This window comes from Capra hircus, chromosome 18 (assembly GCF_001704415.2).
Source record: "Capra hircus breed San Clemente chromosome 18, ASM170441v1, whole genome shotgun sequence".
Classification (NCBI taxonomy): domain Eukaryota; kingdom Metazoa; phylum Chordata; class Mammalia; order Artiodactyla; family Bovidae; genus Capra; species Capra hircus.
Window position 1 is genome coordinate 63663981 of NC_030825.1, and position 136883 is coordinate 63800863.

The window sequence follows — 136883 nt, forward strand, 5'->3', positions numbered from 1 at the left end:
AACGGCCTCCCGAAAGCCCGATCCCGGAATGCAGGAGGCGAAAACATTAACCCCCAACCCGGGAGCCCTAAGTGGGGACACACGGGATCCGACCACCTAACAGAGGGGCCGGGGGGAGGGGGGGTGTTCACGTGAAAGCCTTCCGCCCGGAAACACACCCCTCAAAGGAAGGGTTCCAAGGACCTTTAGTTCCGCCCGCTTGAAGCTGAGTTATTTCGTTCAAGACATATCGGTTGTGTGTTGTTCAACACAAATGGCTCTTAGATACCAGCTTATGGGGGTAAAAGCGTGAGCCAACCAGACCTAGGTAGTCCCCGCCTTCCTCTGCCTTAAGAGGCGGCACATATTATCTGCATTGGACACCTGCTGCAACAAGGGACTCTCCTAAGCCTCCTGGGGGCGACAGAGACCAAAATATTGACATCTCCCCAGGCACCCCCGCCGCCCCAGCACCTAGGAGAAGCAGGTAGGGATGACAATCAAGAAACAAATTCAACAACGACGAGTCAGCGTCACTAAAGAATCGGATATATGCCGAAAAGAGGACTTGAACAAGGTGTCAGATTCAGTCCTAGCATTTTACAGATGAGGGGACTGACGCGCAAGGAGTTTAAGTGAGAGGCTGATGAGCAAGTGGGTGCCGGAGCCAGGGTTATCCTAAATCCGGGAGGTCTTTACACTTTCTCATCCCCAGACCTTCATTTTCAGGAACGTGTCCCATGGTCCCTGAGAGTTAGAGGGGTGCAGCTGAAAGGCGGTTAGGGAAAGAGCTGCCCGAGTGTGACACAGCCCTCAAGGCTGGCTGTGGGTGCTGGCCAGGAAAAACCAGAAGTCTGGGCTTTCAAGCTCCCACCCACGCAGAGCGCTGGGAATTCACAAACGGCCGCCTTCTTGCCTCAGTACCCACTGTCTTGAAAAAGTGGGCATTCCATGTTTCCTGGCAAAGATCAGATTGTAATGAGGAGCTTAGAAACAGCAGGATTCCACTTCTCGTTTCAAATCAATCAGACCTCAAGTTTCTCCAGGCAAACCTCCCCACCCCTCCGCTCTCCAGGCTGCTTGGCTTGTGGTATCTTAGTTGTCCAACACCAGCGACTGAACCCAGATCCTCTGCAGTGAAAGCACCAAGTCCTAACTACTGAACTGCCAGGGAACTCCCATCTCTAGGCAAATCTAAAAAGCATGTGGTGACTCAGTTTCCTCACCTGTCCTGCACTATTTGACATTCTTTGCTTTTTCCTTTTAATCTTACTTTTTCTATATTCAGATGTAGATTATGATCAAATAAATTTTCAGATGTTGATGTATGGGGAAGTCCTTCTGGCTGATACATGATCTGTCTTGAACTTTATGCTGACCAGAACAGCCTGTCCTATGGCCTGGCAAGCATACATTCTCTTCGTACATCTTCTAGACCAGTAAAGAATGTAAGTAAAATAAAAATGGAGTCACTGTGGCTTAAGCATCAAAAATGGAGCTGGAGGATTTCCCTGGTGGCACAGTCAATAGGAACCCACCTGCCAATGCAGGAGACACAGGTTCAACCCCTGGTCCAGAAAGAGCCTAAATGCCAGGGAGCAGTTAAGCCTGTGCGCCGAAACTAATGAGCTCATGCGCTGCAACTCCTGAAGTCGGAGCACCTAGAGCCGGTGCTCCACAGGAAGAGAAGCCACGGCAGTGAGAGGTCCCGCACTTCAACAAAGAGTAGCCTCCACTTGCTGCAACTAGAGAAAGCCTGTGCTGCAAGAAGAACCCAGTGCAGCCAAAAAATACATATTTTTTTGTTAATGGAGCTGGGTAGTCATTATAGACGTGGTTTCAGATGCACTGTTCCATTACTGAGAACTTGAATTTTCTGAACTGTATCAGACTCAAGGCCAGCACCTGCCATTCTCAAAACAGTATCTGCTAGCAGCTGCCACCTTACATCTTAACCTGGACTGATCCTGTTTCAAGTGCTCAACACCGAGGCATGGCTGGTGGCCACCATATTGGGGAGACTAATCTACAGGAAGCCAACTAACAAACAGGCAGCTACAAAGCAGGGTCACAAGGGCAATGATGAGGCACTCCAGGTGGTCAGAAGAGGCACGTGACCCAGCTGGGGTGGGGGAGGGGTGCAGAATTAGAAAGTTTTCCTGGAGGAAACATCTGAGCTCAGGTGTGGACAGAAGAGTTAGCCCGCCTTTGGGAATCATGAATGCAGTTACAAGTGCAGTGAAGTGGGGGCAAAGGCCAGGACTGCAAACAGCCTACAGAACCATTCTTCTTTCAGGGTGATGAAACATCCCTGGTGGCTCAGTTGTAAAGAACCTGCCTGTCAATGCAAGAAATGCAGGTTTGATCCCTGGGTTGGCAAGATCTCCTGAAGAAGGGAATGACTTCTCCAGAAATCTTGCCTGGAGAATCCTATGGACAGAGGAGCCTGGCAATCTACAGTCCATGGTGTCACAAAGAGTTGGACACATTTAAGAACCACAGCTACCCACTTCAGTATTCTTGAGCTTTCCCGGTGATTCAGACAGTAAAGAAACTGCCTGCAACACAGGAGACCCGGGTTCGATCCCTGGGTTGGGAAGATCCCCTGGAGGAGGGAATGGCAACCCACTGCAGTATTCTTGCCTGAAGAATACCCACAGAGGTTTCTGGTGGGCTACAGTCTATGGGGTCACAAAGAGTCAGACGTGACTCAGCAACTAAGCACAGCACATCCAGTCACAAGCACAGCAGCAGCTGCAAGCATCATGTGCACAGCCAGGGACAATGCTAGCTGAGACATCAGCAGGGACCAGATTGAAGAACTTGGAGTTTGTGTCGCAGGCATCGGGGCGAGCTGGGAGCTAATGAGGGAACTGTCATGTGGGGGCTTTACAAGCATTCCAGTAAAACCGGTAGCCTGAAACAGTGCCTCAGTCAGCCTGGGATCTGGAACTAGGCAGGAGTCAGAGGTTGCTTTCTGGAGGAATTAAGGCCTGATGAAATGGCCAGGATCCCCCAGGAAAGGTTATTCCAGGTAGCGAGAGGAGTCCAAGACCTGGCACCCGGAGCAATGAAAGCATGAGGGTTTCACTGGGGGTTATGACATGTTGTGTTTGAAAGATGCACAATCAAAGCGGTGAGAGGTCAGCGAGCTTGGCGGGAACTTCGTTATGAAGGCCTTCCAACGCAGGGCAGAGGAGTTGAGATTTCTGTCTTGAGTCAAGAGGGAGTGTAGAAGGATTTTGAGCTGGGAAAGGATGAGAGTTTTAGAAAGGTCTCTCTGCCTATGTCGTCGGGCTAGAGAGTGCAAGTTCAGAGAGTAGGGAGGAGGCTGGGGCCGAAATCCAGCTGAGAAAGAATGAGATTTGAGCTACAGAAGGGGGTGGTGGGGACTGAGAGAGCTCTAGAGCGATAATATGTGTGTGTGTGTGTGTGCGCTCAGTCGTGTCCGACTCTTAGTGACCCCATGGACTGTAGCCCGCCAGGCTCCTCTTTTCCAGACAGGAGCACTGGATGGGGTTGCCATTCCGTTCTCCAGGGGATCTTCCCCACCCAGGGATAGAACTCCTGTATTGGCAGGCGGATTCTTTACCACTGAGCCACCAGGCAAGCGCCCTCCACCCCCGCCCCCAACCACCCTAAAACCCCGAAGGAAATGGTCCTTTCGGCTGTCTTTAGTTCCCGCATTGGAAGCCAATTACCCTCTTAGCTACCCACCTCCCCGCCCACCATGGCCCCTCTAGTCCTCCTTCTAGCTCCTCTCTATGGTTTCCCCCTCCCACCGCTCTAGCCAGACGCTTTCTCTCGTTTCCCTTCCACCCTGGACCCCTCTATCTGCCGCCAACCTCTCTATGGTCCTCCTTCATTTATCCGCTCCTCTTCTAAAGTTTAGAGTCTAAACTCCTCAGTATTGGCCATCAGCCTTGCGCACCCATCAGGTCCGTCCTCTGAGCTCCCTTTCTGCTCAGGTCGAGCGGGAATGGTGGACAGTGAGGAAGTGCATTTACGGGAGGCCAGGCAGGGAGCGACCCCGGACTTGCAAGGGGAGACCCCGGCTAGAAGCTGCGCGATTCAGGCCCTTTACAAAAATGCTCGGGCTGCAAGCTCGAAGCCCAGAAAAGAAGATTCCGCTTTGCGCTTAGGCTCTAATAAGAGGGATCCCAAAAGGATCACTCTCTAGGGGAGTTCCCTGCTCCTCGTTTCTTTTTTTTTTTTTTTTAAGTTTGCAAACTTGATTTTTCTTTCTTTATAATTTCCCCCCTTTATCTGCACCTGACGTGTGGAGCTTCCCTGACCAGGAACCAAACCCCACATCCCCTGCAGTGGAAGCTCAGAGTTTTAACCACCACGGAAGCCCCTCATTTTTGTTCTGATACTGTCACAAACAGACGAGGAAATCGGGAAATGCTCACCTCCTACACGGATTGGGGAAAATGAGAACAAGATGGGAGGGAACTTGCTTAAAACTAGTCAACCAGGAAGCAGATGGAACTCAAGGCAGGGTCTCCTGGTTCCCAGTTCCCAGAACCTCAGGGGTTTTCCTGTTTAACAATAGGTGAGAATAGCAAATGAAACAACTGAGAAAGGATTAATTTCCAAAGTATACAAGCAACTCATACAACTCAATACCAGAAAAACAACCCAATTTAAAAAGTGGGGAAAAGACCCAGACATTTCTCCAAAACCATACAGATGGCTAACAGACACATGAAAAGATGCTCAATATCACTCATTATTAGAGAAATGCAAATCAAAACTACAAGAGATATCACCTCACGCCGGTCAGAATAGCCATGATCAAAAAGTCTATGAACAATAAATGCTGGAAAGGGTGTGGAGAAAAGAGAACACTCTTGTACTGTTGTTGGGAATGTAAGTTGATACAGCCACTATGGGAGACAGTATGGAGATTCCTTAGAAAACTAGGTATAAAACCACCATATAACCCAGCAAACCCACTCCTGGGCATATACCATGAGGAAAGCAAAATTTAAAAAGACACATGCACCTCAGTGTTCATTGCAGCACTATTTGCAAAGCTAGAACATGGAAGCAACCTAGATGTCCATCAACAGATGAATGGATAAAAAGTGCTGGTACATATACACAATGGAATATTACTCAGCCACAAAAAGGAATGCATTTGAGTCAGTTCTGATGAGGTGGATGAACCTAGAGCCTATTGTACCGAGTGAAGTACGTCAGAAAAAGAAAGATAAATATCGTATACTACTGTATATATGTGGAGAAGGAAATGGCAACCCACTCCAGTGTTCTTGCCTGGTGAATCCCAGGAACGGGGGAGCCTGGTGTGCTGCTGCCTATGGGGTCGCACAGAGTCAGACACGACTAAAGTGACTTAGCAGCAGCAATGTATATATATAGAATCTAAAAATATGGTACCAAAGGATTTATTTGCAGAGCAGAAGTGGAGAAACAGACAATAGAGAACAGACTTATGGACTTGGGGAGCGGGTGAGATGTACGGAGAGAGTAACATGGAAACTTACATTCCCATATGCAAAATAGATAGCCAGTGGGAATTTGCTGTATGTCTCAGGGAACTCAAACAGGGGCTCTGTCTCAACCTAGAGGGGTGGGATGGGCTGGGGTGGAGGTGGGAGGGAGGTCCAAGAGGGAGGGAACATATGTATACCTGTGGCTGATTCATGTTGAAGTTTGACAGAAAACAAAATTCTGTAAAGCAATTATCCTTCAATTTAAAAATAAATTTTTTAAAAAGAAAGAAAATAGATGAAGTAAATAATAACAGCACAGCTCCTAAGGGAGGAATGCAGGGCCTTCACAGTCAAGTTCCATCTGATATTCTGCCCCATCTCCAAGGATTCTTCTTCACACGTAGCAAAGCACATAGAATTCTTTGCTATAAAATTAACTAAGCATAACTGCAGAGGTGGATTTACCATGAATCTAATGAACCTTAAGCTTCACGGGTTCCTCACTTGCACAAGATATTTCCTGAGTAGTAAGTACTGACAATTCAAAGAGTCGTTAGGTTAGTCACTGCTCAAAAGAAAGCAAAACAAAAACCTTGCACCAGGATGTCCAGTGACAGATGAATGGATAAAAAGTGGCATATATCTACATGCAGTGGAGTATTGCATGTGTGCTAAGTCGCTTCAGTGGTGTCTGACTCTTTGTGACCCCATGGACTGTAGCCCACAGGCTCCTCAGTCCATAGGGATTCTCCAGACAAGAGTACAGGAGTGAGTTGCCATCTCTTCCTCCAGCAATGGAGTATGACGCAGCCATCAGGAAAGAATGAAATAATGCCATTTGGAGGAACATGAATGGAGGAGAGATTATTGTGCTAAATGAAGTCAGAGAAATACAAAGTATATGATATCCTTATATATGGAATCTAAAATATGATACATACGAACTGTTTATGCATACATATAAAAAACAGAAATAGACCCACAGAAGTAGAAAACAAACTTATGGTTACCAAAGGGGAAAGGTAGGGGAGGGGATAAATTGGGACGATGTAACTAACAGAATCATAGTACTGTATACAGGTAATGGGCAGAGCGCTGGGCAGCACTGCCAATGTGTCTCTCCTTCCATGGTGCTCAGACAGAACAGGCCCAGGGACGCCCCTTCCTCCAGCCTCCGACCACCTTCCAACCATTTTTCCAGTGGCAACCTTGGAACCAACCAGCTGTCCTCGGCCCCCAGGACCAGCCAACGCCATTTGCAGAGCTCGGCTCCTTGTCTCCGGCTACCCGTGAGCTCCCAGATTCCTGAGAATTATTCCTGCAGGCGGAGGCGCCCCGGCCACCCGGTCCACGTGCAGCCTCCGCCTACCGCCCCGACCTCTCTCTGGGCTTCCCTGACCACTAGGACCAGGCGGCTCTGGAGGGCGGGCCATCTCCCCACGGATCGCGGGAGAAACGGGGGACGGGGGACGGGGGGGGGGCGGACGGGGCGGCGGGGAGGGGACGTGGGGGGGCGCCGAGCTCCGTGGAACCTGCAGAGCCAGCGCTGCGCCGCGCGCTCTTCCAGGACATCCGTCCAGGGTAGGACGAGGTGCTCAGACCCCGGACGCCTTGGGGCCGCCCTGCTCGCGGAGAAGAACCCGAACCAGGCCTTCGTGGACCCGCAGGCCCCGGGTCCTCCCCGCCCGACTCCACCTCTGTGAATTCCTGCAGCCACGTCCTGGACAAGCGGGTGAAACTCATCACGACGGTGGGCACCCACCTGACCAGCCCCGCAGGCCTCTCTCTGCCACTAGGCAGTTTATATTTCTTGGTTGGTTGGTTGGTTTTATTTTATTTATTTTTGGCTGTGCTAGGTCTTCGTTGCTGCTCAAGGGATTTCTTTAGTTGCCGAGTTGTGGGCTATTCTGTGGCAAGCACAGGACCTAGACCTCAGGCTCAGAAATTGTGGCCCCGGAGTTTAGTTGCTCCAGGATGTGAAATCTTCCCAGACCAGGGATCAAACCTGTGTCCCTTGTGTTGGCAGACAGACTTTGGACCACCAGGGAAGTCCCACTAGGCAACTTGTTAACTTTGGAGCCCTCTCTGGAGCCTTCCATCAAAGGGAAATAATACAGGTTTTTGCAACAACAAAATTAAAAAGAGATAACCAAAAGGAACCTACTTTTTATGATAGGTAACTATATTCACTATCTTGTAATAAATTATAATGGAAAAGAAGCCAAAAATATATACATCCAAAAAAAGAATGAATATATATATATATATATATGAACCAATTCGCTGTAGTGAAACTACCACAATATTGTAAATCAACTATACTTCAGTAAAAAGGAAAAAAACTGCAACCAACCCAATGTCCACCACTAGGAGAGTGAATAAAGGTAATCTGGCCTCATCAGTCGGCTATCAAAACAGCATTGACAATGAATGACTACACTACACTACACTGTGGATATTTACAAACATAAAACAAAAGCAATATTGAGCGGAGAAAAGATTACGCTGAATGACACCATCTATCCTAGAGGTGTTAAATGTGCAGGACAGTATCACATTGCATCGTGTATGTAGCAAAATAGAAAGACATACATGCATAGGAATGGTAAACAAAAGATGCAGAATCTAACAACCTCTCTTAGGGAAGGGAACGGAGAAGGCAATGGCAACCCACTCCAGTACTCTTGCCTGGAAAATCCCATGGGCGGAGGAGCCTGGTGGGCTGCAGTCCATGACGTCGCTAGGAGTCGGACACGACTGAGCGGCTTCACTTTCATTTTTCACTTTCATGCATTGGAGAAGGAAATGGCAACCCACTCCAGTGTTCTTGCCTGGAGAATCCCAGGGATGGGGGAGCCTTGTCTCTGGGGTTGCACAGAGTCGGACACGACTGAAGTGACTTAGCAGTAGCAGGGAAGGGAAGGAGAAAAATTGATGGGGAGGGGTACACAGAGTGCTGAGACTGCTTCTGTAAAGTTGTACAGTCTTTGTTTATTAGTGAGAACAGGGAGCTATTTATGATTCTGGATATTTTTTTGTATAGAGAAATGGTTCCAGATACTATTAATAAAAGACTCCCTATATTCATCTGTCAATAGATTCTGCTGCAGTAACAAACAACACCAAGCTCAGTGGCTTTACACTACACATGATTATTTTAAATGTTATAAATCTAAGGAAGATGAGCATCGTGTTCTGGTCACTGTAGGCACATACTCTGGAATTCAGGCTGATGAATTCACTTCACTTCACCCTACAAGTCCCCAAGCACAGACCAGCAGGAATGGAAAGTGATCAATAGTCGAGCTGGCTCTTACCTTGTGCTGAAGTTGACACACATCTCTTCCACTTATATTTTACTGGGCAAAGAGAATCACAAGGCCACGTCTAATTGCAAAGGAAAATGCAACCTTATCATGTTCCCAGAAGGAGAAGCAGAATTTAGAAATGATCGTCATGCTTAGTATCTCTTCCCCTGTTGCCAGGAATAACAATATCAATCTCAATATCAAATAACTTCAGATAGGCAGATGGCACCACGCTTATGGCAGAAAGTGAAGAAGAACTAAAGAGCCTCTTGATGAAAGTGAAAGAGAGTGAAAAGTTTGGCTTAAAACTCAATATTCAGACAACTAAGATCATGGCGTCCGGTCCCATCACTTCATGGCAAATAGATGGGGAAACAGTGGAAACAGTGGCAGACTTCATTTGGGGGGGCTCCAAAATCACTGCAGATGGTGACTGCAGCCATGAAATTAAAAGACGATTGCTCCTTGGAAGAAAAGCTATGACCAACCTGCTGCTGCTGCTGCTGCTGCTGCTGCTAAGTCGCTTCAATCGTGTCTGTGCGACCCCATAGACGGCAGCCCACCAGGCTCCCCCGTCCCTGGGATTCTCCAGGCAAGAACACTGGAGTGGGGTGCCATTTCCTTCTCCAATGCATGAAAGTGAAAAGTGAAAGTGAAGTCACTGAGTCGTGTCCAACTCTCAGCGACCCCATGGACTGCAGCCCACCAGGCTCCTCCGTCCATGAGATTTTCCAGGCAAGAGTACTGGAGTGGGGTGCCATTGCCTTCTCCATGACCAACCTAGACAGCATATTAAAAAGCAGAAACATTACTTTGCCCACAAAAGTCCATCTAGTCAAAGCTATGGTTTTTCCATTAGTCATCTATGGATGTGAGAGTTGGACTATAAAGAAAACTGAGCACCAAAGAATTTAGATTTTGAACTGTGGTGTTGGAGAAGACTTTTGAGAGTCCCTTGAACTGCAAGGAGATCTAACCAGTACATCCTAAAGGAAATCAGTCCTGAATATTCATTGGAAGGACTGATGCTGAAGCTCCAATACTTCAGCCATCTGATGTGAAGAACCGACTCATTGGAAAAGACCCTCATGCTGGCCAAGATTGAAGGCAGGAGGAGAAGGGGACAACAGAGGGTGAGATGGCTAGATGGCATCACCGATGCAATGGACATGAGTTTGAGTAAACTCCATGAGCTGGTGATGGACAGGGAAGCCTGGCATGCTGCAGTCCATGGCATCGCAGTCAGACACTACTGAGCGACTGAACTGATACCCCTGCTCTCCCAAGAAAACAATTTAAAGTTGCTCCCGTCCAAATATCTTGCATATTTATTTCTTATTGGGTTTTACAACCATCTACATTGTACGTGAGAGAAATGCAGGCACGGCCCTGAGAAATGTGGTGACCTCTTCAAAGTCCCACAACCAGGCCACAGAATGAGTTGGACTCCTAAGACCTCAGCCCTGTCCTTGGTGCTGTCAAAACCCCACCATCTTTGGGCTCTTTCCTCCCAAACATCATACCACCTGACTTACACTAATAAATCCCAGTACGACCAGTGTGGCTGTTTGATGACTGTATTTCTGTAAATGGACTTTAAAATCCTTACGTTGGTAAACTTTTGTCTCACTGGGTTATGGCAAGCCATGCAGAGGAGGTGACCGCAAAAATGTGTAGCATGAAAACAGAAAAATCATTCAATTCTGGTCAGTGTCAACTGACTGCCAGAGCCTACTCATACAGGTTAAAAAGAGAAATTCGAGTTAGTTTCTCTGGCACCCAGCGCACCACGCAGAATGGCTTCTGAGGGCACTGACAGGTGATTAGAAAGAAATTCACTACTTTCTTCCCGGCTCCCTGGATGCCCCGCCCAGTCCTCCAGTGCGCCTGAGCCGAGGCGCTGACGCCATTCCCCGGCCACGCCCCCTCCCGAGGCGACCACGGGCCTCGGGGGCGGGGCCTGGGCAGAAGATGGCCGCCGCGCGCCCGGAACCCCCGAGTCCGAGCTCAGCGGCCCTGGAGCCGCGATCCTCGGAGCCTCCGGACGTGGTGCGGGCGAGGAAGGGGCCAAAGCTGGGGACTCGAGAGGGCAGGAGGTCGCAGGGCTGGGGGCGGGGCTTAGGACGGGGCGGGGGTGGTATTTATGGCTCCGGCTCTGGGGGCGGAGCTTCTCGGTGGGCGAGGGGGCGGGGATTATCGTGGAGCCAATGAGGGTGGTGGGTGGGTCCTGGGTGGGTGGACCCCAAGGAGGAGTGGGTGGGACATCTGAGCTGTTGATGGAGTCGGAGAGGAGTTCACGGGGATGGCGTTTGTCTAATTAGGGGGCGGGGCCTCCGAAATTTTAGGGGTAACGAACCTCGTAGGTTGGGAAGGTGACCCTGAAAGACAAGGCTGTGGGGTTATAGCTGGGGCATCCACGCTGGGGTGGGGTATGATTCTGCAGGGATCTGAGGGATGCGTCTTGATGCCCAGGAGAGGATTTGGGTGGAGGAAGAAATGACTGTTCCAGGTGACTTTGGATAGGCGCTCAGGATGGGAGAGTAGGGAGGATGAGAGACATTCATTCATTCGACAGACATTTACTAGTCCTACCTGGGCCAGATGGAGAGGCGAACGAATACATAAACTGTATTCTTCCGGAGCGCGCCGTGGAAAAGGGGAAGAGAGACAAGAAATGAGACTTAATTGTGATCTGGAAAGAAAGAGTGAGCTGAGAGAGTGGGGGGTAGGGGAGCTAAATTTAGACGAGAGCAGTCAGCTGTGTACCGGCTTATAGTTACACTGGGGTCAGAGAGATAAGCAGGAGCTGGGTCATGGTGGATATTAGATGACGGTTTGGGATTTTAACTGCAATTGGAGTCATATGGCAGTTTTGAGTGGGAAAATGACTGCTGTCTGATTTCCATTTTTCGGTCATTTTCCATTTTTCGGTCATTCGGGCTGCTTTGGGGAGGTGGGTTATAAGGGAGCAGGCGTAGGCACAGAGACACTCAGAGGGTTAGAAAACTTGGCAAGAGATGATTGGCTTTTAAGTGCAGGTGGAGGAGAGAAATGGCTGGATCTGTGATGTATTTTGGGCAGGAGGGGAAGCCTTGATGGTCATAGGGCAGAATCCAAGAGGATAGAGAGCTGAATCTAGAAATCGAGGGGCCCAGTAGGCTGCAGAGAGCGTTTGAATAAGTGGGGCGTGTTGGGGGGTGGGGTGCGGCAGAGTCCACAGGCTCCTCTCTTTCTCCCCCTCCCCACTCAGGTCCTGGTGCCTGATGATGGCCGCCCGGCCACCCCCCCGAATGACCTCATCGAGATCCAGGTGGTGAAGGTGACAGACACCACCCTGGTCCCCGAGCCCCCGGAGCCAGGTTCTCTGCACTGTGCCTTGTGCCCGGCTGCCTTCCGGCTGGTCTCCGAGCTGCTGTTCCATGAACATGGTCACCTGGCGGGGGCTGAGGGTGGCGGGCAGGGTGGGGACCCCAGCCGGTGTCATGTGTGTGGCCACAGCTGCCCCGGCCCCGCCAGCCTCCGTGCCCACTATAGCCTGCATACGGGCGAGCGGCCCTACCGCTGCGCGCTCTGCCCCCGGGCCTTTAAGGCCCTGGCCCCTCTGCTGCGGCACCAGCACCGACACGGGGTGGAGCCGGGGGCCCCTCGGAGGCCCCCGGAGGCGGCGGCAGCGACTCGAGAGCAGCGGCCCGGGGCACCCCCGGAGAGGTCGGAGGTGGTGCTGGCGGCGGCGGCGGCGGGCGCAGCGGTGGGGAAGCCCTTCGCCTGCAGGTTCTGTGCCAAGCCGTTCCGCCGCTCCTCAGACATGCTAGACCACGAACGGGTGCACACGGGCGAGCGGCCCTACCACTGCGGCGTGTGCGGCAAGGGCTTCACCCAGTCCTCGGTGCTCAGCGTCCACGCGCGCATCCACACCGGCGAGCGCCCCTTCCGCTGCAGCCTCTGCGACCGCACTTTCAACAACTCCTCCAACTTCCGCAAGCACCAGCGGACCCACGTCCACGGCCGGGGCCGGGGGACTCTAGGGGCCCGCTGGCACCGGGGGCCGAGAGGCCGGGGAGCGGGTGTGGGGCAGGGAACCCTCCTGAAAAGGGGTGTGGGCAGACGGCCAGAGTAAAGGCGGAGGTCGACCAGTAGTCTGGGAGCGCACATTGCTGCAGGAGAGGAGCAGGTGGGCAGGGGAGGACGACGAGAGGTTCGGGGTTCGGGGCAGGGTGACATCAGAGCTCGCAGAGATGGCCACGAGCAGCCGGCGTGGGAGAGCACACGGACAGCGGGGCTCAGGACGCTCACAAGTCACACAGCCCCTGCGTTTGGTTCCGAGAAAGGCACGGTGGCAGCCCTGTGGGTGCTAGGAACCTGGGCTGGATGTCATGGCTTCGTCTGCCTCCCCGATAGCTTGTCCTTGCACAAGACATCACTTGTCACAGCAGAGCCTGGGCACTTCTTGAGGCAGGGGGATACAGGCTGGACCCTTTCGCCTACCTCACGGGATTGCACTGACCCTAAGACTGCCCACCTGTCCTCAGTCTGCCAGCTGGATCCTCCAATAAAGAAGCTGGGATCCTGTCACCTCAAAGCCAGAGGGTCCCCAAGTCACAGTGTCAAGGATGGAAGCCTGACCCCAAGGATTTTGACACCAGGACCCTTGCTCCCATGGTGATCCCTCCCCTAAGCCAGACTCCTCTTTCAAGACAACTAAAACACTGGCCCACACTCAGCCAGCTGCTGCGCCCCTCCTAAAGCTCTCGGCTCAGAGCCCAGGGTCTCCCGGGGGCTACCAAGTAGCCCCCAGTGGATCTAATTTCCTTCCACTCCCAGTTGGGAGCGAACAGCTTACAGGCTGGTCCCAGGCTATCCCACAGAAGGGTTGGTGGATGCCAATGGAGCTGTCCTGGGGGGCCTGTGGTTGGTGTGGGGCAGGAGATGAGTCACTGGGGCGGGGGCAGAGGAGGACCTGGGGGCTGGATGTGGGAGGCCTCCAGTGTTATTCCTATTAAAGGACTCTCTGAAGGGTTTCTCTATGTTGATCTTATGTTTTGGGGGGCGGGTAGGAGGGCTACCCTGGGGTCTTGTCCCCAGCAGTGAGTTGTGACTCTCTTCAAACCTCTGTTTCCTCATCTTTAGAACCAGGGAGGGGGTGGTCGGGGGAGGTATCTTCAGTGGACAGTGTCTGGCTATCCAGAGAAGCTATGTGGTTCAGCTGTGGAACTGGGAGTCAGGGAAGTTCAGCAATACGAAGGGGCTCCCAGGATCGGTATGCTTCAGGAAGGGGAGCCCAGGACTCACGCCTCTTCCTGTTCACACAACATCTCCACAAGACATCCCAATAGATGAAAGAGAATTCTGTTTTCACCAAGGAGACACCCCTGGTGTGGACATTACCACCCAAGCTACACAGCTTGGCGGGTTCCTTAAGCCGTCTTCACCCTTCACCCATCCATCGAATCCCTTATCAATTTCCTGTTGTTGGAATCTGAACGCTTCATCATCACTACTCTTGAAGACCAAGCCAACAACAGTCTCACAGGTTGGGGTCCCGCCCTCTTCACTCTCCAGGCTGTGGCCACCTGGACCCATCCTTTGGAAACACAGATCCCTACCTTGTCACCAACCCCCAGCTCCTTGTGGCCACGAGGAGGGATCCCAAACGTGAGTGCCTATAGGGTCTTCATGATAATGTGAGTGAGGAAGGTGGTGGGGTTTCGAGGAGAAACACCAGGACCAGTGAGGTGAAATGGGACCACTGACACATGGGATGCGACGGTGCTGCAGCAGTTTGGAGAATACATGCCACGTCCAAAGAGAGCAAGGACTACTCGGCCCCGGGGGGACGCAGACCACGTTGCTAGATCTTCCAAATTTTTCAAAAGTTGCATTAGTTTATATTATGTGAACTCGCTCTCTTTTTTTAATGTGGCTGCATTGGGTCTTAGTGTGTATGTAGGATCTAGTCCCCCGACCAGGGATTGATCCCCGGCCCCTCTGCACTGGGAGCTCTGAGTCTTAACCACTGGACCACCAGGCAGGTCCCCATATGTAAAATCGTTTCATGTTCAAAGTTTGGCAGCCAAGTCTTTTTTTTTTTTTTTTTTCCTCCCATGGGCTAAACCGGAAGTCTCAGTGGCTCAGATCCAGCGGTTGCCAGCCTCCAAGGTCATCCGAGCTCCGCTGTTTGGGATTCATGGCTCTTCAGGAGCCAGTCCCCGACCCTCGGCGTCTCTGGCCACACCAATATATTCAAAATTGGCTGGAACAGCTGGGTTGACTTGGACACGCTTTAACCCTCCACCTGGAATTCAATGCCTGCATTACCTGGCAAGCTTCCGCGGTCCTGTCATGCTTTGGATGTCCTGCTCCTCCTGGGAGCCTGGTTAGCCCCTCCAGTCTGATGCGGAGAGTGTGCCATGCTCTCAACCCCCGGGGAGACTCCACGTCCTCTACAGCGTGGTGTGCAGCGCCCATGTGACTCACTTTGAGTCCCACACCGGGTCTGTCACCTGCTGGGTCTCCGGCATTAGAGCAAGGTGGCCACACTGGCTTCCTGCCCTCCCGTGAGTCAAACTGGACTCACCCAGGCAGTGACCCCTGACCTGACTTGGTCTCCAGGTTTCAGTCCTGAGGCACCTGGGACTGTAGGTCCAGGGCTACTACGAACCTGCTAGGTATCCCTGGAGCCTTTCTTCTCTGGGACCTCAGCATCCTCTTCTGAAAGTGGGCTAGGTCAGCCTCGCAGGGCATATATTTCACTGCTCTGAGGACCAAAATGAGGACAAAAATGAAAGGGCTTCTGATGCTCCACTAAGTCACCCTAGAGGGAGACATCCTATAAGTGGGCTGTATAATAAACAGAGCCCCGGCTCACCAGCTCTCTTCCGGCTCATTTGAGGGCCAGGAACGTGTCCACTTTGTGTTTCCCCGTGCTAAGTCACTCAGTCATGTCCAACTTTTGCAACCCCGTGGACTCCAGCCTGCCGGGCTCCTGCCCATGGAATTGTCCAGGCAAGAATACAGGAGTGGGTTGCCATTCCCTCCTCCAGGGGGTCTCCCTGACCCAGGGGTCGAAACTGTGGTTCTTACGACTCCTGCAATGACAAGCAGGTTCTTCCCCACTGGTGCCAATGTTTCCCCACTGTCCATCAAAGGACTGGGCAGATGGGACCTGGGGAAATGTTGGCCGTGGGATAAACAAACCACAAAAGCATTCTGAAGGAGATGGGGTCCAGGTACCTGGTCGGTTCCTGAGCCATGACTTACCTGTCTTGTTCTGTGCACGCTCCACTGGGAGACCAGAGCCTGGACATGGTGAAGCCTTGGTGACTACCAGCTGAATGAGGAAAAGCAGAGAGAGGCAGGGCAAGGCAGAAGGTGTTGGGAAATCACCATCCCAGGAAGCCAAAGTTCTCAGCCTTCCGTTTGTCAGCGCTCAACCCCCTCCCCTGGGACGAAAGAAGGGACTCCAGCGGCCCTGTTGATAAGATTTATTCTTCTCCGCTCTGTACAAGCCGCGTCTGCCCCCCGCCCCCCACCCCCACAAACCAAGAGCACCCAGGCCCCCACCCCGTGCCCTCCCGAACCGCTCGCGCTCCGCTGTCCGGCCAGCTTGCTGGGGAAGGGGGAGAGGCCGTCCAGACCCGGCACGACCCAGCTCACTGCGGGGCTGAAGGCTGCTGGGGCGGGGGGCTGGAGAGGGGTACACATCAGGGGTGGACGGAGGGTCGAGTTCAGTGTCTGATAGGAGGAGGAGAGGGCCAGGGAGGTCCAGGAGGAGAGAGGCAGGCTAGGGTCTGCACGACATGGGCCTTGGGAGAGGAGGCTAGTCTGTCTTAAATTCGGAAGGATGATGGATGGGAGGGCCGGAAGGAGGAGGTCTGCGCCCCCGAGGGGCGAGTCCCGGAGGGGACGTGTGATGGGAGTGGCGATGGGGAGGCACACTCCCCGGTCAGGCGTCCTTCCCCGGCAACGGGCCGGCCCCCGCTCCCGGCCCCGCCAGGCCCTCAGCTTTGTGCGCCAGGCGGTGTTTCTTGAGGCCGTATGTGTTGGCGAACCCCTCGCCGCAGGAGGAGCAGCGGAAAGGCCGGCCGCCCTGGTGGGCCGCCAGGTGCTTCCGGAAGTAGCCGGGATCCTTGAAGGCCTTGAGGCAGGCGGGACAGCGGAGCTCGGGCCGCGGCGGCTCGTGCGCACGCTGATGGCGCAGCACGGAGCTCAGGTAGAAGAAGCCCTTGCCGCAGTGCTCGCAGCGATAGGCGCGCTCGCCAAGGTGAAGCCGCTGGTGCTCCAGCAGGTTGGAGCGGTAGCGGAAGGTCTTGCCGCAGGCGCCGCAGCGCAGGGGCCGTGCCACGGCGTGCAGCCGCCGGTGCTCCGCCAGGCTGGACGACTGCGCGAAGCGCTTGGCGCACACGCCGCACTTGAAGGCGCGCTCGCCCGTGTGCACCACGCGGTGCTGCCGCAGGTACCAGGAGCGCAGAAAGCCGCGGCCGCACACGCCGCAGCGGTAGGGCCGCTGCTCCGTGTGGCAGCGCTGGTGGCGCATGAGCAGGGCCGCCTCCCAGAAGCGCTTGCCGCACACCGGGCAGCGGAAGCCGCGCTTCTGCCGGTGGCTGCGCCGGTGCAGCAGCAGGTCGTAGGCGCCCGCGAAGCTCTGGCCGCACAGGCCGCAGCCCAGGGTCCGGCGCACCAGGTGCACATACTTGTGGGTCACCAGGCCCAAGAAGTGCTTGAAGCTCTGGCCGCAGGTGGCACAGCTGAAGCGCTCGGGGCCCGCGCTGGCGCCCCCGCCGCCCCCGGCCGCCGCGGACCCGCTCGCGTCCTCGCCCCCAGACACCCCAGCCAGCGCCGCCACGGCCGCCCCCACCTCCCCAGCCAGCCCGTTGTCCAGCACGGTGGCCGCGTCGGTGCCGCCGGAGCCCTCCGGGGGCTGGGCGCCGCCGGGCGCGGGCGGCAGCAGGCACTCAGGGGCCGCCTGGTGCACCAGCTTGTGCCACATGAGGTTCTCGATGAAGCCAAAGGTCTTGCCGCAGGCGTCGCAGCCGTAGGGCTTCTCGGCCATGTGCGCCTCCTTGTGGCTCATGACGTGGAAGAGATCCGGGAAGTGCTCGCCGCAGTCCGAGCAGGCATAGCTGAGCCCGTCTGCGGCGGCCCCAGACGCGGCTGAGCCGCTCGGGCCGGCCGCCCCAGCCGCGCCCTGGGCGGCGGGGAGGCCGGCGGCCCCGGCCAGGGCGCAGGGCAGCTGGAGCCGGTGCACCTGGCGGTGGCGCGTGAGGCTCTGCGGGTAGCCAAAGACCTTGCCGCAGAGCTCGCACTTGTAGGGCCGCTCGCGGGTGTGCACCACGTGGTGCTTGCTCAGGTGGAAGGACTCGCGGAAGCGCTTCCCGCACACCGGACACTGGTGTGGCTTCTCGCCCGTGTGGATCCGCTCGTGCCGCTTCAGGGTCTCGCGCGCCCGAAGCCGCGCCCGCAAATGCCGCAGCAGAACGTCTTGCCAGGCGCAACGGCGCCAGAGCCCCCGGCCCCGCCCGGGCCGGCACCGCCGAGCAGCAGCGGGTGGGCACCCAGCAGCGGGACGGGCACGGCGCCGTACACCACCGCCGCGGCCGCGGCCGCCGCCGCCTTCTCGCCGTCGGAAGCGGGCGGGTCCGGAGGCAGCAGGTAGGGCCCCGGCGGGAAAGCGGGCGCGGGCGGCGCGCCGGGGGCCGCCGGGTCCTTGGGCGCGTCGGGGGCGGCGGGCGGGCCGTGAGCCGCCTTGTGGCGCAGCAGGCTCTGCGGCGCCGAGTAGGACTTGCCGCACAGCTCGCAGGGGTAGGCGGGCCGCGGCCCGGGCGCGCCCGCGTGCGCCGCCTGGTGCTTGAGCAAGTAGGCGGCGTCGCGGAAGGCCTTGCCGCACACGCCGCACGGCAGGCGCAGCAGGTCGGCCGAGTGCGTCTTCACGTGGCGCTTGAGGCTCTCGCGGCGGTTGAAGCTCTTGCTGCACACGGAGCACGAGAAGGGCTTCTCGCCCGTGTGGATGATCTGGTGCTGGTGCAGGTGGCTGGGCTTCTTGAACACCTTCCAGCACAGCGTGCAGGCGAACGGCCCATCGCTGCCCCCCGCCGCCGCCGTCGCCGCCGCCGCCGCCGTCCCCGCCGGAGGGGCCACCCCCACGCCCGTGCCCGCGGGGGCCGCGCTGCCGTCGGTGGGCGCGGCCGGGGGGCCCGGGGGGCGCCGAGGAGGGTGCGGCGGGCGCGGGCAGGCCCAGCGGCGGGAGCGGGGGCGGCGCCGGGGCGCCCGCGGCCGGCGGCACGTCCTTGTGGCAGCGGCGGTGGCGGATGAGGCTGGACACGTGGTTGTAGGTGCGGCCGCAGACGCCGCACTCGTAGGGCCGCTCGCCCGAGTGCACCAGCATGTGCTGCACCAGGTGCGAGGACTGTTTGAAGGACTTCTGGCACACGCCGCACGGGAAGCGCCGCTCCATCAGGTACTTGAGCCGCCGGAAGTAGCCTTTGTCGTCCTTGGCTGCGTCGCAGGCTGCTGCTCCCGCCGCCGGACCCGGAGGCGCCTGCGAGGCAGCGGGGAGTGGCCCGGGGGTCCCCGGGGGCGCGGCCAGCCCTGGCGCGGCCCCCGGCCCGGAGGCCGGCCCCCCACGCTTCAGGTTCCCAAACAGGTGCTGGTGGCCCGAGAGGTCCACGATGCCCCACTGCGGGGCAGGGAAGGCCGCATCGAAGATCGGGGGCGGCGGCGCCCCGAAGGCGGGGGGCAGCGGCGGGTCGGGCTTCTTGGCCTGGGAGGACGACGACGAGGACGAGGAGGAGGACGAGGACGAGGAGGACGACGAGGAGGGGGCCTCGGCCTTGGGCTTGAAGCTGGCCTGGGGCGGGTAGTCATACTGCGGCGGCGGTGGCTGCGGCGGCGGCTGCGGCGGGGGCCCCGGCGCGCAGGGCAACGCGGCTACTGCCTTGGCGTGCTCCCCGTACAGCTCCATGGGCTCGAAGCGCTGGTGGTTGAGGAACTCCAGGAAGTCGAAGGGGTAGCTTTGGAAGTGGACCCCGTCCTCGCCGCCCAGGCCGCCGCTCCCGCCGCCCCCGGCACCGCTGCCCGCTGGGTTGGCCTCCATCCTGGGCGGCGGGGAGACGGGGGACCCTGCAGAGAGGAGAGCGGGGCTCAGGAGGCAGGGCCGCGTGGGGTCCCCCAGCTGCGGGCCCTGGAAGAGCCACAGGCACCAGCCGGGACCCCCACTATCCGTCCTCGCCTGTCGGTCCCTCTGTCCTTCCCCCGCACCGAGCAGTCTTCCCCCGGGCTCCGCTGGCAGGCTGACCTCTCCCACTCGGCCTGCCACCTCCTGCCCGCGTCCTCTGTGGCCCTCGTCTCCCCTCTCCTCCAGAGATTCCCCCTCTCTCTTCTTCCCGCGGTTCCCATACATCTCAATCCATCCCCAACACCAGCACGCCTTGTTCTCAGACTCTGGTCTCAGGCCCCTGTGCAAACACTTTCAGGCCTCCAGGCTGGGTCCCCCAGGCCCTCTGCTCTGTAGCCCCCACCACCACACACGCACTAGCCCAAGCCCTGTGCTCCCAAACCCCTCACGTTCTGCCTTTGCCAAAAGACAAGAACAGTTTCTATCAGAATGATTAAGAGGGTGGCCATGATGCCCTGCTAGCCTCTCACTGTGTGACCCTGGACAAGTTCCCGAACCTCTCTGTGCCTGAACCTTCCCATCTACACGTGGAGGTGACAAAGCATGTCCCTGTCTCCCAGGGCTGATGCGAGGACCCGACAAGCTACAGTGGGTCGGGTGGACACTCGGGGCCCTCTGGAGGGGATTCTCGTCCTCATAGTAGGAACACAAAGTCAGGACAAACGCTGGGCCGGGGTGGGGGTGGGGTGGGTGGAGCTGGGACGAAGGCCATGTGGGTAGTTCCTGCACTACCAGGTAGGAGGGAGACGCTGCCGGCCTGAGAGGAAAAACACGCTACAGTAGGAAACATGCCGGGCCAGGATTTTAGCCCCATCCCCGTCTGACCTATGCTTGTAAAGGGGGCGCTTACCCCCAGAAGGAGGGGGACTTAGGGGGCTGGCTGGCAGAGCTCGCTGGCCCAGTCCCTGGAGCTGCCTGTACCTTCACGGGCATCAAGCGTCTGGGAGGAGCATGGTGGCAGAAGGTCCAGGAGCGGGGGTTCGCGCCCTCGCCCCTGGGGGCAACTCCCGCCCCCTCCACCCAGCAGTCATTTTCTAAGCACCTTTCTAGGACCTCTCCTTCCAGACTGCAGCTGGCCAGCGTCTGTCTGCCCCAACCCCCAGTGTCCCCTGCAATTGATCTCGGCCTGACACCCACCAGGGGCCCTGGGAAACGCCTCCACTGAGCGGGTGGAGCGCCACGGGGAGAAGGGCCCGCTGGGTCAGGCGTGCTTCTTAGCCACCGTCCCCCCTCCGCTGGGGCCTGGGGCCCTGCGGCCAGCCCACCCAGTGGTCAGTGGGCCCGTCCGCGGCCACCTGCCCGTCTGGCTACCTCTGTTCCCAGACAGGTGAAAAGTGAGTGCCTCCCCGACCCCTGCCCGGAGGTCAGTATTTTTAGCCTCCAGCTCCGGGTGTCCCTGGGTGCGATTCAGCAGCCCATGCCCTTCACACTCGGCTGGTTAATCTGATCTCCGGAAGGAGCAAAGGCGTGGCCGGCTGCTGGTGGAAGCCTGTGGGCAAAGCCGAGTCCAGGAGGCAGTGCTGGAGTGGGCTGGGGAGGGGACAGCGGGGAGGCACGTGGAGGGGGCGGGGCCAGGGCGGGGTCCCACGATGAAGCCCCGCCCCACCCCAAGCGCACACCTAAGGCTGCGGGGCGCTCCCCCAGACCAGCACCCTTGGAATCCCCGCCATGACGTGCACATACAAGGTGGTTCCCTGAGGAGGAAGGCGAGGGAGGAACCGGGGGGGGGGGGGGGCGGGGGGGGCGGGGGCGGGGGGCGAGGGCAGGAGCCTTACTTTGGGGGCGCTCTCTGGGTTATGAGGGGCATTTCTACAGGGGCTGGGTGGGAAGGGGGGGGGTTACCTTTCTGAACACATGGAGCGGTGAGGCGGTGCGGCTGCTCCCTCCTGCCTGGACCCTCGTCCCCAGACTTCACGCCCCCTGCCCTAACCCCCTTGAGGTCTCTGCTCCGGGTCGATGTCGCCTCCAGGAGAGGGGACGTTCGTCCCTCATCCTGCCACACTTTTTTCACCAAAGCCACTGCTGCCAACATACTGCTCTTATTTCCTCGTGCTGTCTCTTTACTGTCGGGTCTCCTCGCCTAAGAGATCTAAGACTTGGCCTCTGTCTTACCACTGGGCGCCCAGTGCCTGGCACAGGGTGGCTACTCGGTAAGTTATTTGCTGAAATGTGGGAGTTAAACAGCACCCTCCCTCATCACCAGTGGGAAATCAGATGGACAAAAATGGAAAAGTAACGAGTTAGGAGATGCAGCTAAAGCTGGGCTTAGAGGCAAACTTATAGCTGTTGGTGTCTACTGATATAAATTTGTTGAATAAAGGGAATCAACTGTGCTGACCAGAACTTCCAGGGGGTGGGGTGCAGGGGGCGGCATTTAGCAGAGATGGAGCTGATATTGTCAAGGTGCGCCCAGGAGGACGAGTTCTGGTGGGAATGATGTCATGAAGAGGGCCTCCAGGGCAGGTGAGATGCCGAAGGACTTCTCGGCTGAGAGATGCAGGCGGTGGGACTGAAAGACAAAACTGACCCAGCTCACAACTATTTTCACTGGGAAAGGAGCCACATTTCCTGTCTCTGGGGACCCGAGTCTTAAACTGCTGTCTTTCTAAGGGGAAATGTATGGTGGATTTCACGCAGAGTGGCCTGAGGGGGTAGCCCCTCCCAAGCGGCAGGAGTCCCACAGCAACCGCAGTCACAGTCCTAATAACAACTCTGTTTACTGTCTGACGGGTTTCACGTGGAACATCACCCCGATGCCTCCTAACGTCCTGTACATCACTGGATCCACTGCACAAGGAAGGAAATGGAGAAGTTGGAGGGGTCATTTCCCCAAGGAGGGGAAAGCAAGTGTTGGATTCCAGGCCCCTGATGCCCACACCTGTGGGCCATGCTGGTGCAATAAAGCTGCCTTGTGATGAGATTCTCGTCTGTAATGACAGTAACAGTGACACACAGTAACGGGGAGCCCTGAGTGAGTGCTTCCTATATGGGAAGTACCCTTTTAAATCCTTCATATGTGTTGACTCAATGAGTCTTCCCAATAACCCTAGAAGATGGTTCAGATTATTAACTCCATTTTACAGAGGAAGAGACTGAGGGCCCGAGAGGTCAATTAATTTCCTAAAGTCATACCACCAACAAGTGGCAGGGCCAGGAATCGCAGGCCAGCGGTGAGGTTCAAGAAGACATGCTGTTATCTTCACAACATGCTGTCTTTATCTTTTTCTATTTTTGTGGTAACACCTCATGGCTTGCAAGATCTTAGTTCCCTGATCAGGGATGGAACCTGGTCCCCCTGCAGTGAAAGCATGGGGTACTAACTACTAGACCACCAAGGAATTTCCATGCTGTCTTTCAATACTTCTCTCTCCAAAATAAAATTTTTAAAAAGCCTTCACTCCACTTTGTACTGGAAATTCACTCTGCCCATTCACTCTGCCTCCACACAACCCCAGGACTAGCCACTGGCATTTACTCAATGCAACCAAAACCACACTGTGTGTTTCATATGCCTGTTTCAATCAAACTCACAACAGACTGGCAAGATAAGCATTAGTGGGGCTTCCCTGGTGGTCCAGTGGTTAAGAATCTGCCTTGCAATGCAGGGGAAGTGGGTTCAATCCCTGGTTGGGGAATGAAGATCCCACATGCCGCAACTACTGAGCCCCCGCACCACAACTAAGACCCGACTGAGCCAAATAAATACGAAAAAAGGAAAAAGATAAGCTTTATTATTGTTCTTACTTAGTAAACAGGAAGACTAAGACCGAACCATGTCATCGTTGCTCCTCTGCTCAAAACCTGCAGTGACATCTCAGAGGAGGTCAGAGACCTCCGCAGCCCCAGCTGCCTCCTGGCAGCTCTGGCCACATGCTGGCTCCATCGCTGCCCCAGGGCCTTTGCACAGGCTGTTGCTTCTGCCTGGAAAGCTGGGACTCCCATACACACGGTTCTCTCACCCCCTCATCTCCTTCACGTCTTTGCTTAGACGCTGTCTTCTCAACCAGGTGCTCCAAGACCACTGTAACCTGTCACCCACAGCAACATTCCTGCTCACCCCAGCCTCCTCCGCTTCTCTCCTTTCCAGTCAGTGCATGCATATGTGCGTTTGCGACCCTACGGACTGCAGTCCACAGGGCTCCATGGGGATTCTCCAGGCATGGATACTGGAGTGGGTTGCCATGCCCTCCAGTCAGTACCACCACCGTATGTTCTATTTGTTGCTGGACTGCCCCTCCCAGAGGTGGGCTCCAAGCAGGCAAGATTTGGCATCTGACTTGTTCACTGGTCTAGCTCCAGCACTTAGAACAGGGCCTGTCTTGACAAATATGTTAAATGAGTGAATGAATGAGGCCTGGAAATAGGGAGTGGTCTGCTCAGAGATATGAAGGCTAGTGCAAGCCAGGGTTCATGCTCTTAACCATTTCACTCCCGGGGGAGGGGAGCATTAAGGAGCCCCCCTTCCTCCCGGGGGACTGCAGCTGTCCAGGAGAGGAGTCTACACACAGATCTAACTTCTCCGTGCTGGGGGGACAGGGATCTCTTGAAAGAGCCCTTCCTGTCACTTCCTCTGACACTGCGGCCCTGCTATGCTCTTACCCTGCTGTATTTCTTTCACCCAAACATCTATATTTTGCTTTTTAATTGTCTGCCCCAGAGCTGGCATATGCACTCCACGAGGACAGGGCTTTTTGTCTGGTTTGTTCTCTGCTGCATCCCCAGTGTGTAGCAGGTGTTCATTAAACAGTTGTTGAACAAAGGAAAAGAAGGAGCAAATGAAGAATGCTCTGGGCTCCGCAGAGCTGACCAAGGCCAGGTGACTGATCACAACGCCCCCACCGCTGAGGCCCTGTGAGATCACACTGTCTCCCCCCACCCTCCCTTCCACTCCTCTGCTCCAACCTCACCACCTCCCCTGCTGCCCCTCCCATCAGCATGCTCACAGCCACCTCAGGGCCTCTGCCTGGAACAATTCACCCAGACCTTTCCGTGGAGAGGTTGCCTGTGCTAATTCAGGTTTCACCTCTGAAGTAGCTCATAAGGCTCTCAGAAAAACCCCAGAAAACAGCACCGATCTTGTTTACTTGCTTTTGATCTGTCTCAACCAGACTGTAAAGACCCACAAAACAAAGACTGTATGGCTCTCTGTCCTTCACGCTGTACACCCTGGACCTGGAACAGCAAGTGCATATTCGTTCAGTGAAGAGTGAACGAATGCATGTCCAAGGGAAGAGGCGGCCGAAGCTGGGTCTTCCTTGGGGAGTCCAGGAGGGGCGTGGGGAGAAGCTGCAGGTGAGGATGCGAGCTGTTAGGGCCAGGGGCAGAGGAGCTTTCTGAGGGGAAAGCCTCACGTGGGGTGCCGTTCCCTGGGAGGACCCCAGACAGGCGCTGACCCCGAGGAGGGCGGGGTTGGGGGCGTTTCAGGGGAGCCTGGGGCTAAACCGGCAGCTATTCCTACCTGAAGGGGGGGGGGAGGGTGTGAATGTGAGAGCACAACTCTAGGGGGAGCTGTTTATGGAAGGGGGGAGTGAGGGTGTCGGTCATCGAAAGCAATATTCTCAAGGGGGATTATTGCGGGGAGGGGCGGGAAGAAACCGAAAAAAGGTATTTTGGGCCGCTGATCAGAATGCAATGTATTTTTACAGTAACGAAGGGGGCGTTGGGGGGGGGGGTTAGGAGCTTTGGGGGCTGTTGTGCGTGGACAGAGAAAATAGGGGTCTGCTATAAAACACTAATACCACACTCTTGCGAAGCAACCTACAGGAATACCAAAGGGAGGGTTCACGGACAGCTGCTCTGCACGGGGACGGGCAATGCCGATGGCATTTGGGGGGCTGTCCTTCAGGAAGCAAAGGCGGGGGGGCTGTGTAGAAAGGGAACCTATGAGAAAGCCTTGTGGGGGGCCCTGGCAGCAGCTGAGGGATCGCCACGAATGAGAGCGCTCTGGTAGCTGTCCTGCACGGGGGGCGGTAATGGGGCGCTATCCGGAGTAGTCTTCTGGGGGCCCCCCAACGAGGGCCGGGCGCGAGAAACACTGATAGGAACGCTCTGGGAACCAAGGCGGGCCAGGGCGGGACCCCCCGCCCACGCTGCCCCCGGGCCCCCGGGCCCCGCGCCCCGTCACTCACCGGCGCCGGGGTCTCCGCCGGGAGGAGGCTGAGGAGGCGGAGGAGGCGCCGCCGCTCCGGGGAGACCCGAGGGCCCGACCGGAAGTGCCGCCCCCTCCCCCTCCCCGGCAGCCCCGCGCCGCCCGCCTGCCCGCCCGTCCGGAAGCGGAAATCGCGCCCGTCTCCGAGGCGCCGGCGTGGAGGAGCGGAAAGGGGAGGCGGCGGCGGAGACCGGGAAGGAGAAGTGCGCCTGCGCGCTGGCTCGGGGGCCTCAAGAACAGGGGGAAGCCGGCCCCGCTTCCGGTGGGCGATCGGAGCGCAGTGCGCCTGCCCCTTCCTAGGGCACCGCCCACACGCCCCGGGCCCCTCATTTAAGCCACGCCCCTTATGCAAAATAACGCCTAAGCCCCGCCCCAGCCCCGACGACTCCTCTTTCGGAGCTTATTTAGCATAGCCCCCGCCCACCGCCTCAGAACCCACCCTCGTCGACCCAGCCCTTGAAGCCTGCCGGGTACTTCCCAGTCTCAAAGGCCCCCACTCTCAGGAAGCCCCCTTTTCCCTGGTAACCCCCGCCTCTCGGAGCTTCTGGAGCCGAGCCACGCCCCTGAGCGTGAGCCCCGCCTTTTCCGCTATCAGTATTTAAGCCCCCGCCTCTCTCACCGCTTTCACGTTCAATTGTTTCGCACTTCCAAAGCATTTCCCTAAGTCAGGGGGTCTGAAAGTGTGGTTTGAATACCTGCAGCGGCGGCGCCACAGGAAATTCGTTAGAAATGTAAATTCCCAGTCCCCTACCCCAGTTTCCCCGAATCACAGACCCTGGGGGTAGAGCCTAGGGACCTGCGTTTTAAAACTCCCTTCAGGTGATTCTGACGCAGGCTGAAGTTTCGAACCACACAGCTTTACCACATTTTACACGGCCCCTCTCGTATACTCGCTCTAAGCCTCGCCTCTAACTCAGCCCCACCTCAAGCAGCTAAGCCCGAGTCTCTCCAGCCCTTCCTCCTAAGCTCTGCTTTCCTCATGGACTCTCCTTCGGTACTCCTCTCTTAAGGACCCTCTTCTCTCCCCTTGGCCTGCACAGCAGTTATATCCACCGCTCGGCATCCTCACAGTTCAAGTCCTACCTGTCCCAACACTTTGCTCTCCTGCAGTTTCCCCTTGAAGCCCCTCCCGTCGGATAAACCACCTATCCATTCCCTCTAAAGGCTCTCAATTTCTGCCCGCCAACCCGCCCACTTGCTTAAGCCCCTCCCCGTCCTCAGCCCCCTTATCCTAGGCCCCGCCCACAGCCGTCACCTAACTGTGCAACATCCTGAGATCTGCCAGTCCAGGTCACTCCTTATCTAGTTGCTGCTGCTGCTACTAAGTCGCTTCAGTCGTGTCCGACTCTGTGCGGCCCCATAGGCAACAGCCCACCAGGCTCCCCCGTCCCTGGAATTCTCCAGGCAAGAACACTGGAGTGGTCAGTACGGCACGCAACTGTTAATTCCATTGTGTCTCTGCAAACAGCTCCAGAACAAAAAGATGGGCCAAAGTGGTGGCTGGTTAGAATGGAATCTGGTTAGAATGACGCGGGGAACGGGGACTCGGGGTCACGTTTGCACGGAAGGTTCTATGTTTTACTTGAGTGGACATTTAAGGGGAATGCTTTGGGGTCCGCTGGAGATGGGAGCGGCGGCAGAAGCTTCTCCCAACCCATTCTTTAGCGCCAAGCTAATGAAGCACGTGGCTTGGGGTGGTGCAGCGGCGGAAGGACACTGGAAGGGAGAAGGGGGCCAGCCCTGGGACCCTGAGGGAACGCACACCAGTGGGCAGTAGGCAGAGATTTATTTCCACAGTCCCTGCCTCCACAGGCCTGTCAGTCCGGGGGAGGGTGGTAGAAGGCAGCAGGGTCCAGAAGTTGAGGTCTGCACCCTCAGCCCACTCCCACAACGGGAAGACCACCAGACAAGGTGTCCCGGCCTCGCTGCCCAGGCCCCGCACCCGCGGCACGCCCAGCTCTAAACGTGGCCCAGGGAGCTGTGGCCGGGGGTGTGGGTCAGGCCAGCTCCTTCCCCTCCAGCTCTTCCTCGTCGTCATCGGCCCCTGCCGTGGCCGGGATACCGTCGTCGTCCCACTGCGCTTCAGGCTCTGGGTCCGGAGGACACAGAGGTGCCTCCATGGCCTCGGGGTGCTTGCGTTTGGCGTGGCGCCGGAGCGTGTTGGTCTCCATGAAGCGCAGCCGGCACACCGGGCACTGGTAGGGGCGCTCGCCGGAGTGGACGCGGTGGTGGTGGGCCAGCTCGCCCGCCTCTCGGAAACGGCGCGGGCAGAGCGGGCAGCGGAAGGGCCGCAGGCCCGCATGGATGTTGCAGTGCCGCCGCAGGTGGCTGGACCGCTTGAAGGTCTTGCCGCAATCCTTGCACTCGTGCGGCTTCAGCTCTGAGTGTGAGATGCTGTGACGCTCCAGGTCGGAGAGGTAGGGGAAGGCCCGAAGGCACACCGGGCAGAAGTGCGGGGCCTTCTTAGGGCCGGGGCCGGAGCTATCGGGCCCGCTGGCCACTGACCCTTCGGAGACCGTGTAGGGCACACCCTGATCGTCGATCAGCAGGAGGTCACTGCTATCGCCACTGCCCACCGGGGCGCTCACCCCCTGTGCCAGGGGGGGCTCCTGCTCTGACTTGGCGGGGCGGCCCCGCTTGCGCGGGAGGGAGGCCTTGAGCGTCCGGTGGGAGGAGGTGGCCCCCCCAAGACTTCGGCCTCGGCGGCCCCGGGGAACAGGAGGAGGTAAGGCCAGAGGTTTCTCTTCTTCCTCAGGCAAAGGCGAAGGCCACGGGTCTGGGCTGGGGGTGTCCATTGAGCAGTGGGGGGCTTGGGTCTGGGCACTGGAGCCGGGCTAAGAGGAGAGAGGGGCAGCTGTCAATGCAGGGTGGTCTGGAATAGCCCTAGTCCCCCAGACAACTTCCTGGGTTCCAGTCTGTCGACCAGGGCATGGCCGACATCCGCTGAACGTGCAATTAAAGCCAAGCGAGTGGGTAAAATAGCAGGATAATTCTGTACCAGTCGCTAAACACCTGAGCCCCACAGGCATCTCCAGACCTAACTCCTCCTAGACATTCAGGGTCAACCAGTAAAAATAAAGAAAACTCTTCCTGGGGGGACAGAGTCCAACTGAGGGTGCAGGCCAGTATTGGAGCCTCAGAACAGAGAGAAGAGCCAGCGAGGCCTCAGAAATGTTTTCTCTCTCTTCCTGACAAGGTGAGTTGTGGATGAGGATGTATGTCAGAGCTGTTAAGAGCCTGGGCTCTGGAGCCAGAGGTTTGATCAGAGCTCTGGAGCTCAGATTCCTGAGCCTGTCACTCACTCTCTGTGTGGTGGCCTTGGGCAAGGCGCTCACCTGTTTGAGCCACAGCTAAGCCTTTGCAAAACAGGGTATTTGCACCTACTCGCACACACGTGCCATGAGGATAATATACGAAAAGTGCTCAGTACGCAAAGGGCTTCCCTGGTGGCTCAGACAGTAAAGAATCCGCCTGCAATGCAGAGGAACCGAGCGCCATCCCTGGGTAGGGAAGATCCCCTGGTGAAGGGAATGGCAACCCACTCCAGTGTTCTTGCCTGTAGAATCCCATGGACCCAGGAGCCTGACGGGCAACAGTCCATGGGGTCGCAAGAGTCGGACAGGACTGAATGACTAACACTTTCATACATAGAGGTCCTTAGACAATATTAGCTCTTATCATGGCTTGTAACTAAGCTTTACACCAACCCTCTGAATAAAGGTATATAACCTCCTTTTTGCAAATTTGGAAAACGAAGGCACAGGTTGCAAACTCCCTCTGCTGGTAAGCGGCTGGGTCAGGACTTGATCTCAGGGACCCCGGTGTCTCAGGAAGTGATAAGAAATGGGCCCAAGGGACCTCATGAGGTCCCTTAGCCCTGCGTTTGAATCCAGCTCTGCTGTTAACTAGCAAGTGGCCTTGCCTCTCCGAGCGAGTTCCCACCTCGGCAAAATGGACATAGCAGGGTTGCCGGTTGTAATAAGCACCAAACGATCTACCATCAGCACCACCACCAGGGCCTGGGACAAGGGAACCAGCGTGTACTAAAGTGAAGGGCGAGAAACACATTAGAGCAGGCACCCAGAGTGAGACCCACAGAAGGGCAGCCACTTCTCCGTGACCACACGGCTCCCTCTGTTGGGGGGTTGCCTAGGCCAGAACCCGGGTCTCTAGAACAGGGCCTAGACCCTCGCCCTCCTCCACCCCTGGCGCAGGCGCGCGCTCGGCCGGCGGCCCCGACCGCGCGGGGCGGGCCCTGCGGGGGCGGCGGCCAATGAGCGGCGCCGAGCCGCGGACTGCTAGGCCGAGCCAGGAAGGGGGTCTGCGCGCGCGCGCGGCCAGGCGGGCCGGCTCGGCGGGGCGCGAGGTCGGCGCGCGCGCCTCGGCGGTCGCGCGAGCCGGAGCAGGTGGGGGGCGCGCTCCAGGCGCGCACGGCCCCGGGCCTCCCCTAGCCCGCTCCCGTCCCCCAACCCGGGCCCCCCGCCTTTCGGGTACCTCATTTGCATGCCGCCTGGACTCGCGAGTGTGCGCGCGCGGGGGCGCGAGGCCGGGGTGCGGGAGGGGTGGGGGAGAGGGGGACCCTGCCTCCCGGCGGCGCGCGCGCGGCCCCACCCCTCGGAGTGGACGCCCCGCCCTCGGCGCCCCCGCCCGGCCCGGCTCGGCCCGCGGGGAACAAAGGGCACGCGCTGGGTCCTAAGGGCCGGTCACGTCCCCGTAGGCCGGCCGCTCCTGCGCACCCACCGCTCTCGCTGGCCCCGAGCGGGAAAAAATTACCGCACCAACACATCCTATAAACAGAAATATCGTCCTCCCACAAAGGACCCAGCCGGGTGACCCAATCAAAGAAAAGTACCAAAAGGAGGAGAAGCGGGAAAATGGCGGCGGGTTCCCGTAGTTAACATGGCGCCCGATGGGCTTCAAACCCACTGGAAGACTAAAGCACAAGATGGAGCCCGCTCTTTCCTCCTGTCTCTGTCGCAGGCGGCGAACTTCAAAGTCTGTTTTTTCCTGTAGCAACTCGACGTCCTACCCAGGAGAAGCCTGAGGCTGCGACGAGGGAATCAAATCTGCCCTCATCTTTGTTAAAACCCACCAGCGTCGACAACGCCGGAATGAGGCCGCGCGCTCGTAGCTTGTTGCCCTTAGTCTGTATGGCGCCGAGGGTCGCCCTAAGCCCCGCCCCTTCCTCATGCCCTCACTCAAGATGGCGCCGCCCTGGCTTCTCTACCCTCCAGCAGCTGGGAAAGGGACGGGAAAGAGGGAGAAGGGAGGGCGGCGGGGAGGAGAGAAGCCAAGAAGGCGGGAGGAAGGGGGAGTGTGGGGGAGAAGGGAGCCGAGGCGGAAGTCGAGGGGCCCCCCGGGTGGAAGTGACGCTACCCCCGCTGCCCAAAATGTCGGCGCCCAGAGGGAGGTGTAAGTAATTAAAGAGGAAAGCCGATTGACTTTCCCGGCCTCCCGGGGCCGCCTCAGGGCTCCAGAAACCCCGCTCCGAGCGAGCAAGGTGGACTCGCCGGGCCGCGGGCCCAGCCAGACCTGCCCCTACCCCGGGCTCCCGGTCCCGCACCTCTCAGGGACAGGGGGGAGGGGCACAAAAGGCCGGCTCTCGGGGCCTGGGTCCCCGAACGGACTGGGGAGGGGGGCCAGCCCCGCGGGCGACTGGGTGGGGAGGAGGCGGGGCTTAGCGGCGCCGGGGCGGAGCGATGGCTACGAGGAGGCTGAGTGGGCGTGGCTTCGCGAGTGGGCGGGACTGTGGTCGAAATGGGAGGGGCTTGGGCAAGGGGCGAGGTTTTACGAAGGGGCGTGGCTCCGGGAGACTGGTAGGCGGGCCCTAGGTTGAAGGGTCCCTACTGGGGCTGAGTGGGGAAAAGGGTTCATTGTGGAGGTGGGAGGAGCTAGAAGGGGTGGAGTTTGTCTAGGGATGAAGCTTTCAGAAAGTGATGGGCATAGTGGAGGGGGGTGGGGCTTAAGCGTGTAATTTGGGGGCGTCTTTAGTGGAAAGTCCGTGGTGGAAATTGGGATTCCCTGGTTGCTAAGACGGTAAAGCGTCTGCTCGCAATGCGGGAGACATGGGTTCGATTCCCGGGTCGGGAAGATCCCCTGGAGAAGGAAATAGCAACCCACTCCAGTACTCTTGCCTAAAAAATTCCATGGATGGAGGAGCCTGGTGGGCTACAGTCCATGGGGTCGCAAAGAGTCGGACACGACTGAGCGATTTCGCTTCGCTTTAGTGGAAATAGGTCTTTATAACTGCAGGTGAAATGACTTAGAGAAGATGGGGATGGTGTCAGAGAGGAATGGCTGAGGTGGCAAGAGAGGGAGAGTGATGGGACCTTGGAAAGAAAGGGGTTTACCTAAAGCCTGAGCTTAAGGAAAAAGTGAGCAGGATTTAGGAGGTGGATCTTGGAGAAGAGATAGGGACTTCAAGAGGAAGCTCGGAGGAATTTAGCAGACATCATTTAATCAAAACAGCTTAGCTGTTGAGTCTTTGCTGTGCGGTCAGTAAGCACTTGGCGCGTGTGGCCACAATTTTGCTTGGTCCTCACCACCTCCTGAGGTAGGTCCTCCTAGTATCCTATTTTGTGGATGGAAATAGAATCGGTTGGTTTTCTCAAGGATAGTCATGGTCACCCTGGAAGGTTGATTCATATGCCCTTAACCCAAAATCTTTGTTCTTTCATTGGCTAAGAATGTCAGCCTTCCTCTGAAGATGACTTTCATCTTCAAAGAAGAGAGGGGGTGGCTTTCAGAAGTACAACAGGCTTCAGGAACAAGGAGACTTTGGAAGGAGTAGGTGGGGCCTGAGTGCGAGTGGGCGGGGCTTAACCACAGTGGGTGGGGCTTGGAGCAGGGTGGGAGTCCAGCTTAGAAGTGATTGGGAAGATAGGCAAATAAGTGGTGGGGGGTGGGGAGTGGGGGGAGGTCCAAGGAGAGTGGGAGGGGTTTTAAGAGCAGTGGGCGTGGCCTTTGACAGATGGGCGTGGCTTAGGAGGTAATTGGCAGGATTTCTAGGGACAAGTGGCAGGTCTCTGAGTCCAAGGAGCCTAATTGGGGAGGCTGATGGGGAGGTGACTCCCTCACCCCCCTCCATGTCTCCCTGCTCCAGAGAGAGCCCCCACCCGCCACTGCCCTTGCACCGCGCCGCCATGGATGATGCGCCGCTGCCAGCGCCCCCGCTCCCCGCCCGGGCCCCGGCCCCGGCTCCGCCCGCTGCTGCCCCCCGCGTCCCGTTTCACTGCAGTGAGTGTGGCAAGAGCTTTCGCTACCGCTCGGATCTGCGGCGCCACTTCGCTCGGCACACTGCGCTCAAACCCCACGCGTGTCCGCGCTGTGGCAAGGGCTTCAAGCACAGCTTCAACCTGGCCAACCACCTGCGCTCGCACACCGGCGAGCGACCCTACCGCTGCTCCGCCTGCCCCAAGGGGTTCCGAGACTCCACCGGCCTGCTGCATCACCAGGTGAGTCCTGCAGGCCGGCCCTAGGCTGGCCTCGCTGTGCTGGACTTGCCCTCGGAGTCCCGGAGACCCACTGTGGGCAATAGCAGACAGCTGGCCCCTGAGAAAATTCCTCCCTCCCTCCCCATCGAAGCATCCTGACCAGTGAAACTATGAGGTGTTTCTCTTTGAGTCACCACCCAACCCAGGAACTAAAACATTCACAGTAAATTTGCCCCTTCCCTGTCCTGTGCTTCTGCTCATATGCCAGCATCTGCAACTTTGTGTTCATCTTCCCGTACAGTTTTTAAAGATAGATTTAGCGTATATGTACTTAATTCCTTTACTCAGCAATTATTTATCAACTGATTTCCCAGTTCCCAATCCTGGGGCTACCAGGATGAAATCAATAAAGTCCGTGCCTCCGGAGAACTTACATTCCATCGAAAGTGGTCCATAGCCAGGTAGACAGTCAGCAAATTCACATTCGAGGGTGATCTAGAAAGGAAGAGATTTGGGGAAGGAAGTTAAAACAGCAATAGCACCATTAACCATCTGCTATGAAGGAGGAAAGGGGGAAAGCTCTGGGCTACCAGTTCAGTTTGTTCAGTCGCTCAGTCGTGTCCAACTCTGCGACCCCATGAATCGCAGCACACCAGGCCTCCCTGTCCATCACCATCACCTGGAGTTCACTCAGACTCCCGTCCATCGAGTCCGTGATGCCACTGAGCCATCTCATCCTCAGTCGTCCCCTTCTCCTCCTGCCCCCAATCCCTCCCAGCATCAGAGTCTTTTCCAATGAGTCAATTCTTCGCATCAGGTGGCCAAAGTACTGGAGCTTCAGCTTTAGCATCATTCCTTCCAAAGAAATCCCAGGGTTGATCTCCTTCAGAATGGACTGGTTGGATCTCCTTGCAGTCCAAGGGACCCTCAAGAGTCTTCTCCAACACCACAGTTCAAATGCATCAATTCTTCGGCACTCAGCTTTCTTCACAGTCCAACTCTCACATCCATACATGACCACTGGAAAAACCATAGCCTTGACTAGACGGACCTTAGTCAGCAAAGTAATGTCTCTGCTTTTGAATATACTATCTAGGTTGGTCATAACTTTTCCAAGGAGTAAGCGTCTTTTCATTTCATGGCTGCAGTCACCATCTGCAGTGATTTTGGAGCCCCCCAAAATAAAGTCTGACACTGTTTCCACTGTTTCCCCATCTATTTCCCATGAAGTGATGGGACCGGATGCCATGATCTTCGTTTTCTGAATGTTGAGCTTTAAGCCAACTTTTTCACTCTCCTCTTTCACTTTCATCAAGAGGCTTTTTAGTTCCTCTTCACTTTCTGCCATAAGGGTGGTGTCATCTGCATATCTGAGGTTATTGATATTTCTCCCGGCAATCTTGATTCCGGGAAGCTTGTGCTTCTTCCAGTCCAGTGGCTGCCAGACAAGGTAGGAAAGTCAGGGCAAGGTGATGCTCCGGCTGAGACCTGAGGGAAGAGCAGGAATTCGCCATGGGAACAGCATAACAGGAAAAGGGAACAGCCAGTCCTGAGGCTGGAGGGACCAAAAGAATGCGGACAATGGCCGGACGCAGAGAATGAGGAGAGGGTCGCAGCTAGATCCTGGCCCGGTGGACCTGGCCGGAGGCTTCCCCCGCATCCCTCCGGGAGGCCAAGACTCTGTCCCTGGGGCCAGACTCTCAGCCCTGACGCCGGGCTCTCCCTCCTGCCCTTGCAGGTCGTCCACACTGGTGAGAAGCCGTACTGCTGCCTCGTCTGTGAGCTCCGCTTCTCCTCGCGCTCCAGCCTGGGCCGCCACCTCAAGCGCCAGCATCGTGGGGCGCTCCCGTCCCCGCTGCAGCCCGGCCCAGGCCTGCCCGCCCTGAGCGCGCCCTGCTCCGTCTGCTGCAACGTGGGGCCCTGCTCGGTGTGCGGGGCGCGGGGGCGGGCGGGGCCGGCGCCAGCGGCGAGGGTCCAGAGGGGGCAGGCGCCGGCGCTGGGGGCTGGGGGCTGGCCGAGGCCGCGGCGGCCGCAGCGGCGGCCTCCCTGCCCCCGTTCGCTTGCGGCGCGTGCGCGCGGCGCTTCGACCAGGGCCGTGAGCTGGCGGCCCATTGGGCGGCGCACACCGACGTGAAGCCCTTCAAGTGCCCGCGCTGCGAGCGCGACTTCAACGCGCCCGCGCTGCTGGAGCGGCACAAGCTGACCCACGATCTGCAGGGCCCCGGCGCGCCCCCGGCGCAGGCCTGGGCCCCCGGGGCCGCGGGCGAGGGCGGCGAGGCTCAGCCAGCCTGGGACGGCGGGCTGCTCCTGGGCCGCGCCGGGGGCGGCGTGCCTGAGCTGGGGGTGCTGCTCCCCGAGGGCGGCGGCGAGGCGCCCGCGGAGCCGTCGGAAGACACGCTGTACCAGTGCGACTGCGGGACCTTCTTCGCGTCGGCGGCGGCGCTGGCGAGCCACCTGGAGGCGCACTCGGGCCCCGCGGCCTACGGCTGTGGCCACTGCGGGGCGCTGTACGCGGCGCTGGCGGCCCTGGAGGAGCACCGGCGCGCCAGCCACGGCGAGGGCGCGGGCGCGGGCGGCGCGGAGGCGGCGGCAGCGCCCGCCCGCGAGGGGGAGTCCCCGTCTGGGGAGCCCGCGTCTGCCTCGGGCCGCGGCAAGAAGATCTTCGGCTGCTCCGAGTGCGAGAAGCTGTTCCGCTCGCCGCGCGACCTGGAGCGGCACGTGCTGGTGCACACGGGCGAGAAGCCGTTCCCGTGCCTGGAGTGCGGCAAGTTCTTCCGTCACGAGTGCTACCTCAAGCGCCACCGGCTGCTGCACGGCGCCGAGCGGCCCTTCCCCTGCCACGTCTGCGGCAAAGGCTTCATCACGCTCAGCAACCTCTCCAGACACCTGAAGCTGCACCGGGGCATGGACTGACTCGGCCGGGCCGTGCACCCCGCCATCCGACCTCCCCTCCCCGGCGGGCTGGACTCAGGCCCCGGGCCCCGGGAACCTAGGGACCACGAGGGAGACTCCCCACTGGCCCTCCAGAGCCAGGCACGGGCCCGGGGAAGAGGGGACCCTGGCTGGAGGACAGGGGACCACCCAGCGCCTGCACGGGCCCCTCACCTGGTAGGCGGCAAGACTAACCTCGAGGGTCCCGGATCTATGGAGAGACTCCTAACCTCGAGGCCCCTGGATCACGTGCTGAGCACCCCCAAGTTAATCGGCCTCTAAGATGTGGGGACCTGGGGATGACAAAGGGGTCTCCAAAAGTCCTTCTCCTCTTGGGGGCCCTAATAATAAAAAATGGGCACCCCCTTCCCCACCCCAGGGAAGACTGCCCCTCTTCCTAAGAGCCATCATTCCAACCACCTAGATCTGGAGAATGGGGGGAACCATGTCCCCGGATTTCCCTGGATCCCCCCGCAAATGCTACCCACCAGGAATCACTGGTGCCCCCAGATAACAGATATAGCCGGAATCTGCCTCCTCCCCTGTCACTTATACCCTGTGTGGAAAGAGGACCAGGGTAGTTGCCCGGTCTCGCTCCCCTACTACGGAATGGATGGACCCTAATGATCTTTCCCGCCCCTCAAAACTTAGAATAGGCTGGTTCAGAATCCGACACCCCCCCGCCCCCTGTAGGATGGACTGATCGGGATGCACGTAGACTCCACCCCCTGTCCGCTGGAATGGGCGGGTGCGGGTTGCGGCCTGCACCCCACTCCTTAGAGCGAATAGGGCAGACATTCCTCCCTCCCTCCAGCTTGGGGGCCGGTCCGCGTCATCCCCCTCTCTGTGAGCTCAAGAGTGGGGCGTGGGGTTCACCGGGGTGCCCCTCTCGCTCTGCTGTAGCACCTGTCAGTCTTTCCATCTCCGTCAGTTTGTCTCCGTGTTCTTCCCAGCGCCAAGGGGAAGGGGGGTTTGGCTGGGGAAGTGTCCCCTGTGAGCCTTGACCTCGCCCCCTCGCCCCACTCCCCAGCTCCTCCTGGACCCCAATAAACGCTGTCCTTTCAGCTGCTCCCGTCTCATGTCCTGATCCTTGGTTTTTAGGGACGTGGGGGCTTCTCCCTCCCTGAGTTACGGCAGGGAGACAGACAAAGACAGAGCTTTCCTTTCGCCGGAGACATTTCGAGTCCTCCAATCCCTCAGAGACTGCCTACCACCTCGTGGCATGTGAGAATCTTAATTTTTCCCATCAGGGATCGAACGCGTGTCCCCTACACTGGGCGCGTGGAGGCTTAACCACTGGACTGCCAGGGAAGTCCCAGTGTATGACTCTTTTAATGTCAGGGATGGTTTAGATATCATCCGAGTGGAACCCTGCCTCTGAAAAGCAAAATCCACCCCCAACGGACGGACATGCCCCCTGGGACCAGACACACGCTTTAGAAACCCTCAATCCCACAGGACACGCCCCCTAAACACCTAAAGGCCCCGCCCCTTAGGTGCTGTCTCCCAGGCAACCAAATTTGTCCCTGAGCGTCCTTCCCCTAGATTAGGATCCGCCCTTCTGAGAGCGAGCAGACTTTCCACACTGTCTTCTACACACTAGATTGTATTCCTATGCTGAGTGCCAGGCACTGTAATTCCCCCTGGGGATCCAGCAGCGAACAAAATTACTCCCTGAGAAAACAAATGGCTGGGCTGTGTCACCTTAGGAAGAGTGGTCTGGTGTGTGTGGGGGGGTGCTTCTCTGCAGAGGTGACACCTGATCTGAGACCAAAGGGTGAGGAGTGGCCGGCCAAGTGGACAGCTGGGCCAGCCCAGGAGGGGAGGGGCCGGTGAGAGGAGGTGGAGAGGTGAGCAGGAGCCCGGGCACGCAGACCCTGGGCTTACAGGCATCTGACTGTGCTCCGCGGACACGGATAAGCACGACTGCTAAGTGTGAAGGGATGCGACTGCTGCTGCACTTCCCATGGGTCCCTCTGGCTGCTGAGTGGAGAAGGGAGCTGAGGGAATGCAGAGAGGCTACTGGAGTCCACCAGGAGAGAGACGTGCAGGCTTGGAGCCGAGCGGTGGACAGAGCTGGGGGGGGAGGCGCCAAGATGAATCCTGGAGGTGGGATGAGAGAGGGTGTGTTGTGTGTGTGTGTGCGTGTGTTTAATGGAAAAGGAGGAATTGGGGTGGGGGCTGGTTTCATGGTGGGGCCGAAAACATAGAGAAAGCAAGTTTAGGTAGTGGCTAGAGGGGTCACGAGTGCCATCTTGAGCTTCTTAAATTTGAGATGCTTGGGAGGTGGTGTTGTTCAGTCGATAAGTCACGTCTGACCCCACAAACTGCAGCATGCCAGGCTTCCCTGTCCTCCACTATCTCCCGGAGTCTGCTCGGACTCCTGTCCATTGAGTCAGTGATGCCATCCAACCATCTCATCCTCTTGCCCCCTTCTCCTCCTGCCCTCAATGGCACACTTTAATAAGGCTCTGCTATTGATAGGCCTGAACCCTAGAGAAACCCTGAACTCAGAACCACTGAAATACCCATTGCTATGATCTGAGCGTGTCCCCCCAAATTCATATGTTGAAATCTTAGTACCCAATGAATGTGATGGTATTTGGAGGTGGGGTCTTTGGACGGTGCTTAAGTCATGAGGGTGGAGCCCCCATGAATGGGATTCATGACTCATAAAGGGCTTCTTTGTAACTGAAGGGACTCCAGAGAGACTGTAGCCCCTTCCACCCCACGTGGCCACAGCGGGAAAGCACAGCAGTGAACAAGACCCCTCAGCAGAAGGCAAATGCCAGCACCTTAACCTTGGACTTCCAGTTTCCAGAACCGTGAGCAATAAACTTCTGTTGTTTATAAGCCACCCAGTCTGTGGTATTTTGTTATACCAGCCTGAATGGACTAAGACATTCATCACCAATACAGTGAATAAATAAAAGGTGGTATATTTATCCAGGCTTCCCTGGTGACTCGGATGGCAAGGAATCCTCCTGCAACGCAGGAGACCCAGGTTCAATCCCTGGGTTAGGAAGATCCCCTGGAAAAGGAAATGACAACCCACTCCAGTGTTCTTGCTTGAAGAATCCCCATGGACAGAGGAGGCTGGTGGGCTACATGGGTCCACATAATTGCACAAGGGTTGGACGTGACTTAGCGACTGAACAACAACAACAACAAATATTATGCTATGAAATACTATAGGGACTTCCTTGAAGGCCCAGTTGTTAAGAATCTGCCTTGCACTGCAGGGGACACAGGTTCCATCCCCAGTGGGGGAACTAAGATCCCACATGTCCTAAGCACCTAAGCCCACATGCCACAAGGAACCTGCCGCAACAAAGACCCAACCCAGCCAGATAAATCCATAAACACTATACAGGAAGAGAATGCATGAGTACAGAGACACATGGTTACACAAGGGAAAGTTACAAAGAAGCCAGGCCAAAGAAACCAGGTAGGTAGAGTCCCTTTCCGAATCCACCACATGGAAGCAAGCAAAACTGAACTGTAATGTTGTTTAGGACGCCCTGTGGGTGTGAGCCATCTAGAGGAAAACTTTTATTTTCCCCTGTAAAACTCACAACAGTGTGGATAGATGGGTTAAGCTCGGGGTGGGACATAGTGGAACCTTCTATGGGGCTCTGGGGCGGCTGCCAACATTCCTTTTCTTAATCTGCTGATTATTTTAAAATTCTTTGTTAAATTGTGCGTTTTTATCATGCCCTTTACACCGATACGTCTTATACTTCACAGAGAAAAAAACATTTAGAGGAAGGAGATAAGTTTGAGGGCTAACAAGTGGGAGTTTGTCGCTCAAGAAAGACGTTTTGCCTGGAGATCCACACGTGCCCACTTGGGAAGGTGGCAGGTCGGCCCTGGGAATGCTCAACCTCTCCTCTCTACCCCCACTTCTCAGCAAGGGGAAGCAGACTCACCCATTTGGGGTAAAATGTATATATATATATATATATATATATATATATATATATATATATATATATTTCTCCGAGTTGGAAAAACAAGACCCACCTCCTTAGGTACAGGTACCGCCCCCAGGGACAAGACCCGCCCACTTGGAGACCCACTCGGCCTGCAGAGCCGAGGGCCTGGAAACGTGCCAGGGTTGTCATGGAGACCCCCGCCTGGCAGTAGGGTGATGAATAGGGACCTCCCTCCCACCTCACCTGCACACAAATCCTTTCTCTTCCGAGACGGTAGTGAAAGGAATTCACCCCCTTTCCCGAATGCTCCCCAGTGCCAGGGGGTGGCCTGGACCTGGTCCCCTACTCGTGACACGGAGACCCCATTTTATCGATGTGCTCAGTTGAGGCTCAGAGGCTGAAGGGGTGGGTTTTACCCTGGGGGCGATCTCACCGGTTCCGGAGCGTCAATTACTAGCCAGACGCCGGCGACTCCCACGCGTCTGTGGGCGGCGCTGACTCCCTCGCGCAGACCCTCTCACCCGCTCTCCGCATCTCACCCCTCCCCACGGTAGTCTTCCCTTCCAGGGCGCCCCCACTGCAAAACCGCGTCCTCCTCACCCCGCGTCCCTCTGTGTGTGCGCGCTAAGTCGCTTCAGTCGTGTCCCACTCTTTGCGACCCGCTGGACTGTAGCCCGCCAGATTCCTCGATTTTCCAGGCAAGAATACTAAAGTTCATTGCTATGCCCTCCTCCAGGGGATCTTCCCCACCCAGGGATCGAACTTGCGTCTCTGAACATCTCCTGCATTGGCCAGTGGGTTCTTTACCAATAGCGCCACCTGGGAAGCCCCTCGGCCCTCCTTATTCACCTACAAATATTGCCCGACCTGCGACACTCACTAGGGTAAAGCGGCTAAACAAACAGGAGAAGAAACCCCCCGCCCTCGGGCGTTTATACTCCAGTGGAAGGGGAAATAGGCAATCAGTGGGCAACTGATACACAGACTAATATTTGTGATACGTACAATGTTGAAAATTAGGGCCAAGCAAGGACTAGATGGTGACAGGAGAGCTCTTAACTTTTATTTATTTGACCGCGCTGCGCGGCTTGTGGGATCACAGTTCCCCCATGAGGGATCGAACCGATGCCTCTGCCATGGAGGCGCGGAGTCCTAACCACTGGGCTGCCAGGGAATTCCCAAAAGGGCTATCTGAGCTAAGGTGGAGGGGACAGATGTCTCTGAGGAGATCTGTAAGAAACGAGGGAAGTAAGGAAAACATGATGGCACCCCAGGAGAGAGCTACCCAGGTGTAAAGAATCCGCCTGCAGTGCAGGAGAAGCGGGTTCGATCCCTGGGTTGGGAAGATCCCCTGGAGAAAGAAATGGCAACCCACTGCAGTATTCTTGCCTGGAGAATCCCATGGACAGAGGAAAGTGTCTGGCTACAGTTCATGGGGTCACAGAGTCGCACACGACAACCTAGGAGAAGAGCATTCCAGGCAGAAAAGTGCGCGTGCAAAGGCCTGAGAGTGAACGAGCCAAGAGCGCGGTGAGGATGGAGCAGAGGGAGAAAGGCTGGAATCCGTTAAGGGAGGCTCCAGGGTTCAGGCAGGTAGGGAGGGGAGCGGGGGTGTAGGTGAGGAAGGTGAGGAGGAAGAGGTGAGAGCCCTGGGACCGTGTTCAGCGCGGGAGCAAAAGTGATTGCGGTTTCCAAGAGCTGGAGACAGGACTCCAGGGAGGGGCGGGGCCGCGAAGCAGGGAAGCCAATGAAGAGGCGGTGGCGGCGGGAGTGGCACCCAGAAGGGCAGAGCTGGGCCAATCAGCACAAGGCCCCGCCCCCAACCAGGGGCCTCCGCCCCTGCCCGAGCCGGCCCCGCCCCCAGCCCAAGCCGGCCCCGCCCAGGCCTCCTCGCTCACCTGGACCTGGTCCCCGCCCCCTCCCTGCTCTGCTCCTCCATCTCCCCTGCATCCGGCCCGGCCTCCGCGCGGGTCCCACAGGAATTTCTCTAAAACACTAATCGGATCATGTGATTCTCCAGTTTAAAACCTTTTCAATGGCTCCTCAGTACACTCGGAATGCGTCCGGCCTTCAGCCTGGACTGGGAGGCCGGACGTCCTTGCTTGTGCGGCTCTTGCCATGCCCCCAACCAAGGCCCCACGTGTCCCCCCAAGGCACGGATTCCCACGGCCGCCGCCTGCACATACGGACAGCACGCTGATCCCTCTGAAACTGCTTTCCCCCACCTTCATTCCTGAATTCGTTTCTTTAGGAAAAAAATAGTTTAAGGCTTTAAAATATACGTAATAAAATAATAGCACACACACCTAGGTATGTACCCAAAAGAATTGAAAACAGCCATTAAAACAAAAACTTTACACGTAACGAATGCTTTTAACAGTACTGTTCACAACAGTCCAAAGGTAGAAACTACCTAAGGTTCCTGAACAAATGAATGGATAAACAAAATACAGTAACCCATACACGGAATATTACTCAGCCATAAAAAGAATGAAGCATTGGACTTCCCTGGTGACCCATGAATAATAATCATCCTGCCAATGCAAGGGACACGTGTTCAACCCCTGGTCTGAGAAGATTCCGCATACGGTGGAACGACTAAGCCCTTGAACCACAACTACTGAGCCTGTGCTCTAGAGCCCGGGAACTGCAGCTACTGAGCCCGTGTGCTGCGACTACTGAAGCCTGCATGCCCAGAGCCTGCGCTCCTCGACAAGAGAAGCCACTGCAATGGGAAGCCCATGCACCACAGCAAAGACCCAGTGCTGCCAAAAATAATTACATACAAAAGAATGGTGTTGACACAGGCTACACATGGATGAACCTGGAAAACACTGTGAGTGAAAGAAGCCAGTCATAAAGGACTACACACTGGATGACTCAACTGATATGAAATAGAGACAGGAAGACAATTATTGGTTGCCAGGAGCTGAGGGGAGAAGGGCATGGGGAATGACAGATTAATAGATCTGGGTTTCTGTCCAGGGTGATGAAAAAGTTCTGGAACTAGCCACTGGAGTTGATTGTACAACTTTGTGAATGTTCTTAATATCACTGAATTGTACACAGTTCCAAATGGCTAAAATAGTAAATTTTTATCTTTTTTTTTTTTTTTTGGCTGCACCACAAAGTATGTGGGATCTTAGTTCACCAACCAGTGTCAAACCCACAACCCCTGCAGTGGAAGCCCAGAGTCCTAACCACTGGACCACCAGTGAAGTCTCTAAAGTGGTAAATTTTATGTTGTGTGTATTTTAACAAATAAAAATATACACACGCACACATTCATAGATTGACTACTAGTTTTAAAACATAAGGTACTCCTGATTCCATAGATCTCTCCCCTTCCCTGACTGTCTCTCCCTTCTCAGAGGTCACCCTACCCCAGATTTGGTGCTTGTTGTTTTCATGGATGTGTTTAGACTTTTGATCATTAAAATACAGCATTATCGACCAAGTGCTTTTAATAATTATGCTCCTCACCCACTATCATCTCTCTCATCTCTTTGTGAGATACAGAGACTTAGACCCATCACTTTGAAACTCTCAGGACCTCACTTTACTTCTCTATGAAATGGGAGAGTAACGTTACCCACTTCCCAACAGGCTGGGAGGGATTGGGGACAGGAGGAGAAGGGGACGACAGAGGATGAGACGGCTGGATGGCATCACCGACTGGATGGACATGAGTTTGGGTGAACTCTGGGAGTTGGTGATGGGCAGGGAGACCTGGCGTGCTGCAATTCATGGGGTTGCAAAGAGTCAGACACAACTGAGCAACTGAAGTGACCTGAACTGAACAGGAGGAGGAACAAATGGGTTTGTGTTTGTAAAGCACTTACATTGTAAGTTATCATTTATTTTTTATTATCCCCATTTGTTTCTTTTCTCTTTACTTTGTGAAGTATGGAACACATTCACTATGGTTTCAAGTTCCAAAAGTACAAAAGGAGAGAGTGTAGTCACTTTCAGTCCTGGGAGTTAGACAATGTTGCGAGCTCTTCGCTCTCCTCCCAGTTCTCCCAGTTCACCCAGACACAGCCTGCTGATAAGTGCAAATGGGGCAGGCTGTGCTCCATCTTCCACGTTTCTCTGTTATCACTTGGAACCTCTCCATATTTTTACACAGCAAACTTCTTTGTTCTTTCTTTTATGAACACACAGCATTCCGCTGAGTAGATTTATCACTCAAATCCCTGACCGATGGGCATTTAGTTCACTTCCCCTGAAGTAAGGCACAATACTGCAACAATTAACGTGATACAGACACCTCTCCTGACATGTTTCTGAGTAGCGCTAGTATATTTCTTTCCTATTTCCATTTGCTCCTCTTCCCATTTCTAACTCTTGGTTTTCATCCTGAAGGTTTCAGCAGAAACACTGTTGCCTCCAGGAAGCCCTCAGGGGTCACTCTCACTCAGAGGCGAGTCTGCTCCGGTAATCCCACGGCATCCTGTTTCCTGCCTTGGAGCACACTCTCCAGGAGGGCAGGAGGGCCTGTGACTGTCTCCTGCTCCGTCAGACCGGGAGCTCCCTGTGCCCTGGGTCCGGTGGCCTCTGTCTTTGCTACTTCAGATCCAGCACCAAGGACAGAGCTAGCTCATAGTAGGTGCTCAATAAACACTGGCGGCTTCGGATGGAGTCAAAGTACGTAGCACAATGAGTAACTGGTTTCTTAGCGTCAAGTGGATAGCCACGGGGGGGTTAATCACGGAGGGCGAGACTGAGGGGCACAGAGGGAACGTGGCCTTCTCAGGCAGCCGCGTGACGGCTGCAGCCAGGTTCCCGTCCCGATTGCGGAGACTTTTCCCGTCGCCTGTCACTCAGGGCCGCATTCACCATCCTTCCCGGCCACCCGCCTCGCCCCGCACAGTGCCTGGCGCAGACAGGACCTGATGAATGTGCATGTGTTGAAGGAATGAATGGGTGTGTGTGTGTGTGTGTGTGTGTGTGTGTGTGTTGTGAGAGGTGGGGGCTGACCTCCTGGAGGCAGAGGACGGGCCCCCAGCCCCCTCCCCTTAGAGGACCCAGGCGTCCGAGCCGCCCTGCGTCCCCGCCTCCTGGGTCCCCGCGTCCACCCGCTTCCGGCCTCCCCGCCAGCCTTTTCCCCTTCCAGGCGCGGGCTAGGAGCCGGGTTTCCGGGGGGAAGGCTTAGGCGGCGACACCGAGGCGGCCTCCTCCCCCGCCCCCGCCCCCACCGCGCTCGGGGGCCCTGCCTCCCCGCCACCACCGTCCGCGCTCGGCCGGCCGCGGGGAAGGAAGAAAGGAGCGGAGAGGCGGAGCGCGCGGAGGTAAGGGCCGGGCGCCGGGCCGCGGGGCCGAGCCGCGGGCCCAGGGCTCGGAACCCTGCCGGCGAGGCCGCGACCCGCCGCCCCGATTCTGCTGATCACGCCTGCGGGGGGCCGGGGGCTCCCCGCCCAGCCCCAGCGGCCTTCCCCGGGTCGGGGGGCGCCCAGGCCCGGGCCCCCAGCCCCCTACTCTCCCTTGTCTCAGGCGCCCGGCCCCCTCCCGCAGCCGTCTCCACCCCCAGGGACCCCGGAATCCACGCCCCCACCCCAGGTACTCAAGTCTAGATGCCGGCCCCCAGCATTGCCTCCCCAGCGCGCGCGCACCCCCAGCCCCTGGAATCCGGGCCCCTGAGCCCCCTCCCGGCCCAGGACTCCCAACCTTCCTATCCCGGCCTCTCCCAGCCTCTGGCCACCCGGGCACCCACACTCCATTTCCGGGGCCTCCGGACTCTGCCTCCCACCCCCTCCTCTCTGGCACCGGGGACCGTGTCCTGGCCCCTCCCGGCAGGCTCCGGCTGGGTCCCCCCCGGAGGAAAAGCGCTTCAGCGACTTTGCCCCCCGTTTCTTCTGTCTGTCCCCGGCTCGGTCTCCCTGTCGCTCCCTCGCTCCATCCTGCCCGTTTCTTCTGTCTGTCCCCGGCTCGGTCTCCCTGTCGCTCCCTCGCTCCATCCTGCCATGGTCCCGCTGGCCTCTGTGCTGGCCCCATCTCTGCCTGCATCTCTTTGTTTTCTCTCCATCTCTGTCTCTGCTGGGTGTCCCCATCTCTCGCCTGCTTTCTGCTTCTCGCCGTCCCATCTTCCTGCTGCTCCAGGTCTCTGCCTCTCACCCCGGCCCCTTTCCTGCGTCTGTCTCTCCCTCTCTTGCCCCGCTAAGCCTCTGACCCTCTCTGTCTCTCCATCGCTCTGTCTCTGCATTTCCGCGCCGCCCCCCGCCCCACCCCCAGTCCCCGCAACAATATCTCTGTCTCTTCCCTTTCTCTTTACAGACATGGATCCGCAGCCCCCTCCACCAGCCCAGGGCAGCCCACCTCACCGGGGCCGGGGCCGGGCCGGGGCCGAGGCCGTGGGAGGGGCCGGGGCCGGGGCCGGGGGGGCGCTGGAGCCCCCCGGGCGCCCCTGCCCTGCCCCACGTGTGGCCGCCTCTTCCGCTTCCCCTACTACCTCTCTCGGCACCGGCTGAGCCACTCAGGCCTGCGGCCCCACGCCTGCCCCCTGTGCCCGAAGGCCTTCCGCCGGCCGGCCCACCTCTCCCGCCACCTGCGTGGCCACGGGCCGCAGCCCCCGCTGCGCTGCGCCGCCTGCCCGCGCACCTTCCCCGAGCCGGCGCAACTCCGGCGCCACCTGGCCCAGGAGCACGCAGGAGGCGGCGTCGAGCTGGCCATCGACAGGGCGGCCAAGGAGGCAACTGAGTCCAGCTGGGGCCCGCAGGACAAGGCCGCCGAGCAGCCGCCCGGCGCCGGAGCCGAGGAGGAAGACGCGGCGCGAGAGGAGGCGGCAGCAGCGCGGCCCGAGCCGTGGGCCGCGGGGGAGCCGGGCACGCCAGCAGCCGCCTCGAGCGCTGGAGCCCGCGAGCCAGAGGGGGCCGGGGCTGAGGCCGAGGCCGGGGCGGCGGAGCTCAGGGCCGAGCTGGCGCTGGCAGCCGGGCGGCAGGAGGAGAAGCAGGTCCTGCTGCAGGCCGACTGGACGCTGCTGTGTCTCCGCTGCCGGGAGGCCTTCGCCACCAAGGGCGAGCTCAAAGCGCACCCGTGCCTGCGCCCCGAGGGCGACCAGGAGGGCGAGGGGGGCCCCCCGCCGCGCCCCAAGCGCCACCAGTGCTCCATCTGCCTCAAGGCCTTCGCCAGGCCCTGGTCGCTGTCCCGCCACCGGCTGGTCCACTCCACCGACCGCCCCTTCGTGTGCACGGACTGCGGCCTGGCGTTCCGCCTGGCCTCCTACCTCCGCCAGCACCGCCGCGTCCACGGCGCACTCAGCCTGCTGGCCCCGCTGCCCGCGGCGGCCAAGAAGGACGACAAGGCGGTGGCGGCGGGCGGCCGGACCTCAGGGAGGGGGCCAGAGGGGGGCGAAGGGGCAGAGGGTGGGCCGGGCGGGCAGAACGGAGGCGAGGCGGCCCCGGCCCGGGCCCCAGCCGGCGAGCCCCGCTTCTGGTGCCCTGAGTGCGGCAAGGGCTTCCGGCGCCGGGCTCACCTGCGGCAGCACGGGGTGACCCACTCGGGTGCGCGGCCCTTCCAGTGCGTGCGCTGCCAGCGGGAGTTCAAGCGGCTGGCTGACCTGGCCCGCCACGCGCAGGTGCACGCGGGGGGCCCGGCCCCGCACCCCTGCCCGCACTGCTCGCGCCGCTTCTCCCGCGCCTACAGCCTGCTGCGCCACCAGCGCTGCCACCGCGCCGAGCTGGAGCGGGCCGCCGCCGCGCAGCAGGCGCTGCAGGCCCCGGCCTCGCCGCCGCGTGCCCCGACGCCCCCCGCAGGCCAGGAGGCCGAGGGGCTCCCGCTGCCCCTCGCCCATATCAAGGAAGAGCCGCCGTCCCCGGGGTCCCCGCCCCAGTCGCCGGCGGCGGCACCCCCTGTCTTCCTCAGCGCCTCCTGCTTCGACAGCCAAGACCACTCGGCCTTCGAGATGGAGGAAGAGGAGACTGAGAGCAAGGCTCACCTGCACGGTCTGGGGGGCCTGGCCTCCTGACCCGCGCCCACCCCTTCAGCCCCACCGTGGGAGCTGCCCCCCCACCCCGGTTTGCAGCATGGAGGAGGGAAGTGAAAGGAGAGGAGCCTCCTCTGTGAACCCACCCTCCCCTTCCAGCCCTCGACACTAGGGGCGGGGGCTGGATGCCCCTCCGTCCCCATTGCCCACCCCCAGGCCCCTGATGCTGGTTAGAAACTGCTTGCCCCACGTCTGAAGGCAGGACTCTGAGTCAGAGGCGGAGGACGTTGGCCAGACGGATGGAGACTGAAAGGGGGGACCCCCCCCAAGCCTGGCTGCCTCCCTGTTTCACACACTGGACACCGTCACTTTTTTGGAACTGCCAGATCCTGGGGTGGGGGGCAGTCCCCAGTGAGCAAAGGTCTGTCCCTGTCCCTTTGTCCGTCTGTGAATAAATGTGAGTTTGTGGAACTGGAGAGAGTAGGGCTGTCTGTACGGGGAAAGCCAGTGGGGTGGGAGAGTCTGGGAAGCAGGGTGGCATCTTGGCTCAGAGTGGAAGAAGGGGACACGGGCCCAAAAGCCAAGCAAGACACTCATGAGAAGAGCCAGGGGCGGGAGATGACAAGCTGCCCTCTGCCCAGGGGTCTTCGGGGACCCCTATGTGCACTCATTCACTGAACACTGCCCGAGTGAGCGTGAGGCCCCGGGTACGTGAGAAGAGGAAAGCCGCTCTGCGGGACCCGGGACTGCCACTCGGTACCGGCTCACACGGTGTGGCCACGGGCCCCAGGCGGCGCTCCCACTGAAACAGAGAATAATACGTTCATGATAAAATAATTAAAACGGAATAAGATTAAACACTCCTCAGTGTTTGTTTCAAGTGCCCAGTATCTCCCTGTGGCCGGTGGCTACCCAGGTGGACAGCGCAAATCTAGAACATTCCACATCACCAAAAGCTCCACCAGAACCTCACTGCCCTAGATAATAAACCAGTCTGCACCACAACATCAGGTACTGATAAGGACTTCCAAGAGAACTGTGGGGTGCTGTGCAGACGGAGCCCAGGGGACAGCGGGCCTCTGGGGAGATGACCTCTGACCTGAATGAAGAACCAGTGGAAAGAGGGAAGAGCAGGGCAAAGGAGCGTGTGTGTGTGTGTGTGTGTGTGTGTGTGTGTGTGTGTGTGTGTGTGTGTGTGTGTGTGTGTGTGTGTGTGTGTGTGTGTGTGTGTGTGTGTGTGTGTGTGTGAGCAGGGCAAAGGAGCGTGTGTGTGTGTGTGTGTGTGTGTGTGTGTGTGTGTGTGTGTGTGTGTGTGTGTGTGTGTGTGTGTGTGTGTGTGTGTGTGTGTGTGTTAGGTGGCTGCTCCCTGTTAAGAAACCGCAAGGAATCATGGGTGGGGTGGGCAGTGTCATTGTGTACACAGCCTCGAGGTCTGTGTGTGTGTGTGTGTTTAGCCCATTTGTTTAGGTCCTAGTAGTGGAGGGAGGATGTCTCCAGGCCAGTCCTCCTTAAGCTCCCTCTTTTTCCTCCTGCCGACATCCTGCCCCCCTGCCCCCGCCCAAGCTCTCTCACCCCGTGCAGACAGTGGCCCTGACTACTTAGGTATCTCTGCACCTGGGAGGCCAGGCAAGGGATGGGTGACATCATCCTTGTTTTCCAGAGCAGCAAACGGAGGCTCAAGGCTCAGGGAGGGGGTCTGCTTCCCTGGTGCGATGAAACACTGGCAGAGAGAGTGGGCAGGAGGGAAGCTGCGAAGACGGGGCTGAGAGGCAGGCCAGGGAGACGATGACCACTCTGTGCTTTGCAGAATTCCCAGACGTAACGAGATCCACTGTAGCCGAGCCCTTGGAATGGTGCCCGGCACGCGGGAAGGTCTCCGTTTGTGCTGCATTCGCCACACCCCAGGCTGCCTGTTGGCATCAAAGACCAGAGGAACACCTGCCTTGGGGAGCTCACAGACTGCTGGGGAGGTAATCACGTATTGGCACAAATAATGACAGTTTCCAAACAAGCCCCATTCTCCGGAGCACTAGATCCTACCTGAAACTATAACTTAACCTTGGGTGCTGGGGGAAAGGGGGCTGAGGTACGCTTTCCTTACAGGCCAGCCACCTCCCTCCCCAAGAACCTTCAGTGGCTCCCTATTGCCACATACCAACGGCGGGCCAGACACCATTTCAGCACAATCTCACGGATGAAACTCCTTGAGGAAGGTGATTATGCAGCCCCGTTTATAAGAGGCAAACTGAGGGTTCATGCTAAGAAGGCATTTGTCCTACTTCCGTGATCACTAACATGAACTGAGCCCTTCGGATCAACGTGTTACTGTGGGGAATTCCCTGGAGGTCCAGTGGTTAGGACTCTGGACTCCTACTGCCAAGGTCCTGTGTTCAGTCCCTGGTCAGGGAACTAGGACCCCCACAAGCTCCATGGCATGACCGAAAAAGAAAAATCACTTTATGGGAAGAGTTGAAGACAGTGGTTGACACCTGGGGGCAGTTTTTGCTGCTATTGCTTTCTTCTTGATATAGGTATGATCTCAGGGAATCCTAGTTCCCACAGGAAACATCCTCGCCATTTTCCAGAGGAGTTAACACTGCTCGGAGCAGGACTCTCTTGTCCAAAGTCCCATAGGTAGGCAACAGCAGATGCGGGATTCCAGTGCAGGCTGGACTGGTTCCACACCCTGAACCCTGCACCAAGCCCATACGACCTTCACAATCAGCTCCCAGCCGTACAACCCACCTTTCAAGGCTCCCACACACACACATCCTGGCCTCCAAGCCCCAAGGCACCGCCACTACAGGTGTGCCCACTACCCTTCCCCACCCCACGTGCTTACTCATACTTCAAGACACTACATCCGAAGAGAAACATTCCTAGAACAAAATATAGGACTTACGACAAGAAAAGGGCCTTAGAGACGGAGTCCACGTCTCCCATTCCGCAGGTGAGAAAACTGAGGCCCATGTACGTGGGACAGCCCCAGGAAACTGTAAAATAACCAAGTGATTGGTATTGCCGTAAAGCATTATTAGGGCTGTTTGTGAATCTTAACTCTGTGTCGATTGCTGTCTTTCCCTGGAGTGAGCATTTTACACAGACGATCTTGTCACACTCGATCATAAGAATACAGAACTGATTCTTGGGTATTTGCCTTACATCTCTAAGGAGATTCATGTGAATTAGCTCACAGTCTTCACAGTGGCATCATTAGAGAGAGACCATTATAGGCTCTTCTTTTTCTTCTTAAGCATATTTGTTGAGGTGTCACTTACATTCCACAGAATTCACTCATCTTAAGTGTGCTGGTCAATGACTTTTGGTAAATTCACAGGATCGCGCAAGTATTGCCACAATCCAATTTTAGAACATTTTCGTCACCACCACCGCCCCCCCACCCCCCTTCCCACCCCCCTTCCCACCCCCACCCTCCTACCCCACCGCCAAAGACCTCTTCTGCTCATTAAACGCACTTCCAGCTTCCACCTTTAATCCCAGGCAGACACGAATATACTTTCTGTCACTAGAGACCTGCCTTTTCTGGACATTGCACAGACACGGGTCACACAACACGTGGCCTCTTGTATCCGGTCTCTTTCACTTGATGTCCTCAAGGTCCATCCGGGTTGTAAATTGGATCCGCGTGTCACTACTTTCACGGCTGAATAATATTCCATTCCATCCATTCACGGGCCTTTGATGCTTTGGCGCTTACAAATAGTGTTGCTATGCAGTGAAGACACAGACATAGAGAAAGGGCTTGTGGACACAGTAGGGGAAGGAGAGGGTGGGAAGAACTGAGAGAGCAGCATTGAAATATATGCATCGCCACGTGGAAACCTGGGCAGCCCGTGGAACTTTGCTGTGTGACACAGGGAGCTTAAACCCAAAGCTCTGTGACGACCCAGAGGAGCGGGAGGTGGGAGGGAGCTTCCAGAGGGCAAGGGTGTGTGTGCACCTATGGCTGGGCCAGGCTGATGCCTGGCAGAGACCAGCACGACACTGTAAAGCAGTTGTCCTCCAATTAAAAATAAATAACTTAAAAGAAAACAGTACTGCTGTGAACACGTGTGTACAAGTCTTCCTGCAGACATGTGTCTCTGTTTCTCTCGGGCAGATTCCCAGGAGCGGAATTGCGAGGGTGTGTGGGAAGTTGAAGGTGAGCTTTCCAAGAAACTGCCAGACTATTCTCCACCTACAGTCCCACCAGCGAGACATGCAGGCTTCCCAAGGGAGCTCTATTTTCCTGAGAAGGAAACTCAAGTCCAGAGACGTGAACAGACATGCTCAAGGTCTGGTCGGAAGCGGCAGTTCTCAATATGACCCCGAGCACTGTGGTCCCAAAGCGTGTGCTCTTCCCCCACCCACACCACCACTTTCTAGCTCTTTTTCTATTGAGGTAAAACAGAACATAAAATTTACCTTTTTACCCCTTAAGTGTGCAGTTCAGTGGCATTAAGGCCATTCACATTGTCGTGTAACCATCACCATCTTCAATCTCTGGAACTTTTTCATCATCCCCAACTGAAACTCTGTGCCTATTAAACAATAATAACTCTCCACTCCCCTCCACTCGGCCCTCGACAATCACCCTTCCACTTCTTGTCCCTACAGATGTGACTACTGTAGGTATGTACAGAAAACCCTTCCGTCTGTCTTCTCCACTCTCCTCTAACACTGCTCATGAAATACGTCATCTCTGATACTCCCAGCCATCAGATGTCTGTGGCATCTGGTCACACATCAAGCGATCCATCATCAGACTTCTGTTGTTCAGTCACTAAATCATGTCTCACCCTTTTGCGACCTCATAGACCGTGGCCCCCTGGGCTCCTCTGTCCGTGGAATTCTCCAGGCAACAATATTGGAATGGGTTGCCATCCCTCCTCCAGGGGATCTTCCTGACCCAAGGATTGAACTCGCGACCCCTGTACTGGCAGGCACTGACAGGCAGATTCTTCACCACTGAGCCACCTGGGGCGTCTAGAATTCAACTCAGTTCTGACATTGTCCCCCCGGAGATAACGCCAGATCGCACAGGGCAAGGGAGATCGCACAGGGCAAGGGAGATCGCACAGGGCAAGGGAGATCGCACAGGGCAAGGGCTCAGCCCCACCAGACTGCATCTCCTCTCCCCACCTCCAGAACCAGTCGAGTCTCGGTTGTCACCATGCCAATGCCTGTGACTCATCCTTATCCTGTTCACTCATTTTTTCATCCTAAACTCTACGGAGCATCTTGTGTTTAGAGGTCAAACATCAGCAGACCAGCAAACAACCTCACGTTCCAGTAGGGGATGCATATAAATATACTCAGGACATCAGTTCAAAATAATACTTGCTGGGTCCCCCGCCCGCGCCCGCCGGAGCCTGTTCGCATCGGCTGACCAGAGTCCGAGAATTCAACGCTCCGAGCCCGTCCGGACGGCCCCGATCCCAGCTTTCTATCCTTTGAAAACACTAAGAATAATGTCCCTGCATCAGTTTTTACTGGAGCCGATCACCTGTCATGCCTGGAACAGGGATCGTACCCAGATTGCCCTTAGCCCCAATAATCACGAGGTCCACATCTATAAGAAGAACGGGGGCCAGCGGGTGAAAGCCCATGAACTCAAGGAACACAATGGACACATCACAGGTATCGACTGGGCTCCCAAAAGTGACCGCATCGTCACTTGCGGGGCCGACCGCAACGCTTACGTGTGGAGTCAGAAGGATGGTGTCTGGAAGCCAACCCTGGTGATCCTGAGAATTAACCGGGCGGCCACTTTCGTCAAGTGGTCCCCGCTAGAGAACAAGTTTGCTGTGGGCAGTGGAGCACGACTCATCTCTGTCTGTTACTTCGAGTCTGAAAATGACTGGTGGGTGAGCAAGCACATTAAAAAAACCCATCCGCTCCACGGTCCTCAGCTTGGATTGGCATCCCAATAATGTCTTGCTGGCCGCGGGATCCTGCGACTTCAAATGCAGAGTGTTTTCTGCTTACATTAAAGAAGTGGATGAGAAGCCAGCCAGCACGCCCTGGGGCAGCAAGACGCCTTTCGGTCAGCTGATGTCCGAGTTTGGGGGCAGCAGCACCGGCGGCTGGGTGCATGGGGTCAGCTTCTCGGCCAGCGGCAGCCGACTGGCCTGGGTCAGCCATGACAGCACCGTGTCCATTGCCGACGCCTCAAAAAGCGTTCAGGTCTCAACTCTGAAGACAGAGTTCCTGCCCCTCCTGAGTGTGTTGTTCATCTCAGAGAACAGCGTCGTGGCTGCTGGCCACGATTGCTGCCCCATGCTCTTTAACTACGACGACCGCGGCTGCTTGACCTTTGTCTCCAAGCTGGCCATCCCCAAACAGAGCATCCAGCGCAACATGTCGGCCATGGGGCGCTTCCGCCACATGGACAAGCGGGCCACGACCGAGGACCGCAACACGGCCCTGGAGACGCTGCACCAGAACAGCATTACTCAAGTGTCTATTTACGAGGTGGACAAGCAAGATTGTCGCAACTTCTGCACTTCCGGCATCGATGGGGCCATGACCATTTGGGATTTCAAGACCTTAGAGTCTTCCATCCAGGGTCTTCGGATAATGTGAAGCTGAGCGAGCCTCCAGACCCAGCATGAGGACGGACCGGCTGTGCCGGGGCAGCGCTGCCATGTCACGGGGAGGAGAGCCCGCCGCCAGGAAACACTGAAGACGCACATGGCGCAAATCTCGTTGTGTGTTTTGTTTGAATATAATTGGTGAAAGTGTCGGTTTTTTTTAAAGCAGCAGTGATTTGGGTTTTGTTTGGGGGGTTGTTTTGTTTTGTTTTGCAATTTCATTCCATTCTTGACCAAAGCTTCTCTTTAAGTAGTTTATTATGGAACATTGTCAACACTAACTTAAAGGAAGGGGTGGGGGGGTATGTAAATTGTCTGCTAAAAAAAATAAATAAATAAAAACACTGAAAAAAAAATAATAATAATACTTGCTGGGCTTCCCTGGTGGTCCAGTGGTTGAGAATCTGCCTTGCAGTACAGGGGACATGGGTCCAATCCCTGGTCTGGGAAGATCCCACGTGCTGAAGGGCAGCCAAGCCCATGCGTCTAGAGCCTGTCTCCACAGTAAGAGAAACCACCACAATGAGAAGCCCGTGCTCTGCAATGAAGACCCAGGGCAGCCAAAAGTAAATAAAGAAAATGAAATTAAAAAAAAAAGAAACAAAACACTTACTGAACTCCCATTCTGGGCTGGGCAGCGTGCTAGCTCACGCGCTGTCTAGTGAAACAGACACGAGGCCGTTCCCACGAGGGGCGTCCTTCCTGGCGGGAGGAGACAGGCATGAAAACGTGGTGATCAGGGAAGGGACAAGGCATCTTCGAAGGGGATGATGCTGTGGAGCGGGGAGACGCAGGACAAGGTGGGGGTGCGGTGGGAACTCCTGGCTGTCCAAACAGGAGCTGAAGGAGGGGGCCTCGAAGATAACTGGGGACGTGTCCCAGGGGAGGGCAGAGCGGCTGCAGAGGTCCTGAGGTGAGACTGTGACCTGTGTGTCCAGGGAGCAGAGAGGCCAGCCTGAGCGGAGGCAGAGACAGGAGAGGAGATAAGCGAGGGGATGGGCCAGATCCAGCAGCAACTCACAGGAGCCTGCTCTCTGCCCCAGTGAAGTGCAGACAGCGCCTCGCAGGGACTTGTGAAGAGGCTGACAGGACCTGACCTGCCTTTCCCTTTTAGCATTTGATACATCTATTTATTTAGGCTGTGCCATGTGGGTTGCCGTCTCTCAGTCCCCCAACCAGGGATTGAACCCAGGCCATGGCAGTGAAGACACAGAATCATAACCACTAGATCACCAGGGACCTCCCCGTCCATCTTTTAAAAAATAAATAGATTTTAATATCTAAAGCCATTTTAGGTTCACAGAAAACTTGAGCAGAAATACAGACAGCCTCCATCCACCTATCCTTTAAAAATGCATTTCAAAGCAATCTGCAAACATGCGTCCACATCACTGCTAAACACTTCAGCATGTGTATCATACCAACATATCAAATATTTATCTAACTTCCTTGTCCTATATAAAATTTAAATTCATTGAAAAGCAGGCAGGTTATGTTGCTGCTGCTGCTGCTAAGTTGCTTCAGTCGTGTCTGACTCTGTGCGGCCCCATAGACGGCAGACCACCAGGCTCCTCTGTCCCTGGGATTCTCCAGGCAAGAACACTGGAGTGGGGTGCCATTTCCTTCTCCAGCAGGTTATGTTACCATCCGATAAACTCTGAGAGCTTACAGAAACACCTGAGTAGCACAGATTTTTCTTAAATAACTTTTCCCTCTGGAATCTTTAAATATACAGAGAAGTTGCTATGATGGTACTGAGGTTGGGTACCCCTGACCCAGGTTACCCGAATATTGTCATGTCCTTACCATCCAAAACCAAGACGCCAATATCAGCAGTTTTCTATCAACCAAATGCGAGCCCGTCCTCAGATTTCGCTTGTTTTCCCTATTGTCTTTCTGTCCCAGGATCCCCCCGCCTCACCCCCAGGACACCGTGTGGCCTCCCGTCCTGCCCCGAGCCTCCATTGGTCTGTGTCCACTCCTGAGGCTGCCTGGGTCTTGCACGACCCTGGCGGTCCTGAGCGATTCCTGGACGAGAGGCCACGCCCACGCGCCCCGTGGCTCCCGGATGTGGGTACCCCCTGACGTCACTGAGGATGCTCCCCTCACCTGGAGGTTTGCACGCTGCGGAGTGAGCCCCCCACAGCCTCTACTTTTTGTAAACAGATCGCTGAGCGCAGCTCCCCGCCCCTCGTGGAAGGGAGGGGAAAAAAGCTCCGCCTTCTGGAGGGGGCCGTATCCAGATACGATTTGGGGGAGAATTCTTCCGTCCCTTCTGTTTATTCATGTATTCAGTCATTTATTTGAACCCGAATGGATCCATAGCTGTTTCTTTTATACTTTGGGCGACAAACACCATGTTATCTCATATAAATAGTCTATATTACAGTCCAATGCCACCTTATGACTCTCAAAGAAGCGCACCTGAATGCCAGGTGTTGTCAAGGGAAAGAAGCACAGAAAACTCAGTGTCTTGTAGTAACCTATAAGGGAAAAGAATCTGAGAGTGTGTGTGTGTGCAAGCGTGTGTGCCTCTGTATGTGTGTAACTGGGGCTTCCCCAGGAAAAGAGTCTGAAACTGTGTGTTGTCTACGTGTCTGTGTGTGTATGTAACTGGGGCTTCCCCAGAAAAAGAATCTGAAAGAGTGTGTGTGTGTGTGTGTGTGTGCGCGCGCGTTTGTAACTGGGCTTCACCAGTGGCTCAGTGGTGAAGAATCTGCCTGTCAGTGCAGGAAACACAGGTTCGATCCCTGGTTGGGGAAGCTCCCCTGGAGAAGAGGAGCCTGGTGGGCTATAGCCCATGGGGTTGTAGAGACGGACGCGACTGAGCATGCACACACACGTGTGTAACTGTGTAACTGTGAAGCAGTTTGCTGTGTATCTGAAACTAACACAACACTGGAGATCAACTACACTTCAACAAAAAAATCAAAACCAGAGAGAGGACCAACGCTGAACAAGAAGCAAGGGCTTCTGGCCAGCGCACGATGGACGATGAGGCTTCAGCCTGGCGGTCGAGGAGGGCTTCTGAGGAGGGGTAACTGGAGACTTGGGCTTCCCTGGTGGCTCGGCGGCTCAGTGATAAAGGGCCTACCTGCCAACACAGGAGACCCAGGTTTGATTCCTGGGTCGGGAAGATCCCCTGGAGGAGGGCATGGCATCCCACTCCAGTTTTCTTGCCTGGAGAATCCCACAGACAGAGGAGCCTAGCAGCCTACAGTCCATGGGGTCCCAAAGAGTCAGACACAACTGAGCAACTGAACAACGATTGGAGATTTGTGCCAGACAGGCCGAGGAGCTGAGCCAGGGAGGGGCTCTGAGGCCCACAGGGTCGGCCACCTGCCCAGAGCTCACCCGCCTCTCCTGGGCACCAGCCCCACTGCAGCTTCAGCCCTCTGCTCTCAGCACCCCGGGAGGGCAGTTTGGAATTCAGCCTCCAAGGCCAAGTCCCCAGCCTCCTGTGGCCTCTTATCTCGCCACGCCCGGCCCTGTGCCTGGCACCAACCTGCGCTCCGCAAATACTTGCCGCCACTCACCCGGCCGCCCGAGCCCCCACTGCCCTCCTCCCCCCTCCTCTCAAAGCAGCTCTTTCGCCTCCAGGAGGGAGGGGGCACTGGCGGGTCCTGACGGGAAGCCAGGGACGTGACCCGGCTGGGGTGGCCGGGAGAGAGAGCTGAGCGGCCTCCAGACTTCTAATAATGGGATAATCAGCAGCGCTACTACTTGTTATCTGGCCTGTTTGCTGGCGTCAGGCACTTCACACGCCTTTTCTGGGTTCATCTCCACAACAACTCGCTGGTTACCAGCACAGACCACGCTGCCTCGCCTTGTGGCCGGGGATGGGCCAGCCTCTTGGCCTGGAATGACCCCTCCCCCTCCCCCCAGGAGGCCCACCCTGTACCCCAGTTCTCTAGCGAGAATTGTTAGATGGCCCCCAAGATCCCTGCTCCCTGGGCCCCACACCTCTTCCTAATTATTCAATCAGATGTGGATGTCGGTGCTGCTGTGAAGGGACACTGAAGCTGGAATTAAGGTTCCAAATCTCAGATAAGAATTGGCTCTTTGGTGGGCCTGGCCTATCAGGTGACCTCCCAGTAGGAAGGTCTCTTCAGTGGGCCTGGCCTCATCAGGTGAACTCCCATGCAACCTCTGGAAAAAGAGACTCAAAACATGAGGGCTGTTCAAAAGCGAGGAGATTCTCCATTGTTGCCTTTGAAGGCAGAGGGGACCCCACAACGAGAGGGTGTATCTCTCTGTCTCCCACTCAATTTTGTTTTAAACCTAAAACTGCTCTTAAAAATAAGTTTACTTTAAAAAAACCCCCACAAATCAAGAAGGATGCTGATGTTTCTTCCACAATAATGACTGAACATCATTCTGTTACATACAGGACAGGGGGTGTTAATATGATATGGATGTCTAATACCTCTGGTCTCTGGGGCCTCTGGTTAGAATGCGTGCTTCACTGGGACAGGAATTGTTTTTATCGCTTTATTGAGATACAGTTCCTAGACTCCACAATGTGTCCATTTAAAGTGTACAACTCAGGGGATTTGGTGTCGTCACAGGCTTGTGTGACCATCACCACGATCAATTTCAGAACACTTCTGTCACCCCAAAAAGAGACACTGTAAAGACAAAATAATAATAATAATAAAATAAAATGGAAAGAAAAAGAATAAAAGAAACACGGTAGCCCATAGGCATCTCCTCATTGACCCATCTCCCGGGCAACCATTTCATCCCCTCTCCCTCGCTGATATTTGCCTCTGATGGTGGAGGTTGCACACTTTGCTCTGATGTGTCCCCAAAACCTGCAGTCCCGCTGGCTACATCCAGCAGGCAGGTGCTCCGCAGTTAAATGTAACTTGGTAAAGCACCCACCTGCCAATGCAAGAGACACAAAAGATGTGGGTGGCTCTGATTCCTGGGTCGGGAAGACCCCCTGGGGGAGGGCATGACTACACACTCCAGTATTCTTGTCCAGAGAATCCCATGGACACAGGAGCCTGGCGGGTTACAGTCCATGGGATCGCAAAGGGTTGGACGCGAGTGAAGTGACTTAGCACGCACGCGCACAATCTGTTTTTGAGTTCCAGTCACGGCTGCTCTCTCTCAGAGCCCTGTCTCTCCCTCACCCACTGTCCAGCAGGACCTTTCAGAGTCACCTCCGTTAGAACAGGAAACACACTGTTTCACAATTGCCTGTGTCCTTGTCCAGGGCACCCTCCAGAATCCTCGGGGCAGGGATGGAATCTACCTGGTCCTCTTGGCTCATTAGGCCCCGGGGATGTGGGTGTTGCCTTTCAATGGAAACCAGAGCAGTCAGCATCCTCGACACACACATGTGCCCAGCCCACGGCCCAGCAGAGAGGCCCCAGGGGTGAGGCGCGGAGCCCACCTATCCCCGAGTGAGTCCTGCCTGCGCAGCTGACCCCCAGCGGGATGCTGGGCAGGAGATTTAATCTCCGCGAGTCTTCCTTTCCTCAACTATAAAACAGAGCTAATAATAGGACCTACCTCTTCCCCACGGCTGCGAGGATTAGCACAGGGGCTGGTAATACACAGAGCTCAGTAAATACTGGCTATAATTATCGCTAAGCACGCGGGATTTAGGAAGCCGTGACACACGCCCTTTGCTGGTCCATCCGGCGGCTGCCTCGCCCGCACACGTTTCCGGAGGAGAGGGAGCGAGATGCCGCGCGCCCCCGAGGACTGTGAGTCCTTCCCCGTGACTGGGGTGTTGGGTGAAGCGGGGTGGGGCGGCAGATAAGACGGGGCCGGTGCCAGCCCCGAGAGGGCTCTGAGGCCAGCCTGGGGACCGTGGTCTCTTTCCCTGAGGGCAACAAGGAGCCAGCGGGTGGTCCTGAGAGGCTGAGGGACAAAGGTTATCTTTGAGCATTAGGAGGATGGCTTTGGGGGTGACAGGGGGCGGGGGAAGACTGGAGGCCTGCAGGAGGTGGAGGCAGGGGGATGGCCCACATGGGAGACGAAGCAGCCATGACCTTGGTCTGCAGCCCAGTGCACGTAGAGACTGCCCCGATTCCGAGCCCACCGCCTCTAGACTTCTAGAGAGATCTGGGAGGGTCTGTAGAACCGCTTTCGTCTGACAGCCCTGTGCTTCCATTTTTACAGACGCAAAAGAGAGACAAGGGGAACGTAATTGTGAAATGGTTTAGTTCACCCCATACAGTGTATTTTTTCTCCTTATTCACGGTAGTGATGCTTTCTAGCCTGGCATGAAGAAATGAAAGCGTTAGTCGCTCAGGTAGTCTCTGATTCTTTGCGACCCCGTGGACTGTAGCCCCCGCAAGGCTCCTCTGTCCATGGGGATTTCCCCAGGCAAGAATTCTGGAGTGGGTTTCCATTCCCTTCTCCAGGGGATCTTCCCCACACAAGGATCGAACCCAGGTCTCCAGCATTGCAGGCAGATTCTTCACCACTGGGTCACCAGGGAAGCCCCCTGTAGCGGCGTAGTGAACCCTGAATAACTGGTCCTGAACTGGTGCATGGTGGGAGGGGAAACACAGGCTCAGGCTCCTGATGGGCTTTGATGACGCTCTGTTGTTGCTGTTAATTGATGTATGCATAGTCTTATGTGTGTTTCCACTTAAAGGCACCTTGTCTAATGCACACTGTTGACTCACTGACACTGAATTCAGAGCCAACAGTGCTCTCACTCACGCCCGGAGGAAGCTTATCTATCATTTCCTCCATAAGGCATGTCCCAGCTCTCTCAGGCTGTTAGGACACCAGACAGCACTTGGGCTTTATGTTTGGGCCTGAGTAGCGGGTGTTTGAAGTTGTAAAATCACCAACAAAAAGCCCAATACTGTGAAAAAAGAAAAAAAAAAAGATGATCCTTTACGGCGATGCAAGCTTGTTCCCCCTCAGCCGGAACACGTGTCAGAGAGGAGAGGTGCTGGCTGCTCTGTGCAGGCACCGGGGGCCACAGCGGCATCTCAGTGGATAGGCGAGCTGGCAGATACAGGAATCCACCCAACGATGAGCTCGACTGTATACCCAAAACATTATCATGTCATCATGTAATTAATAGAAATGTCACCCACAGATAGCTTACATGCTCTTTTTCGTGCTAAGTCTTTGAAAGCCAGGGTCTGTTTTGTATTCAGAGCGCATCTCAATTTGGCCTGGCCACGTTTCAAGTGCACAAGGGCCCCACATGGCTGGTGGCTTGTGTATCAGTACAAGTCCCCACAGCTTTCTTCAGACTCTCCAAGGGCCCTGTGAACTCAAAAATAAAGATTGGAAAAGCAACGTCAGATACGGCCACCTTGAAGAGAGCTGTGTGGCAATACCTAAGATTAGCTGTGCGCTCTTCTTTCCACCCAGAAATTCCACTTTGAGGCCAGTGCCCCATGAAGTGTACCACTTCGCACCAGACAACACATATAAGAAGGTCCTTTGCACCCCTGCCTGTAAGAGCACCATAGGGGAGAAAAAGAAAATGTCTGTGCTCGGAAGAGTGCATCTGTAAAGCACAGCATGTCCACACACTAGACTCTTCAACATCTTTGCAAAGAAAGGAACCTGAGGTCCCTCTAACAACACGGAAGAAACGCAGAAACAGGGTTGAGCGGGTGAGGACAAAAGCAGGCTGCCGAAGGTCAGGGACCTGATACTATTTATACAACACTAAAAACATGCAAGGCGATACTCTGGGGCAGTCACGGATTCATACATACGTGGCAAAAGCATCTTCTTTTTTACCATGAAGAATAACAAACATCTCCTTAGGGATGGTAGTTACTTCTGGGATGGAAGGGGAGGATTTGGAGAAGGGTAAGTACACAGAGGATTCCAATTATATTTGAAAAGTTGTATTTCTTCAGCTGCACGCTTGTGGGCAGGGAGGCACTAGTTACGCTTATTTGGGATATTTTGGGCGTGTGTGCCTGAGAAGGCAATGGCACCCCACTCCAGTACTCTTGCCTGGAAAATCCCATGGATGGAGGAGCCTGGAAGGCTGCAGTCCATGGCTTCACTGAGGGTCAGACACAACTGAGCGACTTCCCTTTCACTTTTCACTTTCATGCATTGGAGCAGGAAATGGCAACCCACTCCAGTGTTCTTGCCTGGAGACTCCCAGGGACGGGGGAGCCTGGCGGGCTGCCGTCAGTGGGGTCGCACAGAGTCGGACACGACTGACGTGACTTAGCAGCAGCAGTGCCTGAGATATTCTTTTGCACAAGGAACCACGGCAAAGGTTTGTGCTGCTACACGACCTGGTCAGACAGACAGTGAGGGGGCAGGTGTGGCTTTGAAAAATACTAGAACTAGGATCACAGGTTGATGGTGAGGGTTCTGTGAAACTCCCGGATGGGGGATAAAGCTCCCAGAACAGTATCTGGCCTGTTGTAACCGTCACTGGTGTGTCTGTTGCCGGAAATAATATGACTAAGCAATTGCTCTATTCCAGGTCTTACGTCTAGTGTCTTCATCCATTATTTTATTTAATAGTATTTATGCTGAAACTGAAGCTCCAGTATTTTGGTCACCTGATGTGAAGAGCCAGCTTATTGGAAAAGGCCCTGATGCTGGGAAAGATTGAAGGTGGGAGGAGAAGGGGACGACAGAGGATGAGCTGGTTGGATGGCATCACTGAGTTGATGGACATGAGTTTGAGCAAGCTCCAGGAGATGGTGAAGGACAGGGAGGCTGCTGCAGTCCCTGGGGTCACAGAGTCAGGCATGACTGAGTGATTGAACGACAAAAATCCAGTGTATGTAGGAATAAAGCCGCCCACCCCGCGGGTGTGACTGAGACAAACGCGAGTGCCACGAACACGGGAGGCAGGCAAGGAGCCCAGTCCGCACGATGCACTATGATAACCGCCAACAGTCAAGGTTTCCCAGTTAGTTTAGAGTCTTACTCTTTACAGATGAAACACACTGATTTAACAGTAGGGCCTTTCTTTCTTTTTCTCTCTCTCTTTTTTTTTTCTTTTTGGCCCAAGGATGGTGGGGAGTTGCAGGGTTGGGGGGTGGGCAGGTAAGCTATTAATTGCTCTACCTTTGAAGCACAGTTTTTTTTTGTTTGTTTTTGGCCGTGCTGTGTGGCTTGTGGGATCTTAGTTCCCCAACCAGAGGTCGAACCTGGGCCCTTGGTGGTGAAAGCACAGAGTCCTAACCACTGGACTGCCAAGGAGTTCCCTTTTCCTTTCTTGCTTTTTTATTTTGAAGTGTAAGTTAATTATTTATGTCTTTGCTACGCTAAGTGGCTTCAGTCGTGTCCGACTCTTTGCAACCCCATGGACTGCAGCCTGCCAGGCTCCTCTGTCCGTGGGATTCTCCAGGCAAGAATACTGGAGTTTTTGTGTGATCTTTATTTGGAAAAAGATGTCAAGTATATAAATAACATATAAATAAATGCTGGATATAATGTATATGATAGTACACGCTGCACGTGTGTGTTAAGTTGCTCAGTCGTGTCTGACTCTCTGCGACCCCATGGACTGTGGCCCGCCGGGCTCCTCTGTCCACAGGGATTCTCCAGGCAAGAATACTGGGGTGGGTTGCCATTCCCTTCTCCAGACATGGCATATATAATATCAGATCACGTATATTGCATTTATTATTGTGTTATATACAATCAAACGTATGCTACAAATGTCAGATGTTTCTTTAACAGTAACACTCTGAGCACAACCAGCAATTGCTCCCATTTCTTAAGGAGGAAATGAGGCAGGGAGGCAGCTGGACACTTGGCCGGGGGGTCAGAGGCAGGGCTGGAGAGTGGAGGCCACGGGATGGGGAGGGGAGGCCCAGAGCCCAGCTTTACCCAGGGGTGTATGCACCCAGGGGCCAGGGCCGAGCACCCCTCCCCCGGCACACCTGCCTCTCCAGGTCACTCCGGGTGACCCCATGGGGCAGTGTTGCTAAATGGGGAGGTGCAAAGCTCCGCGGATCATCGGTGAGCCTCTGGTGGAGGGGGGCAGGTACTGGGGAGGGCGGAGGCCTGCAGCGGCCCCTCTGACCCTCCCCCCGAGGGCCCAGGTGGCCAGCTCTGCAGCTTGATCTCTTAGCTCTCACCCAGCAGCTGGCCCGCTCCCCCACGGCCCTCCCCACACACTCACAGCGCCCCAGGCCCCCAGGGGAGCGGCTCAGCTCCAGCCTGCATGGTGGGGGCGCGGGGCAGAAGACAGCCTGGAGTCTCCAGAAACTCAGGGACCCAAGCGCTGCCTGTCGCCACCTGCTGGTCCCTGCCTCAGTTTCCCCATCTGTAAACTGGAAGCCCTCATTGTATTCAGCGAAGACTTGTAAGGAGGACTTCCCGAAGTCTTCAACAAAAAGCAAAAAAAGATCCAGGGAGGGCCTGACACCAGATCAGCATTGAATGAAGAGTCTCCATTGCGTCGTTTAATTTCAGTTTATGGATCAATAATATGCTGTGCTGCTGTTGTTCAGCGGCTCTGTTGTGTCCGGCTCTGCGCCCCGGGACTGCGGCACGCCCGGCTGCCCTGTGCTTCACTGCCTCCCAGAGTTTGCTCACACTCATGTCCGCTGAGTCAGTGATGCTATGAGGGAACCTGAAACACTAGGGAAGCCAGCGTGTTGCAAGGTTTCCCCAAGGCCGTGGGGACACTGCCGACCGACCCCACTACAGCAGCCACAGGAGGCGTGTTTGGGGAACCTGGGGGACGCGGAATGCAGGCTGGGTGTCAGTCCATTGTAAAGAATTACCATTTGTGATTGAAAAAAGCTTTGCCATTGAGCTGGAAATTTTCCTTCCTTTGACGGGAGACAGAAACCTGAGGCACAGTTTGCCTTGATGTCTGAAGCCTAGTGAATTGCGTTTAGCTTTTTATGAGGGAAAATTTCCAGCACAACCAAAACTAAAGGGTAAAGGCACATCCTTGTTCTCAGCAACACATGGGCAGCTGTGTCCCGACCCCAGCCCTCACTGGAGTCCTGACTTTCAACACAGGAGCATTTGAAATCAAACACCAGACGGCGCCTCATTTTGCCCCAGATTTCCGTGGGCTGCAATTTACTTTAAAACACGCCATTGCCCCAACAGAAAAGAGAGAGAGCCAGTAGGGCCAAAAAAAAAAGGGAACATGCGTGAAATCTGGTCAGTGGACTGCCGGGTGCGGCCTTTCCTTGCTCTAATCTGTGCTCACAACTTTCCACAAACCCCGGAAAGTCAAAGAGCAAAGGCGGCTCCGTCCGCCGCCCACCCCCCCTCCCCACCCTGAGCCCCGCGCAGGCTCCCAGGGTGAACACGCGAGCCGCCTTCCGGGGACCCTTCCAGAAGCCGCGTCTTTTATTAATAGCAGGTTGTAGTAGTAATGGAAAGCAACCAGGCTGAGTCACACAGGCCTGGCCCAGCCAGCCCACACCTCCTCCCCTCTGACCCACTCGCTGCTCAGAACCTCAGTTTCCCACTCTGGAAACTGGGGCTAAGTCCCCGCCATTCTGGGGGTGCCCAGGAGGACCCAGTGTAAAGGCCCGAGCAGGGAGCTGGGCGCAGAGCCTTGCTGCATCCAGGAGGGAAGCCTGCCCCCCGCCAGGGTCTCCATCAGCAGCTGAGAGCTCCCAGGCCTGAGTGAGGAGGGGCCGGGGGCCAGAGTCCGGGGCTGAGGGCTGCCGTGGGGGCCCTTCCGTGAAGGGCTCTGACAGTGGGCTCCCGGCCTTCAGAGGCCACAGGGGAGGCTGGATGCACACAGCCTCGGCCCCTGTCCCAAGTAAAGGGCACAAAGCACCCGTCTCCCCTCTGCCCGCTGCCCTCCAGCCCGGCCCTTGGGGTTCAGGCTATGTTTTGTCCCCTCTGTCCTGGGAGCAGAGCCCAGAGTCCAGGCTGGTCTAAGTTTGGACGGGGGAGGGAGGGGGGCCGCGGGGCGGGGAGGTGTGGGGGGACGGGATGTCTCTGAGCTGTCCCGGCTGGAGAAAGGGAGGGACAAAGGCAGAAACAAAGACGGCAGGGAGACAGACGGGAGGGCACCCAAAGCAGGGGACAGACAGGGCCTCCTGAGACAGACGGACAGGCAGCCGCAGTGGGGAGAGCCTGGGGACAAGAGCAGGGGGCTGGGGACCCACAGACGGGCAGGGAGACCCCGAGACCTCGGGCGCTCAGACTCGGGCTGGACCGGGCCAGGGAGGTGCAGGGAGGGGGGCGGCCACGCAGGGCAGGCTGCAGGCCCAGACGCGGGGGGACACGGGCGTGGGCCTCGCAGACCAGCCCCCCGGGCGTGGCTCTGCTCGGGGCTGCAGCGGGGCTCAGTGCGCGGGTGGATTTTCAGGGAGCCCAGACCAGGGGTGCTGGCCTGACCCTGAGATGGAGCTCAGGGACCCCAAGAAGCAGGAAGATGGGGACCCGGAGGTGAGAGGCAGGAGATAACGGAGAGAGGAGGAATGGGACGGGCTGGGGGACAGACACGGAGAGACACCAGGAGAGCAGGGGGACAGAGACACCCGAGACACGGGGAGCCCGAGGAGGCACGCTCCCAGATAGAGGGCCAGGAGGCCAGGAAGAGAGGGGGATGGAGAGGGAGGCGGGCGGGGCAGGGGCACCAGCTGGGGAGGAGGCGGCCCCAAGTGGGGCCGGGGGCTCCTGGGGAGAGCCCCAGCGGCCGTGGGCAGGGCCGCCGAGACAATCACCCGTGACCTAGCCAAGGCCCGAAAGCAGGTGGCCCAAGGCGGGGTGAGTCACTGTGACTCACCCTCCGCGCCGGGGACAGTGACCCGGGGCCCCAGGCCCCCGGCTCGGCCTGACACCCTGACTGACCCCCCACCCCCACCCCGTCCCTCTCCTGCAGGAGGACACAGCCACGGCCCTGCAGAGGCTCGTGGACCTGACGGCCTCCAGGGTGACCCCCGTGCGGAGTCTGCGAGCCCACTACCGCCTCATCCGGAGGCTCGGCTCGGGCTCCTACGGCCACGTGCTGCTTGCCCGGCCTCGCCAAGGGGGTGAGTGTGGCCACCGAAGGGCAGACCCCAGGATGTTCCCCTCTTAGGGTCCACGTGCCCACTGCGACAGCGAGCATCCCTGGGGGAGCTGATCAGGACTCCTCCCGATGGGCCCTCAGAACGTTAAGAGCTCTGTGATCATCGCGCAGGGAACCAGAGCTCTTGCCCAGAGACGGGGAGATGCTTGCCTGAGGTCACACAGCGGGCAGAAGCACGGCTAGGATTGCTAGTCCAGTTGGCACGTCCCCCAGTTCATGCGAGAGGGAACGGAGGTCCAGAGAGGGTCAGGCAGTGGTGCAGGGTCGCACAGCAATCTGAGAGAGAGCAGAGAGAGTCCCCAGGGAAGGGGTCCTCCAACAAACCCCCCACAGATGGAGAAAGGAGAGGCACGCAGAGGTCAAGCACCGTGCCCGCCCCGGGATTGATGCTCAGGGCGCCCTGACTTGCCCTCTTGACCCCGCCCCCCGGCAGGTCAGGCCGTGGCTCTGAAGCTCCTCCCACGGGCCTCGGTCTTCAGAACCACCTTCCTGAGAGAGTTCTGTGTGGGCCGCTGTGTGTCATCACATCCAGGCCTGCTCCAGACGCTGGCGGGACCGCTGGAGACCCCACGCCACTTCGCCTTCGCCCAGGAGTACGCGCCCTGTGGGGACCTCAGCGGGATGCTGCAGGAACGGGTGAGGCAGGCAGGCGGGGGTCTCATCCAGGTCTGACGTCAGCCCTCCCCCAGGCTTGTCCCCCACCCTGACCTCCAGAGGAAGCTCCCCCCTAAACCCCCAAGGGCGTTAGTTGCTCAGGCGCAGCCGTGGACTGTAGACCCCCAGGCTCCTCTGCCTGTGGGGTTTCCCAGGCAAGAACACTGAAGTGGGTGGCCATGCCCTCCTCCAGGCAACCTCCTTCTTTCTCTTTCTCAGTGCAGTTCCAGGACTAACCCAAGCCCTAATCCATCCAACCATCCTAACACAAGCTTGCCTGGATGACAGGTTGGGATTGGGGTGGAGGACAGATCAGGTCTGATGAGAGGGTGGGCACGGAGGGAGAGATGGGATTTTAATGGCAGTGGGACTGGGAAGGGGTGAGGGTGGAGCTGGATGAGCTGAGCTTCGAGTTGACGACAGGCCAACTGCGAGTGTGGAGAAGACCAGGCGTGCGGCTGCAGAGATGGCTGAGGCTGTGTCTGTGTATAGAGGCAGCTGGAGAAGGACTGTAATGGAGTTCTCTCCACAAAGACCAAGTCAGGACTGAATCCCTGACCTTCTAGGGGTGCTTGAATGTGAGGTTAAGGTGGGGTCATCTTTGGGAATAGCTTCCCCAGTGGCTCGGAGAGTAAACCTCTGCCTGCAATGCAGGAGACCTGGGTTCAATCCCTGGGTCAGGAAGATCCCCTGGAGAAGGGAATGGCAACCCACTCCAGTATTGTTAACCTGGAGAATCTCATGGACAGAGGAGCCTGGTGGGCTACAGTCCATGGCATCACAAAGAGTAAGAAGTGACTAACCGACTTTCACTTTCATCTTTAGGAATAAACTTTGGATTTCAGATAAGTTTGGGGGTAAACAGGAGGAAAGAAGGAAGCAAGGGAGATAAGGAGAGAAAGAGTGGGATGGATGGAAAAAAGGGTGGAGGGACAGATGGCTGAGTGGCTGGGTGGCTGGGTGGGTGGCTGGGTGGATGGATGGGTGGGTGGATGGGTGGATGGATGGATGGGTGGATGGGTGGATGGATGAGTTGATGAGTGGATGGGTGAGTGGATGGATGGGTAGATAGATGGATGGATGGGTGGATGAGTGGATGGATGGATGGATGGATGGATGGATGGATGGATGAGTGGATGGATGGGTGGATGGATGGATGGGTGGATGGGTGGATCAGTGGATGGATAGATGGATGGATGGATGGATGGGTGGGTGGAGGGATGGGTGGATGGGTGGGTGGAGGGATGAGTGGATGGGTGAGTGGATGGATGGATGGGTAGATAGATGGATGGATGGGTGGATGAGTGGATGGATGGATGAGTGGATGGATGGATGGGTGGATGAGTGGATGGATGGGTGGATGGATGGATGGGTGATGAGTGAATGGATGGATGAGTGGATGGATGGATGGGTGGATGAGTGGATGGATGGGTGGATGGATGGATGGGTGGATGGGTGGATCAGTGGATGGGTGGATCAGTGGATGGACAGATGGATGGATGGATGGATGGGTGGAGGGATGGGTGGATGGGTGGGTGGATGGATGGATGGGTGGGTGGAGGGATGGATGGATGGGTGGAGGGATGAGTGGGTGGGTGGATGGGTGGATGGTTGGTTGGGTGGTGGATGGATGGATGGATGGGTGGATGAGTGGATGGGTGGATGGGTGGATCAGTGGATGGATAGATGGGTGGATGGGTGGAGGGATGGGTGGATGGTTGGTTGGGTGGTGGATGGATGGATGGGTGGGTGGGTGGATGGGTGGATGGATGGATGGGTGGATGGATGAGTGGATGAGTGGATGGGTGAGCAGATGGATGGATGGGTAGATAGATGGATGGATGGGTGGATGAGTGGATGGATGGATGGATGGATGGATGAGTGGCTGGATGGGTGAGTGGATGGATGGGTGGATGGATGGATGGGTGCATGAGTGGATGGGTGGATGGGTGGATCAGTGGATGGATAGATGGATGGATGGATGGATGGGTGGAGGGATGGGTGGATGGGTGGGTGGATGGATGGATGGATGGATGGGTGGGTGGCTGGGTGGATGGATGAGTTGATGAGCAGATGGGTGAGTGGATGGATGGATGGGTAGATAGATGGATGGATGGGTGGATGAGTGGATGGATGGATGGATGGATGGATGGATGAGTGGATGGATAGGTGGATGGATGGATGGGTGGATGAGTGGATGGATGGATGGGTGGATGAGTGGATGGGTGGATGGGTGGATCAGTGGATGGATAGATGGATGGATGGATGGATGGGTGGAGGGATGGGTGGAGGGATGGGTGGATGGGTGGGTGGATGGATGGATGGGTGGGTTGAAGGGTGGATTGACAAAAGAGTGGATGGATGGATGAAAGAAAGGAAAGGTGGATGAATAGATGGGTGGATGAGTGGGTGGGTGGATGGATGGATTGAAGGATGGTGGAATATATGGATGGATATCAGATACTAAATAACTGGACATTATTGAACTGCTGACTAGCTGGTGGAATGGATACTGACTGGAACCCTGCTGTGTAGACTGTTGGATAGATGACAGGTTGGGGTTAGGATGGATGGGTTGCTGTCTCACTGCCTGGCTAGCTGGATGGACAGATCTATCAATTGATTAATGAAGTAAATGCTGGGACTTTTGAACTGGGTCTGAGTTGGAGATGGGACCTCAATTAGTACAGGACTAAGATTAGTTAAGTTCATTAGTTAAGTGCGAGATTTAGGGTTTCACTGGAGATCTTTGTGGTCTGTGGAGTGAAGATAAGAAATGTAAGGAGTGGTTGTGTCAGGACAAAGTTCAGTGGAAGTTAGAGAGCTTCTGGTGAGATGCGGGGTCCTGGTGAGGAAAGCATGTGAGGGCGGGTCTACAGAGAGAGCTGGTGGTTGAGGATGACCTGGAGAAGGTGTTGGGAGATGTGTCAGAGACACTCCTGGTAGCCCGTGGTCCTGGGACTGGGATTCCTGAACCCCAGGAAGCAGCAAAGAGGAGGAACTGAGGGTGACCGGTGCCCTCTGCCTTTGACTCCAGGGCCTCCCAGAGTTGCTGGTGAAGCGCGTGGTGGCCCAGCTCGCAGGAGCCCTGGACTTCCTCCACGGCCGGGGGTTGGTACACGCAGACGTGAAGCCTGACAACGTGCTGGTCTTCGACCCTGTGTGCAGCCGCGTGGCCCTGGGGGACCTGGGTCTGACCCGGCCCGAGGGCAGCCCCACCCCGGCGCCCCCAGGGCCCCTGCCCTCCGCGCCCCCCGAGCTCTGCGTCTTGCTGCCCCCCGACACCCTGCCCCTGCGGCCCGCCCTGGACTCCTGGGGGCTCGGTGTGCTCCTCTTCTGCGCGGCCACCGCCTGCTTCCCCTGGGACGTGGCGCTGGCCCCTGACCCCGAGTTCGAGGTCTTTGCGGGCTGGATGACTGCCAGGCCCCAGCCGCCCCAGCCGCCACCCCCCTGGGACCAGTTTGCACCCCCCGCTCTGGCCCTGTTCCAGGGGCTCCTGGATCTGGATCCTGAAACCAGGAGTCCCCCGCTGGTCGTCCTGGACTTCCTGGGAGATGACTGGGGGTTAAAGGGGAACAAAGAGAGAGCTGGGGGCTTGGGGAGCATGTCCAGCGAGGGTGGGGAGGAGGAGGAGGAGGGCGGAGCAAGCCTAGAAGAATGGTCAGAGGAGGACGGTGACAGCGGGGGGAGGACGGACACAGATGCGGGAGAGCCCTGACCAGGTGAGCGGGACAGGTGGCCGGGGCCCGGGCCAGAGGCCCCGCCCCCAGGGCCCCGCCCCCAGAGGCCCCGCCCCCAGCCCCCACGGCCACCTGCGCGGGAGAACGGAGAGCACCCTGCGCCTCTCCCAACCGAAGGCTGCGCTGAGACGCACGACTCCCCTCCCTGCTGACGACCTGGGGGTCTGGAGCCCCCGCCCCTCCTCCCTCAGACCCTGGGATCCAGGCCCCCGGCCCTTCCTCCCCCCTCAAGACCCGCGGGTCCAGACCCGCCCCCTCCTCTCCCCTCAGACCCGGGGGTCCAGGCCCCCGGCCCCTCCTCCGCCCTCAGACCCGGGGGTCCAGGCCCCCGGCCCCTCCTCCGCCCTCAGACCCGGGGGTCCAGGCCCCCGGCCCCTCCTCCGCCCTCAGACCCGGGGGTCCAGGCCCCCGGCCCCTCCTCCGCCCTCAGACCCGGGGGTCCAGGCCCCCGGCCCCTCCTCGCCCCTCAGACCCGCGGGTCCAGGCCCCCCGGCCCCTCCTCCCCATTCAGACTCGCGGGTCCAGGCCCCCCGGCCCCTCCTCCCCCCTCAGACCCGAGGGTCCAGGCCCCTTCCCTCCCCCCTCAGACCCGCGGGTCCAGGCCCCTTCCCTCCCGCCCTCAGACCCGCGGGTCCAGGCCCCCCGCCCCTCCTCCCCATTCAGACTCGCGGGTCCAGGCCCCTTCCCTCCCCCCTCAGACCCGGGGATCCAGGCCCCCCTCCTCCCCCCTCAGACCCGCGGGTCCAGGCCCCTTCCCTCCCGCCCTCAGGCCCGGGGTTCCCGGCCCCCAGCCCCTCCCACCTCAAGGACCCTCCCCCACCCTTCTGTCAGGCCTTCCTGAGAGGAGGTGCCGTGTCTCCGCACATGCGTTTCTGCCTGCGGGGTTGTGCTCGGCGCCTGTGGACCTCTGAGCAGTCACTCCTCTCCTCTAAGATCTTAGTGGACGCCCGCTGACCACGGCTTTCCACGTGGAACCCTCACCTGCCATCTCTTCCACTTTCCTGGGCTCTGGGTGACATTACAGGAGTCACTCATCCTTTCTGGACCTAAATCGACACACATGCGCGCACAGGCACACACGTGCACACATGTGCATGCACCCACAAATACGTGCACACACACATACACACCCTCTCTCCTGCCTACAGACGTTTGCACGCTCAGCATTCTCCTCTAAAAATGCCTCCTTTCCAACTCCAGGCCTCCAGGAAGCAGAGCCCCCCGGGGCTGCTCCCGCTCGTTTGGAGCCCGTATCACAGTGACCTGTGTCCCCCACTTCACGTCTCCCCTCTCAGGCCGTCCGGGATGCACCTGGTCCTTCTCACCTGTGCATCCTTTCGGGCTCTCCTCCTGTCCAGAGTCTCCTGGGCCAGCTCCCTGAGGGCATGTGGTCCCGTCCACACCAAGGGCCACGACTGGTCTGCAGGGACCTCTGCCAGACCCCATGTGCCCCCTGCAGCCCAGCACAGAGACCCGCAGGGCAGGGGCCGCTTGGACCCAAGGCAGAATCCCCTGCACTCAGTACAGTCATGGCTGCTGGGAGCCTGAGCCGCAGGCTTCCACATACAACTGGCCGTCTGGGACTGAACCCTGGGACAGATAAGGGCTGCTGTGGCCCTGAGACAAGTCTACCATTTGACTGACACTTCCTATCTTCCTTTGGACAAATGGACGTGTGGTTGGTGAGGACTCACCTGGCAGGGAGCTGAGGCAGGGGACGTGGGAGCTCAAAGCAGCTGTTCTGTGCATCCAGAAATGATTCTGGGATATGGGACTTCCCTGGAGGTCCAGAGGTCCGCCTCCCAGTGCAGGAGGTGCAAGTTCAATCCCTGGTTGGGAAGCTAAGATCATACACGCCTCAGGGTCAAAAAACCAACACGTAAAACAGAAGCACCATGGTGACAAATTCAATAAAGACTTTAAAACAATAAAAATGATTCTGAAATCAAAAGCTTACTTAAAAAGAAGCAAGTGAGTTGGCATCGGTCATCTCGCTCTAAACCTGGGCGGGGGTGTGCGGCCCCCCCCAGGCCCCTTACCACAGCCCTAGGGCTCCCTGCCTGCGCCCCCACCTTGCAGTCTGCAGACTCGGGCCGGGGACGCCCCTCCGCCCATCCCTCCCCCGAGGCCCTCCGGCCCAGTTGCCGTACCACCTGCTCCCCTTCGCCCGCGTCTGAGGTCATTCCTCACCGCATCGTTCTGGAATCCTGTTGTGTCATCCTTTCCCCGGCAGACCCCAGTGCCTCCTCCCCTGGACTCCCCTCACCAAACACTTGCGTCTGACCCGTCATGGGGCACTGTGGGGCAGCCGGGGGCAGTCAAGGCGGGGCAGGCTGGATGAAGGATTTCATTCTTTACAGGGTCACTGGAGTCCCGCGTCTGAGGGAGCAGGAGCTGGGGGTCTGGACCCCCAGGTCTGAGGAGGGAGGGATTGGGGTCTGGACCCCTGCGTCTGAGGAGGAGGGGCTGGGGTCTGGACTCTGGCTCTGGGGAGGGTGTGGGGTCTGGACACTGGCTCTGGGGAGGAGGCAGAATCCCTGGGTCGGGTCGGTCTGGCTGCAGCCAGTTCTGGGCCACAACACACGGTGTCGCTCTCCCCCTAGTGAGTCCAGGGGTGATGCCGGGGGCGGGGCTCCGACCCCCTAGGTGGGGGCGGGTCCTGCTGCGGGCAGGCCTCTGCTGGCATGGGCTCTGAGTGCTGGGCACTGGCCACAGCGGGCAGCCGAAGGGTCAGGCGAGCCTGGGAGAAGCTGAGGTCTGCAGGTCGGAGCCCAGGTCAGGAGGAGGCAGGGGTCAAATGGCCTGAGGTGGGCAGTGCCTGAGAGAGAAGCTGGGCAGGTGGTCGGAGCGCTGGGTTCTTCGGGGATCAGCAGCTCATTACGGACCCTGAGACTGCAGAGTGCTTGAGCGTGGGGGACACAGAGTCTGGGGTGGGGGGGGGTCCCAAGATATGTGAGTTGTGTCAGGTCTCAGGAGAGAGGTCCGCTGGGGGACTGGACCCCTGGGTCTGAGAGAGGAGGAGGGGCTGGGGTTGTGAGCACTGGACCACAGACCACCCCAGGGCTGGACACTCCATCCCAAGAGCTCGCTCCCCGCAAGGCGCCCAGCGTGCCCAGGCCTGGAGCGTGCAGCCCGCCCCTGCAGCCCTGGGGCCGAGCTCCTGTCCGCTCTTAGGAGACGGAGGTCCCTCATCCGCCCCCAGGGCCCAAGTCTGTTTGCTTTGGAAACAGGGGGGGGCGTCTCGAGTCGTCTGGCTCATCTTTCACCCTCAGGCCATCAGGTGGCGCAGGGTGGTGGGGGCAGGGCGGGCACAGCGAGGCCTCGGGCTTGACCTCATCCCACCCAGCACTGGGGCTGCTACCCCAGAGACTCCCCTGACAAGGAGGGAAACCGAGTCACGAGGGCCGGAGCCAGTGACCCGCCACCCTCCTCCTTGGACCTGGGGGTCGTGACCCCAGCCCCTCCTCCCTCAGGCCCAGGACTCCAGGCCCCCAGGCCCTCCCCACCCTTGGCCCTGGTCTGGCAGGACTGAGCCCGGGCGCCCTCTCCTCTGCCCTTGCAGGGATGCCTGGAAAAGCATCGCAAACGGAGCACATGGAGGCTGCGCATGGAGAACACACGGAGAGCCGGGAGGAGGAGGAGGAGGGCCTGGGGGGCCTCACGGCGGAGGAGCTGCGGCAGGGCCAGGAGGCCGCCCTGGCGCTGGAGGCCCGAATGGCGCTGAGCGCCCAGAGCCTGGTCCGGGCCGAGGTGGACGAGCTCTACGAGCACGTGCGTGCCCTGGGCCAGGGCCGCTTCGGCCGCGTCTGGCTGGTCACCCACCGGCAGGAAGGTACCGGGGCCTGGGGGCAGGGCACAGGGGCAGGGGGAGCTCACCAGGCGGGGGGCCTGTGGTCACCCACCGGCAGGAAGGTACCAGGGCCTGGGGGCAGGGCACAGGGGCAGGGGGGCTGCAAACTCAGCCAGTCCCACCTCTGCCCTCTCCAGGCTGTGTGTTTTCGGTAACGGCCGGCCCTCTCTGAACCTCAGCCTCCTCCTCCTCTAACATGGGGGTGATGATCCCTTCTTTGAGAGAACCGAGATTCCCGGAGGAGATGTCAGGAGCTCTGGTTGCCGGGGACAATGGGGAGGAAGACGGAGCCCCCCACCTCCGCCCTCGGTGGGCCTCACACGGGCCGGCTCAGCAGTCACTGTGAGGGCAATGAGAGACGCCCTGTCTGCTGGGCACTCAGCGAGGCCAGCACATGGTGGGTGTGCAGGACATGGGCCCTGGCCCCAGACAGCTGGTCAGCATCCAAAGAGACTGCAGGGCTCAGCCCTGAGGGGGGATAGGGGACAGCTGGGCCCCCAGGGAAAAACCTGCACCAGCCCTGCCTCCAGGGAGCCCCCCCAGCCCCCCGTACGCTAGGGTGTGGCCGTTCCCTGCGGTTGTCAGCTGATAAGAAAGGGCCGCAGACTGGGGGGCCACAGTTCGGCAGAATGGGCTTCTCCTGAGGCCCCCCTCCTCGGCTTGCAGACGGCCAAGCTTCTCCCTGTGTCCTCACCCTGCCTGTGTGTCTGCGTCCAGGCTTCCTCTTCTCGGAAGGACAGCAGTCACATTGGAACTGGGGATCACCCCCAGTGATCTCACTTCATCTCTTTCACGACCATACCTCCGGGGCACTCCTTGGCAGTCCAGGACTCAGGGCTCCGCGCTTTCACTGCCGAGGGCCACAGTTCAGTCCCTGGTCGGGGGCACTAAGACCCCACAAGCCGTGCAGCCAAAAGAAAAACAAAAGCGCCCTCACCAGATACAGTCAGGTTCTGTGAAAATGGGCATAGGAACTACTTTAAGGTGTGAATTTTGTGGGAGGGATGCCAGTCAGCTCATAAGAGAGATGCAGAGAGATACAGACCGGGGCCATCACAGAACTTGGGGGACACGAGCGATAATCGGAACCACGGGCTCCATGAGGGGGCCTCGCCCACCTGGAGGCCAGCTCGATGCCCTCCCCAGGCGGTGCTGGGGCGCAAAGGTGTACCTGCTCCCAGAGGGTAGAACCAGTCCTCGACATGGGAGGTGGCTGACAGCTGGCAGGAATTCAGGGCGCTGTTGACACACGAAGGGGCTGCACTCGGTATCTCAGGCAAGGAGGTGACCCTCCCCCACCACACCCGGCCTCTCTGCGACCCTGTAGACTGCTGCCCTCGGGGCTCCTCTGTCCATGGGATTCTCCAGGCCAGAACACGGGACAGGGTTGCCATTTGCTCCTCCAGGGGGTCTTCCCCACCCGGGGATCAAACCCTCGTCTCCTGCATTGCAGGTGGATTCCTTATCACTCGCTAGTGCCACCTGGGAAGCATTCCATGCTATGGTTATCACTGGGCTTCCCTGGTGGCTAAGCTGGTAAGGAATCCACCTGCAGTGCAGGAGACACGGGTTTGATCCTGGGTGGGGAAGATCCCTTGGAGGAGCAAATGGCAACCCCCTCCAGTATTCCTTTTTTTATTATTATTATTTATTTATTTGACTGCACTGGGTCTGAGCTGCAGCACGTGGAATCTAGCTCCTGAGCAGAGACCTAAGGTAGGCCCTCTGCACTGGGAGAGTGGAGTCTTTGCCACTGGACCAGCAGGGAAGTCCCACCCCAGCATTCTTGCCCGGAGAATCCCGTGGACAGAGGAGCCTGACGGGCTACAGTCCACGGGGTCACAAAGAGTCGGATAGGACTGAGCGACTAAGCACTCACACAGCATTTTCCGCACCACTGGTGGGGTTTGGGTGGCCAGGCTCCTTTAGGGTGGGTGGGCAGGGGCAGGGCGGAAGAAGGGGCGGCCCCGGGCTCACGTCGACCCCGCCCCCAGGCACGGTGCTGGCCCTGAAGCAGCTCCCGAAGGCTTCCACCACCCTGCGAGGCTTCCTCTACGAGTTCTGCGTGGGCCTCTCCCTGGGCTCGCACGCGGCCATCGTGGCAGCCTGCGGCGTCGGCCTGGAGTCGGCCGACTCCTACAGCTTCCTGACCGAGCCTGTGCTGCATGGCGACCTCATCGGCTACATCCGTCCCAAGGTGGGTCGCCCCGGAGCTCGGAGCTCGGAGCTCTAGGGGGCCTGGCACAGACGCCCCCCCCAGCCTGGGCCTCAGGAGTCACACTCAGGGCAGCCTGAGCGCATTGCCCTGCAGGGGCCCCACCGCGCCTGCAGGTCTGGTGGGATGGACGCGCCCCTCCGAATCCACGGCCATCACAGAGGCAACGCGGAGCCTACCTCACAGGCTCACCCTGGACCCACAGGGCTCACCCCAGGCCTCATCAGGGCCCCTCACGGGGCTCAGCCCAGGGCCCCCACAACAGGCTCACCCCAGGCTCCCCATCAGGGCCCCCCACAGGGCTCACCCCAGCCCCCCCACCATGGGACTCACCCCAGGCCTCATCGGGGCCAACTAGGCCTCGGTCGCCCTTGGCCTGCTCCCAGGGTCTGAGGACAAGCTCCAGGGCCAGCCCCCGTTGGTGGGCTGGGGAGCTGGGACCCCGACACTTGTCCCCAGGGCTGAGGACAAGCCCTGGGCCCGGCCCCTGACACCCGTTCCCACAGGTGGGCCTCCCGCAGGCGGCCGCCCAGCGCTGCGCAGCCCAGCTGGCTTCCGCCCTGGAGCACATCCACTCCCTTGGGCTGGTGTACCGGGACCTCAAGCCCGAGAACGTGCTGGTGTGCGACCCCGACTGCCGGCAGGTCAAGCTGGCGGACTTCGGCCACACGCGGCCGCGGGGGACCCTGCTGCGCCTGGCCGGGGCCCCCATCCCCTACACGGCCCCCGAGCTCTGTGCGCCCCCGCCCCTCCCCGAGGGGCTGCCCATCCAGCCCGCCCTGGACGCCTGGGCACTGGGTGTCCTGCTCTTCTGCCTTCTCACCGGCTACTTCCCCTGGGACCAGCCCCTGGCCGAGACCGACCCCTTCTACGAGGACTTCGTCGTCTGGCAGGCCTCGGGTCAGCCCGACCACCGGCCTCGGCCCTGGTTTGGCCTGACGCCCACGGCCGACACCCTGCTGTTGGGGCTGCTGGAGCCCCAGCCGCGGAGGAGGAGCCCCGTGAGTTCCGTCCGGGGCTTCCTGGGGCGGCCCTGGAGGCAGCGGGAGGGGGAGGCTGAGGAGGTGTACCCGGGGGAGGACGAAGACTCAGGGTGAGGAGGACGGAGCAGGGGTGCGCCAGACAGGCCCGGCCCACCCCCCCGCCCCCTGGGCTTTCGGGGCGGCTCTTGGCCGTCTGTCCGCCTCTGTCTGGGATCGTCCGCTTCCTGTCCTTGTTTCCCACCTCACCGTCTGTCTGCGGCCTCGGTCCGGGGGTCTCTGACCGGGCACCGTGTCCGTCCGCACCCCTCCGCCTTCCCGGCCGCGGCACCCACGGCTATCTTTGCCTGGCTGCTCTTGGCTCACGCCCCCCGCCCCCAATCAGCCAGGCTGCCCCCGCCCCTCTCTGCTCCCCCTTCTCTCCGGCCTCCCCTCTGGTGGAGCCCAAGCTGCAGGGGCAATCGTGGGCGTGCAGGCAGCCCATCCCTCAGGTTTTGCACGGCCCTCCTGCGCACACCTGTCGTCCTGCCCGCGTCTCTCCTCTCCTGGGCGCCATCCACTCCCACCTCACCCCCTCTGCCCCTTCTCCCACCAGCTGGGTCTGCGCCCTCTTGCTAACCTGTTTTGTCTTCCTCACCCCAGCCGCTCTCTGCAAATAAAGTCCTTCTGGTACTTAGGTCCCCGTGATGCTGTTGGTCTGTCAGTCTGGGACTGAGAAGGCGTGTGTGTGTGTGTGTGTGTGTGTGTGTGTCTGTGAGTGTGTGTGTGTGTGCGTGCAAGTGTGCCCTGAAGGGCGTGCTGTGGAGGACAGACAGAGACAGAGGAGGGAGGGAAGCAAGCGAGGCAAAGACAGAGAGAAAGGGAGAGACAGAGAGAGGAAGACAGACACGCAGGCAGGAAGAACGGCAGACAGTGGTCCCTCCTGTGGTCGAAGGAGATGCTGGCTCTGTGTGTGCGTTTGTGTGTGCCTGGGGGTGAGTGTGTTTGCACTTGACCTGCACAGATGTGTCTGAGAAGGAGAGAGATTAAACAGCGGAGCTGGAAAGTGTCTGGCTGTTTTCGGGCAGGAACTGGAGCGTGCACTTCTCAATTTCCTACCTGAAACTTGTGTGTATTTGTGTGTCCATGAGCACCCACCTGAGCCCGTGTGTGTGTGCAAATAATGGTGTGTGTGTGAGTGACAGAGAGACGTGAGGGTTGAGTGTGTCTCACTCCACGTGGACGACATGAGTTGCGTGTTTGTGCGCCTGCGAGACCCTGTGTGCTCAGGGAATTGTGTGGCCACGTGTGAGGGTAGAGTGGAGAGCACCTTGCTGTGTGTGGCCACTGGACCCGTGTGTGCGCCTCAGGCCTTGAGCCTGCGCGTCTGTGCGCCTGTGTGTAACAGGGGAGGCAGAGTCCCAGGCGCGGCTGCCAGTCACCGCTGGGCGCCCCCTCCTTCACACCTCCCCCCGCCCTCACCCCGGCCCCTTCTTGGCAGCTACCCTGTTTGCAAACACTCTCTCTTCCTCTCCGTGGCCTCCTTGGCTGCCCGCCCAGAGAAAGGCTACAACTCAGGCCGGATCGCGTGTCACCCTCTCTCTGGCCCTCGCACTCCCTCCCAGGCCCCTGCTGCGGCCGCCGAGGTGTTGTCTGGTGGGGAGGGGGGTGTGGTGGAAGGACCCCCAAGGACCCTTTCCATCTAAATTCAGTCCAGAGACCTGGGGACATGGGCGCGTGTCCCAGGCAATCTCAGTGGGCTTCCTGGAGTAGGGGGCTGTGGGAGAGAATAAGATGGTGGGTGCACTGGGTGAGGGGGGGCAGCAAGAGCAGGACTTCCTGTCCCCTCCCCCGTGAGCAGCCCAAGCAACGAGACCAACAGTGTGTCCCCAAAAAGCTGGAGGTGGCTGGGGTGGGGTGGCACCGAGGGAGGGGGGAGTGAAGAGGAGCAAAGCAGGGTGGAGGGCGCAAATTGGTGGCGGCAGCTGGGGATTAACTGGGAGGAGGCGATAATGACCAGCGAAGGGCCCCAGGAGGGGCAGGAGGAAGGGCCCCAGGGGCGGTCATTAAGCATTACTTAATTACAGGATACCGATCTTATACTTCACAGGAAGGAAGCCGCTCACCCCTCAAGCAACTCCTGGCAGGTGGCAATTCCTGCTGATGCTGGAGGGGGTCCCTCAGACCCTCCCCACTCCAGGGGCAGGCGCAGGGGGCCCAGAGAGACCGAGGCACCTCCCTGAGCTCACATGGTGAGTCAGGCGGCAGGAGGACTCTAATCCAGGCCAGCCCTTCAAGGGTCCGAGGTGCATGGCATTGTCAGGGGCTGGGGGCCTGAGCACACGTGTGTGGGTGTGAGTGTGGGTGTGTGAGTGTGTGCTGGTGAGCGGACCGCCCCTCCCTTGGAGGAGATGGGAGTTGGGGCAGCTACGTGGAAAGGAAAGCTGAAAAGCCTTCAGACCCAGGCAATGACCGGAGTACGCAGACAGACAGCAACACGTGCTGGCGAAGAGGGGAAGCTGGAGCCCTCCTGTGGGGCTGGGGGAATGCGAAAAATGGGGCAGCCGCTTTGGAAGACCGCCCGGCAGTTCCTCGGAATATTAATTAACTTTGGACTTACTATGAGTGCGTGCTCAGTTGCTCAGTCATGTCCAACTCTTTTATGACCCCATGGACTACAGCCCGCCACGCTCCTCTCAGGAGTATTTCCCCGGCAAGAATACTGGAACAGGTTGCCATTTCCTCCTCCAGGGGACTTTCCCGACCCCAGCACTGAACCCATGTCTCCTGCATTGGCAGGTGCCTTCTCTACCACTGAGCCACCAGGGAATCCCATGGAGTAACTATACAGCCCAGCAATTTCGGCCCAAGGTGATGCCCAAGAGAAATAAAAACACGTATCCACATGAGTGTTCATGGCAACACTGCTCACAGTAGCCAAACAGTGGACACGACCCAGACGTCAAGTCACTGGCATAGCAATAAAAGAAATGTGGCCTAGGGACTTCTTCGGCAGTCCAGTGGTTCGGACTCCACACTTCCACTGCAGAGGACGGGGTTTTCAGTCCCTGGTCAGGGAACTGAGATCCTGCAAGTTTTGCCACATGGCCAAAGAAAAAAGAAAGAAATGCAGTCTATCCGTACAAGGGAATATCACATGCGTGCGTGCTCAGTCCTATCCAACTCTTTGTGACCCCCTGGACTGTAGCCCGCCAGGCTCCTCTGGCCATGGGATCCTCCAGGCAGGAATACTGGAGCCGGTTGCCATCTCCTTCTCCAGGGGATCTTCCTGACCCAGGGATCGAACCCGTGTCTCCTGTGTCTCCTGCGTTGGCAGGCAGATAAAAGAAGCATGGACACACACATCACCGATGAATCTCGAAAACCTGGAGACCATCTGTTGTAGGATTCTCTGTATCCACAGAGGAAGAAAGCTTAGTGATCACCAGGGCAAATGGGGGTGACTGCTCATGGTACAGGTTTTCTTTTGGGGGGTGGTGATGGTGGTGGAAAAAGCTCTAAAATTAGATTATGTGAATGTTCCGTAACTCTCTGAGCATATTTTTAAAAGTCATTGAATTGTACATACAAAAGGGTGAATTCTGGATGGACCTAGAGATTATTATACTAAGTGAAGTAAGTCAGACAGAGAAAGACAAATACCATGTGATATCATTTATAGGTAGATTTAAAAAATGATAGTAATGAACTAATTTATAAAACAGAAATAGACTTGCAGACTTAGAAAACAAACTAATGGTCACCAAAGGGGAAAGGGGGAATAAATTAGGAGTTTGGGATTAAAATATGCACATTATACAGCCCACCCACTCTGAAGGGGATCAGCCCTGGGATTTCTTTGGAAGGACTGATGCTAAAGCTGAAGCTCTAGTACTCTGGCCACCTCATGCGAAGAGTTGACTCATTGGAAAAGACTGATGCTGGGAGGGATTGGGGGCAGGAGGAGAAGGGGACGACAGAGGATGAGATGGCTGGATGGCGTCACTGACTCGATGGACGTGAGTCTGGGTGAACTCGGGGAGTTGGTGATGGACAGGGAGGCCTGGCGTGCTGCGATTCATGGGGTCGCAAAGAGTCGGACACGACTGAGCGACTGAACTGAACTGATACAGTTCACTATGTGGTCCAGTGGCTAAGACTCCATGTTTTCAATACAGGGGCTGGGTTCGATCCCTGGTCAGGGAACTAGATCCCACATGCCACGACTAAGACTCAGCACAGCCAAATAAATCAGCAAAGACCTACTGTACAGCCCAGGGAACCGTACACAGCATCTTATGACAGCCTATAATGGAAAAGAACCTTAGAACGCATTATGCATAAATGAATCATTTCGCTGGACGCTTGAAACCAACACAACGTTGTAAATCAACTATATGTCACTAAAAAATTGTAAAGGGTGAATTTGGCATGTAAGTTTCATCTCAATGAGACTGCTCCAAAAAAAAAAACAAAAACACAGGCAATTCCAGGTTCTCACGCTGCGACCTTGATCAGGTTCTCTGATCAAGTTCTGAGTTCCCATTAAAAACAAAAGGGAAAACCCTGCCCTTTTCCTAAAAGTGTCAAATTCAGAACCTATCGTCACACAGGACCTGCTCACATCTCTCTCCTCTTTACAGACAAGACTGTCGAGGCCGTACTTTCCAAAGACCCTAAAGTCAAAAGGTGGCAGAGTCTGATTCCAAAGTCTTTGGGTCTTACTCCCCAGTCACCCACCCAGTGTCTACAGGCCTGTGATCACCAAGGAAGGTCTGGCTACACCCCAGCTGGGGAACCCCAAGCATGCAAGCAGGACCAGTTACAAAAATTTGGTGTAGCCAAATTAAAATGTGGGATTTCTTGTTTTAAAAAAAGTTTTTTTCTGGAACTTCCCTTGTGGTTTAGGGTTTCCCTCGTGGCTCAAATGGTAAAGAATCTGCCTGCAATGCAGGAAACCTGGGTTTGATCCCTGGGTAGAGAAGATCCCCTGGAGGAGGGCACGGCAACCCACTCCAGTAGTCTTGCCTGGAGAACTCTATGGACAGAGCATAGTGGGCTACAGTCCATGGGGTCGAAAAGAGTCAGACACGACTGAGTGACTAACACACTCCCTGGTGGTCCAGTGGTTAAGAATCTGTGCTTCCACTACAGGGGCCATGGGTTTGATCCCTGGTCAGGGAACTAAGATTCTGCATGGTGCAGCCAAGGAATAGACAAAGAAAAGAATTTTTTTTAAGAAATGTTTTCCCCCTCCCTCCCCATCCCCCATTTGCTACTGAATGTCACGCTCCCTGGGCACCAGGATAATCACTGGCAGACCCTCAAGAGGGTAGGGGGTCGTGGAGCCTGCCTGAGGGCAGCCAGCCAGGAATTGTTCACCAGAACCCATCAGGGAAGTGGAACATCATTGCAGGAGCACGCAGAGCCTGCTTCCTTGTCCTGTCAGCTTCAAAACACAGAATTACCGGTCCCAAAACAGAATCAAAATTCACGACCCGCGTCAGGCCGGTTAATGGCTGCAGAGCATTAAACCAGTGAGGTTTGCACCCAACTCACTCCCTTCTCTGCCTGGGCCGGCTGTGCAAGGCCTCAGAGACACTGCGCGTAGCCCGCAGTTCATGTTTAGTTCAGACATGCAAATGGCTGGGCTGCACCCACACATCACTACCAGCCCTGCCCTGCCCTGCCCCTGCCCGCACACCGACCCCGGCCTGGTTAAAACGCAGATGCTTATCCAGGGGGGTCTGGATGGCGCCTGGGATTCTGCTCTTCTAACCAGCTCCTGGAGGCAAGGCCGACGCTTCAGATCCATGCGTCACACACACTTGGAGGTGCAGGGAATGGTGAGAACACTATTTTAGAGTACTGACCCCTCATCCCAGCTGAACCGTCATCAATGCTAAACATTTGCCTGCTCCATTCCGTGCGGTTTTCGATGTGGCCGGTCACATCGTCTGTGGGGAAATGACAGACCTGTGGCTCCCTTTCCACCCTTTATCTGATTAAGGGGGCTCCCCTTGCTCCTACTCTGCAAACAGTGTGTGCGTGTGTATGCGTATGCGTACGTTTGTAAACCATGAATGGGTGTTAATTTTGTCAAATGTTTTCTCTGCGTCAAGCTTGCTAGGCCTCTGCGGCTACTGTTTTGGGCTTGTTGCAAGCTGGCAGGCAGAGGAGCGGGCTCAGATGTCCTGGGGGAGGTGTCCGGGGTCAGGGCCAGCAGTAGGTGGGGGCTGGCCACCCATCCTGGCCGTGGGCCCCGGGGCCAGATGTTTGAGCTTAGCTGCCTGGCCAAGCGGGGATAAAGTGACCGGATAATTAAGCACCCGCTTCTTTGGGGCTGGCAGAGGGTGGAAGGACCTTGGGCCCGGGAGACCCCGCCACCCTGGCTTGCAGACGGTGGAGCCAGGATTCTGAACCCCCAGGGGCGACCCTCTTGGGGGGCCTGGAGCCAGGGTGCACCTGCTCCCATCTGGGGATGAAAGAGGGCGCCTCTGGCTTCCGAGTCAGGGTGCCGCTCTTGGAGCCCCGACGAGCCTGGACAGCGAGGGGAATGCAGGCAGACGCCCTCCCCGGGGCACCAGTCAGCAGTTATTTAAGTCATAGGGCTTAATGGGACCCGGGGGGAACAGAGGATTCTCGGCTTGCTCCTTGGTCTGTTGGCAGGGACAGACAGCTCATATACCAAGACCCCCAGACAATCTCCCTCCCCACCCCCAGCAAGTAACTGGACCCCGCTGGCCTTTGCCTGACCACGGGGGCGCCAGCTCCGTGACCTTCCAGGACCTCAGAGCCAGGCTCTGGTCTGGGGAGAGGGGGGAGGAGGGGAGCTGAGGGATTGACACCGTGTTATTCTGAGGCAGCTCTGCAGCTCTGCTGTGTGACCCTGGGCAAGAAACTTGCCCTCTCTGAGCCTCAAAGCCCTTTCTGAAACAGGGGTCAAGTTGCTCCCTCTGAGGGCTGGAGGGAGGGACGGAGGGAGCTTATTGAGAGTCCACAACGGACCCTCAGTGGTGAAGAATCCCTGGTGGCTCAGTAGTAAAGAATCCACCAGCCAATGCAGGAGATGCCAGTTCGATCCCTGGTCCAAGAAGATCCCACACACCCTGGAGCAACTAAACCTGGGGACCCCAACTACTGAGCCTGTGCTCTAGACCCCAGGAGCTGCAACCACTGAGCCCACGGCCTCAGCTATGGAGCCCACACACCCTCAAGCCCGAGCTCTGCAATGAGAGAGGCCACCACAATGAGAAGCCCTGCACCACAGCCAGAGAGGAGACTCTACCCCCTGGAACTAGAGAAGGCCCACACAGCAGTGAAGACCCAGCACAGCCAAAAACATATTAAAAAAAAAAGAGAGAGCGAGCGAGCCCCCACTGTGTGGGGCACAGACAAGCACCATGAGGAGTGGTCGCGACCACTCTTGTTGACTCGTGCCAGGCTCTGCTGTCACCTGCAGTAACTCCTCTAATCCTCACGACCACCCCAGGAGGCAGGAGGCACAACCACTACTCCCCCCTTGTACAGATGGGAAAACTGAGACTCGAGAAAGTAAATTAACTTCGAGTCCCCACAGCCAGCATATGGCCTCGAAGCCAGGGTGATCTGACTGGGGGCATGTAACACCTTATGAGCAAGGGCCCTGGGTCAGACGGGCCTGGGTTCCAGTCATGAGCCTACTGCATACTCCCTGGGTGACTTGGGGCACAGGACCAAACGACTCTGTGCCTCAGTGCCCTGACCTATAAAGTGGGGATAATACAGTAATAACTATCACATAGAGAGCAGGTGTCAAGACCCAGGCCCTGTGTTAAGCACTCTCATATAGGCATTAATCTATCAGTTAATCATCACAGCAGCCCCACAGGGTATATATTATCTCCCTTTAAGAGATGGGGAAAAAAAAAAAAGAGATGGGGAAACTCAGACCAAGTGGTAACTGACTCAGGGCCAGGCCCACAAGGGCTCAAACTCAGGCATTTAGGCTCCAAAGCTCACCCACTCCCTGCTGAGCTGTAGAAACAGTACCCTCATCAGCGGCTGTTCATGAAGATAAAATGACATCATGCGTGCAAAGCCCTCCACACAGAACCTTACCCGTAGGAAGTGCCCGGAGAACATTAGTCATTATTACTATGACGATGAGCTCAGTCATTCAGAAGGTATTAATGAAGGGGGCATATTGTGTCAGCCTCCATTCTAAGAGCTGGACAAACGTCTGTGAAAAAGATTTCTGCCCTCGTGGGCCTTCATCATCACCATCGTCACTGCCATCGTGATTACCACCGTCACCTCCACTATCCTCACCATCACGACCACCATCGTCACTTCCATCATTCGTCACCATGATAGTCTTCACTGTGACCTTGGAGACCGTCACCGCCATCATGATCACCTGCAGCACCCTCATTATCAGCATAATAATCATCGCCACCGTCACCACGATTGTCTTCAACCTCACCAGCATCATCCCCATGACCACTTCCATCGCTGTCATCACAACACCATCACAACAGCTATCGCCGTGATCTTCGTGACCATCACCGCCACCATAGTATCACCATGACGATCATTCCCATCAGGATAGCTGTCCCCACTAGCTTCATGCCCATCATCACCACGGTCACCTTCATCGCCCCCACCATCACCACCTTAATGGAATGACCATCACCAGGATCACCTTCATCCTCACCATCACTATCACCTCCTCCTCTTCACCATCATGACCATCATAACCATCACAGTCACCTTGATTGCCTCGTGTGGTGCCTGTGGCATTCACAAACAGATCGGTCTTGTGATTCCTCCTCCCCTAGTCCCCCAGAAACATCATTCACACTTTGTTTTTAAGTAGATACTTTGGTTTTCCTTTGTTGTTGTTGGGGAGTGGCTTAAGTCCCTCTGATAAGGTCACACATCTCCCCGCAGAGGCCTATCTTCCCACTCAGGGGTGGTAGTGGTTGGTACAGGTGTGGTAGGGGGCCAGGCCACCTCTGCCAGTCTCTTCACAACTTCACCCAGCTGCCCCAGACCCTGGGCGGCCTCCACCAGCTGGGTCAAGCCCAGTCCCAGGGCTCGGCGCTCCTGTTGATCTCGCTCCAGGGCCTGGGTCAGCCTCTGCAGCTGGCTGCCCACATCCCTCACAGCGGCCACCAGCTCTACCAGGGCAGGTGGCTCGCAAGCCATGACCCTCACAGGCGGCACTGGGGCCTCACACGGGCCCGGAGGGCCTGAGCTCGGACTGGGAGCTGGCCCGAGGGAGAGGTGATCAGGGGGCGGTTGATCCAAGGGGTGGGCCATAGGAGCCAGATGGTCCCCAGATGACCCCACAGGGGTCACAGTGGGGTCAGGGGCTGAGTGTGGAGTCTGGGTAGGTGGAGAGGTTACTTGGGGGCTCTGGCTTGTGGTTGGTTTGAAGTTCTCAGTGGACAGTATGTCCATGCTTGGGGCAGGAGACAGGCTGGACTCTGAGGCTGGAGATGTGGAGGGGCGAGGGGCCCCCATGAAGGTCATCTGGGGGTGCAGGCTGGGCTTCACTAGAGAGGGAGAGGGAGATTCTGTTCCCAAAGGAGTTAGAACGGACTTGGCAGTGACCATAGAGGCTGAGGTGAGGTCAGGAGTCATAGTGTGGTAAGTAGTGGTCGTGAGGTGAGGGGTCGTGGTGGGGCGAGGGGTTGTGGTGGGGTAAGGGGTGGTAATGGGGTGAGGAGTTGTAGGGTGAGAGGTCTTGGCAGGGTGAGGGGTCGTGGCAGGGTGAGGGGTCGTGATGGGCTGAGGGGTCGTGGCAGGGTAAGGGCTGGTGATGGGGTGAGGGGTCGTAGTGGGGTGAGGGGTTGTGGTGGACTGAGCAGTAGTGATGGGAGGGGGGGTCGTGGTGGGGTGAGGGGTTGAGGTAGAGTGAGTGCTGGTGGGGGGATAAGGGGTCTTGGTGGCGTGAGGGTTTGTGGTGGGGTAAAGGGCAGTAGTGGGGCGAGAGGTCACTGTAGGGTGAGAGGTCGTGGTGGGATAAGGGGTCGTGGTGGGATATGGGGTCGTGGTGGCGTGAGGGGTCGAGGTGGGGTAAAGGGTAGTAGTGGGGTGAGAGATCGCTGTGGGGTGAGAAGTCATGGTGGAGTACGGGGCTGTTGTGGGGTGAGAGGTCATGGTGGAGTACGGGGCCGTGGTGGGGTGAGAGGTCATGGTGGAGTACGGGGCCGTGGTAGGGTGAGAGGTCGCTGCGGGGTGAGAGGTCATGGTGGAGTATGGGGCCGTGATGGGGTAAGAGGTCGCTGCGGGGTGAGAGGTCATGGTGGAGTGCGGGGCCGTGGTGGGGTGAGAGGTCGCTGCGGGGTGAGAGGTCATGGTGGAGTACCCGGCCGTGGTGGGGTGAGAGGTCGCTGCGGGGTGAAAGGTCATGGTGGAGTATGGGGCCGAGGTGGGATGAGAGGTCGCTGCGGGGTGAGAGGTCATGGTGGAGTACGGAGCGGTGGTGGGGTGAGGCCCGGTGGAGCGGTCTGGGGAACTGGAAGGTTCTGGAACTGCGCTGGGCTGTGGAGACGTGCCCCGGCCTGGGGCTCTGTCCGGCTCCGGAGTCAGCCCTGAGGTAGGGGAGAGGTGGGTCGCCGCCGCCGGCGAAGAGGGGTCTGAGGTGAGCTCCCTGGGCGCGGTGGGCGGTGGGGTGGGCGAAAGCCCAGAGGTCGGCGCGGGGGGCGCGGAGGCGTCAGGGGAGGGCACGGTGAGGCCGGGGCTCGTCGAGGTGCGGTGGGCGCTCCCCCGAGAGGCCGCGGCCGGGCTGGACGGCACCGCGGAGGTCCCGTCAGGGGTCTCCTCCGGCGTTGAGGCCGCAGTGCGGATGAGCGGCGGTGCGGAGGTGGAGGTCAGTGGAGGGTCGGCTGGCCCCGGCGCGGCGGAGCGGGGTGGGGAAGGGGCGGCGGGCGCAGTCCTGGCCGTCGTGGGCCGCAGTCGGCGCTCTGGCCACCGTCTCCTCAGGGAGCCTGGCGGAGGAAAGACAGACGACCGAGGTCAGGCCGCCCCGCCCACCCCGCGGCGCGCCCCGCCCTCCACACGGTGCGACCAATGGGGAGGCACGGGGCCTCGTGACGTCACGGGTCGCCGGCAGACTTCACCCGGCCCTAGTGCCCCACCTCCTCGCATGCTCCGATGTCTCCAAGCGCCACCTGGCGTCCTCCCCTCTGGAGGATGCGGGGATGGGCGCGCGGGGAGAGCGGGATGCAGGATGGTTGGGGTGGGGGGGTGTGCAGGTGATGTGGGAGGATGCGGGAGGGAGCCAGCGGAATGCGGGCCGGGGATGTGGGATGCAAGAGTGGGCGGAAGGGCAGAAATGGGGTGAAGGGAGATAAAGAGGCAGAGGGCGTGGGAGCTGCTAGAAGAATGTAGGAGGGGTCGGAATCAAGTAATCAAGACCAGTATCTTCCTTCCCTATTTTTAAACAATCAAAATTAATGCGAAAGATCCGCAGTTAACAAAAAGTCAAAATTTTAATTCAAGTCAGGATCCGTCCGGCCTACCTCACTGGAGTCCCCCCTAAAATTGTCTGTCAGATCCTGGTGAGGTAGGTCGGATCTGACTTAAGTTAAAATTTTATTTACCTCATCGTGGATTGTTTTTGCATTCGTTTCTATTTTTTTAACCAATGGTATTAAGATTTTATCTTCATTACAAAATGCCTGGAATGCCCCCAAATTTTAGGCCTTAACAAGGGAGAAACCTTCCCCTCTTCCAGGCCCTGCTTCCAGATAAATGTGATTTTTAACCTTTTTTGACAGATGAGGAAAATCAGGCCAAGAGGGCAAGTAATGTGCCCGAGGTCACACACAGAGACAGTTTGAAGGTTACAAGAACAAGGTCTGAGCCCGAGTCCTTTGCATCCAGAGTCTGGGCCAGTGAGTTATCACTTTCTCAGCAGTGGGAATGTTCTGTGCTGGCCAGTATGGTAGCCGCTGGTCACCTGTGGCTTCTGAGCACTTGAAATGTGGTTCAACTAAGGAACCAAATGTTTCCTTTTTCAATTTTTAACATTTTTATTTTGGCTGCACTGGGCCTTTGTTGCTTTGTGCGGGCTTCTCTTGTTGGGGAGCACAGGCTCCAGGGCCCCTGGGCTTCAGTACACGTGGCTCTCAGGCTCTAGAGCGCTGACTACCATAGTTGTTGAGCACACGCTTAGTTGCTCTGCGACGTGTGGAATCTTTCCAGACCAGGGATCAAACCCATGTCACCTGCATTGGCAGGTGAATTCTCATCCACTACGTCATCAGGGAAGTTCTCAACTTGTTTTTTGTTTTACTCTGAATGGATTTCCTTTTGTAAATGTTTTTAAACAACGAAAAAGTATGAATACTTCACAAATTAGCATGTCATCCTTGCACAAGGGCCATGCTAATCTTCTCTGTATGGTTCCAACTTTAGTATATGTGCTGCGGAAGCAAGCACTGTAAGTTTCTTTATTAAAATATAGTTGATTTACAATGTTACATTAGTTTCAGGTGTACAGCAAAGTGATTCAGTCATTCATAAATATATATATATATCTTCTTTTTTGGATTATTTTCTTGTATAGTGTTTGTCGCTCAGTCATGTCCAACTCTGTGACCTCATGGACTGTACCCTGCAGGCCTCCTCTGTCCATGGAATTCTCCAGGCAAGAATACTGGAGTGGGTAGCCATTCACTTCTCCAGGGGATCTTCCTGACCCAGGGATCAAACCTGGGTCTCCTGCATTGCAGGCAAATTCTTTATAGACCGAGTCACCAGGGAAGCCCAGGTTTTCTCATGTAGATTATTACAAAACAGTGAGTACAGCTTCATGTGCTAAACAGTGGGTCCTTCCTTTTTCAGGTTTTTTATTAATTAAACAGCCACCTGTGTTGGTAGCTACCATATTGAACAGCACAGCTTGACTGAATTCCACTTTTCTGCAGGGTCCCTGAGATGCATCATGTCCCCCTGCAGGGTCAGAGGAACAGTTAAGTAAAAGGCTTGGCCTCCACCCAGGCCGCCCAGATTTAAACCCCAGATCCTCTGCTTCCTAGCTGGGTTCAATTCAGTTCAGTTCAGTTGCTCAGTCGTGTCCGACTCTTTGCGACCCCATGAATTGCAGCACACCAGGCCTCCCTGTCCATCACCAACTCCCGGAGTTTACGCAAACTCATGTCCATCGCGTTGGTGATGCCATCCAACCGTCTCATCCTCTGTCGTCCCCTTCTCCGCCTGCCCCCAATCCCTCCCAGCATCAGGTTCTTTTCCAATGAGTCAAGTCTTCGCATGAGGTGGCCAAAGTACTGGAGTTTCAGCTTCAACATCAGTCCTTCCAATGAACACTCAGGAATGATCTCCTTTAGGATGGACTGGTTGGAACTCCTTGCAGTCCAAGGGACTCTCAAGAGTCTTCTCCAATACCACAGTTGAAAAGCATCAATTCTTCGGTGCTCAGCTTTCTTCACAGTCCAACTCTCACATCCATACATGACCACTGGAAAAACCATAGCCTTGACTAGACAGACCTTTGTTGACAAAGTAATGTCTCTGCTTTTCAATATGCTATCTAGGTTGTGAGAGGGTAACAGGCAGGAAGGCCAGGGGTCTCCAAATGGAGAAAATAGCCTGCAAGTGTCAGACATTTTTATCTCTTAAGCGGCAGGAGGAAACAAACTAGGGATACTTTTTTCCTTCTCTACACAAATTTAAAAGGTTTCTCTTAAAATTCTGTGTTGCCATAATGACACCTGGTTTCACCTGAAGTTAACCAATGCCTTTTTCTTATGGAAATGTTTATCTTAAGCTATGCTAATATACTATGCATTTACCCCAAACTCTGTCTTCAAGTCGGTTCTGCCTTTTGGGCTCAGAACCTACTTGATAAACCAGTATGTTATACTTCGATATTGTTCCTCTAATCTATGTAAATGAAACTATTTGTATGGTGCTCTGCCCTTCTTCAAGTTAATCCTTTTATGGCCCAGGATGAACCATTTGGAGCCAAGATTATCCCAAAATACATCCTATGGGCGAGGGGCCTGGTGCCATTCCGAGTTTTAAGACATTCCTCTCTTTCATTAACAGGCTGCTGGTGACTCTATAACATCCAGCTGAATACTAGCAGGGGGGCACTCTTTCTGCCCCCTTCTGATGCCTATGTCAGAAGCTTTCTCTATCTCCTTTATACTTTAATAAAAGTTTGTTACACAAAAGCTCTGAGCGATCAAGCCTCGTCTCTGGCCCCGGATTGAATTCTTCTCCTCCGGGGCCAAGAATCCCGGCGTTGTAATTCAACAGCCTTTCAGTTGGTCATAAGTTTCCTTCCAAGGAGTAAGTGTCTTTTAATTTCATCGCTGCAATCATCATCTGCAGTGATTTTGGAGCCCAGAAAAATAAAGTGTGACACTGTTTCCCATCTGTTTCCCATGAAGTGATGGGACCAGATGCCATGATCTTCGTTTTCTGAATGTTGAGCTTTAAGCCAACTTTCTCACTCTCCTCTTTCACTTTCATCAAAAAGTTCTTTAGTTCCTCTTTACTTTCTGCCATAAGGGTGGTGTCATCTGCATATCTGAGGTTATTGATATTTCTCCCAGCAATCTTGATTCCAGCTTGTGCTTCTTCCAGCCCAGCGTTTCTCATGATGTACTCTGCATAGAAGTTAAATAAGCAGGGTGACAATATACAGCCTTGATGTCCTCCTTTTCCTATTTGGAACCAGTCTGTTGTTCCATGTCCAGTTCTAACTGTTGCTTCCTGACCTGCATACAGGTGTCTCAAGAGGCAGGTCAGGTGGTCTGGTATTCCCATCTCTTTCAGAATTTTCCACAGTTTATTGTGATCCACACAGTCAAAGGCTTTGGCATAGTCAATGAAGCAGAAATAAATGTTTTTCTGGAACTCTCTTGCTTTTTCCATGATCCAGCAGATGTTGGCAATTGGGTCTCTGGTTCCTCTGCCTTTTCTAAAACCAGCTTGAATATCTGGAAGTTCATGGTTCACGTATTGCTGAAGCCTGGCTTGGAGAATTTTGAGCATTATTTTACTAGCGTGTGAGATGAGTGCAATTGTGTGGTACTGGGTAACCGTGGGCAAATGACTTAATTGCCTCGAATCTCCGTTTCTTCCCCTTCTGTAAACCATGGATGATCCATGTATCTCCCCTATAATCATGAGAGTTCAGCGAGACTATGCATGCACAGAGTGCTTACGCAACGCCAAGCAGGTAATAAGCATTCTCATCATTACTTATATTGCCACAGGCATTGATACCTGTGCCTCAGTTTCTCTCATCTGTGAAACGGGCACAATTATAACACCTACATCACTCATTAGTCCTTGTGTGGCTGCTACAAGGATTAACATATATAAATGTTAAAGACTAACACACATAAAGTGCACAGAATACTGCCTGATGCATGGTATATTGCTCCATAAATGGTGACTGTTCCTAGTTATCGTTTCAAGAATCTCAGCTCGGTTTGTGTGCACAGGGGCTCAGACACCTAGAGTGGTGTTGGCTTTTAATTTTTTAGACCCAAGGAACAGAGAGTTGAGCTAACTCTACTCCCCTGTACCTTGTCATCAATAGCGCCTGCAAAGTCTCCTCTCGTTTTTTCTCTTCTGTAGCCCCCATCTGCATTCCCCTCGTGCTCTCCCACAGGCACCTCCAGTCTAATGTGCTTCATGTGTGGTCTTAAACAACATAGAATGCACAGATGTTTTCAAGTTAATACAAAAGTGTATGTATATTTTGGGGTTTGTGCTTTTAATTTCTGCAAATAACATTCTGCTGAAAAGCTCATTCTGTTTCTGAACTTCTCAGTGTTATGTCGTTAGTTACTCTGCATGTTGCTGCGTATACGGCCTGCCACTGCTTTAGCTACTGCACAGAATCCATCAGGTGTAACCATTTCTCTTCTTCCTTACCTTTCTCTTGGACACTTAAGTTGCCTCCCATTCCCTAATACATCCTCACACATATTCCTCTGTAAGCCTGTGAAAGAATTTCTCTGGATGCCAAGAGCCGACCCATTGGAAAAGACCCTGATGCTAGGAAAGATTGAAGGCAAGAGGAGAAGGGGGTGACAGAGGATGAGATGGTTGGATGGCATCACTGACTCAATGAACATCAGTTTGAGCAAATTCTGGAAGATAGTGAAGGACAGGGAGGCCTGGCATGCTGCAGTCCATGGGGTCACAAAGAGTCAGACATGACTTAGTGACTGAACAACAACAAACAGATCTAGGAGCAGGGTTGCTGGGTCGGTAACGTACAATCATATTTAATTTCACTAAACATCACTGCTGCTGCTACTGCTGCTAAGTCGCTTCAGTCGTGTCCAACTTTGTGCGACCCCATAGACGGCAGCCTACCAGGCTCCCCCGTCCCTGGGATTCTCCAGGCAAGAACACTGGAGTGGGTTGCCATTTCCTTCTCCAATGCATAAAAGTGAAAGTGAAGTCGCTCAGCTAGGTCCCTTTTATTGAATTGCTCTATCCAGTGGGGATGCCTGTCTCCCCATGCCCACAGCTACAATGGATATTATTGAGCTTTCCATTTTTTTTCCACGCTTGTCACTGTTTTCATTTGAATTTCCTGACTCGTTATGAGCGTGCGCATTTCCAGACGTACTCGCTGGGCATTCGGGCTTCCTAGTCTGCAGATCGCCTGTGTGCCCCTCTCCCCCCATTCTCTTACAGGGTTTCCTCTCATGCTTTTGTTGACGTGTCAGAGTGACTAACATGGTACAGGTTAGGGTTTCTCCACCTCGGCTCTGTCGACATAAGGGGCTGGCTGGTTCTTTGTGGTGGGGGCCCTTGTGCAGCCTGGCCTAGACCCACCAGGGACCACTAGCCTCCCCTCTCCCAGCCGTGACAACCTGAAATGTCTTCATGTGTTGCCAGTTATCCCAGTTGAAGACCAGCGGTGTCAATAACAACCCTTTGTTTCAGGATATATTTCTGCCTGGTCTTTCTGGGGTGAGAGCTGGGTCACCACTGGGAAATCTGCAGTCCACCTCTCCATTCTGTTGTTGTTGAGCCGCTGAGTCGTGTCCAACTCTTTATGACCCTGTGGACTCCCCGCCAGGCTCCTCTGTCCATGGGATTTCCCAGGCAAGAATACTGGAGTGGGTTGCCATTCCCTTCTCCACCACCTCTCAACCCCACCTCACAAACACCCTGGACCCCGCCCCACCCCCGCCACATGCCTCACCTGTGTCCCCACGGAGTCTGGGAGCTAGAGAGGGGTGGCCTGAGCTCCTGGTGGTGCCAGGGGGGCCAGGCGTGGCTGCAGTGGGTGTCTCCTTGGCCGGGACTCCTCCTGAAGGTGTGTCCCCCGTCCGGGAAGGCTCACGACAATCCTTGTCACCTTGAGAAATAATAGAGAGAACTGAGTAATCCCTATCGCTGTGTTCTGAGGCTTTCTTCCCAGGATGCCAGGTTTTAGGAGGACTCTATCGAGAAGAACACAAATAGGAACTGCTTTCCCTGTTAAAATGTCAGCCCACCAAGGGCAGGCATGCTCCCTGGGCCTGTGTGTTCTCAAAATGTGTTCTAAGAAATGGCCACATGCTCGTTCATGGTTCATTCGTGTGTGATCGATTTTTTTCCTTAAAACATACACCGAGAAAAGGGGACGCACAGGGCTTCCCTGGTAGGAGCCCGCCCTGCAGCGCAGAGGACACCACGGCACAGGCGGCGCTGGCAGGCAGACTCTTCCCCCGGAACCACCAGAGGAGCACCCGTCTCTCTAGACACTGTCCAGCTGCCCTCACACGTGGGTGCAGATCCTCAGGCCCGCCTTTATCCCAAATCCTTGCCGCTGAAAGACATGTTAATTTTTGGCAAGCTCATGGGGAGCTGGTGAGCAAAGAAGCTGCAGGTTCACTACAGATGACCAACCTGAAGCCCAGAGAGGGCAAGGTCACACAGCTAAGGAGCAACATTGGGCTTCAGATCCAGCAGGCCTACCTGGTTCTGAATGGAGACCTCTTTCCCTGTGGGAGCAGATAGAAATAAAGCCCGAGGCTGGCCTCACCCCTGGTCACTCCCCCTGCCTGGCTCACTCCACTCCAGCCAGGCTGTGGGCTCTTCTCTCAAGACCCCACCACAGGGCCTTTACACATTCTGACCCCTCTGCCCAGAAAGCGCCTTTAGCTCCCTCTCCAGGCTCCCCATCACAGCTGACATCTTTACAATGGACCACAGCCCTCACCCTCTGCTGCCACCCCCACCAAGCACTCCACTTCCGCCCCACCGACCTCACTGCTGTGTCTCGAATCAGCTGAGCACACTCCCACCTCGTGGCCTTTGCACGTGCTTGCGGACTGCACTTACGGAACACTCTCCAACCAGGTATTTGCATGGCTTTCCCCCTTCTTTTTTTCCCTTTCCTTTCATTTTATTTGAGTGCACTGCATGGCAGGTGGGATTCAAGTTGCCTAACCAGGGACTGAACCCTCACCCCCTGCATTGGCAGGGCCGTCTTAACCACTGGGCCAGCAGGGGAGTGCCCCCGACCTCTTGAGGCTGTCACTTGACTGGCATTTCCTTAGTAAGTCATCTCTTAACCATCCCATTTTAAATGACAATTCTTCGCTCCCCCGTTTCCCCTCCCTTTCTCTGTCCATCATGTTCCCAGGGGTTGGGACTCATGCCTGCCACACAGCAAACACCTGAGGCATGAACTAATGCCTGTGTCTTTAAACTCCATCGTCCAGGAAGCCTCAAGAAATGTTGCTTCAAATAAAATGGAAAGAGAGTTCAACCTACATAAGCTTCCATCTTCATCTCCTGTGCACTCTCTCTAGACCTACACGGCGATCTCACAACTGTTTGTTCATTCATTCATTCAACACAGATCCCATGGAATACAGATGAATGCTCCCCAAAGATGTCCAAGCTCTAACTCTCAGAACCTGTCTATATGTTACCTTTCATGGCAAAGACTTTGCGAACTGACTAAGGGCCCAGTCCTTGAAATGAAGGGTTTATCCTATATTAACCCAAGGGAACCTGATTTAATCACAGAAATCCTTATTCTTAGAGAATCTATCCCAGCCGTGGGCCATGGGTTCAGTCTCTAGGTCGGGAAGATCCCCTGGAGAAGGCAAGAGCTTAGTGGGCTACAGTCCATGGGGTCACAAAGAGTTGGACACGACTAACACACACACACACAAATCCTCACTGTAGTGACAAAGATGTAAAGATTAAAAAAGGACCACAGAGATGCAACATTGCTGACTTTGAAGATGGAGGAAGGGGGCGTGCACCAAAGAATACGGGAGCCTCTAGAAGCTAGAAAAGGCACAGGAGCAATCTTTCCCTTCAGCCTCAGAAAGAATACAGCCCTGCCATCTTTCATTTCAACTAGTGAGAGACTTCAGTGGGGCTTCTGACCTCTAGAACTGCAAAATAATAAGCTTGTGTCGTCTTAAGCCCCAAATGCGTGGTGGTCTTATGGCAACAATAGAAACTGACATAGCTAAACCTGAGATGATGTGTCCTCAATGGGCAATGCAATTATCTCAACTCCAGTCTTCACTGCTCAGAGAAGCCCCTTCCTTGCGGGGTCTCCTGGTGGAAAGGATGCCATCTCCTCTGCGAGCTTTTCCCCACTGCTCTACTAGAAATAATCGCCGTGTCCCTGGGATTCTACAGCTGTTGTTCATCTATGGTAAATAACTCTAACAAGCAGTGCACTGCGGTTTTAAGTGATTTCACACACATTTTGCTTATTGAATTGGGACCTGAGGTCACCCAGCCCCTTGTTCTAATTCCAGTGGAGTCACAGCTGGAACCCTGGCAGCCAAACTCCAGAATTCACACTTGCAATGACTTCGGCAATTCCCCAGTCCAATGAGCAAACTGTGTGCGAAATCGTTTAAAATGGATCTCAGCCGCGGCTCCTGAGTTCAACTTCCCCGAGCCTCATTCCCCTCCCTCCCACTTGAAACACCAGGACCTATGAAAGTGTGAAAGTGTTAGTCGCTCAGTTGCGTTCGACTCTTTGTGACCCCATGGACTGTCGCCCGCCAGGCTTCTCTACCCATGGGATTCAGGACTTAGGTCACCCAGTTAATGGCATGTGTTCCTGGCACTGTCCTTGACTCTTTCCAGGGACCCTGGAGCTGCAGCTTTTTAATTTGCTTTTTTCGAAGTAAGGAATTGTCAATGAAGCGGAATCATTTTTTTCAAGGCCACCTTGCTAATAAGGACAGAATTTCTGTCGTTTCCACCTCTGCCCACCCAACCCTGCCCCTCTTCCCAGTACTAAGGTTGCACATGTGACCCCTGGGATTTCCATCGCGCAGTGCCCAGTTCCGTACTTATCTGTGCTCACGCACCCCCTCTCCCCAACCAGGAACAGGTGGGGTCTCAGAGGCCCGCGCACCGCCGCCCTCAGAGCTGCGCACGCCCAGCATCCGACCGTCTCTGCCGCGAGGGGGCGCGATGAGAAGCACCGGCGCCCGGCTACAGAGACCGAAGGCTCTGGAATCCTGGCCACACGGCACGGCACCTCTGGAAACTGAGCCGTAAGTCACGATTCGGGTGCCCCCCACCCCAAATCTCGGCGGCTCCAAGGCCTGCTACGTGCCCCCGACCCGTCCCTCCGGCGGAAGCACGACACCTAAGCAGAAGACAGACCCGGGTAGGGGTAGGGGAGGGAAGAGAACTACAGCGCGCTTCACGCTTTTATAGCCGCGGAGTGGGCCAGCTGGCCAATCAGGAAGCGTACCGCGCCTGTGACGTCACATGGCGCTGGGCTGTTGACGTTCCCCGCCCGCCTCTCTCGCCGAGGCCCCGCCCCTCTCGCCGAGGCCCCGCCCCTCTCGCCGAGGCCCCGCCCCTCTCGCCGAGGCCCCGCCTCTCTCGCCGAGGCCCCGCCTCTCTCGCCGAGGCCCCGCCTCTCGCTCCCGCTCCCGCTCTCGACAGAGACGGGAGGGTGGGCAGTGAGAAATGGAAGAAAAGAGCCAGACGCCGGGGCAGGGATAAAAAGAAATTGACCGAGGTGGGGGAGGGCGGAGAGAAACAGTAACGGTGGGACATGAACTTGATAAGGAAAGAAAATGAGGAAGGTGACGAGAAAGAGACATGGTCGGTGAAAAAAAAAAAGTGATCGAGATGCGGAGGGTGAGAAGTTGAAAAAAGGTGAGAAAGAGGAGCAGAGAAGGATCAAGAGACTGAGCAGGCTGGAACAGAGATCTCTCTCTCTCTCTCTCTCACACACACACACACACACACACACACACACACACAGAAATGGGAACCATCTGAGCGGGTCAAGGCCCGAGTGTACACACACACACACAGAAATAGAAACCATCTGTGCGGGTCAAGGCCCCAGTGTACACACACACACACAGAAATGGGAACCATCTGAGTGGGTCAAGGCCCCAGTGTACACACACACACAGAAATGGGAACCATCTGTGCGGGTCAAGGCCCCAGTGTACACACACACAGAAATAGGAGCCATCTGAGAGGGTCAAGGCCCGAGTGTGACCAGGCCACAGGGAGACAGAGGCCATGGGGCAGCGGGGCTGGAGCTGTGGGGCTGGAGGCTGCCCCCACTGGCCAGAGTAAGGGGTCAGGCTGGGGAAAGCCGTCCATCCGAAGGCCCCCAGCCCGCCTCCGAGCCTCAGCCCTGCCCAGACCAGAGCATGGGTTCAGAGAATAGGCTTGAGGGGCTGGGGTGGGGCGGCGGCATGGTGACAGCATGTCCCTCCGTGTGGGGACTGGGGAACTTCTGCGGAGGCACTGCCTCCAGGGACACGGGCTTTGACATCAAGGCTGATTCCCAGAGGCCCCAGAAGATCTGCAGGAGGACAGGGAGCAGGGCTCTGCCAAGCCTGGCTTGATTCTGAGACGCAGGGCGGGGCAGAGGAAGGGATCTCCTCTTCTAGGCGCTTGTAGGACAGTTACAGACGAGCCAAGGGAGGGGTAGTTCTTAGCGTCTTTGGAGCCGAGGAAAACCTGCCTGCGGTCTCGGAGACCCGGGCCAGCTCATTCAGGAGGGTCTTTCAGGAGGGTCTTTCAGGAAGCCTGGCAGGGAGACGCTCCTCCCCACCCCACGCCTGCCCCTCACCTGTGCTCGGAAGGCGCCTCCTTGCTGGGGCAGGGGCCCCTGGGCTCCCCGTCGTTTCCCGGGAGAGGGTGTGTCCGGGCACCCCTGCAGCGGTGGTCCCCTTGGCCAGGTCCTCCCCTGAGGTGGGGTCCCAGGTCCAGGGGGGATAGTCCTCCTCGTCTGCGTAGCCTGGGGAGGAAAGGGGGGAGGGGCGAGCCCCGACCCGTCTCAGGAGTCCTTACCACTGCGGCTCTGGAGGCCCCTGCCAGGACCTCCAGGTGTGACTCCGGCCGCGCCCCACCGCCCCGTGCCCCGCCCCCGCTCCACGCTCCACCCCCCCTTACCAGTGCAGGTGAGCCCCACGTCCTCCTCGTGGTCACAGTTGTGCTGTCCCCACGCCCGGGCCGGGCAGTCGCTCAGCGAGGATTCGCTGCCCTTGCAGCCCACGTCGTCCAGCCAGATGGGCCCGGAGCCGGGGCCGTAGTGGGTTTTGCCCACTCGAGGCCGGACCCTCCCGCAGCCCAGCTCCCAGCAGGCCACCATGCCGTCCCGCAGGTCCCAGCCGTCATCACAGACCGTCCCCCAGCGTCCAGCGTGCCACACTTCCAGCCGCCCGGCACACCGGTTGGGCCCGTCCGCCAGACGAACCCGGAACGGGCCTGCTGGTGGGAAGCCGGGATCAGGAGGGGTCAGAGGGGGTCTGGAGGGGCCAGCCTCAGCCTTCCCGTTCCTCTGCTCACCTGCTGCGCCGGTGGGGGAGGGGGCCGGGTCCGTGGATGACTCTGGAGAACCTTGGCCTGGGAGCTCAGCAGATGGCTCCACTGTGGCCTCAGAGGTCACTAATCGGGGGCCCTGGGTGGCCGGCGTCACCACGGTCTTAGAGGTCCGTTCCCGGGGGGCTCGAGAAGTCCGAGTTACGGTGCTGTGCGAGGTCAGCCTGCGGGGGGCCTGCGTGGTCAGCCTGGTGGTAAACTCGGAGGTGGGTCTTCGGGAGGCCCCCATGGCCAGGGTGCTGGTGCTGGTGGTCCGTGAGGTCAGTTCGGGGGTACTCTGGGTGCCCGAGACCCTGGAGTGCTTAGTGGTTGGCATCGCTGGGGGCTGAGTCGTCGGTCTCTTTGCGTTCTTGGTCACCCACTTCTTGGTGCTTTTGGGCGTCTTCCCTGGAGCCTTGGTGGTGGTTTTCTCGGGGATGCTCGGAGTCCGCCTTGCAGAGGGCTTGGTGGCCAGCTCCCCCGGGAGCCAGGCGTCCACGTCTCTGCCCAGGCCGGGGATCCAGCTCCAACTGAAGGGGTCTGAGATGGAGTCCAGGCCGGGGGTTCCTGGAGACGGGGGTGGGGGGTGCGGCAGGGGAGATAGCAGACACTGTGAGGTCCCCAGCCAGGCCCCGCCTTCTCCTGTCACCCCCTGCAGACAGCCACCGAGTTCCTGAGCACTCAGCCCCATCAACAGGTGGCATCTGAGCATCTCCTATGAGCCAGGCCCTGTGCCAGGCCCAGGGCACTCGGTGGCCACCCCTGCCCCATCCTGCCTCTGAGCATTTGCGGTCCTGAGCTGTCTGCCCCCCTTCGCCCCCTTACTCTGACCTGTCCTGTCTGCCCAGCCACTGCCCTTCCCTCTGTACCTGCTGACTGGTCACCACCCCACCAGGGTGGCACCAGGCCATTTCCCAGCTCAGAACCCTGCTGTGTCTCCCCGAGCCTTGGGGAGGAGAGGGAAAGAGGGAACATGCCCCAGCCTCGGGCTTCCAGCCTCCACGGCTCACCCAACATCTTTCTGGGCAGCACAGGGAAGGTGCTGGACGCTGTGGGTGATGCCGAGAGTGAGTGGTGCAGAACAAGGGTCAATCTGGCCCACAGAGGGGTCTGGCCCTTCGCCCCCAGCTGCTGGAGGCAGGGGCACCCTCCCAGCCCTGGCAGCGTCCTGCATGGTTGGAGCGTGTTGCTCGCCTGGGGGCCTGGGACCAGCCAGGTCATCTCTGCTAACAGCGTGGCTCGCGAGCGCCATGGGCCGCCAGCCCCATGGGGGGACCCAGCTCCTGAAAACGCTCTGCCACCGGCTGGGAAAGCGTCACGTGCGTGGTCGCGTGTTATTGCCAGTGTTGGGAGCGGAGCGGATTAAGTGCTGTCTGCACCCCTCCCCTGGGAGAGGAGGGTTCACAAGGGTCTCTCCCGACCCTGCCCCAGCTGCTTCCTCCCTCATGATGTGAATCTGAGCCCTTCTGCTGCGGGAACCCCTGCTCCTGAGTCTGAGAGCTTCTCTGACCATTGTGAGTCTTTCTAGAAAACTGTGGAACCTGAGGGTGGTCTTGGGGAACCTCCCGAGTGACAATGTGTCACACGGGCTCATGTCTCTGTCCCTCAGTGAGCCCCGGGCTTCTTGGAGGCCAGAGCCCTCGCATTCTGAGCCCCCTGTACCAGGCTCAGAGTCTGCTGCTGGATGAAACAATGGTGCGGGAGAGAACAGAGGCCAAGACTGAGCTCGCTTCAGCGGGCCCTCCATCACACTGGCTTCTCGCCATCTCTCGGTGCCCCTGTGCCTGCTTCCTTTCATCTCAGGGAGGACAGAGCTCCCCTCCAGGAGGGAGACCTCATCATTCTTGGTAGGAAGAAAAGGAGGAAGGACCCCAGCTGTGCCGCTTAGTTGCTGTGTGACCTTGGGCAAGTTACTCAGCCTCTCTGTGCTGCAGTATCATCACCAGGCTTCCCTGCTGATGGTGGAGAATCTGCCTGCAGTGCGGGAGAGCTGGGTTCCATCCCTGGGTCTGGAAGATCCCCTGGAGGAGAGCATGGCAACCCGCTCCAGTTTCTTGCATGGAGAATCCCATGGACAGAGGAGCCTGGTGGGCTACAGTCCACGGGGTCGCAAAGAGTTGGACGCAACCAAGCAACTTACACTAACATCTCTATCAGTAAAACTGGTGTGTGTGCGTGCATGTATGTGTGCATGCGTGCATGCGTGTATGTGTGTGTGTGTGCGTGCACACACCCAGTCACTCAGCTGTGTCTAAATGTTTGCAGCCCCATGGACTGCAACCTGCCAGGCTCCTCTGTCCATGGGATTTCCCTGGCAAGTATACTGGAGCAGGTTGCCAATTCCTTCTCCAGGGGATATTCCCGACCCAGGGATGGAACGGTATCTCCTGCATTGGCAGGCGGATTCTTTACCACTGCACCACCTGGGAAGCCCTCACATGGGCATAAAGTCCATCAGTTTGGACTTATCCTGAGGTGTGAATGGGCTCACATGTGTGAAAACAGCCCTCCTGGGGCAGGGGTTAGGAGGCAGGCTCTCAGTCAGCGTTATTGCCAATGTCAGTTCCTGTTCCCTCCTCCAGGAAGCCCTCCGGAAGCCAGCAGATGGCGAGGCCTCCTCACCCGCACAGGTGACTCCAACGTCCTCGTTGTGGGCACAGTTGTGCTTCCCCCAGGGAGAGGCAGGGCAGTCAGCCAGGGCAGCCTCGGTCCCCGTGCACCTCACATCGTCCAGCCAGATGGGGCCGGCGCCCCAGCCGAAGCGGCCGGCGGTGGGGTCAGGCTGCCGTGGCCCCCCACAGCCCAGCTCCCGGCAGACCACGGCCGCGTCCCGCAGGTCCCAGCCATCGTCACACACGGTCCCCCAGCGTCCCGCATGCCATACTTCCAGCCGGCCTGAGCACCTGCTAGGTCCCGCCACCAGGCGCAGCTGGGGGGACCCTGGGGTGGGGGAGGGGGACACAGATAATTCGAAGTGGGCCCTCCACCATCTTCCCTCTGTGCATTCACCCAGGAGGAGACCCCAGCTGGCCCAGACGCTCTGTGCTCTCCTCCCCTCTGTCCTCTGAGTGGGGAGGGGCCCCTGGGGGGCTGTGGGAGGGGGAGGGCAGGAAACCTACACTCAGCCCCACACTTAGGGTTCAGGGGAGGACGGGGGGCTCACCGGCGTCCGGCCCAGGCTCCTGAAGGGCGGTCGGGGGGACAGGCGGAGCTGAGACACCGGGCGTCCATGGGGCCAGGCTCACCATGGGGGGTGGGGGCCTGGAAGCAGCCCCCCTGGGCCCCGAGCTGTTGCTGCCTGCCGCGGGGGCCGTGGGAGGGACATACCCGAGAGGCATACCTGGGGCGTGGGAGGGGAGAGGTGACCACCAGCCCCTGCTGTGTGGCGGGCGGCTCCCCGACCACCAGCCCAGGACCACCATAGTGGGGATTCACATGTGAGCATGAACGGCGTGGCGGGCCACCTGGACGGAAGGAGTGCGGACACCCGGAGGGGTAAGCTTCGGAAACACATAGCACCCCAGCTCTTGCCCCTCCGGGCAAAGCCCCCCAGGCCTCCCTCCCTGGCCTCTCCCCGGGGCTGCCCTCACCGTCACACACGGCCCCAGCGTCCTCCCGGTGGTGACAGTCGTGCTGACCCCAGGGCCGCGCCGGACAGAACCGCAAAGCCGTCTCGTTCCCCCGACAGCGGAGGTCATCCAGAAGGATGGGCCCTGCACCCTCCCCGAAGAAGGCGCCCCCGGGGGCGGCCAGCGCGCCCCCACAGCCCAGCTCCCGGCAGGCCACGGCGGCGTCCCGCAGGTCCCAGCCATCGTCGCACACGGTGCCCCAGCGCCCGCCATGCCACACCTCCAGGCGGCCGGCACACCCATGAGGGCCGTCGGCCAGACGCAGCCGGGGGGCCGGACCTGGATGTGGAGAAGAGGGGAAAGCAGAGAGGAGGGAGACTGCAGTGGACAGGCAGGAACTGCAGCGGTGAGGATGAGGGGGCAGGCCTAGGCCGTGTGTGGGTCCTGCTTCACACCCAGCACAGGGCTGCAGAGCGGACCCTCCATCCTCACAAGTGAGGAAGAGGCTTTGACAGGGACCATCTGGATGGACGGAGTGCAGGCACTGGGGGGGGGTACTCCAGGAAAATACACAAACCCCCAGTTTGCATCCCTCTGCTCCAGGCCCAAGTCACGCTGCAAGAGTCCAGCTCCGCTCCGTCCACTGCCCCATGCACATCCCTGCCTCCCCAGGGAGAGCCCAGGGCACACCTGCCGACACCCACCCCCACCTCCCCAAGCAGGTCCCCATGCCCAGCTGCCTTCCTCAGGCCTGCAGAGCAGGGCTTCTCAGCCTCAGCTCCCCTGACACAGGCACTGTCCTGAGCACCATACTCCAGCCGCATCTCCTGGTTGCACCCCAGTCACCCCCCCCAAAAGGTCTGTAGACCCTGCACCAGTCACCCTAGCAGGAGTGCTGAGAGCTGGGCCAGAGGTTTGGGGGCATTTCTGTTAGGTGTTTGTGCATGAGAGCAGGGCCAGCTCTGGGCAGTGAGGAGTCCATCTCCAACCCCCAGTCGGTGTCTGAAGGGGACAGACCAGAGAGGGTGCCACATCCCTGGCCTGCATGACCCAGCTGCACGTGCCAAGCTCCTGCAAGGCACACCACGAGGAGCAGAGGTGGAGCTAAGACACCAAGCTTCCGGCCCCTCGATGGTGTTCCCAACTTCTCCCCGGAGCTTAACCGCCCTGGGGAGCCTGGGCTGACCTTCCAGGCTTCAGAGGCCACAGCTCAGCCCCCACGGTATGGCCCTCAGAGGGGCCAACCTCACGGCTACAGGTCCCTCGACCTGTGTCGCCCTGGTCTCCACCCCCACCACACCCCACACCCCAGACCTGGACATCATCCCTCTGTGCAGCAGGGCCAGAGGTCATGCTTTGGTGGAGCCTTGGCTCCATCTGTGGGTGGGGGTGCGGCTCGGAGCGGCTCTCAGCTCCCTCTCCCAGTTCCCACCCACTCCCTGAAGCATTTCCTGGCCCTGCCTGGGTGGGTGGGTGGATATCTGCCTCCAGTGGGTCCTTGAACTTGCCCACCCTACATCCATGCGCCGCCCCGCCCTTTGCCGGCTGTGTCCTCGTCCTGCAGAGCCAAGACTCCCAGGTCGGGAGAGGGGTCTGGGTCAGTGGCCGCATGCATGAGGCTGAATGAGTGTGGGTGTCCAGAGGAGGGAGGAGGGAGGGGGACAGGGCCAGGGGGGGAAATGGGGAGAGAGGGGAGGAAGGGGGAGAGGAAGGGAGCGAAAAAGGAAGAAGAGAGGGAAGAAGGAAGACAGGAAGGAGGGAAGGGGGCTGGAGAAATCTTTTTGAAAGTAATGACATCTTTAGGGGCGCGGCCCGCGGGAGGGGGCGCGGCCCGCGGGAGGGGGCGCGGCCCGCGGGAGGGGGCGCGGCCCGCGGGAGGGGGCGCGGCCCGCGGGAGGGGGCGCGGCCCGCGGGAGGGGGCGCGGCCCGCGGGAGGGGCACGTACCTGTGCAGACCAGTCCTGCGTCCTCACTGTGGTCGCAGTTGCTCCGGCCCCAGGGGCTTCGGGGACAGTCTCTCAGGGCCTGCTCTCCGCCTCCGCACCCCACGTCGTCCATCCACACGGGCCCCGCGCCCGGGCCGAACCGAGCCCCCCCAGGGGCGGCCAGGGCGCCCCCGCAGCCCAGCTCCCGGCAGGCCACGGCAGCGTCCCGCAGGTCCCAGCCGTCGTCGCACACGGTGCCCCAGCGCCCGCCGTGCCACACCTCTAGGCGCCCGGCGCACCCGTGGGGGCCGGAGACCAGGCGCAGCCGTTCTGCGGAGCAGGCGGGAGGGGGAGCTGTGAGGGGCCTAATGGAGGCGGCTGGTACACTCTCGTTTTCCGTTTGGGAAAACGGAGGCCCCGTGGGGTCAGGGGACTGAGATCAGCCTGCCAGCCGGCCAGTGGCAAAAAGTCAGGGTCTGGACAGGGCACGGGGCCTGGGGGCCTGCCACGAGTGGTCTACTGACCAGGCAGGGAGCCTGGACCTGGCTGAATCCCCGGGGACATGGTGCCCCCCTACCCTGCACCTGAGGGTCCCCAGTTTGGTCTGGGGGCCTAGGGCCTGACCCCTTCTGGAGTTGCTGCAGATGGAAGGCCTGCCTCGGACTTACCCTGGCGGGGGGCTCCGGCAGTCAGCACTGGGGCCCTGGTGGATTTGGCCGGCTTGGGCAGCCGGGGGCTCTTCTTCCGGGAGCCACTCTGGGGGGTCCCGGCTGGGCGGGCGGCTAGGCGAGGAGGGGGACAGTAGGGAGGGCAGTTGGCAGCTGAACCTGGGGCTGTAGGTCAGTCCTGAGAGTCCCCAAGGGTCTGAAGGGGGCATCACTGGGGGCCTGGGGAGGGTGGAGGAGTCAGGCCTCTGTCCCTTCTCCCTCACGGCCAAAGCAGGAGCCAGAGCACGAGAAGGGGCTCACCAGGTGTCACTGGGGGCTCCTCAGAGCCGGCGCTCAGCTCCCCTGCCGGTCCCGGCCAGGGGTCCCCATCCAGGACTGAAGATGGGTCGTCGTGGTCCCTGGAGTCTGTCCCACGCTGGCCTTGGGGACAGCAGCCTGTTGCTGGAGGCCACACTCCCTCCTGTGGGCCCGTCTCAGGCCTGGGTCGCCCCCACCCCACCCCGCCCGGCGTGGCTGAGTTTCACCCAAGCCAAGTAGGTTCCCTATCAGTTTTTACCCTTGCTTTCCTCTCTCTGAAGACAGATGCTTTTTGCTGACACAGTTGATAAGTGGCCCATGAGGAATAATAGTCATGAGACCCCCTGAGGGGAGGGACAATCCCCCGTTCCAGTCTGTGCAGACCTGCTCTGGCCCCTTTAAGTCTTCCTGCACCTCTTTAGGTGGGGGGAAGCACAGGTGCAAATAAATAACTCTGGCTCACCATCTGCACGATCCATCCTGTCTGAGTTCCCCGTGTGAGTTCATGATAAACTTCATAGTTGTCCTTTACAGAGCTGCCAGCTTTATCAATCTCAAAGTTCCTTCCAAAGAGTTTGGAGGATGTTCTTCCAACACCCACTGTCTAACACCCCAGTGCTATGGAGAGGGCAGTCTCTCAGTGAGGCAGGGGTAGAGTGTCTGGACTTCTGGATGCTCAGAGTTAGTTACTGGGCTGAGGGTCCCTGGGCGTTGAGGAGGTTGAGGACCCCTTACCTGCGCAGACGACCCCCGCATCCTCCTCGTGTGAGCAGATGTGGGCCTTCCAGCCCCGGTGGGGGCAGAGGCCCAGCTGCTGCTCCCCACCCCGGCAGGCCAGTTCACTCAGCCACACGGGCCCCGCACCCTCCCCAAAGAAGGCGCCCCCGGGGGCGGCCAGCGCGCCCCCGCAGCCCAGCTCCCGGCAGGCCACAGCAGCGTCCCGCAGGTCCCAGCCGTCGTCGCACACGGTGCCCCAGCGCCCGCCATGCCACACCTCCAGGCGGCCCGCACACCCATGGGGCCCATCAGCCAGACGCAGCCGCTCTGCAGGGACGGAGGAGAGGCTGTGACATCCTGGAGACCCCGGGACTGGCGGGCAGGCAGGGGTTGGGGGCTGTCCTGCAGGGGCGTGACCGGGAGCCCCTTAGGAAGCAGGAAGCTGGGTGACCGTGTGATCCTGCAGAAGTGGTGTGGGGGTCGTAGGCACACGGGGGTGGCCAGGGTCCAAGGGAGGGTGAGCCCGGGCCGGGCGTGGGGAAGGCTTGGAGCTGAGCGCACCCAGATGGGAGAAGTGTTTGGGGCCACTTACCAACAGCCTGGGTCCCCATCAAAGCCACTGGAAGGGAGGTTGGAGGGGTGAGGCAGTGAGGTCCTCGCTCCTCTGAACCAGAAACCCCGCCGCCGGGAAGGAGGACTCGGGCCCAGCGCCTGGCCGAGGCCCAGGTCCTTGGGATGGGTGGAGCCCAGAGGCCTCAGGTCTGGGCAGGGGGCCAGGCCCTTGGCTCTCCCCACTGGGGGCCTGGCTAAAGGTGAATGATGGGTGAACCCCCTCTGCAGGGTCAGGGCTCATGGAGGGGAGAGGAAGTCCTGGGGTCTCCTGAGAAGGTGGGACTCGGGGTGAGGCCAGGTCCCTGGAGGATCAGTCAGAGGCAGCCAGATGTCCTGTGCTCCCCCACATCCCCCCCAACAAGCAACAGGGATGGGGCCCTGGAACTCAGAGGCTCTGCGGTGGGTCAGCTCAGGGGTCAGAGGGCTGGGCCCGGGGCCCCTGAGTCCCAGAGGAGGGGAAGGGTCACTCACCGAGGAGGCAGGCCAGGACCCTCATGTTTGCAGAGTCAGGGTGGGGACAGGGTGGAAGTGGACGGGAGCAGGAGCTAGGAGGAGGGGACCGCCGACGCAGGAGGGAGGGGAGCGCCTGCCAGAGGAGCCCTGGACCCGGGGAGGAGCGGGCGGGGGCTGGACTCTCTGCAGGAGGAAGAGAGGCTGCCGAGGAGGCAGCAGGGGACAGGAGCGGGGCGGGGAGGGGGCTGGCCGGCGGCTGAGGCCTGGGGAGGAGGGCGTTGGCGGGCGGGAGGGAGGGTGTCCAACTGCAGACACCCACACAGGAGACAGCCGGCTGGCCAGAAGTGCCGCGCTCAGGCTTGGGGGGCGGCAGGCTGCAGGGGAGGATCCTGACAGGGTGCGAGGGCGGGGCGCCCACCCATCTGCTGCTTCTCCTGTCCCGCCAGGGTGGTGTGCCGGAAGCAGAGGGCTTTGAGGGTGGGCTCACATCAGCTGCCTGGTTGGGGACCTGGTGCAGCAAGAGGGCTTGCAGGCAGACACCAGGAAGGACTTCCTGGACTGGGAAAGGAGACAGAGAGACTCCCTTCTCCATTCCCCCTGGTGGATTTGCAGGCAGAAGTCATCAGCCCTCTGTGTGTCTCCCAAGAAAACTGGGGTCAGGGGTCGAGAGGGCCAAGGGTCAAGACTTGGGTGGGGGAGGACGACTGCACACACACACACATACACACACACACACACACACACACACACACAGGAACGTACTCCTTTTCTCTCTCTCTCTCTCTGCACTAAGCAGCTGTGAGGCGGAAAAAATTCGGTAATGGGGAGCGTGAGTCAGAGGGCTGGCAGGGAGCTGGGCTGCCTGAGCTCATCGCCTCCCCTGCCCCCAGTCCAGCACACTTCCCCCTCCCAACAATTACTGTCAACCTCGGGAAGGAGGGGCCAGACAGAAATGGTGGGTGTGGAGGCAGACTGGAAAAGGCATCAGAGAGAGATGGCGAGCAGCGGTTACAGGCTTTATTAACAAACGGGTGTAAAAAACCAGATGGGTCTGGCCGCCCCTCTGGGCTCCCACCTTCCTGGGGAGGGGCTGGGCAGGCAGCCCTGTGCCCACCACCCCCTCCCCGGGGCTCTCTCCAAGCAGACAACACTCCCCTGCAGAAGCTTTGCTCAGCCCCTCTCTGCCTCTGCAGCCTCACCCCTTCCAAGCATGGGCATCGCCCCCCACCCTACCTCCCCGGGGCTGAGGGGGGCCCTCGTCCCTGCTTGGGGTACCCCTGCCAAGTCCTAACCCCAGTGGGGGGCGTACTTGCTCGGCCTCCTCTCCTGCCACGTGTCACAGCACAAGCAACACAGGCTTGGCAGACAGACAGACAAGATTTCTCTGTGCAGACAGAATCTGAGGCAGGGGTCAGACGGGTTGAACTCTCTAAGAAGTTCAAACACTATGGATGGACATCAGGCTGTGGCAGGGTCTCTTGCCCTCTGCGGGCCTCAGCTGCTGGGCCCTGGCAGGGGGGGGTGGGGGGGGTGGGGAAGGATGGTGTGGAAGTGCCTGCACACAGCAGGTGCTCACTAAGTGCTGCTTTTCCTCCTGCTAGGGTCTGCAGTCACAGTTCCTTGCTGAACTCGCGCACCAGCGTGTAGCCCATGCAGCCCCAACTCCCCTCGGCCTGGTAGCCACAGCCCTCCAGCATCCCGGCCACGCCCCAGGCTGCCACGGCCACCGGGACCACCAGGCGCGCCCGGGGTTCCCCCATGCCGCCAGCCCAGGCTCGCGCCCGGGACTCGGCAAAGGCCAGCAGGCGCCTGCCTACGCCTCGGCGGCGGTGCCAACGGGATACCGAGAGGCGGGTGACCCGGGCCCCATCCCCAGCACCGGTGCCTGGGGCCAGGGCCAGGACCCCACACACGTCCCCCGAGCCCCGGACTGCCACCCATGGCCCCCCGAGGCCGCCGGGCGGGGGCAGCGAGCCCCAGCGGGCCCGCAGGCCCAGCTTCATGGCCGCCACAGCCAGGAACACGGGCAGGAGGAGGGCCAGGGCGAAGGAGGCCAGGACGAAGCGAAGGCCGCTGCTGGCCGCAGCCAGGAGGAGCAGGGCCGGCGGCCGGGTCAGTGCATGAAGGGCCACGCGGTTCTCTGTGTCCTTCACGCCAGCCTGCGGGCAGGAGGAGCAGTCAGCGTGGGGGAGGCAGGCAGTGGGGGCGGAGGCAGGCCCTGCCTGGGGTGGGAGCAATCGGAGGGGAGGGGACAGCAGTGAGCCGGGGCCTGTGGCAAGCTTGCCGTGGCGTGAACACACTGCTGGCTGGCACACTGGGCTCTGAATGAGGGAGCTGGTGAATTAGGAACGGTGGGCGCTCCGGGTTCAGTGGAGTTGCAGGCGTGAGGCAACAGGGGAGACTGGACAGAGGGGCGGCCCCACCGCGCGCGGAAGCTGGAAGGGCCTGGGGGTCCTCGAGGGCCAGGCTTGGAGGAGGAGGAGGCCGGGGTACAGGGCTGAGGGGAAGTGGGGAGATGGAAGGGCTTGTACTGCGCGGTTACGGCGTGGATCCATGATCGGGGAGCACTAACATCCCGCGTGCCATGTGGCATGGCCACACACACACACACACCCAAAACCGTTCTCAATCTCCAGGTTAGGGAGAAGGCACTAGAAAGAGGAGGGTCCAAGGCTGGAAGTGTCTTAGGAGCAAAAGACTGATTTCCAGGGTCACCGCTGGCTCAGGAGGGTGGCTGAAGCCACTCGGGATGCCCCCCGCCCCCTCCCGGGCTCCCTGGTGCCCCTCATTCTGCCCCCGCCCTCCCAAGCTCATTGGTGTCCCCATTCTGTCCCCGCCCCCTCCCGGGCTTTCTAGGTTCCCGCCCCCCACCCCCAAGTGGTACCCTCCGTCCCACGCCCCCGGGCTCAGTGGCGCTGCTAATGACTCTCACCTTCAGCATTTCCAGCACTAAGGGTTTTTCATCTTCCCTCATCTCCCGCACCGACAGGTGGCTGGGGGCCATGGCAGCCCCCAGGCTCCCGCGCCCCCAAAGGAGCAGGCGTGCACCTGGCGAAAACAAGCAGGTCAGTGTCAGGAGGGCACCTCTTGTTCCCCAAAGTGCCCCAGAGCTGCGGGCCAGCAGCGGCAGCGTGTCCAGGTGAGGAAGCGGGATGCTGGCGGCCTCCAGGCGAGGCCCGAGACAGAACAGGCTTCCCGGTCAACCCAGCGACCTTCCGAAAGCCTCTCGGGTGAAGCCCTCGCCCCAGGCGGTATTCGGCGACCCACGCCTAAAAGCCTGGTGCCCGCCAACACCTGCCAACAGCGCGCTGCCTCCAGGCCCCGCAGCTGCCCTGGGGGTAAGTGAACCCCCCCAGCCAGGGAAAGGACCGCGTTCCCCGCTCCCAGCGCCTCTGCCCCCGGCCGCCCCCGAGCGGCGCCTGTGGCAGGAACGAGGACTTTCAGACACCTCTGTGGGTCGCTCCGGCTTTTAACAAGATGCGGGGGGTGGCAGGGTCGGGGAGGGGTCGCCGGCGGAAGTGACGTCAGACCCGCGCGCTGGGAGCGGGGCGGTGCCTGCTCTCGGCCTTAGCAACCGTTGCCAAGCGTCCGGCCTGAAGGGTTAGAGCCGGGAGGAGCGGCGGAGAGAGCTGGCGTGCGGGACGCTGGCAGGGGAGGGGGCCGGACTGAAGGGCCTGGAACTATAGACCGGCTGGGGGCGGGCAGCGGGGCTTACCCAGCGCGCGCCCCGGCCGGCTTCCCGAAGGCCCCTGGTTGCTAAGCGACCTGAGCGCGGGGGTGAGGCCGCGAGGGCGGCTTGGTTCCCACTGGCTCCACGGCTTTCGCGGGCGGGGCCGCGACAGCATCTCAGACCCACAGGTTCCCCAACTGCCCACCAGGGCTCTCAGTGACCTTGTGATAAGCATTCCCGCCATCCACCTATTTTTCTGCACGAGGAGGGGTGCAGTGACTTACAGAGGAAGTGGCAGAACCGGGGTTCCAGATTCCAGCGCCTCCCCCATACCGGGACTGTCGCGTCCCTTTTCTTAAAAAGTGGATAAACAGGGCCCCCACATAGGAGCAGCGGCTGGCCCCAAGACGCAAAGTCACCTGCGAACCAGGAAGCAGGAGACCCCACCAGTTCCCAAGTGGTGGCTATGGGCATGACATTGACCTCCCACCCCATCAATAAGAAGAAAAAACACGAGAGGGGATTCTGGTCTTTATTTGCAAGCCCAGCCTGCAGCTCCCTCCGCCCAGCCCAGCCCAGGCGGCGATGGGGTGGGGGCCTCTTCGTGGGGCGGGAAGAGATACCCGTGGTCCGACTCAAAACGTGTGCACCAGCTGGACCGCGGGCAGAGTCTGGACAATCTGGATGGAAGGCAGGCCCTGTGGGGCCACGCCCCCGGGTGCCGCTCCTGCGGGGACCACGTGTACCATCTGGGGGCCCGGGGCCGCAGGGACGCCCGCAGGAGCAGAGGCTGGGCCAGGTGGGGGGGGCGCCAGTAGCTGCAGCGCAGCGGCGCCTCCCCCAGCGCTGCCGTTCTCCAGCAACTCTGCGGCCGGCGCGCTGCGGATAATGAGCAGCTTCTGTCCGGGCGGGCCGGAGGCGGGCGGCTCGGCCAGACCCGACGGTAAGGTCTCAACCTCCTGCACACACAGCTGGGTCTGCTCCCCATCGGCCCCGCTCAGCACCAGCACGCTCTGCAGTCCCTCCTCCGTCTGCAGCGTCTCAAAGAGCACATCCGGGACTACCCCCGGGCCGGCCTCGCCCTCGCCAGGCTCCACTGGGCCGGGGTCCGCCAGCAACTCCTCAGCTGCCCCGCTCTGAACCACTAGCAGATTAGGCGCCTCGGTGGTTACGGCTCCCCCGCTGGAACTGGACAGCGGGCCCGTCACAGGCTGGAGCTGGACCGTGGTCACCTCCTGGGCCGGCTGGAGTTGGACGGTGGTCAGTTCCGGGGCTGGACGAAGGGGCTGGAGCTGAACCCCACTCACTTCCTGCGGGCCTGTTTCCCCACCCGCCACGTTCTGCAGAACTATGAGGCTCTGCCCTCCCACGTTCCCCGCAGCGTTGCTTCCTCTCTGCACGCCTAACCCCCCAGGGCCCGGCAGCCAGACTACTCCAGCCCCCGGCCCAGCTTTCCCCGCGGCCCGCGGGCCTTGCCGGGCGCAGCTGCCTCCCCCAGCGGGGCCGGAGGAGGGCAGCAGGATGAGCTTGGGGGGTGCAGGCGGGGGCGGGGGCGGGGGCGGGGGCGTGGGCGGCTGGACGCTGCTGGGAATCAGCTGCAGGCCCTGAGCCGTCTGCACCAGGAGAAAAGTCTGCGAGTTGGGAGCGGTGGGGCCGGGGGCCACGGCCGGGGCCGTCCCCCCAGCCACCTCTAGGGAGAGCGTGGCCTGGAGGTGGGGGAGGACGTGCACATCCTGGGTGGCCGACGGGGCAGGGGCGGCGGCCAGCGGGGCCGGGGGCTGAGGGCCGGCGGCGGGGGCCGCGGGGGCATGCGTCCTCAGGTGCCGCTGCAGGTAGGCAGCCATGACGAAGCTGCGGCCGCAGATCGGGCAGGTGAAGGGCCGCTCGGCCGAGTGCGTGCGCTGGTGCAGCAGCAGGTTGGAGGAGTGCGTGAAGGTCTTGGGGCAGAGCGGGCAGCGGAAGGGCCTCTCGCCCGTGTGCACGCGCTGGTGCTGCCGCAGGTTGGAGGTCTGCGCGAAGCTTTTGCCGCACACGCCGCAGGCGTGGGGCCGCTCGCCCGTGTGCACGTGCCGGTGGCGGCGCAGGCATGACGTGTTGCGGAAGGCCTTGCCGCACTCGCCGCAGGCGTAGGGCCGCTCGCCCGAGTGCAGCCGCAGGTGGTACTGGTAGTGCGAGGACCACTTGAAGGTGAGGCCGCACTGGCCGCAGGTGAAGGCGCGCAGGCCCGTGTGCACGCGCTGGTGGATGGCGAGCAGCGATGAGCGCTTGAAGGCCTTGCCGCACTCGCCGCACTGGTAGGGCCGCTCGCCCGTGTGGTCCCGCAGGTGGTAGCGCAGCCCCGAGGAGCCCTTGAAGGCCTTGCCGCACTCGGCACACTTGTAGGGTCGCTCCGCCGAGGCCGGTGCAGGGGCCGGAGGGCCGGGCGCGGGCCCCAGTGGTTCCTGCGGGCAGGTGACCTCAGCGGCCTCGGCCTGGGGGGGCGGGCGCCCGGCCGCAGCCTCCTCCACGTGGCTCTGCTGATGTGCCAGCAGGCTGGCCAGCTGCGGGAAGGCGCCGTCACAGCTGCCGCAGCGGAACGCCTGCCCACCCGCCGCCCCGTGGCTGTGCTGGTGGCGGGAGAGGCCGGCCACCGTCCGGAAGGACTTCCCGCAGGGGAGGCAGGCGAAGCCAGGGGCAGCAGCGGTGGCGGGAGCAGGCTGGGGCAGCGGGGACTGCGGCGGCGGCGGTGGGTCGGCCTTGGGCGCCTCAGAGGGCGCGGCGGCCGGCGGGGGCGGCGCCTCGGGCCCTGGGCACGGCTGGTGCTCCAGGAGCAGCTCCTCGCTGCCAAAGCCAAGCTCGCAGCCGTCGCAGCGGTACACCAGCTCCACCGTGGTCTCGGCCGCGGCCAGGAAGAGCTCGGGCACCACGGGCGGGGGCGCGGGTGGCGGCGGCGCGGGTGGGCTGGGCGGTGGCAAGGGCCGCTGCAGGTAGGCGTCAGAGACCAGGACCTTGCCACCGGCGGCAGGCTCGCGCGGCGGAGGCCCGGGGCCGGCCCCCGGGACAGGGGCGACGGCGGCGCCGCCGTGCGTGCGCTGGTGCAGCAGCAGGTTGGAGGAGTGCGTGAAGGTCTTGGGGCAGAGCGGGCAGCGGAAGGGCCGCTCGCCCGTGTGCACGCGCTGGTGCTGCCGCAGGTTGGTGCTCTGTGTGAAGCTTTTGCCGCACACGCCGCAGGTGTAGGGCCGCTCGCCCGTGTGCACGTGCCGGTGGCGCCGCAGGCTGGACGAATTCTTGAAGGCCTTGGGGCAGTCCGGGCAGGGGTAGGGCCGCTCGCCCGTGTGCTGCCGCAGGTGGTACTGGTAGTGCGAGGACCACTTGAAGGCCAGGCCGCACTGGCCGCACGTGAAGGCGCGCAGGCCCGTGTGCACGCTGCGGTGGATCTGCAGCAGCGACGAGCGCTTGAAGGCCTTGGGGCAGTCGGGGCACTGGTAGGGCCGCTCGCCCGTGTGGCCCCGCTGGTGGTAGAGCAGCGCCGACGAGCCCTTGAAGGCCTTGGGGCAGTCGGGGCACTTATAGGGCCGCTCGCCCGTGTGCGTGCGCTGGTGGTGCAGCAGGCGGGACGACCAGCGGAAGGACTTGCCGCACTCCCCACACTCATACTGCGCCGGTGGGGCGGGGGCCGCGGGCCCGGGCTTCTCGCTGGCCCCCTCGGCGGTCGAGGCCGGCGCCATGTCTGCGTGGGAGCCGACCATCACACCTGGGGAGGGACGTGGGGTCAAGGCAGGCCAGGGGCTCCCCGCACCTCCACTCACACGCCAGACCACCGCAGCCCCACACCCACAGGCTGGCCCTTTCAGAGGCAGGGAGCACCTTCCTTCGGACAAGGAGGCTGCCCGCGAAGGAGGCTGCCGGCGATGGAGGCCTTGGGTGCTCAAGGGTGTACTGACTGGGAGGAGCTGGTCACTCCCTGATACGGGGCATCCCCTCCAGGAGGCTGAAGGGCTCTCTGCCCCGTTCCCAAAAAGACAGGACTGTCCTTAAAGGACGCCAGGTCTCTAGCGCCCTGGCTCCGGATCCTTCGGCTGGCTCCCTCTAAAGACCTCCTCCTCCATCCTGCCTTAGTACCTGCTCCCACTGCCGAAGCCCTTTCCCTCTAGATGAAGCCTCTCCGACACCTACTCTCCACTACGCATCCTGCTCCAGCGCCCCCTTCTGGCGGCTGAACCCCGAACCGACCACTGACCCTGCAGCCAGCACCCTAGCCCCCATCCAGACCCTCGCCCCCACCTTACCCAGCATACGGTGCTGCTGGTGACCCGAAGCCGCCTGGCCTCCGTCTCCCTGCGCATCCAAGCCCAAGGATCTCAAAGCTCCCTCCCCATCGCCCTGCACTGCCCACCAGGTGACACCTGGCGCGTCTTCTCTCCTCTCCTCTCTCCTGTGCCCTCTTGCTCTTAGCAGGCGGCACTTGCCACTGACCCTGTGGCTGAGAAAATAAAAGCAACCAGAACAGAATGTTCCCATGATGCAGCAATTACACCGGTGGTTCTCAACGAGGCCATGCGATCTGCCAGGCCCCCACTACGCCCCCACTCCAGGGGACATCTGGCCATGGTTGCAGACTGGGTTGGCTGTGTCAACTGGAGGGACAGAGGCCAGAGACGCTGCTCCACGGCCTAAATGCACAGGACAGAACCACTCACCCCCCAAACAGCAAAGAGCCATCGGTTCAAAATGCCAGGGGTGCTGAGGCTGAGAAGCCCTGAACTGCCCCCCAGCCCTGCCATCTGCCTCCTGCATCTGGGCCAAAGACTCTGACTTTCCTCACCTCCTGGACCGTCCCCGTCACTGCACCCACGGGCTAAGTCTCCCATCTTTAAAAAGAACAAAGACCTTTCACCCCACTTCCTCCTCCAGCTGTGGCCTCCTTTCTGTCTCCATGCCAAGCCACCCCAACATGCCATCAGTACACCCTCCCTCCCATCTCAAACCGTGCCAACCAGACCCTCCCCACTATCATGGCCTCCATGGTGCTAAAGCCAGTGGTCTCTGCTCAGTGGTCCGCAGACACCGTGGTTCTCCTTGAACCACTGCCCTGGCTTCTGGGCTCCCCGCTCTCCTCACCTGCCAGCCCTCCTCTTCTGCACCCATCCTCTCCCTGGGGCTCCACAATCTACAAACGGGACCATTCCGAAACTCCTCTCCACTTGACACCTGACCTTGGACACCTACACCCCTGCTGGGTGCCTAAGAGACACCTCACACTTAGCAGGCCCCACACTTAGCTCCAGCTCCAATTTCTTGTCCTGCTGTCTCCCCTCTGTGTCCCGACCCACTGCAAACATCTCTCTCACCCCGAGTCTTCTCCATCTCTGAAAACACCTTTGTTTTTCTTCAGGCCAAAAGTCCCCGGGCACCCTCGACTCCTCTCTCTCTGACCAGTCCATTAGCTGTCTCCACTATTCTGGCAGGAGCATCGCTGGAATCTGACAGTTCTCCTAGTTCCCATCCTTACTCTTCTCACCCCCAGCCTGTTCCCAGCACAGAGGCTGAATGGAAACTGCTGACACAGACCATCTCATTGCTCTGTGCTAAAGGCTTCCACAGCTTCCATCTGACAGCAGAAGACAGATCCCTCCCCAAAACCTACAGACTTCCCATGGCCTGTGCCCTCCTCCCCTCCCTGACTCTCTGCCTGCTGCCCTCTCCAACCCTCATAGCTCCCTGCTCCCGGGGCCACTGCAGGCATGCCTGCTCCCGCCTGGGGCCCTCACACAGGCCCCTTCCCTCCCTCACCTCCAAGGCTTTGTGGAAACGTCATCTCCGGGAGGTATTCCCTGATCATCCTACTAAACTCTGCAGTCCCTGCCAACATGCTGCAATCTCTTTCTGCCTTATTATACCCCCGCCATGGGGCTTATCACTTTCTAACCTACTTCATAATCAGAGTTTCCTAGCATCAGCGCTGTTGAGATCTGGGGCTGGTCGGGGGTCCAGGGGTCTGTTCCCTGCACGGCAAGTTGGTCAGCCCCTGGCCTCTGCCCACTGGATGCTAATGGCATCTTGTTCACTGTTGCTTTCGGGGGCCTAGAGTCTGGAATGCATCTGCCACAGAGTGAGTGCTCGGTGAACACATCTTGAGTGAAACAAAGCCGGGCATCCTCTCTGCACAGGCCATAAAGATCCCCTTTGAGAAAAAATGAGCGACCCCTTTGAAATGGAAGCACCTCCTTTTAAGAGACTACGCCAGGAAGCTGCACGTGTCTTTCAGAAAGCAGCATGCCTTAAGAAGACAGCCGTGCTCTGGAAGGGACCGGACCCTGCTGATCCGGTCAACAGCAACCCGTCAAGAGGCCAGGCAACACCCTTCCATCAGGCCCGGCTTCCCCTTTAAGAGGGTTCTGCGCCCGCGTACCCACCTAGCTTGCTGAGCTAAACTAGGGACTTGCTTTGAAGCCACTAGGATTCAGAAGCTTTTCCTTCAGCGTGTGGGACACTGTCAGCGGCCTTTAAGAGGCGAATTCTTTCTGGGGGTGCGGGGTGGGACAGAGGGGCGATGGGAGAGGGGAGACCTTACGAGCTGCAGTACCTGCCCCCACCCTTTAAAGAGCGGTCCCTTGCCCTTTAAGAGGGCGGGGCCAGCCCGGCGGACAAAAGTCGGAGGTGAGGCAGGACCCTTCCCTTTAAGGCACCCCTTCCGGTTTCACGTTCGCCGTTTCCCCAACGTCTCCGCCCTCCGGTCCCTCCCCCACCACCGCCCCTCCGGTCTCTCACCTGTGGCCCCGACCGGGGAACGAGCGGAGGCGGCCCAGGGCCCTCCCGCAGGGGTCGACGGGAAGGCAGGGCCCCGGCGGCAGCGGGGCGGGAGCGGGGGCCGGGGAGGGGGCGGGGGCGCGCTCCCTCCCAACGGCCCCCGGCGCGAGGCACCCAACCTTTATCGGCGGCCTCTCGCGCACACAAACCCCGACGTCGCCGCCGGTGCGTCAGGACGCCACGTGCGCCAAGGCCCCACCCCTCCACCCCATTGGCCGCTGGCGGCCGCGGCGCTCTCAGGCGCTTACGGCGCGAAGCATCCTGGGAGTTGTAGTTCTCCCGGAAGCCCGACCAACGATCGGATCCAAGAGGCGGTTGCTGGGATGGGATCAAGGCCCGGCAAAGACGGGTCGGGGCGCGGGGTCGGACGTGCCCCTTTACCAGCATCGACTCCCTCTTGTCTGTGATAGAATCCTGAGCAGGCGTCGCCCTGTCACTCCTGGCCCACCCCCAGGTCCTCGGGGTTCCCGTTACTCCCAAGAGGGAAACCGAGGCCCGCAGTGCTGGCGGTTGCGGGCGTCTGTCGCCTGCTCGCGAGTGCGGCTGTCGGGCAACCTGGGCCTGGCTTTGCAGGGGGCTCGCCCAGGGCACTAAGGACTCCTGGGGGCTTAGGGACCGCCGGGACCGTTCTGAACCCCCTGTCTGCCCTTACCATGTTCACCAGCCTCCAAGCCACACCGGCTTTTCTGCGGGCCCTCCAACCCACGTTCTCAGCCAGGGCGCTACTGACATCTGGGCTGACCTCTCCTTGCTGTGGGGGCTGTCTTGTACCTTGCAAGCTGGTTCAGCCTGGCCCCCACCCACCAGAGGCCAATAGGGCTCCCTCTAGCACACCTTAAGACGGCCCCCTCCAGGCCTGGCCACAGTCCTCTGGTTGAGAACCACTGTTCCAAGGCAACGCCCCTCAGCCTGATGGCCATGCCTCATGCCACCCCGTACCCCATTCCTTCTCAATTCCTACTGGAAAGTCGCTATGTTAGGGATAGAATCGGATAGTCATATAGGTAGCTGCAGATAGGGAAACCTAGGAAACTTCGGGAGGCCACTGTAAGTTGATGATCACTCAAGAAAGTTACTGGACCGTGTTCCCTCCCCCGTGTTCCTTTAACTGTAAAATTGTAGCCCACTTAATCCTTGGTGGCAGGGAGGGGCGTCCCTGGTGGCTCAGATGGTAAAGAATCCACCTGCAATGCAGGAGACACGGGTTTGATCCCTGGGTTTGGGAAGATTCCCTGAGAAGGAGATGGCAACCTGCTCCAGTATTCTTACCTGGAGAATGCCATGGACACAGGAGGCTGGTGGGTCTTCACTCCCTGTGGTTGCAAAGAGTCCCTCACAACTGAGCAACTTTTTTTTTTTAATCCTTGCGGGCAGAGCTCCCTCACCTGCCCAATTTCACCTCTTACAAGCATCCTAGACCAATAACTCTACTTACTCCTATCACTTTGTCTCACTGAATTCTTTCTGTGATGAGACCTCAAGAATCTGAGTTTCCTTAAGTCATGAGACCAGCTGTGTGATCTTAGTTGGAAGACTGTGGGTTTGGGCCAGGTTCCAGTACCAAGCTGAGATGAACGGTCTCCCCTTTGCTAGGTGGAAGTCCCATTACATGCTCATCTCTGCTCCATGTCAGAGGGGTGGGGTCTGCCTTTGCCACCCAGGTGTCCCCAACAACCAACAAGGGGCCCTGTCAGGAGCAGGCGGCACTCTTGAATGAGTGAAGTTCTACAGCCTCCCAGATGGTTGGACCATAAAGAAGGCTGAGCACCTAAGAATTGATGCTTCGGAATTGTGGTGTTGGAGAAGACCCTTGAGAGTCCCTTGGACTGCTAGGAGATCCAACCAGTCCATCCTAAAGGAAATCAACCCTGAATATCCATTGGAAGGACTGATGCTGAAACTCCAATACCTCGCCTACCTGATTTGAAGAGCCTGATGCTGGAAAAGACTGAGGGCAGGAGGAGAAGGGGGCGACAGAGGATGAGATGGTTGGCTGGCACCACCGACTCAATGGACATGAGTTTGAGTAAACTCCGGGAGATGGGGAAGGACAGGGAAGCCTGGCTTGCTGCATGCAGTTCATGGGGTTGCCAAGAGTCGGACTTGACTTAGCGACTGAACAACAAAAGGCAGTTCCCCAAGGCCCCCAGGCAGGCTGGGACTTGGTTTATCTGAGTGGTCAGACCTATCCTGACCAGCAGGGTCTTTATGAAATCCCCAGTGAATTCATGAATATAAAGCCCTTGTCTTACAGCTCAGCCCCAACATTGCTCTCCTTTAGCTTTTCTTTACCTCCCCTGCCAGAAAAGAGGCCCTGGAGGGACACCTGAGCAGAGCACTGAATGGTCCAGGAGTTCGAGGGGAGGCTAGGGAAGAGCTGCAGTCTGTGCCCCCCGGGGTTTGTATCCCTGGCTCTTCCACACACCAGGCCCGGCCCCCTGACCCGGGCTTGGGGAAGGAGGGAGGAGCCCCCATGAGCAGCGGGATCCCCTTCTCTGGGGCCTGGGGCCTCTTTGGGGAAGGGAAAATAAAATCTGCAGATCTGGCAAGCTCATTTTCAAAGCAGCAGTAACAGCCCTGTGGGGCGCCTGACGGAAAGCCAGCACCGTGTCTGGCTCCCGAGGGACACGGGCGGGAGGAGCCGTGCCCCTCACCAGCCATGCCTGCACTGGAGCCCACGGAGCTTTGACTGTGGACTCCTCGGCACAACCCTGCGCCGGACGTCACGGGCCCTGACCCAGAGGGGCCAGCGGACACAGACATCACAGGAGGTCATCAGAGGCACCCGGTCCAGGCTCCGGAGCCTCTAGACCCTCAGTCGCGGCCCCCCCCCGACCCTCCCCCTGCCGCGCTCTTAGAGCTGGGACATAGCCACGCGGGCCGGGGGCCGGGGGCGTGGGGTGCAGCAAAAGTTGGGCCCCAGTGAGTTTACAAAGTGTTAGTCACTTCAGTGGCGTCAGACTCTGTGACCCCCAGGCTCCTCTGTCCATGGGATTCTCCAGGCAAGAGTATTGGGGTGGGTTGCCATTTCCTTCTCCAGGGGATCTTCCCAACCCAGGGTTTGAACCTCAGTCTCCTGCATTGAAACTCTTCACCATCTGAGCCTCTACAGGGGGTGAGGGGTGGCAATAAACAGGAAATAACGCATGTCCTATAACTGTGGCTCAGATCATAAGCTCCTTATTACCAAATTCAGACTTAAATTGAAGAAAGTAGGGAAAACCACTAGACCATTCAGGTATGACCTAAATCAAATCCCTTATGATTATACAGTGGAAGTAAGAAATAGATTTAAGGGACGAGATCTGATAAGAGTGCCTGATGAACTATGGACTGAGGTTCGTGACATTGTACAGGAGACAGGGATCAAGACCATCCCCATGGAAAAGAAATGCAAAAAAGCAAAATGGCTGTCTGGGGAGGTCTTACAAATAGCTGTGAAAAGAGAGGCAAAAAGCAAAGGAGGAAAGGAAAGATATAAGCATCTGAATGCAGATTTCCAAGAATAGCAAGAAGAGATAAGAAAGCCTTCCTCAGCAATCAATGCAAAGAAATAGAGGAAAACAACAGAATGGGAAAGACTAGAGATCTCTTCAAGAAAATTAGAGATACCAAGGGAACATTTCATGCAAAGATGGGCTCTATAAAGGACAGAAATGGAATGGACCTAACAGAAGCAGAAGATATTAAGAGGTGGCACGAATACACAGAACTGTACAAAAAAAGATCTTCATGACCAAGATAATCACGATGGTGTGATCACTCACCTAGAGCCAGACATCTTGGAATGTGAAGTCAAGTGGGCCTTAGAAAGCATCAGTACGAACAAAGCTAGTGGAGGAGATGGCATTCCAGTGGAGCTATTTCAAATCCTGAAAGATGATGCTGTGAAAGTGCTGCACTCAATATGCCAGCAAATTTGGAAAACTCAGCAGTGGCCACAGGATTGGAAAGGTCAGTTTTCATTCCAATTCCAAAGAAAGGCAATGCCAAAGAATGCTCAAACTACCGCACAGTTGCACTCATCTCACATGCTGGTAAAGTCATGCTCAAAATTCTCCAAGCCAGGCTTCAGCAATATGTGAACCGTGAACTTCCTGATGTTCAAGTTGGTTTTAGAAAAGGCAGAGGAACCAGAGATCAAATTGCCAACATCCGCTGGATCATTGAAAAAGCAAGAGAGTTCCAGAAAAAACATCTATTTCTGCTTTATTGACTATGCCAAAGCCTTTGACTGTGTGGATCACAAGAAACTGTGGAAAATTTATGAAAGAGATGGGAATACCAGATCACCTGATCTGCCTCTTGAGAAACCTATATGCAGGTCAGGAAGCAACAGATAGAACTGGACATGGAACAACAGACGGTTCCAAATGGAAAAACTAGTACATCAAGGCTGTATATTGTCACCCTGCTTATTTAACTTATATGCAGAGTACATCATGAGAAACGCTGGGCTGGAGGAAGCACAAGCTGGAATCAAGATTGCTGGGAGAAATATCAATAACCTCAGATATGCAGATGACACCACCCTTATGGCAGAAAGTGAAGAGGAACTAAAAAGCCTCTTGATGAAAGTGAAAGAGGAGAGTGAAAATGTTGGCTTAAAGTTCAACATTCAGAAAACGAAGATCATGGCATCTGGTCCCATCACTTCATGGGAAATAGATGGGGAAACAGTGGAAACAGTGTCAGACTTTATTTTTTTGGGCTCCAAAATCACTGCAGATGGTGACTGCAGCCATGAAATTAAAAGACACTTACTCCTTGGAAGAAAAGTTATGACCAACCGAGATAGCATATTCAAGAGCGGAGACATTACTTTGCCAACTAAGGTCCATCTAGTCAAGGCTATGGTTTTTCCTGTGGTCATGTATGGATGTGAGAGTTGGACTGTGAAGAAAGCTGAGCGCTGAAGAATTGATGCTTTTGAACTGTAGTGTTGGAGAAGACTCTTGAGAGTCCCTTGGACTGCAAGGAGATCCAACCAGTCCATTCTGAAGGAGATCAGCCCTGGGATTTCTTTGGAAGGAATGATGCTAAAGCTGAAGCTCCAGTACTCAGGCCACCTCATGTGAAGAGTTGACGCATTGGAAAAGACTCTGATGCTGGGAGGGATTGGGGGCAGGAGGAGAAGGGGACGACCGAGGATGAGATGGCTGGATGGTGTCACTGACTAGATGGACGTGAGTCTGAGTGAACTCCGGGAGCTGGTGATGGACAGGGAGGCCTGGCGTGCTGTGATTCACGGGGTCGCAAAGAGTTGGACACGACTGAACTGAACTGAACTGAACTGAACAATGGCTGTGTGCTGCTAAGCGTCTCCGGGAGAAACCAGCAGGAGAGATGGGCGAGGGGATGTGTCCAGGACTAGGGGCAGGCGGTGAAGGCTCCACGGGGCACCAAGCCAACATCTGGACGTCTGCCTCTCCAGTCCTCAGGCGGGATCTTGGTTCCCAACCAGGGGCTGAACGCCAGGGACGGAACTTGCACCCCCTGCAGTGAAAGCATGGAGTCTTAACCACTGGGCCACCAGGGAAGTCCCCCAATGCATTCTTTTTTCTGGCTGAGGACACCCCATCTCAGTGCTTTACAGGGGGAGGAACCCCCTCCAAAGAGATCAGGGGTCCCGTCCAGCCCCAGTGCCTCGAGCCCCACGCCTGGCCAGTCGGGACAGTCTTCCCAGGGGGACAGGGCTGAGGGAGGCCTGCAGTCTTTGGGCAGGACCTGGGGAGCACAGGGATCACTCCTGCCCCAAAGGCCCTGCGTGTGGCGGGGGTGTTCCTCACTCCTGTGACCCGTTCTCAGCACGTGCAATCAGGGGTCCTCATCAGCTGACTTTGAGTTAATCTACGGGAAACATGAGAGTTCGTGAGTCACCTTGATTGGACCATAGGCTGCCCGGCAGTTAAACGTGATTTCTGGATGTGTCTCTGAGGGTGTTTCTGGAAGAGTTTGCATCTGGATCAGTAGACTGAGCAGTGCTGGGGGCCCTGCCCTGTGTGGGTGGATGCCATCTGATCCACTGAGGGCCTGAACAGAACAAAAAGGTGGAAGGAGGTGGACTTCACTGTCTGCCTGACGATCTGAGCTGCCTGACAACACTGCTCTCTGCCTGCACTCGCCGTTCCTGGTTCTCGTGTCTTCAGACCCAGGCTGGAGCTTGCAACGTGAGCTCTCTGGTTCTCAGGCCTTTGGACGACACCACGGATTTCCTGATATGCCGATGACACCACCCCTATGGCAGAAAGTGAAGAGAAACTAAAGAGCCTTTTGAAGAAGGTAAAAGAGGAGAGTGAGAAAGCTGGCTTAAAATTCAACATTCAAAAAACTAAGATCATGGCATCCAGTCCCATCACTTCATGGCAAATAGGTGGGGAAAGAACAGAAACAGTGACAGGCTTTATTTTCTTGGGCTCCAAAATCACTGCAGACGGTCACTGCAGCAGTTAAATGAAAAGATGCTCTTTGGAAGAAAAGACCAACCTAGCCAGCATATGAAAAAGCAGAGAGACATCACTTTGCTGACAAACATCCATATAGTCAAAGCTATGGTTTTTCCAGCAGTCATATGAGAGTTGGACCATAAAGAAGGCTGAGTTCCAAAGAATGGATGCTTTCAAACTGGTGTTGGAGAAGACTCTTGAGAGTCCCTTGGACTGCAAGGAGATCAAACCAGTCAATCCTAAAGGAAATAAACCTTGAATATTCATTGGAAGGACTGATGCTGAAGCTGCAGCTCCAATACTTTGGCCACCTGATGCAAAGAACTGACTCATGTGAAAAGACCCGGATGCTGGGGAAGATCGAGGGCAGGAGGAGAAGGGGGCGACAGAGGATGAGATGGTTGGATGGCACCACCGACTCAATGGACATGAGTTTGAGCCAACTCTGGGAGATAATGAAGGACGGGGAAGCCTGGCGTGCTGCAGACCATGGGGTTGCAAAGAGTCAGGCATGACTGAGCAACTGAACGACAGCAATAGGGACACTACTCATATTGGGGCTTCCCTCATAGCTCACTTGGTAAATCATCTGCCTGCAATGCAGGAGACCTGGGTTTGATTCCTGGGTCGGGAAGATCCCCTGGAGGAGGAAATGGCAACCCACTCCAGTATTCTTGCCTGGAGAATCCCATGGACAGAGGAGCCTGGCGGGCACAGTCCATGCGATAACAAGAGTCGGACATGGCTTAGGGACTAAACCACCACCACCACCATTCATTGGACTACAGCCCACTCAACTGACCTCCTTTTCATTTAATTACCACTGTAAAGACCTTATCTGTGAACATAGTCACCTTCTGAGGTTGGGCGGCTGGGACTTCAACACACGAGTTCAGGAAGACATAATTGAACCTATCCCTCTTCTCAGAAGAAGAGATATGAAGCAAACGTGACGGTGCCGGCGCCTCTGGGTTACGGGCTGAGGACACCAGGAACCTCTCATCTGTAAACGTTTACAATAAATGCTGCGGGGAACAGGGAGTTCCCCGGTTGTCCAGTGGCTAAGACTCCAGCTCCCAATGCTGGGGGCTGGGGTTCAACCCCTAGGCAGGGAACTAGATCCCACAGGCTTGCATGCCGCAACTAAGACCTGGCACAGATAAATAAATAAATAAATATTTTAGAAAGAAGATATTATGGGGACAAAGTCCCTCTTGGACTGGGTTGAGGGAGGCAGCATATGATGGGGGCGGGGTGGGGGAGGGGGCGGAGGCAGGGAGGGAGAAGCCTCGTCTAGGCTCCTGAGAGGGTAACAGGCAGGAAGGCCAGGGGTCTCCAAATGGAGGAAATACCTGCAAGTGTCAGACATTTTTATCTCTCTTAAGCAGCAAGAGGAAACAAACTAGGGACACTTTTTCCTTCTCTATACAAATTTAAAAGGAGATTTCTCTTAAAATTCTGTGTTGCCATAATAACACCTGGTTTCACTTGAAGTTAACCATTGCCTTTTTCTTATGGAAATGTTTATCTTAAGCTATGCTAATATACTATGCATTTACCCCAAACTCTGTCTTCAAGTCGGTTCTGCCTTTTGGGCTCAGAACCTACTTGATAAACCAGTATGTTATACTCCGATATTGTTCCTATGTAAATGAAACTATTTGTATGGTGATCTGCCCTTCTTCAAGATTCAAGCTAATCCTTTCATGGCCCAAGATAAACCATTTGGAGCCAAGATTATCCCAAAATGCATCTTATGGGTGAGGGGCCTGGTGCCATTCTAAGTTTTGAAACTTTCCTTTCTTTCATTAACAGGCTGCTGGTGACTATATAACATCCAGCTAAAGACTAGCAGGGGGGCACTCTTTCTGCCCCCTTCTGATGCCTATGTCAGAAGCTTTCTCTATCTCCTTTATACTTTAATAAAAGTTTGTTACACAAAAGCTCTGAGCGATCAAGCCTCGTCTCTGGCCCCGGATTGAATTCTTCTCCTCTGGGGGCCAAGAATCCGGGCGTCGTGATTCAACAACAACCTTTCACTCCCATCAGGGTCCTGAAACCCCCTCCCCACACCAGAGAGGGATGTAGGGGCGGGGGCAGCGAGGCCAGCAAAGGAGGTTTGGGGCAGGGCCCTGAGCCCCGGAACTACCTCTGTCCCAAACCTTCCATGGCTCCCATCTTGCACTCATAACCCAACTCCTGCCTAGCCTACAAAGCCCCACGTGTCTGGCCCCTGACCACTCGTCTGACTTCATCTCCTCACATCGCTCTCTCTCTCCCTCCCTCCCTCCCTTCAAGCTTACTCCTGCCTCAGGGCCTTTGCACCCGCTGTGCCCTGTACCTGGGAAGCTCCTGGTTGCAGCCCCTTCCATTAGGGTTGCCAGACAATTATCACCTTCTCAGAGAGGGTTTCTCCACCTGAAGCATCACCCCTGCCTGAGACTTCCTGTCCAGCCTCTGCATCCTCATGGCACCTCTGGAACTGTAATTTCCAGTTTACAGCCGGCTCCCTCCCAGACTCCTGCAGGGACAGACTGTGCTTGTCTTGTTCACCACTGCATCCTGAGCCCCTGCACACAGCAGGTGCTGCATAAATGCTTGCTGCGTGACTCCATGCACCCTCTACCACCAGTTCCGAGAGCTGGGCTAGGAGAAAGGAGTCTGTGAATACGTTCTCATAGCTGCAAGGGCAGGTCCTCAGATGAAGCCGACCCCCAGCTGCAGGGACTTTCATCAGGGAAGGAGACAGCGGGGCTTCCCCGGTGGTTCAGAGGTAAAGGACCCACCTGACAACGCAGGAGATTCGGGTTTGATCCCTGTCCCGGAAGATTCCCGCATCCCGCTCACGCACCACAGCCCTTGAGCCCAGGCTCTAGAGTTGGGGAGCCACAGCTACTGGAACCCTCACGCCGCAAAGCCCCGACTCTGCAAAACAAGCCGGCGCAACGAGAGGCCAGAGCACTGCACTAGAGAAGGCCCACGCAGCAGTGAAGACCCGGCACGGCCCAAAATAAATGCACTAAAAAATTATTGTTAGGAAAGGAAGGACGCGGGGGACTTCCCTTGGTGGTCTCGTGGCTAAGACTGCGCTCCCAATGCAGGGTGCCTGGGTCCCGGTCAGGGAACTAGACCCCACACGTCGCAGCTGGAAGATCCCGCATGTGCAACTAAGACCTGGTGCAGCCAAATAAATAAATATTTTTAAAGACTTTTTTTGCCCTTTTTTTTTTTTTTTTTTAAAGGACGGAGACAGGAGGAGAAGGAAAGTGGCTCAAAAGTGCAAGCCACGTCCCTCCCTCGGGGTGTCGCAAGGCCGGCCTCAGACGTTGGCGCCCCCTGGTGGGCCATCCAGGCGACAACCTGTCGGCCGGTGGCCCTCCCACGGGGACGGAGTGGTCAGCAGTTGTTGCCTGTGACCCTTGATGGCTTGCATGTGAGTCTGCTCCTGGAGCTGGGATGACAAAATGTCATGCCAGCCACGAAGGGGCAGCCCCTTGCCTGTCCTGGGGCCTGAGCTCTGACCTCTAACCCTGCAGAGACCTGGAGGTCCACTCCCCGCAGCACTCCGCTGCCCAGGCATCCTGGACTTTCCCCTCTGGGCCGGAGAGCAACAGGTCAGGAAACCTTCCAGGCCTACCTAGCTAGGATACCACATCCCTGTCCAGGACACGTGCACACACACACACACACACACACACACACACACACACACAGTTGGCCCAGATCAAGACGGACACACATTCAAAGTCTGAGCGATGCTCTGGAGATGGTGACAGGTGGTAACAGAGACAGCGAGACAAGCCAGAAGCACAGAGTCGGGGGCGTCATCAGAGACACCGCAAAGAAGAGAGACGTGCAGACCCAGGGCGGGGCAGGAGAGCTGGGCACAGAGGAGAGAGCAGGGGTGACACAGAACCAGCCCTGGAGTCAGGGGGACTCACACACGGATGGTGAAAGGGCCAGAGTGGAGCGCAGGAGGCCTGTGATGCCCCCAGGCAGACCCAACACCCAGGCCCCCACGCTGCATCCATGCTGCCCTGTCCCCGACTGTGGCGTGGCACACGGGTGGCACTGGGGGTGGGAGGGACAGCTCTCAGCACACTGGAGCTGTGGCTGGCGTGGGTGATACAGGGCGTCTGGTCCACCCTCTGCTACTGGCCGCACTGGCTGCAGCTCACAACACGCTGCCAGGGGGACCGGACCTCCGGCAACGTTGCTGGCTGCCTGCTGCTGGCACGGGTCGCCTGCCCCATGCAGGCCGCCACACTCAGTGGCCGCTGCTACCATGCTGCTGCTGGCCTGGTGCCCCCTCTGAGCCCTGTGCCCGGCCAGGCTTTGGCCACTGCCCACTGGGCTGCCACCTGGGGCACGGCTGGATGGTGAACAGGCCCGGGAAGCAAAGGCCTGGATTTGGGCATTGTTGTTTAGTCGCTAAGTCGTGTCCAGCTCTTTGTGACCGCGTGGACTGTAGCCCACCAGGCTCCTCTGTCCGGTCCATGGGGTTTCCAAATTCAAGTTCAAACCCCATTTTTGCCACTTAGTCGCTGTGGGAGTTTGCGGAATTTCTCCCTGGGCCACCTTCTCATCCCCATCTTAACAGTGAGGTAACAGAATGTGACAGTTGGACCCTAAAGAAGGCTGAGTGCCAAAGAGTCGATGCTTTGCAACTGAGGTGCTGGAGAAGACTCGTGAGAGTCCCTTGGACTGCAAGGAGATCAAACCAGTCAACCCTAAAGGAAGTTCAGTTCAGTTCAGTCGCTCAGTCGTGTCCGACTCTTCGCGACCTCATGAATCGCACGCCAGGCCTCCCTGTCCATCACCATCTCCTGGAGTTCACTCAGACTCATGTCCATCGAGTCCATGATGCCATCCAGCCATCTCATCCTCGGTCGTCCCCTTCTCCTCCTGCCCCCAATCCCTCCCAGCATCAGAGACTTTTCCAATGAGTCAACTCTTTGCATGAGGTGTCCAAAGTACTGGAGTTTCAGCTTTAGCATCATTCCTTCCAAAGAAATCCCAGGGCTGATCTCCTTCAGAATGGACTGGTTGGATCTCCTTGCAGTCCAAGGGACCCTCAAGAGTCTTCTCCAACACCACAGTTCAAAAGCATCAATTCTTCAGCGCTCAGCCTCCTTCACAGTCCAGCTCTCACATCCATACATGACCACAGGAAAAACCATAGCCTTGACTAGATAGATCTTAGTTGGCTAAGTAATGTCTCTGCTCTTGAATATACTATCTAGGTTGGTCATAACTTTTCTTCCAAGGAGTAAGCGTCTTTTAATTTCATGGCTGCAGTCATCATCTGCAGTGATTTTGGAGTCCAAAAAAATAAAGTCTGACACTGTTTCTACGGTTTCCGCATCTATTTCCCATGAAGTGATGGGACCAGGTGCCATGATCTTCATTTTCTGAATGTTGAGCTTTAAGCCAACTTTTTCACTCTCCTCTTTCACTTTCATCAAGAGGCTTTTTAGCTCCTCTTCACTTTCTGCCATAACGGTGGTGTCATCTGCATATCTGAGGTTATTGATATTTCTCCTGGCAATCTTGATTCCAGCTTGTGCTTCTTCCAGCCCAGCATTTCTCATGATGTACTCTGCATAGAAGATAAATAAGCAGGGTGACAATATACAGCCTTGATGTACTAGTTTTTCCATTTGGAACCAGTCTGTTGTTCCATGTCCAGTTCTATCTGTTGCTTCCTGACCTGCATACAGATTTCTCAAGAGGCAGGTTAGGTGGTCTGGTATTCCCATCTCTTTCAGAATTTTCCACAGTTTATTGTGATCCACACAGTCAAAGGCTTTGGCATAGTCAATAAAGCAGAAATAGATGTTTTTTCTGGAACTCTCTTGCTTTTTCAATGATCCAGCGGATGTTGGCAATTTGATCTCTGGTTCCTCTGCCTTTTCTAAAACCAGCTTGAACATCAGGGAGTTCACGGTTCATGTATTGCTGAAGCCTGGCTTGGAGAATTTTGAGCATGACTTTACTAGCATGTGAGATGAGTGCAACTGTGCGGTAGTTTGAGCATTCTTTGGCATTGCCTTTCTTTGGGATTGGAATGAAAACTGACCTTTCCAATCCTGTGGCCACTGCTGAGTTTTCCAAATTTGCTGGCATATTGAGTGCAGCACTTTCACAGCATCATCTTTCAGGATTTGAAACAGCTCAACTGGAATGCCATCACCTCCACTAGCTTTGTTCGTACTGATGCTTTCAAAGGCCCACTTGACTTCACATTCCAAGATGTCTGGCTCTAGATGAGTGATCACATCATCATGATTATCTTGGTCATGAAGATCTTTTTTGTACAGTTCTTCCGTGTATTCTTGCCACCTCTTCTTAATATCTTCTGCTTCTGTTAGGTCCAGACCATTTCTGTCCTTTATTGAGCCCATCTTTGCATGAAATATTCCCTTGGTATCTCTAATTTTCTTGAAGAGATCTCTAGTCTTTCCCATTCTGTTGTTTTCCTCTATTTCTTTGCATTGATTGCTGAGGAAGGCTTTCTTATCTCTTCTTGCTATTCTTTGGAACTCTGCATTCAGATGCTTATATCTTTCCTTTTCTCCTTTGCTTTTCACCTCTCTTCTTTTCAGAGCTATTTGTAAGGCCTCCCCAGACAGCCATTTTGCTTTTTTGCATTTCTTTTCCATGGGGATGGTCTTGATCCCTGTCTCCTGGACAACGTCACGAACCTCAGTCCATAGTTCATCAGGCAGAAATCAACCCTGAATATTCCCTGGAAGGACTGATGCTGAAGCTGAAGCTCCAATACTTTATGCTATGTCCCATCTGGTAGCTCTCATTTCAAAAGGATGGCTTGCTAAGCATCCCCAAGAGGCTCCATTGTCTTACTACCAGGACCTGGGTTCAATCTCTGGTCTAGGAACTAAGATCCCTGAAGCCTCTCTGCCAAAAAAGAAAAAAAATAAAAAAGGTGGACGGGGGTGGGGGGGGTGCAGGGGGGAGACTCCTGTAATATATCTTCTCTTCTTGAGCCGTGTTATAGTCGTTTATAATTTGTTGCTGATAATATTCCCTGGGAATCGTTCAGGGGGAAATTTATAATGGATGGACTTAGAAATAACATATTTTAGTACTTAACGACTGAGAGCTTTTTAAAAGATTTATTTATGTTCGGCTGTGCCGGGCCTTGGTTGCTTCCTCCGCTGGCGGCGAGCGGGGCTGCTCTTCAGCTACGGCGCGCTGGCTTCTCACTGCAGCGGCTTCCCTTAGGGCAGCGCCGGGCTTCTCACTGCAGCGGCCCCATAGTTGCTGCACGCCGGGCCAGCGGCCCCATAGTTGCTGCACGCGGCTTCTCACTGCAGCGGCCCCATAGTTGCTGCACGCGGCCTCAGTCTTTGCGGCTGCCGGGCTCCAGAGCCCAGGCTCAGTAGTTGCGGTGCGCTGGCCCAGTTGCTCGGCGGCCTGTGGGATCTTCCCGGAGGAGGGATCAAACCTGCATTCCCTGCGTTGGCAGGCAGCCTCCTCACCGCTGAGTCATAAGGGACGCCCTATGAGAGCTTTCAGAAAGTTCTTCGTTTCCCTCCTGAGAGCTTTTTACCGACAGGCGCTAAATCCCAGCTCAGCTGCAGTGGCTTTGGGTGCATGTGTGTCCTGACCTCCGTTTCCCCTTCAGGAAACAGGGGCACTCATGCCTTCCCGTGCGTGCCTGGGGGCAGGGGGCCTCGCCAAGGGGCAGCGTGTCAGGCGCCGGGGACCCCGGGGGCTCCTCCTCACCGTGCTTTGTCCGTCTGTCTCCCTGCCTGGGTGCAGGAGCACGCCCGGCGCCCCGCCTCCGCCCCGGGCAGCCCCCGGCTCGGCTTGGGCTGCAACCACTGACACAGTTGCCATGGCCTCCAGGGGGAGCCTGGGAGGAGCCATCAGGGGCGGGGTCAGAAGGAGACGTCGGAGGAGGAGGACTCACTTAGGAAGGAGCCAGGAGCCAAGCACTCCGGGCGACCTCAAGACGCCGGGAAAGGCAGGAGCAGACCCTCCAGAAGCAATGCCCTGACCTCAGCTCAGGGGACCCAGCGCGATCCTGACCCAGAACTGCAGGGGAAGCCACGTGCATGGTGTGAAGCCGCCAGCTTTGTGGCCACGTGTTGGGGCGTCCACGGGGCTCATGTACCTCCCAACACAGACTCCCACCGGTCTTCTCAAACGCGGAGAGGCCCCTCCCACACCAGCAAGGCCCTAGGGCCAGCCCCCCAGCCCCTCAGTGAAATGCCTGGGGGGAAACCAGGCCAGTCCCATCTGGCTGGCATCCCCTCAGGTCATCCCCCCCACAACCTGAGCAGCCAGGCCCAGCCTGCAGGCGGTCCCCGCCTCTCTCCCCTGCTCACTCGGAAGCTGAGGTGGCAAAGTCTGGGTTTGGGAGTCAGCCCGCCCCCTAGATGCCAGCCCCCTGCAGCTGTTAGGCCCTGGGCAGAGCAGGCCTCCCTGAGCCCTGGAGCAGAGGGGCAGGAAGGCTTGGGGAGGAGGTGTGGTGGGGGCTGGGCAGATGTGGGGTGTCTGCCCCACAGCTGGAGGTGCTCAGCACACTCCCGGGGGCACTGCCCACTCCCTCTGGGCGCTGGGCACCCAAGCCTCCCTGCACCCCCTCCCCTGGGCTGCAATTACGGGTCCTCCAGGCTAATCGCCGGGGTTGACTCACTCCTGGCCCCGCTTCCCTAATGAGGCCTTTGTCCCCTTAATTGGCCATCTCCAGGCGCTTTTCTCTGACCCCCCCACCTTCGCTGCCTCTCCCAGATCCCAGGCCCAACTATGTGCTAATTGGGCCTTTGGGGGGGGACACACAGAACGACCCCTCCCCTCCCTGTCCCCTGGCCGGCCTATATCAGACCCCCACCTATGGGTTCCTCACACCTCAGGGCCGGGGTGAGGGCACAGGACGGTTCCGATTCCCCGGGCCCTGCTCCGCCAACCGAGGTCCCCCCTCCCTGCAGGTCCCCCACCCCCGTCTCTCTTCCCGTGCCTGTCCCTGGCCCTGGGCCCCCAGCCCCAGCTGCTCCCCGCCCCTCGCAGATTTGCGGGGGTGGCTGCTCTCTGATCAGCATCGTGGGGAGCCGCTCCGTCAGGCCAGCCATGCACCCCGGGGCTCCCACAGGCCCTGGAGTCTCCGAGGCAGGCCCCCGGGAGCTGTGCGCCTTTGTGAGCGGGGCGGCTGCTCACGTGCTGCGTGCCCTGCACCCGCGGCGGGCCAGGCCCCCCAAAAGGAGGCCCAACCACAGGCGGTTCCTACACAACCAGATCTGCAGGTGAGGGGGGCAGGGTGGGCGGGGACTGGGAGGGGCCGGGGTGGGACTCAGGCCCAGACAGCACAAAGCCTCTGAGCTTCCACTCAGGAGGCGTGGGTTCAATCCCTGGTCCGGGAACCAAGACTCTGCATGCCACGGGCATAGCCAGAAAAACTCTCTGCTTCGTGGAGTTTGTGTTCCAGTGGGGAGGCAGCTGATAAGGGACTGTCAAAATAAAGGAGCGGGGCCTTCCCCAGCGGTCCAGGGGTTAAGCCTTTGCCCTTCCAGTGCAAGGGGTGCAGGTTCGGCCCCTGGGCAGGGAATTAAGAGCCCACGTAGCATAAAAGTGAAAGTGTTAGTCACCCCGTCGCGTCCCACTCTGTGCGGCCCTGTGGACTGTAGCCCGCCAGGCTCCTCTGTCCATGGGA

The 136883-nt window shown here is 57.7% G+C and overlaps 11 protein-coding genes, 1 long non-coding RNA gene and 1 pseudogene across 19 annotated transcripts; 7 read left to right on the plus strand and 6 right to left on the minus strand.

The window, feature by feature from the left end:
* Positions 10701–13765, plus strand: ZNF784 (zinc finger protein 784). Its single transcript, XM_018063050.1, is given in 3 exon segments — positions 10701–10795; positions 11997–12747; positions 12750–13765. Coding segments are annotated over 3 exon segments (963 nt in total). The 5' UTR covers positions 10701–10717; the 3' UTR covers positions 12884–13765.
* Positions 16219–26164, minus strand: ZNF865 (zinc finger protein 865). The gene is given in 4 exon segments (XM_018063051.1): positions 16219–18187; positions 18190–18944; positions 18946–19861; positions 26045–26164. Coding segments are annotated over 3 exon segments (3144 nt in total). The 5' UTR covers positions 19836–19861; positions 26045–26164; the 3' UTR covers positions 16219–16688.
* Positions 27832–31024, minus strand: ZNF524 (zinc finger protein 524). Of its 3 annotated transcripts, none has more exons than XM_018063054.1 (2): positions 30917–31024; positions 27832–28898 (listed from the first exon to the last, which is right to left on the minus strand). In XM_018063054.1, exon 2 carries the CDS (start codon positions 28857–28859, stop codon positions 28062–28064), a length of 798 nt encoding a protein of 265 aa, XP_017918543.1. In that variant the 5' UTR covers positions 28860–28898; positions 30917–31024; the 3' UTR covers positions 27832–28061. The 3 variants fall into 3 exon arrangements, with proteins under 3 accessions (XP_017918543.1, XP_017918544.1, XP_005692990.1); XM_018063055.1 differs by having other exon boundaries at positions 30559–30922; XM_005692933.3 differs by lacking the exon at positions 30917–31024 and adding an exon at positions 30007–30269.
* Positions 31226–37497, plus strand: FIZ1 (FLT3 interacting zinc finger 1). Its single transcript, XM_018063052.1, is given in 4 exon segments — positions 31226–31476; positions 33167–33518; positions 35236–35428; positions 35431–37497. Coding segments are annotated over 4 exon segments (1749 nt in total). The 5' UTR covers positions 31226–31252; the 3' UTR covers positions 36411–37497.
* On the plus strand, positions 45023–46618 carry LOC108638092 (translation initiation factor IF-2-like). The gene is made up of 3 exons (XM_018063233.1): positions 45023–45235; positions 45491–45654; positions 45857–46618. Exons 1-3 carry the CDS (start codon positions 45023–45025, stop codon positions 46521–46523), a joined length of 1044 nt encoding a protein of 347 aa, XP_017918722.1. The 3' UTR covers positions 46524–46618.
* ZNF579 (zinc finger protein 579) lies at positions 45842–48760 on the plus strand. Its single transcript, XM_018063056.1, is given in 3 exon segments — positions 45842–45922; positions 46637–46693; positions 46696–48760. Coding segments are annotated over 2 exon segments (1686 nt in total). The 5' UTR covers positions 45842–45922; positions 46637–46638; the 3' UTR covers positions 48327–48760.
* LOC102178762 lies at positions 53726–54969 on the plus strand (annotated as a pseudogene).
* Positions 55330–60580, minus strand: LOC108638119. Its single transcript, XR_001919594.1, has 3 exons — positions 60398–60580; positions 55491–55579; positions 55330–55370 (listed from the first exon to the last, which is right to left on the minus strand). It is a non-coding gene; the product is annotated as an uncharacterized LOC108638119 (long non-coding RNA).
* Positions 67175–72216, plus strand: SBK3 (SH3 domain binding kinase family member 3). Its single transcript, XM_018063234.1, has 4 exons — positions 67175–67219; positions 67656–67806; positions 68278–68480; positions 71536–72216. The coding sequence occupies exons 1-4, from the start codon at positions 67175–67177 to the stop codon at positions 72214–72216; spliced, it is 1080 nt and encodes a 359-aa protein (XP_017918723.1).
* Positions 75833–79400, plus strand: SBK2 (SH3 domain binding kinase family member 2). Its single transcript, XM_018063235.1, has 3 exons — positions 75833–76070; positions 78083–78285; positions 78810–79400. The coding sequence occupies exons 1-3, from the start codon at positions 75833–75835 to the stop codon at positions 79398–79400; spliced, it is 1032 nt and encodes a 343-aa protein (XP_017918724.1).
* SSC5D (scavenger receptor cysteine rich family member with 5 domains) lies at positions 88109–110551 on the minus strand. Of its 2 annotated transcripts, none has more exons than XM_018063058.1 (14): positions 110321–110551; positions 109830–109856; positions 109256–109564; positions 108524–108643; positions 108224–108337; positions 107577–107885; positions 105653–105970; positions 105226–105402; positions 104685–105002; positions 102051–102629; positions 101655–101969; positions 101332–101499; positions 96457–96612; positions 88109–90238 (listed from the first exon to the last, which is right to left on the minus strand). In XM_018063058.1, the coding sequence occupies exons 1-14, from the start codon at positions 110343–110345 to the stop codon at positions 88176–88178; spliced, it is 4998 nt and encodes a 1665-aa protein (XP_017918547.1). In that variant the 5' UTR covers positions 110346–110551; the 3' UTR covers positions 88109–88175. The 2 variants fall into 2 exon arrangements, with proteins under 2 accessions (XP_017918547.1, XP_017918546.1); XM_018063057.1 differs by having other exon boundaries at positions 101655–101972.
* Positions 111298–120802, minus strand: NAT14 (N-acetyltransferase 14 (putative)). 5 transcript variants are annotated; one of them, XM_018063064.1, is made up of 3 exons: positions 120723–120802; positions 113235–113350; positions 111298–112461 (listed from the first exon to the last, which is right to left on the minus strand). In XM_018063064.1, the coding sequence occupies exons 2-3, from the start codon at positions 113304–113306 to the stop codon at positions 111913–111915; spliced, it is 621 nt and encodes a 206-aa protein (XP_017918553.1). In that variant the 5' UTR covers positions 113307–113350; positions 120723–120802; the 3' UTR covers positions 111298–111912. The 5 variants fall into 5 exon arrangements, with proteins under 5 accessions (XP_017918553.1, XP_017918549.1, XP_017918550.1 ...); XM_018063060.1 differs by lacking the exon at positions 120723–120802 and adding an exon at positions 114018–114185; XM_018063061.1 differs by lacking the exon at positions 120723–120802 and adding an exon at positions 113751–113997.
* On the minus strand, positions 114491–120795 carry ZNF628 (zinc finger protein 628). The gene is made up of 2 exons (XM_018063059.1): positions 120723–120795; positions 114491–117705 (listed from the first exon to the last, which is right to left on the minus strand). Exon 2 carries the CDS (start codon positions 117698–117700, stop codon positions 114608–114610), a length of 3093 nt encoding a protein of 1030 aa, XP_017918548.1. The 5' UTR covers positions 117701–117705; positions 120723–120795; the 3' UTR covers positions 114491–114607.

Bases quoted from the DNA above. Each gene is read 5' to 3' on its own strand.
- NAT14 (XM_018063060.1), bottom strand. From the start codon at position 114,147: ATGCTGTCGCGGCCCCGCCCGCGAAAGCCGTGGAGCCAGTGGGAACCA. The intron at 113,351-114,017 runs GTAAGCCCCGCT...TGTTTTCGCCAG, and splicing joins CCGGCCGGGGCGCGCGCTGG to GTGCACGCCTGCTCCTTTGG. The intron at 112,462-113,234 runs GTGAGAGTCATT...TCCTGCCCGCAG, and splicing joins TAGTGCTGGAAATGCTGAAG to GCTGGCGTGAAGGACACAGA.
- ZNF524 (XM_005692933.3), bottom strand. From the start codon at position 30,132: ATGTGTTTCTCGCCCTTCACTTTAGTACACGCTGGTTCCCTTGTCCCA. The intron at 28,899-30,006 runs GTGGGAACTCGC...CTCTCCTCTTAG, and splicing joins GCTATGTCCATTTTGCCGAG to CCCGGCTCCAGTGCCCAGAC.
- SSC5D (XM_018063057.1), bottom strand. From the start codon at position 110,345: ATGAGGGTCCTGGCCTGCCTCCTCG. The intron at 105,003-105,225 runs GTGAGCCCCCCG...CCCCCACCCCAG, and splicing joins GGAGCCTGGGCCGGACGCCG to GGTCCCCCCAGCTGCGCCTG. The intron at 102,630-104,684 runs GTGAGGAGGCCT...CCCCGTCTCCAG, and splicing joins CGTTGGAGTCACCTGTGCGG to GAACCCCCGGCCTGGACTCC.
- LOC108638092 (XM_018063233.1), top strand. From the start codon at position 45,023: ATGAGTAACTGGTTTCTTAGCGTCAAGTGGATAGCCACGGGGGGGTTA. The intron at 45,236-45,490 runs GTGCCTGGCGCA...GGCGCGGGCTAG, and splicing joins CACCCGCCTCGCCCCGCACA to GAGCCGGGTTTCCGGGGGGA. The intron at 45,655-45,856 runs GTAAGGGCCGGG...CCCTTGTCTCAG, and splicing joins GAGAGGCGGAGCGCGCGGAG to GCGCCCGGCCCCCTCCCGCA.
- ZNF628 (XM_018063059.1), bottom strand. From the start codon at position 117,700: ATGGTCGGCTCCCACGCAGACATGGCGCCGGCCTCGACCGCCGAGGGG.
- SBK2 (XM_018063235.1), top strand. From the start codon at position 75,833: ATGGAGGCTGCGCATGGAGAACACACGGAGAGCCGGGAGGAGGAGGAG. The intron at 76,071-78,082 runs GTACCGGGGCCT...CCCCGCCCCCAG, and splicing joins GGTCACCCACCGGCAGGAAG to GCACGGTGCTGGCCCTGAAG. The intron at 78,286-78,809 runs GTGGGTCGCCCC...CCGTTCCCACAG, and splicing joins TCGGCTACATCCGTCCCAAG to GTGGGCCTCCCGCAGGCGGC.
- SBK3 (XM_018063234.1), top strand. From the start codon at position 67,175: ATGGAGCTCAGGGACCCCAAGAAGCAGGAAGATGGGGACCCGGAG. The intron at 67,220-67,655 runs GTGAGAGGCAGG...CCTCTCCTGCAG, and splicing joins AGGAAGATGGGGACCCGGAG to GAGGACACAGCCACGGCCCT. The intron at 67,807-68,277 runs GTGAGTGTGGCC...GCCCCCCGGCAG, and splicing joins TGCCCGGCCTCGCCAAGGGG to GTCAGGCCGTGGCTCTGAAG.